This window comes from Heterodontus francisci, chromosome 7 (assembly GCF_036365525.1).
Source record: "Heterodontus francisci isolate sHetFra1 chromosome 7, sHetFra1.hap1, whole genome shotgun sequence".
NCBI lineage: Eukaryota > Metazoa > Chordata > Chondrichthyes > Heterodontiformes > Heterodontidae > Heterodontus > Heterodontus francisci.
In genome coordinates, this window is record NC_090377.1 from 92,539,875 (window position 1) to 92,684,053 (window position 144,179).

The following is a 144,179-nucleotide window of genomic DNA, read 5'->3' on the forward strand; positions in this document are numbered from 1 at the left end:
CGACAGGACCCGACGACGTGTCGGGTCGGGTCGCACTTCTGGGTCCGGCATTCAGGGTTGGGCCGGGTCGGACATGCTCTATCACCACAGTGGCTCCAATGTTAGTATACTTTTTGGACTTGCAAGGTGGTTTTGTTACAGCTTGTGCAGATAAATCAGAAGCTTTGTCCCAGGGTGGAAGAGTCAGTTACTAGGGGACATAGGTTTAAGGTGCGAGGGGCAAAGTTTAGAGGGGATGTGCGAGGCAAGTTCTTTACACAGAGGGTGGTGAGTGCCTGGAACTTGCTGCCAGGGGAGGTGGTGGAAGCAGGTACGATAATGACATTTAAGAGGCATCTTGACAAATACATGAATAGGATGGGAATAGAGGGATACGGTCCCCGGAAGTGCAGAAGGTTTTAGTTTAGACAGGCATCAAGATCGGCGCAGGCTTGGAGGGCCGAATGGCCTGTTCCTGTGCTGTACTGTTCTTTGTTCTATAAGCAACAAAATGAAAAACGGAAGGTAGATTAACTGATGGTTGGGTCGGGTTGGGTGCGGGAAAAAATAAAAGGACTTGGGCTGGGTCAGGCTTGGATGTGGTTCTGTTGGGCTCGGGTCAGGTTTCATTTGCAGACCTGAGCCGGCCTTTGCCCCCACCACGGATTATGACATCAAGGGCTTGATAAAGTCCAGCCCACTGTGTTTGATATGATAGTCAATTATTCTGGTGAACAGGCACTACCATCTAAAGCAATTAAGCATGAATGCAGGAAGATATATATTCTACACTGTATTTGAAATAAACAATGCCAATTACCACCATAGCATTAATGGTTGATTACCATAATGTTAGTAGCGAGGAATAAAGGCAGGAATCCACTTTTAATTCTTTTTATTTGGATATTTAGTTATGATTATAAAACATTTTTGGCTTTAGTTTTAATAGCAAACAAGAACATACTGAACAAGAAGAATGTTCAAGCAATATATTACATGTGAAGATAATTAGATTATATATTTTTTGCGGCAATTTATCTCAGAAAAGCTTTCCTCAATCAGCAATAAAGAATGAAAGAAGCTGAATTCATCTGTATTACACAGGCCATGAAATGACACCACTTGGCACTGGGGTAGCAGAACTGTTTATATATTGTACTGTATACAGTACTACTTTCTTTTTAGTCAGTTTCTTTAAGTTAATTAGTTTTATGCATGATTCTTTTCAATTTTTATTTTAGGAAATTGACCTCTACCTAAATAGTCTACAGATATGAATCAAAATAGAGCATTTGTACGTATGAAACAGATACATTTCAAATAATTAAAATGTAAATTGTCTTGGCCTCTGTCCTACAGCTTTCATACATGCCTGTAAGTATAGAACCCAAGTAACACCAACTTTTCCAAAGGGTGACAAAGCCATTTTTGCTTCCTCGCTAAATACACAATGGCATAAACATAGCCCAGTGCCGTTTGTTCATATCCGACTATTACTTTCTATCTGTTACCTCTCACTTTCCCTCTCCCAACATGCTTCAGTCCCTCTAATCTAGCCGTGAACTCCCCGTGGGGTTACAGTAGCTAATAATAACTATCACAAGCATAATTTTAGTATATAAATGGAGGTTCATTGGTCCACTCTCCAAGGGTTTAGGCGGTTTGCTTTATCTGCAGAACAGCGGGCTCATCAGGCTCCTCAATGTGCAGCTCTATATTTGGCCCTACGTGTTTTGCTTTGCCTTCTTGCTGGTCTTCGGGGAGAGTCTCCAACAGAATTTCGGCCTCCTCTGTGCTTTCTGCCTTCATTACAATGCCCCGGTTGTTACTGCTTCCCATTGCAAGTTCTGCCTGTTTCATTTCCTCTTCTGCATTTTCTGCCATTTCTTTAACTTCTTCCGATGCCAAAGTGTTGGGGCCCAAGTGCACTTCGGGGAACTCGCTGTCTTCAGCAGAAGCTGATGGGTTTGCTTCCAGTGTGACGACTGTGTCACTGGGGCTCTGTGGAGGCGTCTCCCCGTTCCTAACCTTTTTCACCTTAAAAGTCATGGGCGTTACTTTGAAGCTGGAGGACTTAGCCGACTGCGGCTTCTGTTGACTCGGGGTTAGTGACTTCTTAATCTTCTCTCGTTTTTCGGGAGACACAATTTTTGTGCCAAACTTATTCATCCTTTTCTCAATGTTCTCACGGGAAAATGCCTTCTTGATGCTATCAACTTTCTTCATGCTTGATCTCTTGATTTTTGCAGCCCTGGATTGCTGAAGCTTTTCCGATTTTTCCCCATCATGTATCTCATCGTTGTCTTCACCTTCGTGGATGTCTTCATCCGAGGACAGTTCCAGCGATGCAGGGGTATCTTCCACAGCTTTGTTCGTATCCATACAATCTTCCGCTGCCACGTCTTCCTTTGGCTTTTCAACAAAAAGGTTGGCTGGAATCTCTGCTTCCTCCTGCAATGATTCACCAAGTTTGAAGTCAACAATTGCTCACTGCCCCATAAACTTAAACAAAATTATGGCTTTAAAAAAAAACTACAGAACAAAACTGCTCCTTCTTAGCATTTTAATATCTTGCTTCTTTTTATCGGCCAGCTATCTGTGTATTTATTGCTTAAAGCTGTTCTGCATCTAAAAGGCAATTGAACTGCTAAATAACTGATTTAAAAAATACTCACACAGCAATAAACAGAGGGATGAAACTGATGTTAATAATGAGCACATCGATCTGGGGATATGTGTGAACTTCACAGTAAGGCTAGTATAACCCTTTTTTGGGGAATTAAAACTAATTTGATTACATTGGAAGACATTAGCAAGTTATGAGTGCAATGATTAGTAACAAATGTCTGAAAGTTTAAGGAACAGTGAAGTCTGCTTAGACTACAGAATCAGAAGAAATCTGAATTGTGCCAAGAATAAAAGATAAAATTCACTGTCATTTGTTGTGATTACTCTTTCTTTAAAATTTGGTTCTGTTGACTTCATATATCTTGGCCCTGCCTTTAACTCTTTTCTCCCGCATTTCTGAACACTCATTTCAGGTTGGAGGTCCTAAATTGCTCGCCATTAACCTAAATAACCTAATAGTAACCTAAATAATTAAAATCCAATTATTTACCTTCAGGTATTGGTTAATTTATGAATTAAAGCCCTGTTGATGAAAAATATGCTTGAAAGGCAAGTGCAATCCACAATGCAAGCTGGTTGGTAATCCTTGTTATGACATATGGCATTTTAATATAACTTTTCTTCAAGATTACATCTGCAACGTTAGACAGAAGCTATAAAGGTGCATGAAATCAAAAGCAAAATACTGCGGCTGCTTGAAATCTGAAATTATATAAATGTCGCCCCACGATTACTTAAATTGGAAAACATGCCCGTGTTGTGACTCATTCCCCTGTAATCTGAGTCAAGTACATAATGAAAACTTGCACTATCTCGTAAAACTTCAAACAGATCAGCTTCACAAACATCCAATTAATTCAACACATTTGGAATGTATTCTAAAGGCTGTTTGATTATGGCTGCAGCTGGGACGTTTACATACTTCAATGCTTTGCATTCCAACCCCGTCCCACCCTTCCCGGAAAAAGGCAGAGCACTGGTCCTGGGTCAGAGTCAGAGCACAAGTACCGCCCGCCCTCTTACTATGCCAACTGTTTTCACTGCAGATTGTCCGACACACCCCAACCCGTAGCTGCTCACACACCAAGAACGCAAATCAGTCCGCCATATAGCCACATGAAAGTGCAGTCCTTTAATGTCACCAGGATTGATTAGACTAGGGCTGGGACCCTGATGATTAGGTTGCTAACACTTCAAACTACAAATGAGCGAAAACAAACTGTTTTGAGCATTTTTGCAAAATAGAAGGCGCCAGAAATAACAGCTTTCACCAAACTGATCTAAAAGGTTTAAAGCCCCAAATATGCAACAATCGTGCGTATTGTGTTTATCACTTGTCATCCTTTCTTTAGAGAATGTTTGTGTCCGGATCAGACGATTATGCATCTAAAGGGCTGGACTAGTGCAATTCGTAAAAAATAAACTCCCAACTCGAAAGCAGAGTGCAGGTTAATTTCTGAAACTTAGATAAACCAAGTCTGTGCTGGGCAGATATAGCTGCCACTCGGTGTTCATTTCGATCTGTTCTAATTGTGTGCTGGTCAGCATCACTCGAATAAATTGCAAGTGTCTGGCTGCTTGATGCCCCCGGGGCGACCCCCAGCCTCGCAGTCTTACCTGGAAGATCAGCACTCTGAAGTTGTTTTTCTTCAGCAGCTGCGCCTGGTTGGTCTCCAACTTCTTCACCTGCACCGCCTGCTTGTCCAGGCGCTCCCGCATCTCCTTGACATTGGTGCTGACTTTGCGGGACTTGTCCAGCAGCTTGTTGACAGTGTTGCTGGTCGTGCTGTGACTCTTGGAGAGTTTGGTGATGTCGCTCTGGATGCCTTTCACCGAGCTCTCCACGCCAATCTGCCTGTGCTCCATCTTCTTCTGGTTGTCCTGCACCGTGTCCAGCATGTTGACCAGTTTGTCCAGCAGAGCCAGCACGGTGATGGCGTTAACCTGCGAGCTCTCCCGCACTGACTCGGCCGGGATGGGGCCGGGAGCCGGGCTGGGAGGCGAGCTGGACTCCAGGCTCGGGCTGGGGGGTGGGCTGGGCTCCGTGCCTCCCTGGACGGCCTCGGCGCTACTTTTCTCCGCTTGCACTCCGTCCTCTCCCATCTTGACGATCCCCAAAAACTTCTGCTTTCCCTCTCCTTGCTTGAAATCGATGGTGCGACTCTTAGTTTGGGCTCTTTCTGGGAAAGAGTTGTAAAGTGCAGGCGACTGCAAACCGCAAAGACTGAAGTTGGCGCCCCTCCCTCCCTTCTTCCCAGCTCGGTTCGGTTCGGTTCCCTCCTTCCCCTGGGGCTGTTTACAGGAACTTCCCAGAGCCGCCTCGCCAGCGACCTAATTACAGCAAACTCCAAGCTCCAGTACTATACGTGTCCGTCAGTAACTTTGCCTTGTTGCAGGCGGGGTTTGGGCTCCCCCAGAGATTATTTTTTTCCACAAATGCCATAACATTTTGCAAAACGTCTGGATCCTGTAAAAGCAAATCATCGGGAGCCTGGCCCCAGTCCCACAGCTGCTATTGGCTGCAGATGGAAAGTGGGGAAGCGCCCATATGACGCCTGGGTTTTCCTGCATGCTGCTCTCATGCTCTAACTCAAATTAGGCAAATATAGCAGGGACTGGCCTTTCTCACGGGGCACACAGACATTGCACACATCAGTGACCTTTATACACACTGTACATGCAACACACTGAAAAAATGAGCTGGTTGCAATATAATAACATCTACTTTTTATTTCTTTAAAAAAGAGTTTCTCAAAGGCAACTTTGTGCTGTGCAATCATATAAGTACGAGCTGAAAATAAATCTTTGGAGTCCGTGTGTTTTCAAAGCTGCCGAGAACTTCCAGCCCTCGCTGTCAAACCGAGGTGGCTTTAGTGTGATTGAGGATTTTCCTGCAGGTGGCAGCAGACTTCTTGTGGCTGAATACATAGAAAGTGAGGGAGGGGCCGGGACATATTTAGCCCGTGATATAATGTGCTCAGAATAGTTTACCAAAGTACCTTTAGTCTTCAGCACTCCAGAAACTCCATCTGTGTTCATCCAGGCGCGTACCTTGCGTTTCATGCTTAGCATTCATTGATTGCCAACTTATTTTTAATGTAAAAACTTTGCACTCTACAATGCCAACGAACCGCCGACCTGCAGTTTTAGTTGTGGCAAAACGCACCCATCTACGTAGATGCTTAGAAGAATTCCCATGTCCTCATCCTTTGGTGTAATATTCCACATGTCAATAAAACAAAAGCAAAATACTGCGGATGCTAGAAATCAGGAATAAACAAATTTCTGGAAATATTCAGCAACTCAAGCAGCATCTGTGGAGACAGAAACAGAGTTAAAGTTACAGGACCATTCTCAGAACTGGACGAAGTTAGAGATTTAACCATTTTAAGCTGTAGGAAACGTTAACTCTGTTGCTCTCCATCATGCCGCCTGGTGAATGTTCCAGCATTTCTGTTTGTACTCCACATGTCACTGTTGCATTGATCCAGACACTCGGCATGTCAGGCAGCATCTGTGGAAGAGGAATGTAGAACCTGAAGATTTTAGCAGTGCTATCGTGAGTTGGGGTGGGTTTTTTTTGTTAACTGCCACTTTCAACTAATACTCAGTACAACACTTGGAAACTGATTATTATTGTTGTAAATAATTATTTTGAAACTGTGGGTTATTGGAACAAAACGGACAGCTATACTTCATTATATGAATCATGTAATATGTTACCCAGGCAGCAATAGGCCATATCCCACTCCTGTTTCCGTGTATTGTGGTTGTCAGCAAGTAGATAAATAACAGTAAGCAGGATTCTCTTCACCAGGTGCTTGGCTGGTTCATCACTTCATCGGCACAACCCTGCAGTTAGCTTCCATGCTTGACCAATTGTTCTTGACAGATTTTTCGAGCTACATAAACAAATTTATCTTTGAAGAACACAACCTTATAACAGTGATCTGGCTCTTTTAAGGTGATTTGAAAGGTCTGGTCATATTTTGTTATCAATGCTGATTATTAAGATGGACTAGCTCTAGTCGACACTGAGTGAAGACTCTCTCTGCCAAACTTATTTGCATTGGCATTGTGTGTTTGTGTCTGCCTGACTGCGTGTCCCGGTCAATGAATGTGCATGTATGTGTATCTGTTATTGTATGAGTGTGTGTCAGCCTGTCTGCCTTTGTCATTGGTTGTGTTTGGCTGTCTCTGCCATTCCTTGTGTCTGTGTTCAACTTTCTATCCATCATTATGTGCCGTGTCAGCGTGTTTGTCCCTGTCATTCTATGTGTGCCTGCCTGCCTCAGATCTTTTGTGTGTCTGCCTGCTTCTCAATCATTGATTGTGTGTGTGTACCTGTCCCTGTTATTGATTGTGCATGTGTCTGCCTGTCCCTGATTGTGTGTCTGTCTGTTCCTGATTGTGTGTGTACTTGCCTGCCTTGTTATTGTGCGTGTGTCTGCCTGTCTCTGATTTTGTGGGTGTGTCTGCCTGTCCTGATTTTGTGTGTATGTGTATATACATGCCTGTCCCGGTGCATCAGCAACGTTGGTCAACTGGCACTTGCAGAACTGCACCTCTGTATCAGTCAGCAGTTTCAATAGAGCAAGGGAGAAAATTAGAGGTGATTTTATTTAAATGAAAGACATACAGAGGCAATGGCAGGAAAAGAAAATGTGTGTATATGTGTGTGTGTTTGTGTGCATGCCAGACTTTCGTTATAAAAAAAAGTCTAGACTGCAACTAACAGTGATGGAATTACAGGGCTGGATTTTACATTGGGCAGACGGGAGCTGGCCACTGACGTAAAAGTTGGTGGCAAACCCAATTCTGCCTCACCTGAGGATCCGACCCGCATTTTACGGGTCCCCAGGCTTTAATTGTTCCAAAGCGGGACGTCCACCCGCTTAAGGGAGGAAGTCCCGCCTCATTGAGCTACTGGCTAATCAGTGGGCTGGCAGCTCCTAGTCCCAGCAGCACCACTGGGAGCGGTGGCCACTTCTGGGACTGCAGCTCAGCCGACCAAAGAGGATGCTTGGGAGCATAACCGGGGATAATCTGTTGGAACCCGGCAAGGCAAGGGTGGTCATTTGGGGGGAAGGGGGGCATATTGGTTCCTGGGGGTGGTTGGGGAAGTGTGGGCAGCCCTCAATTGGGCACCCTGTGCCCGATTGTCAGGGCCCACCCCCGGGGCGCTGAGAGGCCTTAGGCTTTTACTGGGTGGCCCTTCCTGGTTCCAGGACGCCCGCTTGCCACACATAAAATCGGCATGGAGGCGGGCGAAGGCCCTTAAATGGCCATTAATTGGCAACTTAAGGGCCTTGATTGGCCTGGGGTGGGCGGCCCATTTATCTCCCCACCACCAGACCTCCCCCCCCACCCTACATAAAGTTGGGCGGAGGTGGGAGCGGGTCGGGAAGGCCTCCCGAAGCCTCCCACTCCATTTTACGACACCCCCCCACCACCACCCAGCTCGTTGGGGTGCCTTAAAATTCCAGCCACAGTTTCTCTGTTCTTCTACTGAAACTGGTAACTAATGCAGGGATACACTTCTGAGTGCCTGCTGCAGTCTGGTACTGATCCTGAATGACTTTTCATCATATGTGAGCTTAGGCAGTAAGAATTGGAAGGCTATGTGATCACTGAGCCCAATGCTGATTTCACTTGTCCTTACACATTTGCTTTCCAGCAATGGCCAAAGAAAGTATTCAATAGCAACAATACAGGACAAGTTTCTCCTCCCTCCTCCTGGGAATGTGGAGGTCAATTGTAGCAGAGAGATTGTTCCCTCAAAGATATTTTCATTTACCAATATTGAGTTAAGTTGTAGATCTTAATCTGATACTTGTTACTGAACACAAATACAGATGCAACAATGCAGTGAGGCAGAAGGTGTCGTTTGAAAACAGGTTGGGGACTGATGACAACAACTGCCATTAGTTTTTACACATAATTTTGGTTATTTTGTTTTATCTATGAAAGAACTTTTTTGATTAGTTTTAATTAACAAAAGGATGTTAGTTATTGTAATTAATTAAAATCAATACTGCATGCCTATCTTATAATGCCCCATTGCCCTGCACCACCAAGTGTACTGTGATAAACTGAACCAGCAATAAACATTGCTTGGTCAAAAAACATAAGATAGTATAAAAAGTATGAAGGTTCCAAAAAAGTGTTTTTCTCTTGTAAGTTTAAAAATAATTTTGCAATGTCCTTTAAAATTAAAAAATTAATAAAAATGCCAAATTGCTTGCAATAGGGGAATTGCACAAGTTAGGATTAGCCAGCACAGTAATGCTTATTGTTACAAACTCTAATAATAACTTAGTCTTAATGGACTGGACTTTGCTCTCAGAAGGGAATGAACACCACTAGCCATTCATTATGGTCACACTTGCCCACAGACTTTCTATTGGCTTTTGTACTGGAACCTTCGGAGATTAGAAGGATATTTTGGCACAAGGGATCTAGGACAATAGGGCAAGCAACTGTTGTCTCCTTAATCAATCAGATTAAAGAATCTTTAATGAACAGTACATAGTCTGAACAAGGAAGTGTATGTTAGAATAATTAATTCAATGTCAAATCAACAACAACTTATATTTATATAGCACCTTTAACGCAATGAAACATCCTGAGGCACTTCACAGGACCATTAGAAAACAGTATGACACTGAGCCACATAAGGAGATATTAGGTCAGATGATCAAAAGCTTGGTCAAAGACATAAGTTTGAAGGAGTGTCTTAAAAGAGGAAAGTGAGTCAGAGAAGTGTAGGGAGGGAATTCTAGAGCTTAGGGCCTAGGCAGCTGAAGACATAGCCACCAATGATGGAGTAATTAAAATTGGCAGTTGTTGGGCTGAGATGGGGCAAAGTTGGGCAATGTTACAGAGGAGGAACTAGGCAGTTCTGGTGATGGTGTGAATTTTTGGTTATGAGCTCAACTCGGGATCAAATAAATAAGGTGCATAAATGCAATGTTGCTGTTTATTGCAAGGGAATGGAATATAAATGTAGAGCTGTTTTGCTGCATTTGTACAGTCCATTGGTGACACCACATCTAGAGTATTGTGTGCAATTTGGTCTCATTAATTAAGAAAGGATATAATTGCTTTGGAAGCAGTTCAGAGAGTGTTCACTTGACTGATTCCTGAGATGAGGAAAGGTTGGATAGGTTGGGTCTGTATTCATTGGAGTTTAGAAGGATGAGAGGTGATCTTATTGAAACATACAAGATTCTGAGGGGAATTGACAGGGTGGATGTTGAAAGGATGTTTCCCCTTGTGGGCGAGACTAAATCTAGGCGGCACAGTTTAAAAATAAGGGGTCTTCCATTTAAAACAGAGATGAGGAGAAATTTTCTCTCTCAAAGGGTCGTGAGTCTGTGGAACGCTCTTTCCCAGAGAATGGTGGAGGGAGGGTCATTGAATGTTTTAAAGGCAGAGATAGACAAATTCTTGACAAACAAGGGAATCAAAGGGTATCAGGGGTAGGCAGGGAGGTGGAGTTAAGTCCACAAACAGATCAGCCATGATCCTATAGAATGGCGGAGCAGGCGCGAGGGGCTGAATAGCCTACTCCTGCTCCTAGTTTGTGTGTATGTTCATGTAAAGTGAAATCAAGAGAAAGATGAGAGGAAGAGAAAAAAGGAACAAAGTAATTTAAAAAAATTAAAAACCGTAGAACCATAGAAAAAAATTACAGTACAGGAGGCCATTCAGCCCCTCATGTTCATGCCGGCCGATGAAACTAACTGCCCAATTTAATCCCACCTTTCAGCACTTCAGGTGCATGTCCAGGTACCTTGCAAAAGAATTGAAGGTTTTTGCCTCCACCACTGTTCCTGGCAGTGAATTCTAGACACCCACCACCCTCTGGGTGAAAAAGTTTTTCCTTCTGTCCCCCCTAATCCTTCTACCAATCACCTTAAATCTGTGCTCCCTGGCAATTGACCTCTACGCGAATGGAAACTGGACTTTCCTGTTTATTCTATCTGGGCCCCTCATAATTTTGTACACCTCTATTAAGTCACCCCTCAGCCTCATCTAAGGAAAACAACCCTGGCCTATCCAATCTTTCCTCATAGCTACAACTTTCAAGCCCTGGCAACATTCTTATAATTCTCCTCTGTACCCTCTCCAGAGCAATTATGTCCTTTCTGTAATGTGGTGAACAGAACTGTATGCAATACTCCAGCTGTGGCCGAACCAGTGTTTTATACAGTTCCAGCATTACATCCCTGCTTTTGTATTCTATACCTCGGCCAATAAAGAAAAGCATTCCATATGCCTTCTTCACTACTCTATCTACCTGTCCTGCCACCTTCAGGGACCTGTGGACATGTACTCCAAGGTCTCTAAATTCTTCTACCCCTCTCAATATCCACCCGTTTATTGTGTATTCTCTCGCTTTATTTGCCCTCCCTAAATGCATTACCTCACACTTATCTGGATTGAATTCCATTTGCCACTTTTCCGCCCACTCAACCAAACTATTGATATCGTTTTGGAGTCTACAGCTATCCTCTTCACGATCAACTACACGGCCAATTTTAGTGTCATCTTCAAATTTCCCAATCATGCCTCCCACAGTTAAGTCCAAATAACTAATATATACCACAAATAGCAAGGGACCCAACACTGAGTCCTGTGGAACGCTACTGGAAACAGCTTTCCATTCACAAAATCATCCGTTGACTACTACCGTTTGTTACCAGTCCCTGAGCCAATTCTGGATCCAACCTGCCACATTCCCCTGTATCCCATGGACTTTCATTTTACTGACCAGTCTGCCATGTAGGACCTTGTCAAATGCCTTACTAAAATCCATGTAAACCATATCCACTGCACTACCCTCATCAATCCTTGTTACTTCTTCAAAAAACTCAATTATGTTAGTAAGACATGGCCTTCCCTTAACAAATCCATGCTCACTATCCCTGATTAATCTGTGCTTTTCTAAGTGGCAGTTTATCCCGTCCCTGGGGTATGTAGCACCTTGAATTTAATTAGAAGATTCCAGAAAAAAACCTAATTGGAAACAAAGGGGATTGATATAACCATGTGACTGCTGGCTCATCTCTGAGGAAACTACAGTTTTGTGACACAGGCATCAGACAGGCAGTAACTGAGGGTACAGCGGTGAAGACAGCAGCAGCTCCCGTGTCTCTCTCTCCAGAAAATATCAAGGAAAGAACCGGCTGCGACTGGGGGACCCCCTCCAAGCCTACAGACCGCTACAGCTAGCAACCAGGGGAAGAGAAACAACAACCAATTCTGCCTTCAGGAGCTCTGAGCAAAGCAAGCCAGCCACAGTGCTGGACCAGCGAGGACTTCAAGACTACAGCTCCAACCGAGGACTACTGGACTTACAGACTGTATTTAAGTTCCATTTATTCTGGACTTTAATCCAACCACCAAATCTGTTTCCCTCTGTAATCTATTTGTGTGTGTGTCTCTCGTGAATGTATGAATGAATGTGTAGTGTATTTTTTAGTATTTTAAATCGTGTAAGAGCGTTAAGTGTAATAAACTTACCTTTTTCTTGTTTAAACGCAAGAAAACCTGCCCAATTGGTTCTTTGCAATCATATTAGAGGAATGAGGTAAAACACTCACTGAGGTGGTAAGCATAATCAATGTTCTGAAAAAAAGGAATAAACCCTGTTGCAGTCTAACAAGAGAAGGGGTCTGAGGGGAGCCTGAGACCCCCCCACCCCAACCTGGCCATAACAATACACACACTTTCAAGTAAGAAGGCAGAACATGGTCTATGATTTAATCAGCACAGGTCCCCTGTAGTTATCTTGCCTTCCTCACACATGTAGGATGTGTTGGTTGCTCACTTTGCTAGAGAAATGAAGGTGATCTGATTCACACTGTATCAGAATTGTGCCCCATCTATAATATGTAGGGATTATTAAGCATACGCCAGAGCATGTGGTACTTGTGGTTAATCGCTGTTTGCACAAACAAATCTAGTTGGCTGTATTTGTTCAATAAATTATGTCTAATCCTGACGGTTGCAATTCTCTGGCCTATGCAACTGCTCAGACCAAGTCAAGAATGAGGGAAAGCATTTTTAAAGGTATATAGTGACGGTAAACAGAGACTAAGGAAACAATTCAGAACTGCCTATTGCTGAAGTAATATTTTTATTTGTCATCTTATTATGAAACATTAGCACTGGAAATGTATATTTCAAACGAGGATCCACAACAGAGCAAAACAATGCCCTAATTATCCTTTGTCATTATCAAAAAGTACATGTGTGATCCTCTACTTACTACCACTTTGGTCAATGCAACACATTTAAACCATTGTTTTTGACTAACCAGCCTGGGTGACCTGTAACCAATTGGTAAAAATTGCTCATAATGTATGTTCCTGTGTTTATGTAAAAGGTGCATTTTGAGTTATGCTAGTGCAAAAGCACACACAATATAAAATAGGATACTTTACTAATGACACTTATTGTAATTTGTCTGTCTAAACCGAGAGAGCCTTGTTGACTGCGTTCTTTTTGTTATGGTGTGTTACACTGTCATGTACACAATACTACTGAATTCAGATAAATAGCATTGCCCTTATAAACAGAGTTTGTTTTAAGCTCACTGGCCTTGGTAACAAGTGAGTAAAAAACATTCTGGTTGAACCTCTGGTCATTAACTCATAGCTTCCCGAAATTAATTTTCAATTAACAGCATAGAATCCTTATTTTCACTACTTAACATAGGTAATATCTGACTGAACATTACAAATTGCTTGCTTTTTAAAAAAAATCCAAAGCACGTTTCATCTTTAAAAAATTCAGAAACATCACAGAAGTATTTATTTTCCATTAGTCCAGCTTTGTAGTACTTCATGTGCAAATTAAATCAATATTGTGATATAAATTGTTAACCATTTATTTTTATTACAGAAAAACACATCAAGACAGTATATACTATTTGAAATATATCCAGACATAATCAAATAACTGTAGTATATGTATTCATTGGTGTAGTATACCACAAATGCAAGGCAACATGTGTTGTTCCATTTTGAATGATAATAGTCCAAACTTTGTGTAATTATTTTTGCAGCTGTACAATCATGCTTTTTTTTAAATTAATCTTGTTGATGCTCTTGTTGTGTTGTCAGAACTGTAATGTGTTGCGTTTTGCTTCTGTCTTTGAATTCTGTTGCCCCTAGGACATTTTCTGCAGATAAGAATAATATTACTAATTCATAGAGTAGGAAAATTATCTTTTACTTCAAAGCAATTCATATATTTCTGCAACACATTTCTAACCGAGAATAAATGGAACGATTGTGTATCATGGAGGCAGTTTGAGTCTTTTAGTATGTACATGACTTTTTGATATATAATTTTTTAAAAATCTGATGCTCAGTGCTATATGTTTTCCATTTTTGATCAATGGATGCAATTTAAATGATCAAGAGCAGGAGACACACCTGCTCAGCTAAATTAGTCATTTGAATAATTGGAACCTAGGTGAAAAACTAATGCACATAATGTAGCACATCAATATACATTTCAGCGGAAATCTGCAGACCTTGCCCTTCTGCTGATCTTTCATGTGTGAGCCTGAACATTGAGTGTTAGGCAAACTAATCATCACATCCAAGACCAAACCGGTTCTCACCATTGTCCACAAACACACAGGTTTTAGAGCTGGAATGATGATGATTACAAATCCTGGCTGATTATGTACCATACAAACAGGATAAGAATAAACTGGTAACCAAACAGCCAAAGTAAACAATTATCCTTTTTCAATGAGATGCGGTCTCAAATCAGCCTTTATATACATGACAGGAAAGACAGGTCCTGCCACATGCTTCTTGCTCTATATCAGAACCAGTTCCCATTGCTATGCAAATACATTCTAGTTTTAACTGCTTCAACATAGGTTTCAGTCAGAATTTAAGCTTCATTATGTGATTTCTCACTTTCCCAAAATTTTGGATATTTTTATAAGAGTAAACTTGTGTGAAGTCCCAAGCCTTAGTTACTGAACTGTGAATAATCAGGTCCCACAGAACTGCAAATCAGTAGCCTATGTTTGCATCAAATTGGCAACTTTTTTATAATTCATTCATGGATGAACACTGGCAAGGTCAGCATTTGCTGCCCATCCCTAATTGTCCTTGAGAAGGTGGTGGTGAGCTGTCTTCTTGAACTGCTGCAGTCCATGTGGCGTAGGTACACCCACAGTGCTGTTAGGAAGAGAGTTCCAGGATTTTGACCCAGCGACAGAAAAGGAACAGCAATATATTTCAAAGTTAGGATGGTGTGTGACTTGGAAGGGAACATGCAAGTGGTGGTGTTCTGATGGACCTGTTGCCCTTATTTTTCTGGGTGGTCACGAGTTTGGAAAGTTCTGTCAAAGGAACCTTGGCAAGTTGCTGCAGTGAATCTTGTAGATGGTACACCTGTGGTGAGGCGAGTGAATGTTTAAGGTGGCGATTGGGTTGCCAATCAAGTGCTGCTTTGTCCTGGATGATGTCAAGCTTCTTGAGTGTTGTTGGAGCTGCCTCATCCAGGCAAGTAGAGAGTATTCCATCACACTCCTAACTTGTGCCTTATGGATGGTGGATAGGCTTTGAGCAGTCAGAAGGTGAGTTATTCACTGCAGAATTCCCAACCTGACCAGCTCTTCTGGTCACAGTATTTATGTAGCTGGTGCAGTTAAGTTTATGGTCAATGGTGACTCCCAGGATGTTGATGGTGGGGGTTTTAGCGATGGGAATGCCATTGAATGTCAAATGGAATTAGTTTCTTGTTGGAGATGGTCAGTACCTGGCATCGGTGTGGTGCAAATATTACATTACACCTATCAGCCCAAGCTGGAATATTGTCCAGGTCTTGCTGTATGCAGGTACAGACTGCTTCAGAATTTGAGGTGTGAAGTGAACTGAACATTATGCAATCATCAGCAAGCATCCCCACGTCTGGCCTTATGATAGAGGGAAGATCACTGATAAAGCAGCTGAAGGTGGTTGGGCCTAGGTCACTACCCTGAGGAACACCTGCAGTGATGTCCTAGGGCTGAGATGTTTGGCCTCCAACAACCACGACCATCTTCCTTTGCGCGAGGTGTGACTCCAGAACTTACCCCTGATTCCTACTTATTGCAATTTTACAAGGCTCCTTGATGCCAAAGTCAAATGCTGCCTTGATGTCAAGGGCAGTCACTCTCAACTCACCTCTGTAATTCAGCTCTTTTGAACTAAAACTGTAATGAGGTCTGGGGCTTAGTGTCCCTGGCAAAACCCAAAATGAGCATCGGTGAGCAGGTTATTGCTGTGTAAGTGTCGCTTTACAGCACTGTTAATTACACCTTCCATCACTTTGCTGATGATTGAGAATAGACTGATGGGGCAGTAATTTGCCGGATCAGATTTATCCTGCTTTTTGTGGAGAGGGCATACCTGGGCAATTTTCCACATTGTTGAGTAGATGCCAGTTTTATAGCTGTACTGGACAGCTTGGCTAGGGCCACAACTAGTTATGGAGCACAATTCTTCAGCACTACAGCTGGGATATTGTCGAGGCCCATAAGCTTTGCTATATCTAGTGCCTTCAACCATTTCTTCATATCACCTGCAGTGAATCGTATTGGCTGAAAACTGGTATCTATGATGATGAGGACCTTAGGAGGAGGCTAAGATGGATCATCCACTCTGCACTTCTGGCTGTAGATGGTTACAAATGCTTCAGCCTTGCCTTGTGCACTGATGTGCTGGGCTCTCCCGTCATAGAGTATTGGGCTGTTTGTTGAGCCTCCTTCTCCCACTACTTATTTAATTTTCCACCACCATTCACGATTGGATGTGGAAAGATTGAAGAACCTTGATCTGATCTACTGATTGTGGGATCACTTGGTTCTATCTAGAGTTTGCTGCTTCTGCTTTTTAGCATGCATGTTGTCCTGTGTTGCAGTTTCATCAGGTTGGCACCTCATTTTTAGGTGTGTCTGGTGCTGCTTCTAGCGTGCTCTCCTACACTCCTCATTGAACCAGAGTTGGCCCACTGGCTTGATGGTAATGGTAAAGTAAGGGTTTATGCTGGGCCATGAGATTACAGATTGTGGCTGAATCTAATTCTGCTGCTGCTACTGTTGGTAACCCACAGTGCCTCATGGATGCCCAGTTTTGAGCTGCTTGATCTGTTCTGATTCTATCCCATTTAGCACAGTGGTAGTGCCACACAACACATTGGAGCATGTCATCAGTGTGAAGATGGGACTTTGTTTCCACAAGAACTTGTGCAGTGGTTACTCCTACCAATACTATCATGGACAGATGGATCTGCAACAGGTAGATTGGCAAGGCCGAGGTCAAGTAGGTTTTTTCCTCTTGTTGGTTCTCTCACCACCTGCTGAAGCCTGGTTTGGAAGATATGTCCTTTATGACTTGGGCAGCTTGGTCAGTAGTGGTGCTACTAAGCCACTCTTGGTGAAGGACATTGAAGTCCCCCACCCAGAATACATTCCGCGCCCCTGCTACCCACAGTGCTTCTTCCAAGTGGTGCTCAACATGGAGGAGCACTGATTTATCAGCTGGAGGAGGGTGGTAAGTGGTAATGAGCAGGTTTTCTTGCCAGTGTTTGATCTGAAGGTATGAGACGTCTGAGATCCGGAGTCAACACTGAGGACTTCCAGGGCCACTTCCTCCTGACGGTACACCACTGTGCAGTCTGTCCTGCTGGTGGGGCAGGTAATGGAAGAGTCTGGGACATTGGCTGTAAAGTGTGATTCAGTGAGTAAGACTAGTCATGCCACAGCCTGACAGTCACAAGGACAGTTCTCCCAATTTTGGTACAAGCTCCAGATATTAGCAAGGAGGACTGGGCAGGGTCAACTGGGCAGCAGAGGCCTGTTTTAGGTCGGGAAAAAGAACCCGACCCAAACCACAGCGGACCCGAGCCCGAGCTGGCCCGGGTCTCTCCAATTTTGCCGACTCCGACCCGAACAAACCACTACTCGACCCGACACGAGCCCGACCCGACCATCCCTTTATTTACCGTCCTGACTGTAAGAAGCTGCAGTGAGTGTGTGATGATGTCACAGTGACGTCACTCGCTCACTGCGCAGACTCAGTTTCGTCCTGGACTCCCAGCTCAGTTTTTTAATTTCAGTACTCATCAACAGAGCACTTAGTGTGTGTGTCTGGCCCGACCCGACCCGACTTGACCTGGACTCAGCCCGACCCGACCCGAGCCCAAAAGCCGGACCCTGATGGGCCCGACCTGACTCGAACCTGACACATGTCGTCGGGTCCCGTCGGGTTTGGGTCAGGTAGCAGGCCTCTACTGGGCAGGGTGTGCCTTTGTCGTGTATGGCACCGAGGTTGATACCCGGTGGTTTGTTTAGTTTTATTCTAATTCCAACTTTTCTGTAGCAGTTTAATACAACTGAATGGGCAGTTAAGAGCCAACTACATTGCTGGCATCCAAAGTCCACATGTAGCCCAGACTGGGTAAGGATGGCAGATTTCCTTCCCTAAAAAGGACATCAGTGCACCAAATGGATTTTTTATGATAATCTGGTAGGTTCATTGTTATCATCACTGAATCTAGCCTTTTATTCCAGATTTATTTAATTAATTGACTTGTCATGCAGGTCCGCACCTGCCAAGAATGAGCACATAGATTTCGCCACCTGGACATTAAATTTTAAAATTGTTGCTGGGAAGAAAAGACGGCCTATTACAAGGGGTTGCCAAGCCCCTGACTGGAAAGACATTTTTTGCATACGAACAGACAGAAACCAGTTCCTGCTCCCCAATACACAAAAGAGACCTGGTCAAACCAGCCGGTCACATGACCATTTTCTGGCCAACTATGGGAGTTTTTAAATTGGAGAAACAGTTTTGGAACTCAGAAAGCTGTTTGCTCCTAGACTGAAAAGACCTCTCTTCTGTCTCCATCTCTTTCTTACAGAACTGAAGACCCATTGAAAACACATGAACCCTGAGAAAGAAAAGTTTCCTACAGTGAACAAGGTTTAAGAATAATACCGGACCCCAAAGAAAAGCAAGATCTACTTACAAGCAAGGACTACAGCGAGCTCGAAGCACAGTAACAAAAGCCCCTCTTCAGAGATTGCCTCAAACTTCTCTACTTATTTTTTTCTTCTGCTCTTTTCCATCTCTATTTGCATGTGCATATCGCGTATGCATGCTAGCGTGGGACGCGGCGCGTATCCGTAGGCGTTAACAGAATTTGAGTATAAGTTTTAAGAAATTTCACATTTCTTCTTTAAACCTAAGAAAGCCTGTTTGTGCTCATTTCTTTGCTTTATAATTGGAAAGCGGTGAACAAGGATTCACCAAGGAGGAGCTCAAAACAAGTGTTTAAAACAAAACCCTGTTACAATAAGGCTGAGAAAGACCCCTAGACACCTTTCTCACATGGTTGTAACTGAATTTAATTTCTCCCAGTTGCCCCAATGGAATTTGAACTCATGTCTCCAGAGAATCGGTCCAGTCCTCAGGAATATTAGTCCAGCAACATTACCACTGTGGTACCGACCCTCTTCAAATTTCCAATGCTCTGAGGAAACATGGGAATTTACTTCAATCTAATGATTTTAATGTGTGCATACACTGCTGCTGAAGCACTGATAACTCCCTTAGAGCGCTGCTATCCCCAATGTTGCCACTTTTACACCCTATTTTCATCAGTGATGCTTCTAAGCAGCATGCAAGCCTGGCTCAGTCTCTCTCAGATTAATATCAACCTTACACTGCACTTGCTCCACCTGAAAATCAGGGTCGGAGTGTTTGATGCTGCCCCCAGGTGCCTGAGATGAGACAGTAATTCCAAAGAATGATTTTAACCACTGAGCACAAGATGATAATACAGTGGAAATGAAAGAAATGCTTGACTATCATACTCATAATCAAGTAACTTGACTGATTATTAAAGATTACCTTGTTATGCAAAGAACTACAATCAAAATGATGGCCACCTGCACAGCTCCAATGATGGATGCTATTAAGACATACTGAAGTTTTCCAGCTCCAGGAACTACGTACAAAACATTAAACTCTTTTTGTTCACAGCGTGGTCCTTTAAAACCTGCTTCACAGCTGCAAAAATGAAAATAAATGGACAGATAATGAATTGATACAATATTGAAATAAGTGATGTTTACAAAGGGATTACAACATTTTGAATAGTTAATTTCTTGTCTAAACATTACCTGCATGATGGTTCCTCTTTATTAATCATGTATTCACATTTTCCATGTAGACAATGATTTTTAAAAGTATTGGAACATGGGATATATAGTCCCCGAGCAGGTTTTTCTAATTTATTGGCATTTTTTTCTGTAATAAGTAAATAAAAGATAATGAAAAACTTTTTTAAACAAGAATGTTCTACAGGTCAGGAAGTGTTGGGTTCTGTATGAACCTCACCTTAAAAAGCATGACATCAAGATTAGATTGATCAGAGCACAAGCATAATAAATTGCAGTGACTGTTCTTCAGAGAGAAATAGCAGTAGAACAAGATCTAACTTATGAAATGAAGATCACAAAGGCAATTCAGCTTTGATGTTCTTGGCCAGGAACTTTTTTCACTGCTGTCCTGAAGGCACCGAATCATACCATGGGTTAACTCCACAAATGCCAGTCGTCCTCCGGTGCCTCACCCAAGAGGCCATTCTTAATGTGAACCTAGTCGGTAAGCCTTAGCAGACTTATTCAACTGTGGAGGGCATTACATCTGAACCAGGTATTGTCTTCACCTTTAGCAGAAAGTGTCACTAACTCGCTTTAGAAACAGGAAATCTGTTGATATTTCTTCCTTTCTAGCATATTGTGTTCAATTGCAATGACCTCACTACCACTCTGACCAAGATCAGCAACTTATCATAAAGAACATTTTAAACTCCTAAAAAAGAAATGAAACTCTTCTGTCTTGTTTGCAGACCATAATGCAAAAAAAAAGATTTGTGAATAATGTGATTAAACGTTCCAGAATTGCAAAATGTTAAGTCATGAAATGATCACAATAAGTGATATTCTGTAATGGTTTCAGGCATGAAAGTTGTTGAAATGTAAATGTAAAGAACTCAGATGTCTCTTAGAACAAAGAACACAGAACAGTACAGCATAGGAACAGGCCATTCGGCCCTCCAAGCCTGCGCCGATCTTGATGCCTGTCTAAACTAAAACCTTCTGCACTTCCGGGCACCGTATCCCTCTATTCCCATCCTATTCATGTATTTGTCAAGATGCCTCTTAAACGTCGCCATCTCCCCTGGCAGCAAGTTCCAGGCACTCACCACCCTCTGTGTAAAGAACTTGACTCGCACATCCCCTCTAAACCTTGCCCCTCGCACCTTAAACCTATGTCCCCTAGTAACTGACTCTTCCACCCTGGGAAAAAGCTTCTGACTATCCACTCTGTCCATGCCACTCATAACTTTGTAAACCTCTATCATGTCGCCCCTCCACCTCCGTCGTTCCAGTGAAAACAATCCGAGATTATCCAACCTCTCCTCATAGCTAATGCCCTCCAGACCAGGCAACATCCTGGTAAACCTCTTCTGTACCCTCTCCAAAGCCTCCAGGTCCTTCTGGTAATGTGGTGACCAGAATTGCACTCAATATTCTAAGTGTGGCCTAACTAAGGTTCTGTACAGCTGCAGCATGACTTGCCAATTTTTATACTCTATGCCCCGACTGATGAAAGCAAGCATGCCGTATGCCTTCTTGACTAACTTATCCACCTGCGTTGCCACTTTCAGTGACCTGTGGACCTGTACGCCCAGATCTCTCTGCCTGTCAATACTCCTAAGGGTTCTGCCATTTACTGTATACTTCCCACCTGTATTAGATCTTCCAAAATTCATTACCTCACAGTTGTCCGGATTAAACTCCATCTGCCATTTCTCCGCCCAAGTCTCCAACCGATCTATATCCTGCTGTATCCTCTGACAATCCTCATCACTATCCGCAACTCCACCAACCTTTGTCGTCCGCAAACTTACTATTCAGACCAGCTACATTTTCCTCCAAATCATTTATATATAATACAACAGCAAAGGTCACAGCACTGATCCCTGCGGAACACCACTAGTCACAGCCCTCCATTCAGAAAAACACCCTTCCACTGCTACCCTCTGTCTTCTATGACCGAGCCAGTTTTGTATCCATCTTGCCAGCTCACCTCTGATCCCGTGTGACTTCACCTTTTGTACCAGTCTGCCATGAGGGACCTTGTCAAAGGCTTTACTGAAGTCCATATAGACAACATCCACTGCCCTTCCTTCATCAATCATCCTCGTCACTTCCTCAAAAAACTCAATCAAGTTAGTGAGACACGACCTCCCCTTCACAAAACCATGCTGCCTCTCGCTAATAAGTTCATTTGTTTCCAAATGGGACTAAATCCTGTCCCGAAGAATCCTCTCTAATAATTTCCCTACCACTGACGTAAGGCTCACTGGCTTATAATTTCCTGGATTATCCTTGCTACCCCTCTTAAACAAAAGAACAACATTAGTTGCTAATATTATTAGAAAATAGACTCAAACTTAAAACATTACTTTTTTTTTTACTTCTGTTGCTGAAAAAAAAACTATATCCTTCAAAAGGTTTAGATATTGAAATGGGTACCTGTGTAATCAGTTCTTGCATAAAGCCCATCTTCAGTTTTTGTACCTGTAGTCACATTCTCTGTTCAAAGAAAGTTGGAAATTTGACTTAGCAACAGTGTAGTTGCCCCGACAAGGAAATGCTACCTGTTGATAATACATTTCTGTCCTGTAACTCTTTCCATTAGCTGCATTTACAAGAGAACAGTTGGAAAGTAAACATATACATTTTCCCTGTTAAAATCAACAGGAAATGACCAGCATTTTATTTAACTCAATGTGTTAATTAAACATTTGCACAAAGGCATTTCATTTTAAGCCTCATTCTTGAATTAATTATCCTGACATGCAATGTGCTGCCCTCTGGGTCATGTGCAAATTAGTAAGATTAGAGTTGCTAGTTTACAGAAGGTAATTTTCCAGAACATTTTTCCCTGATAAAGATGGACCATTAACTACAAATAAAGGATGCTGTGCACGTTTGGAAGCTTGATGTGTTCCATATAAGGTAGCTTTATTAAGATGGTTATTTTCTTCTTGCAGGTTAGTTCTACATTCTCCTTTGTTGATCAGAAATAGCATGAGTTTATGGGCATCTCCGTGGACAGGGTCAATGATTGATTCCCCAGCACCTTCCATGGACATCTTTCCCCCCTACTCTGAGTAACTTCACAAAGCTGGAAGACATTTCTTGCTGTGGAATCCTTGGCTTACTAGCATTTCTTAAAAAAAAAAACTTGTCCTTTTTACTTTTTAGAATATAGATATTACCCTGAATATTGTTGCTTGTTATAATCATCAGGTTTATAACTCCATGTATTGAAAGACACCACAATCTGGGTTGAGTAGTAGTTACTTTGACAAAATCTCTCTTTAGAAGTGAGACAAAAAAAGTATTATAGGATATGTATGGTTTTGTTACAATATTACAATAATCCTTTTATTTAGTAAAACATATAATTTCTGTATTTCATATTAACTTTACATTTCTGTCAAACTACTAAACAAGTGTAACAGTGTTAAGCATTGTCAGGATCAGCAATTTTGGGACAAGTGCTTATAATTCAGTCGCAATTTTTATTCCTTATTTTCTAGTTGCTCAAATTCCTGCTGTCCTCACTGGATATCCATAGCTCGATGGATAGTGTCAATATGCTCCTTGGTTTAGCAAATAGGGGTATACTTGAATGCTCCATAACTGAAAAAGCATCTTTGTAGACAAAGCCAGGGAATGATTTCTAGCCAAAACTAGGTTCTGTCCTTGGGTCTCCTAATCAGCAGTGGCAGTGTTGTAGCCAATGGCTTGCCAGTAAAAAAAATCTTATTGTTTATATATTTTCTGTTCCTTTATGCTCTACAACTCAAGTGGTGCCTTCAAAACAGACATTGATAAATTCTAATGTATACACACTGAAATGCAATTTGTTAGGGGGTTGAGTGGGGGGCATTACTTGTTCCAGATTGGCTGCTATCTAGAATGTTTTACAAATCCTGTAAAATACATACAGGTTCAGCAAAATCCTGATAAGAATAATACACTTGACTAATAAAACTATTCGTATTGTATGATGTCAATAGAAAGCAGAGCTGTCACTGTGACTGATGAAAACCCTACTTTCTTTGTCCTACATTAGAAAAGGGTTTACCATTGTTATTCATGTCAGGTGATGTCACTGTAACAGTAAGTGACCTCAGAAACTTTTATAAAATTTGATTTAAATTTTCTGACATGATACAATCTGTATATATTAGCATGCTGCACAGATGATGTGATATATGACCATAACCTATTCAGGAGTTTTGTAACTGAGCAAACAGACTGCATTATCTCTCAGTGAAGAACTTTCTTCCTGTCAGTTCAGAAAACCACATGCCTTATTTTCTGGTTAAAAAAAGTAAAAAGAAGCCACACTGCCATAATAATAACTTATAAACTTCCTGTCACAATATGTGCACATGGCTGGCAAAACCTAGAAAAGAGTAAGAGAAAACAATAATGGAAAATATCAACAATAAAGTTCAAGTGGTTTACCTCAGAAATAGGAAAGCACAAAGATATCTGCAGTGGTTGCAACATACTCAGAGTCTTCATATCACTTTCAGGCTGCAGATCAGTTTTTAAACTAACTAAATCTTGTTGTGATTTACAACATTAACTAGGTCTTTATATTGTGCTAACTTTTGTAATGAACTTAAATCCACCTTCTGATCATGGTTTTGAATAAGATATCAGAAGTCCAAGATTTGATTCTGGCCATTGAGCATACTCCTCACGTTAGCATCACTCAATGGGAAGAGTTCACTGTATTACAGAATAATTGGAGTTGCATTACTAGGCTTTGTATAATCATAGCAGCTGAAGTAGAACAGAAGGCGTAGGTCACAGATGGTCAACTTTTCAAGAGGTGAAAAAATAAATTGTGTGCTGTCAAGGAGCTACAAATTTTAAGTGGATGGGAAGACTGTACACTTCCAAGCTCCCATTGAGGAATGGCACTTACAGGGAGACACAGTGGGAAATGCGTGCGCCTAGCCCATTATTATTCATACATTAAAATGAATGGCTAGAAAAACACAAGCTGTGCATCTACAATTTCCCACAATTCACGCTGTATCAACCTCAGTCCCTGCTGTGAGTGTGGAATCAATCCTATAATGCATGTCACTGTGCTGGCTGATAGTCTCACTGTAACTAAAGTATACCATAAGAGCAATTTTGAAACTTAATCCATCAATGTGGCTGGTAAAATATGCTTTGCTTCAAATTAGTTTTTTGATATCTGGATGCCTCCCTCTTATTTTGTAACTCTCTATGTTTTCTCTCATTCCATCTCTTGCCAAGCCCCATCTCATTCATTTTTTCTGCCCTCTATTTCTATCACATTCCCTCCTCCCCACTCTAATTCCCCCCGCCATTCTTCCTCTCATATCTTTTATTCCCTCTTTCCTCCTTCCTCTCATTGCTTCTTGCCTTCTTTCTTTCATTACCAATAATTCATGTCCTCTCTCCTTGTTTCTTTCTCATTGCTTTTTTTCTCACTTTCCACACACTGGGCTGTATTTTATCCGGCCAGCAGGAGTGGGAGTGGAGGCCTGGGGGTTGAAAAATTGGGGTGGACAAGCTGGCCTGGAAACCCGACATTGTGATATCAGTGGCGGGAAAGCTCCAAGGTGGTGTTACTGCCACAACATAGCAGGACGGCAATTTGAATTGAACAGCTGGAATGCATTTGCATTGAATGCAATTTTTTTGAGGGAGGAGGGTTTAAATTTAGTCAACGGCGCATGGGGATCACATGCCTTCAGATCCCCGGTTATTTAAAAGGTGGTGGCACTAAGGCAAGGCTGCATTGATGCTGCAAGAAGGCAGCCTTGAGGAGCATTGGATAAGGGAAGAAGGGAGAGCACATCCTGCAGGTATCTGCCCGCTTCCTGAGAAGCAGCCATGAATCCCACATAAATTAGACTGTCTCAGGAACCACAGCCTTTCAGCCCCTCTACCACCCCCACCCCCCCACCCCCCGCCCCCACCCCCCAGTCACCTTCAGGGATGGATTCCCAGGGACACGAGCTACTCGTGGAAGATATGGCTACTCAGGCCTGTGAGGAAACTTGCACTGCAGTAGAGGAGGTACAACGCCTGCCACAGGTCCACCCGAGCGACCCTCAAGCACAGTGGGTGGCACAGTGGTTAGCACCGCAGCTTCACAGCTCCAGCGACCTGGGTTCAGTTCTGGGTACTGCATATGCGGAGTTTGCAAGTTCTCCCTGTGACAGTGTGGGTTTCCGCCGGGTGCTCCAGTTTCCCCCCACAGCCAAAGACTTGCAGGTTGATAGGTGAATTGGCCATTGTAAATTGCCCCTAGTGTAGGTAGGAGAATGGTGCGGATGTGGTAGGGAATAGGGGGTTAATGTAGGATTAGTATAAATGGGTGGTTGTTGGTCGGCACAGACTCGGTGGGCCGAAGGGCCTGTTTCAGTGCTGTGTCTCTAAATAAAATAAATAAATAAAGCAGGCCATTGAGCTGCTGAAGATGAGATTCTGGTGTCTCGATTGATCTGGTGAAGCCCTGCAGTATGCCCCAGCGAAGGTCTTGCGTATTGTGGTGGTCTGCTGTGCTCTGCACAATCTAGCACAGCAGAGGGGAGGGGGAAGAGCCTTGCATGAAGAGGACAAGATTGTTTGCCAGGATGTGGAGGAGGTTGCTGAGCAGGCACCACTGGATCTTGATTCCCTTGCATCGAAGGCCAGGGCCATTGAAAGATGCGCAAGGGAGGCACGACACAATCTGATATGTACCTGCTTCCTGCCATGATGATGGCCTCTCAAAGTGAACTCAATAAAGATTCACCTCACAGTATTCCGCCTTTCTATCTCACTCCAGTGCAGAGTGCCCAGCTTCACCACTCACTGTGACACTTCTGAGGCGCTTGCCAAACACGGCCTTTACCTACAGTGGCAGCCCATTGAGGGAGCAAGAGTGAAGGTAGCATCTCATAATTCAGCAATGAAAGCATGAGCCATTTACAGCAATGAACTGAAATCTATTTATTACCACAATTGTAGGAAACAATGCAACGGTCACAATTAATACACCCATGAAGCCTGAGTGTGTCTAGGTGCTCTTCTGTTTACGTTTCTGTGTGCTTCTCCATGGTGTGACCCCTGCGCTAGCAACTGAGGTGGAGGCAGGCTGCTGATCAGGCTGTCCCTTGGCCTGGGATGACTTTGGGCGTCTTCTCGCTGCCCGAGGCCTGGAGGGCCCTGGTTGCCTGAGGGGTTCCTGCATAGGAACAGGAGCCTCTGTCAAAACTCAAAGCGTCCTGAAGGGAGCCCCCAGATAAGGAGATCAGCCTCTCCTCCTCACTTTCAAGGCTCACTTCAACCTCCCTGCACGCCAGGCACCTCATCCTTCTCTCACCTTGCCACTGCTCTGTTGATCTCACGGCCAAGGTGAGGGTATGTAGGTCTGCGTGCATCTCAGGGATTTGGCTCTCCATGAGGGTCGCCAATCTCTCAATGGAGGAAGCCATGCGCTCACATGCCTGTGACATGGCAGCACTGACTCCTCAATCTTCTGCTCCCGGCAGCACATTGCTTCTGGCATCTTTGCCAGATGTTCCCTTACCTCTCTTTGCAACTCCAGTATGGTCTGTGCTGCTGACACCAGAGGCTCATCTTCAGCCTGGGGCTCAGCCTCAGCCTGGCCACACACAGTCCTGACTGTCAGTGGCCTTGGCTGTCACAGCCTCCTTGGGCACGAGTGTGGGCTCTCATCAACTTGTGACTCTGAATCTAAGGCTGATCGCATACCCACCAATGTGAAAGTATCTGTGCTGGTGGAAGTGCACGGGAATGATGTCACTGCATCCTCTGACTGCTCCTCTTCCTCAGAAGTCGACGGCAGGCTCCCTGTCCCAGAGGCTGCACTTGCCTCTGATATGCCATGACCTGCATGAGCGAACACAAACATTTATGGGTTAGGTTGTTCAGATATCCTTATGCCACCCATGTGTGATGTTGATCTCCAGAAGTGTGGTGGAAGACACATGAACACAATGGGAGGAATTGTATGCTCTCCCCCATAGCAGGGATAGCATAAAATAAGGTGGGATGATGGCAGGGGGATGATTCCTGCCACCAGCCCACCTCTGCAGGATTTATTCTGGGGCAGGAGGCTGTGAATGACTTTCCTCCCCTGCTGCCAATCGAGGCCCTTAACTGGGTAATTAACCCCCAATTAAGGGCCTCCTCCCGCTGCAGCTGCAATTAGCTGTGTGGCAGACAACCCTATCAATGCATGGGAAGCTTAGCATGGAAAACTGTGAGGGCTGCTACCTGGTTCCAGGGGTGGGGGTCCTCGTTGAAAGGCACTTAGTGCCTGAACAAGGGATCTGGTATCGAAAGGACACCCCCCCACCACCCCACGAGCCACCCCCAGCCCTTGCTGCCGACCCCCCCCCCCCCACCTCCTTCGCAACCCCCACCTCGCATTACCCCTCCCGCCCTGACCAGCGACACTCCTTGGCCTCCGGTAGGTGCTCCTCCTGCAGCAGCCACTGCCTCAGAGTTGGTGCTGCAGCTGCTGGCCTCCGATTGGCTGGTAGCACTCCAAGGGTGGGACTTCCAGTGACAATGTCCTGGATCCTGTGGAAGGCCCACTGCTGTCTCCATAAGTGCCTGATTGACACTAGATTCGACCGGCCTTCCAGAGAAGATGCGATGCTTTTTCAGAATATCAAGACCCACGCCACGAGGGTAAAATTTCCCCCAATGTCTCCTCACTCTTGTGCAGATTCTCCAGTCTCAGTGCCCACAATTGCACTGCCGCCCTGGGTTCCCGCTATCTCCTGAGCCGCCTCCTCTGCTGATGTCAGAGGTCACACATCAGGGATCCCACTGCCTGTTCTCGATGTCTTCCTGGTGTTATGGGCCCATTTCTTCTGGAAACAGAAAGAGGGACACATTAACAGACTTCGTACGAAGAACAGAACACATGCTACTGGCAGATCCTCGTCCCCTAATGGAGTCTCCTAAATGGCTCCTCCCCACGTCTGCTCTCAGGGCACGTAATGGGGATGAGCTCTGAAAGGCGGCGGCTTGTCGCTGAGATGCAGCCATGCATCTCCCAGGATGTGGTGATGACTCACCCCCTTGGCACCACCTGCAAGCCCCAAAGAGGAGATGGGTATGGAGGACTCACCTTGGGAGGAGAAAAAGAAGTTATTGACCCTCTTGTGGCACTGGACCAGTTGCAGGGTAGACCCCACAGCTGCTGACCTCTGATCTCCATCCAGGCTTGCTTCATCAGATGTGAGCACCTCTTCTTGCCATCCCTGGGGAAGAAGACCTCCCACCTTTCCCTTGCTGCCTGGAGACTAAACCATGGGGCCACCTGGTGTCTTGCCTCGGACACGGTCCCAGTTGGATCCCACTCCATCTGGTCAGTCCACAGTCCTGGTGCAGGAGTTGCATCAGCAGTAGAGGGAGGGGGGGTGGGGGAAGGGTCCAGGAGTTACAGCAGCAGAAGCAGTGGTAGAGGGGTCCCAGGAGTTACCGCAGCAGCAGTGGTGGTGGTGGTGGTTCTAGGAGTTACAGCAGCAGAAGAGGGGTCCAGCCGCACTCCAGATTCACTGCATCAGTGAAAGGCAGCAGTACAAGAAGGGCTGGCAACGCTTTAAAGATAGCACCAGCACCTGCGTTTTGATCATCTGACACCACCATCAGCACCTTGGAGCACACTTCTGTTCTGCAATGGGATGGGCCCCGCCCCTTGGTTATGTTAATTGGCCAGCCACCATGCGATTGCGGTCAGTCTGCACACGTGACATGCGGCGACGGCACCCGTAATGGGCTGACAAAATTCAGCTCACCGTCTTCCCCTCCTCCTCCCCACCCACACCCTTTCTGCTCATCCCATTCCCTACCTCCTTATCTCTTTTCTATTCAGTATATTAGATCCTGTTGAAGTTTGGAAGCTGTGACTAATTCATTCTCTGGAGTTCTTGTCCTTCAGTGCAGTGGAACAAGAGCAAGTGCAAGGGAAGGCTTCTGCCTGAGCTTAAGGAGAAAGCTCAGTGTTGCCATGTCTTCCATTCTTCAGCTCCATCAATGTCTATGCTGTTTGTGTCATCCTCAGCCTTTAAGTGGCCATCGTGCTGCACCGTTTAATTGAAAAACCATGTGGTGCAATCTATCTCATGGTAAATCAGCAACACCTCTTTCAGTCCAGCTGTCTTGGTTTCTGCTGGAGTGTTTGACATTGTGCTGAAAGTTTGTGCTTGTGGCAGTAATGGCTCTGTCGCTTCTTTGCTGGACTCTGGGCAGGATTAAATGCATGAACTGACACAAATAAAGAGAAAGTGTACTACAGAAGAACTGCATGTGGAGTTGGCTATCTCTGAAACAGGTGGTCTTCAATGGATTCATTTTGTTTTGTATTAATTCAGTATTTTCATTATGCTTCTCATTTACTAAACAGACACAAATATAGGTGTAGCAAATTGTGATTATGGAATATCACACAAATTAAACATCAGATGCACTAGAATAAAATCATGGTGTTTGTGTCGAGAAAAGTCAAACAATTGTTATGTAAATTTACTAATCCTGCACATTGAGTGTGTGTGGGTCAGAGATAAAACTGTAACACTGCTGCCCCAATCCTCCAACCCATGTTCCCTTTAAGTACTTTAGTGCAGGATCAGTGAATTTACCCTCATCAGACATTAAAATAGTGTGAACTTTGACAGAATATTCATAGCTATCTGCAGAAATAAAATCATGACTAAAATTACACATTTTAAATGCTAAATGGAGGAATAAAACTGTTCAGGTTACCTGGACATCTTCCCAAATGTGTTACTTCTATGAATTCCTGATTCTGGCAAGATGCCTCTTTGACCTGACAAGGGTTATCATAGGATTTACCATCAGAAGCACACACAGGATTGAAACTGATGCGGGAACAGTCAATGTTGCACACACACCTAGACAAAAAAAAAAAAGAGCTTTATTTAAGTCTCTGGGATAATTCCACTATTCTGAGCTCCAAGCAAGGAGCTGCTTTCACAGGGAGGGCAGGCAGAACAACTGATATCACAGTACTAGAGTGCTATGTCTGTCCCGAATTCCCTATCAGTGTGACCTTACAATGAGAGCTCAGGAGCAGGAAATTATCCCTTAAAATAATCTCTTGGATAGAGAGAGCTTTGCAATAAATATACACAATAGTAATATGTGGCAATTGGTAGTTATTTTTTCCTATCGAAAATATTAAGGAATGTCATCACTGGCAAGCTTTCATGTTTGAAGAAAGCTATTATTTGAAAGACAGATCTTTAAAATGCAACAGTGGTATTCAGAATCTAGCTGCAATGACAATATCTTCTACACAGTGTAATTCTCACAAAGTCAATTTTAGCTCCAGGTGAAGGTGGACTACAATCCAACACCAGAGTGAAACTGGAGGCCAAGCCTTGATTGAATGCAGTATGTTAGCAGTTCATGAAGGCTGCCAACGGCATGGCAGGTCTGGGAACGGAGATGTTTGCAAAGTCTCAAGGCTGGGAATGGTTGGGGCGGGGATTGGAGCTGGTGGTATGGGTGTGGTGGTGGTCTAGAGAGTGAGGAGCCAGAGGCTCAGACATTCCTTGTGTTGCCCAGAGGAGCACTCCTGTTCCCCTGGGGCTCACTAAGGAAAGGTTTTGAAACTTACTTGAGTATGCATGACTTCTAGACAGGTTTATCTGGTAGAATTCCCACAGCAGGCGTCCTGCTCAGTAGCCAGTTAAAATTCCATTCGGTTCTCATGTACATCACATGAATCAGATTACATCTAATAATAAGGCCAGCACCCAAGTCCAATGGGAGCCTTATCGGTCACCAAAACTAGCTGTATCAAATTGCAGATCAGTGGAAACAGAGCTGCATCACTTGAACTGCCACCCACCCCACCCCCACCTCCGCACACTCCATCACCGCTGATCAGTGCTAGTTGAATTGCCCCATGGCATTATGCAGTAATATTTAGTTGAGGGCCACAATCCGGGCCAATATTTTACATGAGAGCCATCCTCATGTGTTGCATCACGGAATGATGAGATGTATGTCTGATCCTGTGATTTCCTTACACTGTGAGCTTCTGATTTCAGCCAGGAAGCCAGGAACTTCATGACTCAGAAGGAAGAGTTAAGAAAAATAGTGGCCAGTCATTGTCTTAAAATAGTTCTCTTTTAATAGTACCCTGATACTATTCTGCTGCCATTTATTTCTTGACAGCAAGAGGAAAAAAAGGCGAAACAGCACAGATCATTACCCAACAATACCTCAAAGCCAGACAAGCCACAAATGGAAGCCTAGAAGCACAAGGAGTGGCAAAACTGCCAAGGCTGCAGGTCAAGAACAGGCTACTTTACGCCAGAATACTATAAAGAGTACAATTGCTGGAGTGCAATGCAGTGTTAAAACAGAGTTATATTTTTCAAGACTACATCTAAACTTAGGGAAGTACATTTAAACTAGCTAACAGGATATTTTTCCACATTCTGGAACTTTTAACATCGAAAAAAATTACCGTCACCATCATACCTCCGTTTACTTATGGCTAGTAAATTTATGCTATAGTAGAAAAGGCAAGTCTGTAAATGAAGTAAAATGCTCGCTGACCCTGTGCAGGGGCTTAAAAATGTCTATCTCCCTTTGTTTAAAACACCATTAAACAATAAATGGCATTCTTTAGGTAAATGTACATTTAGCAGGTTAGAATTTCATTACACTTCAATAAGCTATTGAGATATTGGTCATTTTTTACTGCCATTCACAACTCCGTTACTTGAGAGATGAGGCCAACTTCGAACATTGGAATGTGGGAAAATATAAATGACAAAACAATGTATCTGCATGTGTTTTCATACATTATATAACTATGTATATAGCTGGACACTTATGATAATAGGTTGATGCACATGGATATCTTCTATTTGCATTGCCAAATTATTATTCAAATGCATTATCATCACTAATACAGGAACACTGTTTTGTGTAAAGATAGATCTGGCAGTGCCATTTAGTATTCAAGTCAGGGAGGTGAGATTTAGTCTGGGAAAAGCAGTGTGCAGTGATATGTTTTTCAAATTTGTGATCTTAACGGTTTGTACTGCATTTATATTTAACACTGTAAGCATATTTTGATGAAGTCTACAAATAGTGGTTTGGAAAATATTTATGTGGATGCGTTAGGGGACAAATGATGGAACAGAATTGAGTAATTGATTTGGGCCCTCAAGAAAGGAGTGACATGATGTTTAAACTTCTCAATCCCACCTTCATAATGATCAGAGTATTTCTATACCTTCGAACGTCTTCTTGTACTGAGATTGCTACTCAAACATTTTTTACAGATACCAGAGACAAAGTGCAAATTGTTAGAAGGGGTCTAGGGGGGGTCCCTCTCAGCCTTTGCCTGGTTTAACTGTAACAAGGTTTAGTTTTAAAAACAGACCATGTTTTAGCTCCCCCTTATTGAATCCTTGTTCACCGCTTTCCAATTGTAAGGCAAAGAAATCAATTCAGACAGTTTTTTTTAAAGATTTAAATCAAGAAAGGTAAAAGTTTATTAATCTTAACTCTAATCTGGTTACTGACTACGAATATGCGACACAACCATGCTAGCAGGCATACTCGATAAACACACACGCAAATAGAGACAGAAAAGTAGAAAAGAATAAAGGGAAAAAGTTTGGGGCAATATCTGGTAGTTACAGTCCTTTAAGTTCAACGTGGAGTCTTTAGTTGCCGGTAGGTCTTGCAATTCGTTGGGGCCCAGTTCACGCTTCAGAGGAGTCTTTTCTCTCTTGAGGCTTACATGTCTTCCGTGGGTCCGGTGGCTTGGGGAGAAAGCGAGAGAGAAAGAGAGAGAGGCTTCCTTGCTGCAGCTTCAGTTTCAACTGCCTTCTGCCTTTCTCTGTGGCACATTTAGAAAAAAACCCAGGTTGCCCAGCAGGTTAGTCATGTGACTAGCTGGTTTGACCACTTCCGTTTGTGGATTCTGCCATCTTAGCAGTCATCCTGGAATGTGAGCTTCCTCACCTTCAATGTCTGGTGATCACAGTCCATTTTGGGTTAGGTGGACCAGGGAATAGTCCTTTGTCTCTCCAATCACTGTTTGTTAGTATGAAAATGTTTTTCCAGCCAAGTGTCAGGTGATTTTTTTTTTAACAAGTCCTTTCTTCACTCCAGGAACAGTTTAAAATCAATGGTAATATCACAAAATTAATATGCTTCATTCTTGGCAGGTGGGGATCTGCATGACAAAATGCAAATAAACAGTTAAGGACTTTGGCCCCACGAATAACAAGTGGGTGGGAAGGCTGCAGGGATGGACTAGCAGCTGGGAAGCTCAAAGATATGGATTTGCTGCAGGTTTGAGGTCCTTCTGGATTTATGGCAGGACCTGATATTTATTTGAAAAAAACTGTTGCCTGACTGCAGCCAGCCAAATTGAAGGCTGTGTGGCTGTCTGACAGGTAGGCCTGAGGCTCTGAGCCACTGCCAGGCATTAGTCATTGGCAGGGGATCTGGCATTAGCGAGGGCAAGTTATCGAGAGCAGATCAGTCAGATTGCCAAGGTTGGGTGTCACAGCTTAGACTGTTGGGCCTGAGACACAGACAGATGGGCACACATAGTCCTGCTCCTCCTGGACCACAAGCAGAAAAGGCACCTACTTATTCCATCCAGCCCTCACGTCTCCCTTCAGCTACTAGGTTTCCTGAAGCCAGGAAGTGCAGCCTGCAGGTGCTATAAATAAAAGTGATGTTAAAGTGGAGGCATGATTTGAGGGCTGGCCCACCTCCTGAGAGTGGGTTGGTGTCCATACAATCCCCGTTATGGTGCTGGAAGCTGGGATTAGAATGGACGGCTAGTTTTTTCAGCCAGTGCAGACACGATGGGCTGAATGGCCTCTTTCAGTGCCATAATTTTTCATTGGTTCTATGGTTAAAACCAGAAGTGGGTGGGTTGGTGGCAAACTGCCCTTTTCAAAAAAAACTGTAACTCCCCAACTGCCATTGTGGGTAGTTGGGGACAGGGCAGGGGTGTCAAAATTACTCCCATTGATACTGTGCTTTACAACAATTAAACAATGTCTGGAGGTTGCCTTTTGTACCTAGTGTTAAATCCAAAAGCTTTTGTTAAAATGCTCTGATCTTGATCATTTTTATAATTATGTAGAACAGGCACGGTTACGGGTGATGCATTAGAGAAATTATTTATAGTTACAGAGCAATTGGATCAAGACTGGCTGTTTCTGGTTGCATGTCTTTTTGGTCAGCTTGGCTGATCACATTACATGTTTGAATGCTTTGAGGGTAAACTTTAAATGAAAATGCTGGGTGTCAACACTCAGACAGGTTTTATATAAGCCACTGATTTTGCATCCAAATAGAGCATGATAGAGCCACCTACAAATGGCTCGGAATGCATACTGTCCATCCGACTGCTCACCGCCTCTGGTCCAGTACACCTACTCAGCATCTATGCTCCAACACTCTGCTCCCCACCTGAAGTTAAAGACCAGTTCTACGAGGAACTCCATAATATCATTCCTAAGCATTCCTAATACTGAACATTTGTTCCTGCTGGGGGATTTTAACGCCAGGGTTGGGGCTGACCATGACACATGGCCCTCCTGCCTCGGGCGCTATGGCATTGGAAGGATGAATGAGAATGGACAGAGACTGCTGGAGTTGTGTACCAACCACAACATCTGCATCATCAATTCGTTCTTTCAAACTAAACCCTGTCACCAGGTTTCATGGAGGCACTCAAGATCACTTCGTTGGCACCAGTTGGACTTCATCGTCACAAGGTGTTTAAAACACACGCAGCTTCCACTCCCTGGTGTGCAGCAAAGGTAGACTCAAACCAAAGAAGTTACATCACTCCAAGCAGAATGGCTGCCCGCGCATCAACACTACCAGAATTTCTTATCTACAGCTGTGACAAAAGTTTCTCAATTTGCTTGGAAAAGCCCTTCAAAACACTCTTGCAGGGCATGCAGGCCCACATCAGAACACCATCTATGACTCAGCAATGACCACCTTTGGCAAATGTGAGAAGCAGAATGCAGACCGGTTTCAATCTCACTTTGAAGAGATGGAACCAGTCATAGCTGCCACGTGCACTGCACTGCTGAACTACAAGAAAGCCCGCAGTGAGTTAACATCCTTAGCACTTAAAGCTGCCAGAAGCACCGCGCAAAGAACAGCCAGGCTCTGTGCAAACGACTACTGGCAACACCTATGCAGTCGTATTTAGCTGACCTCCGACACCGGAATTATCAGAGGAATGTATGATGGCATTAAGAGAGCTTTTGGGCCAACCGTCAAGATGATCGCCCTCCTCAAGTCTAAATCAGGGGAAGCGATCACTGACCAACCCAAGCAAATGGACCGCTGGGTGCAGCATTACCTAGAGCTGTATTCCAGGGAAAATGATGTCACTGATATGCCCTCAATGCAGCCCAGTGTCTGCCAGTCATGGATGAGCTGGACGAACAGCCAACAAAACCGGAGCTCAGTAATGCCATCGATTCTCCAGCCAGCGGAAAAGCCCCTGGAAAGGACAGCATTACCCCTGAAATAATCAAGTGCATCATGCCTGCTATACTCTCAGCACTCCATGAACTGCTTTGCCTGTGCTGGGATGAGGGAGCAGTACCACAGGACATGAACGATGCCAATATCATCACCCTCTATAAGAACAAGGGGACCGCGGTGACTGCAACAACTACTGTGGAATCTCCCTGCTCAGCATAGTGGGGAAAGTCTTCGCTCGTGTCGCTTTAAACAGACTCCAGAAGCTGGCTGAGTGTGTCTACCCTGAGGCACAGTGCGGCTTTCGAGCAGAGAGAGCCACTATTGACATGCTGCTCTCCCTTCGCCAGCTACAGGAGAAATGCCGTGAACATCAGATGCCCCTCTACGTTGCCTTCACAGATCTCACCAAAGCCTTTGACCTTGTCAGCAGACGTGGTCTCTTCAGACGACTAGCAAAGATCGGATGTCCACCAAAGCTACTAAGTATCATCACCTCGCTCCATGACAATATGAAAGGCACAATTCAGCATAACGGTGCCTCATCAGACCCCTTTCCCATCCTGAGTGGTGTGAAACAGGGCTGTGTTCTCACACCTACACTGTTTGGGATCTTACTCTCACTGCTGCTCTCTCACGCGTTCAAGTCTTCAGAAGAAGGAATTTTCCTCCACACAAGATCAGATGGCAGATTGTTCAACCTTGCCCGTCTTAGAGTGAAGACCAAAGCACGGAAAGTCCTCATCAGGGAACTCCTCTTTGCTGACGATGCTGCATTAACATCCCACACAGAAGAGTGTCTGCAGAGACTCACGAACAGGCTTGCGGTTGCCTGCAACAAATTTGGCCTAACCGTCAGTTTCAAGAAGATGAACATCATGGGACAGGACGTCAGAAATGCTCCATCCATCAATATCAGCGACCACGCTCTGGAAGTGGTTCAAGAGCTCACCTACCTAGGCTCAACCATCACCAGTAACCTGTCTCTTGATGCAGAAATCAACAGGCGCATGGGAAAGGCGTCTGCTGCTATGTCCAGACTGGCCAAGAGGGTGTGGGAAAATGGCGCACTGACATGGAACACAAAAGTCCGAGTGTTTCTAACCTGTGTCCTCAGTACCTTGCTCTACGGCAGTGAGGCCTGGACAACGCATGCCAGCCAAGAGCGACGTCTCAACGCATTCCATCTTTGCTGTCTCCGGAGAATCCTTGGCATCAGGTGGCAGGACCATATCTCCAATACAGAAGTTCTCGAGGCAGCCAACATCCCCAACATGTACGCCCTACTGAGTCAGCGGCGCTTGAGATGGCTTGGTCATGTGAGCCATGTGGAAGATGGCAGGATCCCCGAGGACATATTGTATAGCGAGCTCGTCACTGATATCAGACCCACCAGCCGTCCACGTCTCCGCTTTAAAGACATTTGCAAACGCGACATGAAGTCCTGCGACATTGACCACAAGTCATGGGAGTCTGTTGCCAGCGATCGCCAGAGCTGGCGGAAGCTATAAAGGCGGGGCTGAAGAGAGGCGAGTTGAAGAGACTCAACAGTTGGCAGGAAAAGTGACAGATGTATAAGGAGAGAGATAACTGTGTAACAGCCCCGACAACCAACTTCACCTGCAGCACTTGTGGAAGAGTCTGTCACTCTAAAATTGGCCTTTATAGCCACTCCAGGCACTGCTCCATAAACCACCGATCACCTCTAGGCACTTACCCATTGTCTCTCGAGATAAGGAGGCCAAAAAGGAAAGGAGACTCATGTAATTCCTTTGTCTGCTGTCTTAAAGGAACGATGTGTTAACATACTAACATTTCATTGATTTTGCCCCTAGTGGATTTTTAAACAGTTAACTTAAAATCATTAACGTCAAAATACTTCACAGCAATGAATGCCCTATTTATCGCATGGAGACTTTTTTTTTTCTCTTTCAAACTGCTGCAGTTCAGTTCGACCTGAATGCTTTGAGGATTTTATAACCATACACAGTATTTGTGCTACTGCATGTGCAGTGACTAGGATGCAATTGAAACCAACAGTAGGAAGCACACATCAGTCAGCATTATGTAAATCTTCAAAAGAGTAGAGTGAGCTCACTAATCGACTTCCAGTTTAAACACCATCTCACAATAGTTGGAGCTTGCTATGAGAACATGCTAGATATTGACCTTTTAATTCTTAGTCAACATTGTGCTGTTCATGTTGGTGTTTGGGGGGAGAAAACATCACTTTACATTTGATTTCAGCATCGAATACTCCTTGGCTAGGTATAGAACAGATTAAGTGCAGAGTAAAGCCTCCTCTAAGCCACCTCATAATTTTAGAAAAGTATCCTGACTGCATCAATATGACATTCCCCACCTCCCACAACAGCCAATTTTGGGATTAAGGTTAAACACACTAGGATGCAGGTTAAGACTCTTACTGAGAAGTGAGGCAAGACTCCCATGAGGATTCTTCCTAATTTCTTTTAATGCTCAGAGTTGATAGAAGGGACTTTCATCCCATTGGACTGGGCTGGATTTAAATCCAGATCGCAAAGGTATAAGCCCCAGCCGATTCTCTATAATAAAGATCTTCTAATTTAATACAGCGTGCCAGTGAAAGAGTTGCATTTACAGTTTAAGTGGATAGTAACAAATATTAATATTTGCTACTAAATAACACTGGAGCATTTACCAAACATCTTCTGCATCTTCATCGCATTCTGCTCCAAACTGGCAGATATCACATGATGAGGTTTTTTTCGGAATGTTTTCTCCAGAACCTTCATTTCCTGCAGGTCACAGAATTCAGAAATAAAAATCATGCAAAATACAGCTAGGACGGTGTGATTTTAGTGTTATTTTCTTATGCACATTGGAAATTATTAATTTTTTAAAATGTTTAAGTCACCTGACATTCTAGCCAACAAGGAATTAAGGCTGTTAATTCTTACCCAGTTCTTATGCTGGACTCTGACAAGGAGCTAAACTTATGTGGTGAAGCCATTCTTCTTATGTCCATTTAACTACAATAAATATTTCATAGTCATATCTTATTCTTCCGTCAGAGGTGATTGCTTTGACATTTTCTTTCTGCAAAACGTGATTGCAGACTTGAAGGTTTCTTTAAACTCTTCCCTCCCTCACATCATTTTTATCTAAGTTAATTTCAAATGCAACAGGCTTCAGTGGAACTACTCATTACCAGTTGCAAAATTTACCAACAATCTTTTGCAGGAATATACATCATGGTAACCCATGTCCCCTAATAATTCAGCATACAATATTCTGACAAGAAGAAACAGCTGAGTCGTATTCACAGTCATTCCCTGAAGAAACAGAATAAATGCACTGCACTGCAGTATATTACAACAATTGCAGGGCCAAAGAGGAATATGTAATTTAAAGCTGTGTGCAACAGCACTTAAGATGGAAATATTCCAAACTAAGCAGATTATTCCACCCAGAAATACCTACCAATCTTTGTCAAAAAGATGTTTTTTTTAAAGTTTAAACCAAGATTTTGTTTGCAATAATCAGGTTCAAAAAACCTGGAGACTTTAACTAAGTAACTGGACCTTGAATGATACATTGCTAGTGTAATCAACTATAACATTTGATATTACTGTATACATATACCATGCATTATTTTTATTTTATATGGAGATGGGCCATGGTCAGGGTGATACTGTTCTCTGATCCCAGAGTTTATGTTTTTAATTTACTTAAATATAGACTGAATTTAGGCAGCTGATGGCTCAGTTGTTCTCTGCACTGCCCATTATGGAAATGAGCAACACAAAACTGGAAGGTTCAAGGTTTGATCCCACCCTAGCCAAACTAACTGATTATTTTTTTAGATATGCAATGTGTTCCTGGTCTCAAAGGTAGATATTGAAAGCACTTTGAGAAGGGAGAGGATACACTGAACAAATACAGACTAGCTAACCTATCAGCCAAAGAAACAACTTACATTTATATAGCACATCCTCAGGATGTCTCAACATGCTTCAAAGTCAATAAATTACCTTTGAAGTGTAGTCACTGTTGTAATGAAAAAGAAACAAGGCAGCTAATTTGCTCACAGCAAGCGTCCACATACAGCAACAAGATCATAAAAACATTCATTTATCACTTAAGTGCTGGTTGAGGGATAATTGTTCACCAGGACACTGGGAAAAATTCTTTACATTTCCTTGAATGGTGTCGTGAGCTATTTTATGCCCAACATAGGCAAGCAAGCAGTTGAGCACCTTACCCCAGTGTACAACACCCCCAAGAGGCACAGCACTCCCTCATAACTGCATTGAAATGTCAGCTTTGATCATATGCTCACTTATCTGGATTGGATTTGAATCCACAATCTTTTGATTCATTCAGGAGCAGTGTCTGCCTTGCTGGAGTTCCCTGGAATGATTTGGTTTTGGACCCTTATATTTGGTGGTGCAGGTCAACGCCACCAGTAAAAAGGCTAGTAATATTTTTGGTTTTATAACTAGAGAAATATGGAGTACAAGTGTAAAAAGATTACTTGTACAAGGCAATGGTTACATCAGAGTCCATGCAGTTTGTGGTGCCCCATTACAGAAAGGACATTAAAGCCACAGAGGGCGTACAATGTAGTTTCAGCAGGATGATACCAACTAGTTATGAAGTTAGCCCCAGAATGGTAAGTCTATTTCCCATGGAATAAAGAAGGTTAAGAGAAAGTTTAAAAAACATTTTTTAAAATGTTTTAATGAGGTGAATAGGGAAATACTATTTCTATTAGTTGGGGAATCAGTAAGAGAGTGAAGAAGAGCAGTTAGGAGAAATTTCTTAACAGAGAGCTGTTAGAGCATGATGTTTTTGCCACAGGGAATAGTTAAGGCAAAAACCATCGCATCGTTGAAAGGATGAGTAGATAAACACATAAAGCAAAGGGAGATAAAGGACTACCGCTATGAGCAGGGCAGGTTAGATTAGTAATAAAAATAGAAAATGCTGGATATACTCAGCAGGTCTGGCAGCATCTGTGAAGAGAAACAGAGTTAACATTTCAGGTCGATGACCTTTCATAAGGTCATTATCAGATGCTGTCCCGAGCTGCTGAGTACTTCCAGCATTTTCTATTTTTATTTCAGATTTCCAGCATCCACAGAGTTTTGCTTTGTATTTCAGTTTGGATTCATTTTGGATTGCTGTAACAGGGAACTGGCACAGCTGTGATGGGCCAAATTTTCTCCTCCTGTGTTGTAAACTTCTAGGGCATCCTCAAGGAATGGCAGAAACATTAAAATTGGTATCATCAGCCACAAACGAGATAGATAGAGATATATATATATATATATATATATATATATATATATGAGAGAGAGAGAGAGAGAGAGAGGCCTCTATTCCCACACTTGATTACTATTCAGTGTGTGGATGTTGGCTGAAATCATTTACTTCCTCGTGCTTTTTCAGAGCATGACAGCCCCCCACTTTACTTTCATTTTTAGTCATTTTTAGTTATTTTTTCTTCCTTTTTGTTTTTGCATTCCTTTTTACATTTTTTACAATCTTTTTTTGCATTTATTTCATTTCATCTTAGTTTGTTCAGTTTGCTTACCCACTGTTTTTTTCAGGTTGTTTTTCTTCAGGTTTGCACTTGCTGATGTTCAATATTCAGTATATTCACACCTAATCTGTACTAATGCTTTGTCTTTCAACACACCATTAACATATTGTTTGCCTTTGCTCCGTGACCTTTTGGTCAGCTATGTGGCCTGGTCCAATCTGCACCTTCTCCTTTGTTATCTCTTGCCCAACCCCCACCTCACTTGTTTATAATCTGTGACTTTTCTAATATTTGTCAGTTCCGAAGAAGGGTCACTGACCCGAAACGTTAACTCTGCTTCTCTTTCCACAGATGCTGCCAGACCTGCTGAGTGAATCCAGCATTTCTTGTTTTTGTTTCATTTACTTCCTAGATGGTCAACTGTAGGACTATCACTCAAGTGAGGGGTGGTTGGCGCCTTGTCTCACTTTTGATCCCTTTCTCACTGCTTTCTTAAAGAAGTTAAAGAATCACATTCTACTTTTCCATCCAATTTATTTACGGCTTGGGATTTCGCCTTTTTGTTGGTTCAGGAAGCGCTTTGAAAACTGGAACCCAATTGAGACTGGAAAAGCATCTTGTGCTCAATATTTATAAGATTTGGTCTGTGTGGGAAATTGGATAGGGTCATAGGAAATGCGAGCAGGAGTAGGCCATTCGGTCCCTCGAGCCCACTCCGCCATTCAACTAGATCATGACTGATGGTCTGCCTCAATGCCATTTTCCTGCACTATCCCCCATATCTATTGATATCTAGAAATCTATCGATCTCTGTCTTGAAAATGCTCAATGACTGAGCCTCCACAGCCCTTTGGGATACAGAATTCTAAAGATTCACCACCCTCAATGAAGAAATTCCTCCTCATCTCAGTTCTAAATGGCCTACCCTTTATTCTGAGACTGTGTCCCCTGGTTCTAGACCCTCCCAGCCAGGGGAAAACATCCTTCCTGCATCTACCCTAAAGTTCTGCAAGGGAAACCCGACCGAGCCTGAATGCTGGGCCTGGAAGTGCGACCCGACCCGGACACGTTGTCGGGTCCCGTCGGGGTCAGGTCGGGTAGCAGGCCTTTAAATCAGTACATGAGTAAAGGCCTGCTACCTGACCTGACCCCGACGAGACCTGACAACATGTCAGGAATTTCCCACATTAGGCTATCCAACAGGGCATTGCAGTGCTTTAATCTACTGTGCTGAGCCCAGTTAAGAATTTTGTATGCCTTAACTTCTCATTCTTCTAAACTCTAGAGAATATAGGCCCACTCTCCTCAATCTCTCCTCATAGGACAATCCCACCACACCAGGGATCAGTCTGGTGAACCTTCATTCCACTCCTCTATGGCAAGTATATCCTTCCTTAGGTAAGGAAACCAAAACTGTACACAATACTCCAGGTGCGGTCTCAATAAGGCTCTATACAATTGCAGCAAGACTTCTTTACTCCTATACTCAAATTCTCTTGCAATAAAGGCCATTTGCCTTCCTAATTGCTTGCTGCACCTGCTTGCTAGCTTTCAGTGACTTATGAACAAGGACACGCAGGTCCCTTTGGACATCAACATTTCCCAATCTTTCACCATTTAAGAAATACTCTGCATTTCTGTTTTTCCTACCAAAGTGGATAACTTCACATTTTTCCACATTATATTCCATCTGCCATGTTCTTGCCCACCCACTTAACCCAAGTCCCTTGAAGCCTCTTAGCATCCTCCTCACAACTCACATTCCCAACTAGTTTTGTGTCACCAGCAAACTTGGAAATATTACATTTGGTCCCAACATCCAAATCATTGATATAGATTGAGAATGGCAGGGCCCCAAGCACTGATTCTTCTAGTACCTCACTAGTCACAGCCTACTACTCTGAGATTGACCCATTTACTCCTATTCTCTGTTTTCTCTCCGTTAACCAATTCTCAATCCATGATAGAAATCCTTGAATCAATATTCTTCTTCCAATTTATATATTTTGATATCACTCAAATTCCTCAACTCCTTATGTCAATGAAATGTTTGTTAACTTAGTTTAAGTGCTTGCAAACACTGCCCAGTGTATGTTGGAATTTCCAGTGAGTGCTGACCAGAACTCCCACTTGTAAATTACCAGCCCAATGTGTAATTTACCCTAAAGGTAACAATGCTTTCCCCATAGTTATGGCCAGGTGAGGAAGGGGTCACAGGCTCCTCCTTTCGCCTCTTCTCTGGTTTGACCGCAACAGGGTTTATCCTTATTAAACAATGATTGAACTTATCACCTCAGTGAGTGCTTGCTCCTGTTCCTCTAATGTAATTGCAAAAGAACCAAACAGGCAGGTTTTCTTGAGTTTAAACAAGAAAGATATAACTTTATTATTCATAAAACTCTAAACCGGTTAAGAATTACTAAAATACGCTACGCATCCACGCACACATTCACACGAAAGTCATACACACACAAATAGATTAGAGAGGGAAAACAGCTTTGGTGGTTGGAGTAGACTCTGGAATAAATGGAATTTAAATACTGAATATCAGTCCCAGAGTCCTTAGTTGAAATTGTAGTACTGAAGTTCTTGCTGGGCCGCACGCACGGTTGCAGGCCTGCTTCTCAGGTTCCGGAAGGCAGAGGAGGGGCTCTGATCCTTGTCCCCTAGTTGTTCGGTTTGCTGGTCTGTATGGTTGAGGCTTTAGCAGTTGCAGCCGAGGCTTTACTGGATCTTTACTGGAGAAACAGAGAGAGAGACAGAGAGAGACAGAGAGAGAGAGACCTCTATTCCCACACTTGATTACTATTCAGTGTGTGGATGTTGGCTGAAATCATTTACTTCCTCGTGCTTAAAGTTACTGTTCTGCTTTCTCAGTCCAAGCGTAGTCTCTCCAGAACTGCACAAGTAGTCACATGACATTCTCAAACCTCTGTGTTTATAATGAGGTCCTTCTTGTAGCTTCTCTGATATTCAAGGCTTTGCTCCTCAAATTGCCCAGTCACACTTGGAATGGGTTGTCTCTTTCAAAGTCAATGGATGTCGATGGCCCTTGATGACTGTACTGATAAAGCCATTTCAGGTAATTTAATCAGAGAGCACCCATTGTTCTGGCTAGGTTGAATCAGTCATGCTGTCTCCAGTCTACTCTGTTGGTGTTTCATATGTAAATTGCAGTGGCTATCTTGGCTGCCAGCTTTTCTTTTTAAAAGTTATTTGCAACAATTTCCAGTAAAAGTCTCAGGCAAGGTTCCAACCGATGAAATTAATATTTCCCATTTGGCATGTAGGGTTTTCATGACAGTATGATTAACATTTTAGGAAAAAAAAAAAACTTACTGCCAAGCTGTGCAATCACCCCGATGCTCAGCTCAGAGGGATTTCTGGGCAGACTGAATGTTCAGAACAGAGGAAATAGGAGCAGGAGTAGACCATATAGCCCTTGTGCCTACTCCACCATTCAATATGGTCATGGCTGATTACCCCTCATTCTTCTAAACTCCACAGTATAGGACTAATTTACTCAGCCTCTCATCAAGGAACTAATCTAGTGAACCATCACTGTACCTCTTCCAAATCAAGAATATCCCTCCTTAGGTGTAGAGACTGTAACTGCACACAGTACTCCTGGTATGGTCTTATCAATGATGTGTACAATTGTAGCAAGACTTCCTTATTTTTTGTATTCCAGTCCCCTCACAATAAAAGCCAACATGCCATTTTCTTTCCTAATTGCTTGCTGTACCTGCAACTTTGTGTTCCTTGTATGAGTACACCGAAGTCTCTCTGAACATCAACATTTACAAGTCTCACGTCTTTTAAAAAAAAATTCTGCTTTTCTATTACCAGATTGAATAACCTCACACTTGCCCACATTATACTCCATCTGCCACTTTGTTGACTACTCACTTAACCTATCTATACCTCTTTGAGCCTCTGTGTCCTCCTCACAGCTTATATTTCCCCCTACAGGAGGAAACCTTTGTTGCTATATATAATTAGCAAAGTGATAATCCAGTTTATTGATCTATTCTTTGTAGCAATAGCAGCTTTGTCTCTTTGCAGCACACCAACAATATACTGTACATGCGCCATCACTGCAGACTATGTCAAAAAAGACGGAACCTTCTGGGAGCGGAGTGGAGCGGACCCGTGGGGAGAATGCCGAGAGCGGAGCCTATAAATCCAGCCCGAGGAACAAGGCCCAGTCTCTTACCTTCCGGGAGCAGAGCGGAGAGGAGCTCTTCCAGCGCGCCGGAGTTTTGAAAAAAAAACCAAGTGACGTCAGAGGAGAGCTGCAAGGTGATTGGTTGGTGAGTAGCAGCTGTTATTTTTTTAAAGATATTTAAATGCACTAAGGGGAAAGTTTTTTTTGTTAAAAAAAACCTCTGGTGATAAGGTGAGTACTACTAAAGTGTTTTTTTTTTAAAAAGGACTTTAGATTGGAGTGGGTAAAACAAGGCCCCTAGTGTAATTAGTATTTTTTAATTAGGGAGTAACTAATTAATCTAAGGGTAAGTCATGACAGGAAAGCTCAGCCCGTGATATGCTCTTCCTGCGATATGTGGGAAATCAGGGATGCTTCCAGTGTCCCTGGTGACCATGTGTGCAGGAAGTGTATCCATCTACTGACTACCCGCATTACGGAGCTGGAGCTGTGGGTGGATTCACTGTGGAGCATCTGCGATGCTGAGGACATCAGTTTAGTGAGTGGCACACCACAAGTAATGGCTGCACAGGCAGAAAAGAGATGGGTGACCACCAGATGGAATAGTAAGCACAGGCAGGTGGTGCAGGAGTCCCCTGTGGCCATCCCCCTCTCAAACTGATAGTATCCGCTTTGGATACTGTTGGGGGGGTTGACCTCCCAGGGGAAAGCAGCAACAGCCAAGTTCTTGGTACCACAGAGGGCTCTGCTGCACAGCAGGGGAGGAAAAGGGGTGGAAGAGCTATAGTGATAGAGGATTCTATCCTAAGAGGTGCAGATAGGCATTTCTGTGGCCGCAAACAAGACTCCAGGATGGTATGTTGCCTCCCTGGTGCTAGGGTCAAGGATGTCTCGGAGCAGCTGCAGGACATTCTGAAAGGAGAGGGTAAGCAGCCAGAGGTCATGGTCCATATCGGTACTAACGACATAGGCAGGAAGAGAGAGGAGGTCCTGCAAAGTGAATATAGGGAGTTAGGCAGAAGGTTAAAAAGCAGGACCTCTAGGGTTGTAATCTCAGGATTACTCCCTGTGCTACGTGCTAGTGAGGGTAGTAATAGGAGGATAAGGCAAATGAATGCATGGCTGAAGAGCTGGTGTAGGCGGGAGGGCTTCAGCTACTTGGATCATTGGGATCTCTTCTGGTGCAGAGGTGACCTGTATAAGAGAGACGGGTTGCATCTCAACTGGAAGGGGACCAATATCCTTGTGGGGAGGTTTGCTAGTACTACTCAGGAGGGTTTAAACTAGTCTTGCAGGGGGGTGGGACCCAAAGTAGTAGTCTCTCCGATGAGATAGTTGAGGCAAATGTAGAGATTAAAGCAAGCAAGTCCAGTTGGCAGGCTGGGCAGGGGCAGGTCAGGGAGCGTGGAATGTCTGGTAGGCTAAACTGCATTTACTTTAATGTAAGAAGCCTTACAGGTAAGGCAGATGAACTCAGAGCATGGATCGGTACATGGGATTGTGATATTATAGCTATTACGGAAACGTGGTTGAGGGATGGGCAGGACTGGCAGCTCAATGTTCCGGGGTACTGATGCTTCCAGCGTGACAGAGGTGGAGGTAAGAGAGGAGGGGGAGTTGCATTATTGATTAGGGAGGACATCACGGCAGTACTTAGAGAGGATATCCCGAGGGGAACGTCCAGCGAGACCATATGGGTAGAACTTAGAAATAAGAAAGGGGTGATCACTTTGATGGGATTATACTATAGGCCCCCCAATAGTCAGAGGGAAGTGGAGGAGCATGTATGTAGGGAAATCACAGATAGGTGTAGGAATTATAGGGTTGTAATAGTAGGTGATTTTAACTTCCCCAATATTGACTGGACTGCCTTAGTGCTAAGGGATCAGATGGGGAAGAATTTGTTAAGTGTGTCCAGTTTTCTGAAGCAGTATGTGGATGGCCTTACTAGAGAAGGGGCTACACTCAACCTCCTCTTAGGAAATGAGGCTGGGCAGGTGGTTGATGTGTCAGTGGAGGAGCACTTTGGGACCAGCGACCATAACTATTAGCTTCAAGATAGTTATGGAAAAGGATAGGACTGGTCCTCAGGTTGAAATCCTAAATTGGGGGAAGGCTAATTTCGATGGCATCAGACAGGAACTCTCAAAAGTTGAACAGGAGAGGCTGTTTACAGGTAACGGGACATCTGGCAAGTGGGAGGCTTTTAGAATTGAGATAGGAAGAGTTCAGGGCCGGCATGTCCTTGTTAGATGGAAGGGCAAGACTGGCAAGTTTAGGGAACCTTGGTTGACGAGCGATATTGAGGGTCTGGTCAGGACAAAGAAGGAGGTATATGTCAGGTATAGGCAGCTGGGATCAAGTGAGTCCCTTGAGGAACATAGGTGAGGTAGGACTACACTTAAGAAGGAAATTAGGAGGGCGAAAAGGGTCCATGAGATTTCCCTGGCAGATAAAGGAGAATCCTAAAAGATTCTAAAGTATATTAAGAGTAAAAGGGTAGCTAGGGAGAGAGTAGGAACAGTGTGGCAATCTATGTGTGGAGCCACGGGACATGGGCGAGGTCTTAAATGAATACTTCTCGTCTGTATTTACCGTGGAGACGGTCATGGAAGCTAGTGAGTTCAAGGGAGGGAACGGTGATATCCTGGAGCATATCAACATTACAAAAGGAGGAAGTGTTGGAGGTTTTGAAGCACATTAAGGTGGATAAATCCCCAGGGCCTGACCAGGTGTATCGTAGGATGCTATGGGAAGCAAGGGAGGAGATTGCTGGGGCCCTGGCAGAGATTTTTGTATCATCGTTAACCACGGGTGAGGTACTGGAAGACTGGAGGATAGCTAATGTTGTGCCTTTATTTAAGAAGGGCTGCAGGGATAAGCCAGGGAACTACAGGCGGGTGAGCCTTACATCAGTGGTGGGAAAGTTATGAGAAGGGATTCTGAGAGACAGGATTTATATGCATTTGGAAAGGCATGGTCTGATTAGGGATAGTCAGCATGGCTTTGTGCGTGGGAAATCATATCTCACGAACTTGATTGAGTTTTTTGAGGAGGTGACCAAGAGGATTGACGAGGGCAGGGCGATGGACGTTGTCAACATGGACTTTAGCAAGGCCTTTGACAAGGTCCCGCATGGTAGGCTGGTCCAGAAGGTTTGAACATATGGGATCCAGGGTGAGCTAGCCAATTGGATACAAAATTGGCTTGGTGATAGGAGGCAGAGGGTGGTAGTGGAGGGTTGTTTTTCAGATTGGAGGCCGGTGACCAGTGGTGTGCCGCAGCAATCGGTGCTGGCCCTCTGTTGTTTGTCATATATATTAATGACTTGGATGTGAATGTAGGGGGCATGATTAGTAAGTTTGCAGATGACACCAAAATTGGTGGTATAGTGGACAGTGAAGAAGGTTGTCTAAGGTTACAACAGGATATAGATAAATTGGGAAAGTGGGCAAGGGATTGGCAAATGGAATTTAAAGCAGACAAGTGCGAACTGATGCATTTTGGGAAGTTAAACCAGGGCAGGACATATACAGTGAATGGCAGGGCCCTGGGGAGTGTTGTTGAGCAGAGAGACCTTGGGGTGCAAGTACAAAGTTCCCTGAAAGTGGCAACACAGGTAGACAGGGTGGTGAAGGCTGCGTATGGCATGCTTGCCTTCATCGGCCGAGGCATTGAGTACAAGAATTGGGGCGTCATGTTACAGCTGTACATAATGTTGGTTAGACCGCATTTGGAGTACTGTGTGCAGTTCTGGTCGCCGCACTGCAGGAATGATGTGATTAAGCTAGAGAGGGTGCAGAAAAGATTCACAAGGATGTTGCCTGGTTTGGAGGGCTTGAGTTATAATAAAAGATTGGATAGTCTGGGTCTGTTTTCCCTGGAGCAAAGGAGGCTGAGAGGGGACATGATAGAGGTATATAAAATCATGAGAGGCATAGATAGGGTAGATAGCCAGAGTCTGTTTCCCATAGTAGGGGTGACTAAAACTAGAGGGCAAAGATTTAAGGTGAGAGGGGGGAGGTTTAAAGGGGATCAATGGGGTTAATTTTTCACACAAAGAATAGTGGGTATCTGGAATGAGCCGCCTGAGGAGGTGGTGGAGGCAGGAACAGTAGCGACATTTAAGAGGCATCTGAACAGGTACTTGAATGAGCAAGGCATAGAGGAATATGGAATTAATGCAGGCAGGTGGGATTAGTACAGATAGGCATTATGGTCCGCATGGACGCGGTGGGCCGAAGAGCCTGTTTCTATGCTGTATGACTCTATAACTCTAAAAATAATTAATTGGTTGTGAAGTTCTTTAGTAAATCCTGAGGTTGTGAACAGATGCTATGTAAATGCTGACTGCCCTTTGCATCTAAAAATGATCACTAATTTAATTTTGAATTATACAGTTTTTAAGAGTTTTCCCATAAAAGACTCTGGAGACCAGCTAGTCTATCTGACATGAAAATGAGGGTAATTCTGCACTCAGAAGCAAGTTTTTTTCTATTTCTAAAATGTTAACTAATAAAGAAGATTTACAGTACAAAACAATGGCCTGGAACTCGCTGCCCACAAGGGTGGTGAAAGTGGAGACAATCAAGGAAATTAGATGGCCACTTGAAGGAAATAAACTTGCTATGGAGATTGGGTGGGACTGACTGGATTGTTCAGTGGACAGCAGGCATGGATTCGATGGCCCGACTGGCCTTCTGTGCCATAAATGACTATGGCTACTTGATAGGAAAGATTTTATGTTGGCACAGATTTTGCTGTAATAATGGTGAGGTTAACAGCATTTGCAATTATTACAGGATAAATCTAACACCAACTTCTGGTGTCCACACATACACAGTTATGCGCGAAAATCCGGAAGTTGCTGTCAGAAATACCCTGCTTTTAATCCTCATCGATGGACTCAGCACTGAAATGACTGCAATGCATGAACTTGCTATACTTGCCCACTAGCTTCATATTGCTAAAAATGTTAGGACTAGTGCATTCAAGAGTAAGAGTGTTTTTAATCACGCAAGTGATAATAACTGATCAACCTCTCTTGCATTGAAAAATTAAATTTACAATGTGGAATCGCATTTCCTAAGAAAATTAATGTTGGAGATTTTAAAAAAGTTTTACATTTTTTTGTCTCTTCTCCCCCTCCCTTAATCCCATCTGTATTTCTCAATGTTTATTTTGCCAGAACATTTCTGATGAAAGGTCACAGACCTGAAACATTAACTCTGTTTCTCTCTCCACAGATGCTGCTTGACCTGCTGAGTATTTCTAGCACTTTCTGTTTTTATTTCAGATTTCCAGCATCTGAAGTATTTTGCTGCTATCTTTAACTCTTTCAGTTAACCATGGGTGGTGGGTCCTCTCCTTGGAATTTTTCTTTCTTGTGGGAATGCATCTATTCTGTGTATTCTGAAATATCCCTTTAAATGTCTGCTACTGCATCACTATTGATCTATCCCTTAACTTAATTTCCAGTTCATTTTAGCTAGCTCTGCTTCCATGCCCTCATAATTACCCCTATTTAAGTTTAAAATACTAGTCTTGGACCCATTCTTCTCTTCCTCAAACTGAATGTAAAATTCAATCATATTATGATCACTGCTGCCTAGGGGCGCCTTCACTATTAAGTCATTAATTTAACCTATCTCATTGCACAATACCAGATCTAGTATAGCCTGCTCTCTGGTTGACTCCAACCAGCGAAGAATTTTCCCCGATTCCCATTGACTCCAGTTTTGCTAGGGCTCCTTGATGCCATACTTGGTCTAATGATGCCTTGATGTCATTGCACTATGATCACTTGTTCCCAGAGGATCATTTATATGAGATTACTAATTAAACCTGCCTCATTGCACAACATTGGATCTAAAATCTCTTTATCCCTCATTGGTTCCACAATGTATTGTTCCAGGAAACTGTCACGAAAGTATTCTACAAATTAATCTCCAGACTACTTTTGCCAGTTTGATTTGTCCAATCTATAAGATTAAAGTCCCCCATAATTATTATATTGCCTTTGTTACAAGCTCCAATTACTTCTTGCTTAATGCTCTATCTTAATGTTAAGGCACCTATAAACTACTCCCACCAGAATTTTCTGACCCTTTCTATTCCTAATTTCCACCCATGATGATTCTAATTCCTGATCTTCTGAACCAAGTTCATTTCTCACTGCTGTTTTCATGTCATCCTCAACTTTGAGGGCTACCCTCCTCCTTTTCCATTCTGTCTTTTCTCAAAATGTTGTGTACCCTGGAAAATTTATTTCCCAACTTTGGTCACCTAGTAACCATGGCCCGAATGCCCGAATTGTATGCCCCCCCCCCAAAGAATGGGAAGGTGGCAGGGTGGCGTAAAATGGAGCAGGAGGCTCAGGGGGCCTCTTAAGGTAAAATTCCAGCCCATGTTTCCGTAATAGCAATTAGATCCAAACCATTTATCTCTATTTGTTCCGCTAGTTCATCTATCTTATTGTGAATGCTTTGCACATTCAGATAAAAGGCAAATACCAATTTGCCTACTTGCAATAGGCCTACAGGAGACCCAAAGCATATGGTAGTATAATTATCCGGGATGCACAAGCGGCCAGAATTGAAGGAATGCAGAGTTCTTGGAGAGTTTTAGGGCTGGAGGATGTTAGAGACAGGAAAGGGGCGAGGTCATGGCTGGCTTTGAATACACAGTAACTATCACCTTCAAAATAGATGTGGATTAAAAAGATGTAAAAGCTCTATATTTTTAAAACAGAGATTATTCAAAAATAATCTATTACTAGCTATAATTAATTTTATAATTCTGTTAATGTTTTTCTCAATGTGCTATCAAATAGATTAAAGATATGGTAGAATATAAATAGATGCAATATACATTTTCCAAGGGGTCAGCTCAAAGTGTATAATAAACAATTCCTCAATGCAATTGCACAGAAACAGGAAATGATATGAATTACAAATGCACACTGTCATGATTTTGACACTTGGTGCTGATTACTGTTTTAGTCTTTGTTCCAAGTGTCTAAGCTTCTTTTGTGTTTGACTGTTTCTTGCCAACAATACACAGCCTGCATACAACAGCTGCAAACCACTTTCTTCCCTTGAAGAACTGGTAAACATCACCAGCACTGGAAGAGGATTCATGTTCTTATCATGCCTAAAAGCCTTGAAAGTCAGTGCCTTTAAAAAGGTCAACAGAAAATGATGATGATTTTCCTTCAAGGGACATATTCTTAAGTCACACCATAAATCAGAAGTGGTCCTTCCCCAGCTCCTCCACCCAAAAATAAAAACAAAATATTTTTTGTTTTGCAAAACAGTCAAAATAATTTATGCACAAAGGTTAGATAGATCATTGACAAGCTCATAACTCTCATATGAAATGGTTCTAGTCAACAAGTCAAATTTTCAATTATGTGTTAAATTAAAATTGGAAATGATCAATGCAGTTGACTTTCTTACTTCTGGCATTTTTTTTTTAGGATTATACTTCAGTTAGTCTGTTTTTTTAAAAAAGCTTTATGCTTACAGTGACATGCCGTATTCTGCGACTAAATTTATTCAGAAAATTCTGATGGTTTTCTTTCAGTGTAACATTCCCCAAGGAAGTGCTACAAAGCTGTTCTTGCATAGATCTGCAGACAGTCTGATGGAAAGGTTATCAACAGCTCCCCTAGGCAAAACTTTTACAACAGCAATTTATACTGATGAGATTATTTTAATTAAATGTACAGGACAGTTTTTTATTTTTCAATGTAAATCCACCAAATCCTAATTTTATTAATCTGCGCTGTAGAAAATAGATCAGTGTTGGCCAAACAGAGCTGTGCACGTCCTTGTTTTACACTGAGTCATCCAAGCAGAAATGATTGAAAACAGTTTGGCCTACTATTGATAAAGCAGCTATAAATGGAATGAAGAGTAGAAAAGAAATCTGGATTATAAATATTTAATGTCCTCTTCTACCACGTAAAGTTTCATGACTCCAGTGTCACAATAACAATGATGCTTGTATTTTTTTCCTTTCGGCAGTTTTTCCCCCTCAAATAACCATCCTCATTAAAATGATACACAATATTGTCTATGTATACAGTAGGATCACTGAAATTGACTACAATATGGTACACTGATATTTAGGAGTCTTCTGTATTTATATATTTCCACAAAAATATTACACACAATTAACTGATTGTGGTGTTTTGTTCCCTTTTAATTCCAAAAGCTGGTATTTGTTTAAATTCGGTTGTATTTGTGCATCTTGGAAAGATGACGATTAAAATGTGATGTGAATTCATCAGAAGTGCTGGAATTAGGCAATTTGAACCTGCATGGGGAGAAATTGTGCTAGATATATACCAGCATGATGAGTTATAATACTGCTAGGTACAATATTGGGCTGGATTCTATAGGCCCGCCAGTGAAATAGGCGGCACTCGAAAAATGGCAGCCGGCACACACAGGGCGTACGTCATGGAGCCGCCGCAATTGCAAATGCAGCGGCTCATTAGCATGGCCGGGGCGTCCGCTTCCCCCCACCCTAATAACGTGGAGTGGGCGGTGAGCCGTCCCCGGCAACTGCGTCCGCTGCCATTTTTAAAGGGCTTTGAACCCCAAATGACCGTTTCAAATGTTAAAGCAATATTGCATTTTACAGTAATAAAAGTAATTGAAAAAAATCTTTCCATCCCCTCTCCCACCCCCAAATAGCCTTACATTTAATTCCTTGCCCGCTCACCCCCAAAAATACTTACCTTAACGACGTGACCTTGTACCCCCAAAATTCATAAACTTTAACCCTCAAACCCTTCCCACCACCCCCCCCAACCAATCTGAACAGTTTGACCCCGCTCACCCCTTCCTGCATTGAGAAAAGTACCTCCTCCCCCCTCCCCACAGGAGTCGCGCCTCGTTTCCCCAGATGGGGATCCAAAGGCACGGTATTGCCGTCCGCCAGAATGAAGATCGCGGTGGCAAATCAGGAAGCGATGGGACCTTCATTAATTCAGGTAAGGTAATTTATTTAAATATGTAAATCGTGGTCCCGTCACCAAGCAATGGGCGGGCCACCACGAGGCCTTTCCGCCTGCATTGAGATCAGACTGGGACCTCATGGCGTCGGTGGCAGGCCTCATCCGGAGCGATCTTCATGCCTACCCACCACTGTTCCTGACGCGGGGGCTCTATAAAATTCAGCCATTAAGTCTGATTTTACATAAACTGCCATTTTTACAATTGTCCATTTTTCCCATTCCTTTCTTTAAGGCATCAACTTCAGTCAGGTAGTTTCACAGGTACCACACACAACTGACCACTCTTCATGAGGCTTGACTGTGAATGTCAGCAGGTTATTTATCCGTGGAGGGCCTCACTGTAAAACCCAATTCATTCATCATTTGACATTCACCCCTATTTTCAGTACAGGTCAGTAGATGGAAAACAGTAACAGGACCACTGTAGTTTATTCCCACCCCACCCCCCACACTCTTCCGTAGCTCACCAACACCAGTTATTGGATCCCTACGAACTCCCTGGCTGAGACTAACTTACGCAACACAGACTGCAGTTCACCAGAGGACTTTCCTTGTCTGTTTCATTCAGTTTCAAACTGTACAGAGAGTCTGACAGAAACGCAATTTTGCTTTTCTAAAAAAAGAACCATATTGACAAATTGTAATCATTTTGCTATTTGAGGACAAGATGCATATTACACAGGTGAAAGTTATGATGTGAATTGGTACAAAATCTAGTAATGTTATAGAAAGTTGTACATTGAGTAATATTGTCCTCCTGTGATATAGTAAGACAGAACTTGCATTTATATAGTGTCTTCAATAGGTTCAGGACATCCCAAAGACCTTCATAGCCAATGAAGTACTTGAAGTAGTGTAGCCACTTATAATTAACAAAATATACTCACCAACACAGAATCAGCTTTGTTAATGGTGTTACTGAATGTGGCACCCTCTCTCTCGACCCCTCCACTACTCTGTGGTGTTAGACTGTTTGTTCAACATCCATTTATGGATGAGCAGATATTCCCTCCAAATAAACATTGGGAAAACTGAAGCCATTGCCTTCAGAACTCACCACAAATGCCATTCCCTTGCTACCAATTCCATCCTCCTCCCCTGTCACTGAGGATCAACCAAACCATTCGCAAACACAGTGTTTTGTTTGAACCGGAGCTGAGCTGCCACCCTATGTCCTCTCCAATATCAAGACTGACTACTTCCATTTCTACCTCTTCCCATCTGCTGCTGAAACCCTCATATATGCTTTTGTTAACTCCAGACTATTCCAATGCTTCCCTGGCTGACCTCCCATCTTCTACCTTAACATGAATTTAAGCTCATTCAAAACTCTGCTGATGGAACCTAACTCACACCAGGCCCTGGTTACCAATCACCCCAGTGTTCATTGATTTATACTGGCTCCGGTCCAGCAATGCCTCAATTTAAAAATTCTCATCCTCTTATTCAAATATCTCCATGACTTCACCCCTTCCCCTCTCTCTAACCTCCTTCAGCCCTGCAATCGTCATGAATTCTACATTCCTCCAACTTTCACCTCTAGCACTTCTCACTTCCTTCACACCAACATAAGTAAGGCAAAGTGGGCTGAAAGCATGGCTGTCAAAGCTCTGGAAATCCCTCCCTAAACCTGTCTGCTTCTCCACTTCTCTCTCTTCCTTAAAACCTACCTCTTTGATCAAGCTTTTGGTCGCCTGTCCGGTCTCTTTCTTTGGCTGTGTCAATTTTTGTCTGATTGCGTGCCTGTGAAGCACCTTTGGATGGTTTACTACAAAGGCACAAGTTATTGTTGTGGTGTATCTATTTTAAACATGTTTTTTTACAAATGAGCACAGAGGAATTTTACAGAAGTGCATTAACCATTGCGCAGAACATAGCTGAGTAGAATTTCAGCTCCTAAGAAAGCTAAACTATTTCATACTTAAACATAATTTTCCTCCAAGTTCAAAATAAAAAGGATGGAATGGTTATGAAATGTATGCTTCCTGAGCAAAACAGCTTTCTAGCAGGAATGACAATCATAACTCAGGCTATAGGAAAAGAGCAGGAGTGGGACTAATTGGATAGCTCTACCAAAGAGCCAGGACAGGCATGATGGGCCAAATGTCCCCCTTCTGTGTTGTATCATTCAATGATTCTATGAATTAGACTATACATGCAGTAATGACCCTTTAATATTTCCCAAGAAACTTAAAAGACACAACTGGTAAAAACTGTCAAAAGCCATTAATCCAGCACTGAGTTCATAATTTGGGAGGAAAGTGCCTTAACAGCGGCACAAAAAATAGCAAATGTTTAATAACTATTCCCTATAAAGCCACTTTTTTCCCTCTCTACACAGACTAAGAAGAGCACGTTGATCAACATTCGACCCCCAAGCGCATTAGATAGATGTCAACTTAACTGTAAGTCAACTTCACATCCATTTATACCTTTACCTAACAAAAATGCATTTATTTCAGTTTTAAATTTCAATTGGCCCAGCAACCACAGCTTTTTGGGGAAGAAAGGTCCAGATTTCCATTACCCTTTGTGTGAAAAAGTGCTTCCTAATTTCATTCCTAAAATGACCTTGCTCCAGTATTAAGATCATGCACCCTTATTTTGCATTCACCACCAGAGGAAATAGTTGTTCTGTATTTACCCTATCAAATCACTTAAATCATTTTAAACATCTTGATTTAGAGTACCCCTCAAGCTTCTAAACTCTAGGGAATACAAACCAAGTTCATTCAACCTGTCCTCAATTTAATCCTTTAAACCAGGGTTGTCCAAAATATGGCCGTGGGCCAGAATCCGGCCCGCCAAACGTTTCCATCCAGCACTCCAAGGATGTCCCTTTAAAGACGAGGATCCCACCTCAAAGAGCTGGCAGCTCAGTAGCATTGGCAGCACCACCAGAAGTGGTGGCCACTGCTGGTACTGCAGAGGCCTTGGACCCAGGTCCAGCGCAACCCTGGATCAGAGGTAGGTGAGGCAGGGTCACCGGGGCCAGTGCGGAAGGCCCCAGCGAGGATGGGTGCAGTAGTTGTGCAGTCCAAGATAAGGGTGGGTGGTCCTGCGGGGTAAAGTTGTTCCTGGTGGGGGTCCTCTGTGGGCCACAAATTGTCCACGAAGGAGGGGATTCCACCCCCCCCCATTGCGCTCCAAGCCTGCAGGGAGGGCGTCTCATGTTGCAAGGCGTCGCCACTGCTGGTAACATCCCAGCGGCAGTGTGACGAGACCCTTAACAGGCCACCTATGGGCCTCAAATGGCTTCTGGGTGGGATGGCAGTCATCGGCCTATCCCGCCACTGAGAAGATCACTTGGCGACGGGCCCCATGCCCCACCGCCCCTCCCACCACCGGTTGCAATACTCTGTCTCCCTGCCTCCAACCCTGCCTCAGGGAACCACATAAAATCCAGCCCAGAGACGGAGAGACGGGAAAGAGAGCGATCAAGATCACTTCTGACAGATGGACATCTATCTGGAATACTCCGCATCGCTACATCAAGTGTGCTGGCAAACATTGGGCTGGATTTTACCAGCGCCCCCAACGTCAGGGGTTGTGGCAGGGTGGGGGGCCCGGAAAATACCTCCAGGAGAGGCCCGCAATGGGCCTGATCACCGGGAAGGTCCAACCTCATATTACTGGCAGTGGCGAGGCCTCATGGCCGACCTCTGGCCGCTCGGCGACAGAAACAATTTCAACTAAGAACTCTGGGACTGAGATTCAATATTTGAATTCCATTTATTACAGACTTTACAGAGGGAAAAACAGAGTTGGGAGATGGGAGTAATCTATTTGTGTGTGCGTGTGTGTGTTGTTCTTGTGTGAATGTGGGGCATGGATGCGTCGGGTACTTCAGTAATTTTAACTGATTTAGAGTGACAAGGTTAATAAACATACATCTTTCTTGTTTAAACTCAAGAAAACCTGTCTGATTGGTTCATTTGCAATTATATTAGAGGAACAGGAGCAAGTGCTCACTGAGGTGGTAAGTCGAATCAGTGTGTTAAAAAAAGATAAACCCTGTTGCGGTCAAAAGAGAAGGGGCGAAAGGGGAGCCTGAGACTCCTGCCTCACCTGGTTGTAACAAAATTCTTACCTAGCCGTGGTGGCCATCCCGCTCCAATATTCCAGCCTTTGAATCTCCGTTTGGAGATCAGTGGCGGAACGCTGGTGGGGAGGGGGGGAGGAGTGATGTTTTCAGGAGGGGGGCGGTGAGGGGGGAAACTCTTGCTATTAGTTGATGGATGGTGGGAAGGGGTTGAACTTAATAAAGTTCAGGGAAAAAAGTTCGGCACTGAAAGAAAAGTTTTTTGCGGGGAGAGGGCAATTAATAAAGTGATTAGTCATTGCGGGGGGGGTGGAGGTGGGGGGGGGGGGATGAGGGGATTGAAATGGAATAATTTTATGTTTAATTTTCTCTCCCCTTTCACTTTATTGAAATGATGCGGAAGGGCCTGAAGCCCTTTAAAAATGGCACAGTTCCTGCGCAGTGGCACCAGACACCATTGCTGGGGACACAGTGCCCACGCCCCTCCCTCTGATGCCATCGGGGGTGGGCGTTCCGCCCCATGTAAATGAGCCGCTGTGTTAAATATCGCGGCAGCTCAGCGGTGCACATCTTGTGCGAGCGCCACGCCGTTTTTGAAAAATTCAGCCTATTGTCTACTTATGCAAGCAAAAGCTATGCCAGGTATCTCACTAAAGTCAGTGTTCAACATAGTGATGAGAAAGTAATAAATTAAGTCTTCTCATTTAAAGCTTGCTCACAAAAATGTATATTTTTTGTTGTTTTGGTTTATAGCAAAATAAATTTCAAATAACTTCATCTCTCTGAAATTTGCTCATTGGCCCCCTATGTAGGACAAAAATTATAATGTGGCCCCTCACGTGAAAAAGTTGGACACCTCTGCTTTAAATCCTGGTATCATTCTGTTGGACCTGCATTGAACCCACCACAAGGTTTACAGGACAACGCAACTCATTTGTTTGGAGCCCCATCCACCACCTTAAACATTTACTCCCTCTATTACAAGCGCATAATAGCAGCGATGTGTACCATTTACAAGATGCACTGTAGCAATGTGCCAAGGCTCCTTTGACAGCACCTTCCAACCAAAGATCACTACCACCTAGAAGAACAAGGGCAGCAGGCACATGGGGACACCACTACCTGCAAGCTCCCATCTAAGTCACATACCATCCTGACTTGGAAATACATCACCAATCCTTCACGGTCATTGGGTCAAAATCTTGAAACTCCCTTTGAAAAAGCACTGTGGATGTACCTACACCATATGGACTGCAGCTGTTCAGGAGGACGGCTCACCACTACCTTCTCATGGGCAATAAATGCTAGTCTTGCCAGAAATGCCCACATCTCATGAACAAAGAAACTAATTTCTTCCTGATTTGTCGTGCCCAGAAATGAATGTAATATTCCAAATGAGGTCTGACCAAAGCTCTGTACATTTGAAATATCAATTCTTCACTTATGTGTTCCAAATCCCAGGTGAGATAAAGTCCAATATTCCTGGGCTTTTTGATTACTTTTTGTAGCTGTGAACTACGTTTTAGTGAGTTGGATGAATGGACATCCAAATCCTTTTGCTCCTCCTAGAAGCACGCCATTGTATTTGTCTTTCTCGATCCAAAGTGGATAACCTCACACTTCCCACAGTGAACTCAAGAAATCATAGTTTAGCCCACTCACAGCACAAATATACACGCAAAAATGGACAAGATCATAGTGATCATACTGCAAGATATACAACTAGTCTTTTTCAACTTAGTCACATGCAACCACCAGGGAGGGGCTCTGAGATCTCCTGCACCTTCACATTTTAAGTACACTCAGGGCAGTGGGCAGCATGAGAAAATGCCCTCCGGTAGTGCCATGTGTGGAGTAGCATAGGAGTAATGCCCTGGCACTCATGTCAAGTTTGTACTGTTCCATTATGTAGCTCTGCACAAGTGGAACCATCTCAGAAAGCAACAATCCCACACCCATTTCAACAAAGATGACTACTGACATTTCAAAGGTATTTGCAGTTCAGGCAGCAAGCCTTCCCTAACCCATTGAAGCTTGCCTGTTTCATATGCAGCTATCCTCACTATGCTACTCCTTTCAACCAGAACAGCATTTGGTGTGTTACATTAACAAAACATGGAAAAGTTCATGATACACAAGGGACAAATGCAGAATCAATGCCTATTCAACAGAAATAAATAGCTCTGCACAACTTAATAAAATGAATTCACTCTTAATGTTACCTGTTAATCTCCTATTGTGCAGGAAATAAGGCAATAGCTGTCCAAAAGTTAACCCAACAGAACTTGTAGGGGTAGAAATTACTTTAGGTTGGACTTCAGGCCTAAAATGGGCTTCCAACATTCATTTTAAAATGGGTGTACTGTTGCTGCCTGTTATGCCTCTGCAGGCAGCTCACCCATTTTAAGAAGGTGAATATCAGGTTACTTGTTTCACTGACTGCAGCATAAAAGTAGTACCGCGGGCGGTGGAGGTGTCCAGGAATGCTGTGGAATGGGGGAAGGGAATGTTCCCGTTCCTGCTAGTTCCGCAGTAACAATAAATTTACCAAGTTCTGAAGAACCGAGCGGAGTAGGCAGTCTTCCTGTTCCACTCATCACTATCAGATTTACTAGAGGAGGCCTAATTCAGGCATTATGCTCCTCATTTATGCCATTTTAGGCAGTCATCAGGGATGCCTGAAAAAGAGCCCAACCCAATATCTGAGGAGATGCCTTTCAAGCGCAATTTGGGTCTGGGATGTTGGTCTCAGACATTGTCTCTCATCACACAACAAGGTTCAATTTCTCCACAGGTAAAGCAAGTGGTAGTTTCATTTTTGGAAGTATATCCAATACAGCATAATAGCATCCAATAGCAGAGCCCACTAGAAGAACTGGGAACTGAAATCCTCACATACCTGTCTTCAACTGATCTGCTCTTATTGACTTCTGTGCACTACATTATTATTGCAATGTTATGTAGCATTTAATGTAGCAGTATCATTTAGCATACCTTTTCCGAGGCATCTTTTAAGGACAACTTTTGACTGATTCAAAATATGAAGCATCGTTTTACCTGTTGACTCTGGAGATGTTTCCTGAGTAAGCTGGAAGAACAGTGTGGCATAAAGGTTGATGTGTAGTGCAGAGCTGATGGCAGACTGCCAATGCAGGTCCTCCTGGACCTGACTGCAGAATAATTCGAGATGAGCAAGGCCATTCAGCCCACCTTGATTCACCCATCCAGAAAGATTATAAACCTCCACCCCCCCCCCCCCCCCACAATTGTAGCATCCAATTGTTTCTGAAATGATTTCATGGTTTTTACCCCTTCTACTCTATCTGGAAATTGATTCTACACGTGGCTGGAGAATTGGTGCAGGAGGGAGGGCAACAGATTTCTGAGGCATTGGGACCTGCTCTAGGGCAGGTGGGACCTGTCCAAGGGTTGCACCTTGGCAGGACCAGGACTAACATCCTCACAGGGAGATTTGCTAGTGCTGTTGGGGAGGGTTTAAACTAGATTGGCGGGGGTTGGGAACCTGAGAGGGAGCTCAGATTGGAGGGAAGCAAAACTGGCAACAGGAAGTAGAAAAGTAACCAAAATTATAAGGCAGACAAAACAAAGGCAAACATTAAATAGGATCAGAATGAGTAATAATGTTAAGACAAAGTTAAGGGAACTCTATCTGAATGCACGCAGCAGTCACAACAAGGTAGATGATTTGAAGGCACAAATAAAGGTAAATGGGTACAAAGTGATTCCTGACAACGCTGGCCAGCGCCGACGTCATCAGGCTGCGCCGCGGTGCGCACATGCGCAGACGGTCTCCTGCTCTCTGCGCATGCGCTGCGTTCCGGCTTGCCAGGCCCCGTTTGTGCATGCACTGGTGACGTTATCGCGTTACGTCGTCTTCCTCGGGCAACGCGCCAGTTTGGCCTCTGCGCATGCGCTTCATGCAACGCCACCGGATATTCACGCATGCGTCAATCTTCCGATATTCATGCATGCGTCAAAGCTTCGGCGCGAGTTTTTGAAAGTGGAAGGAGGAGAGGTTTCGTCGGGCATTTTCTCGCATTTTATCTCAATTATTTAGTCGTTTTGGAGATTTGCTTCATTTTTATTAGACAGAGGAGATTGTTCCAAGGTAAGTTGCTCTGAAAACATTTCCATTGTCTGGGGCACTGCATGTGCTCCAGTCACTGTTGTAAGTTGCTGTGTGCAGGCAGTACATGTGCTGCAGTCCAGCGAACAACCTTCCATCTAAACGGTCACTTTCGTTTTTGTAACGTTTCAATGGAGTGCATTTTGTATTTCGTATCTCATCTCCTGTATCCTGTGTGGTCCCTTAATAGCCTTCCTGAACTTCCTATACATATGCCTGCCTGTTCAAAGCTCCACTTCCCCCACCTGCGGTACCCTCTCCTTGCTCTTCAGTTACACAGTCACCTGTTCCTGCACCCATCCGAGCAGTGCACATGGACACACAGCCACCTGTTCCTGCACCCATCCGAGCAGTGCACATGGACACACAGCCACCTGTTCCTGCACCCATCCGAGCAGTGCACGTGGACACACAGCCACCTGTTCCTGCACCCATCCGAGCAGTGCACGTTGACACACAGCCACCTGTTCCTGCACCCATCAGAGCAGTGCACATGGACACACAGCCACCTCATGCAGTGTCCAGTGGTAGCACAAATGTGAATGCTCTTGCTGCGTACACAACTGGTGAGGTGGGAGTGCAGCCACACCATTCTCCATCCTCAGTGTTGCTTTAAGGCAAAGGTAGGCAAGAGTGAAAGAAATGGAAGGTGATGCTGATAATAGTAGGCAGGATTAAATGGGAGCGTATGGGAAGGCGCAGGAGTAGCATAACCACTAGCAGGGAACAGCTGGGCTAAATGGCCTGCTTTATGTTCATAGTCCAAAAGAAATGTGCTTCTTTTTCCAGCACCCTCACATCATTCATGTTTTCCCTGAGAGCAGCATTGAACCATCACGAGATAGGGGCAGTTACATCATCCTGACCCCTACAGCTGAGGTGGGTACTAAGTGATTCATTGGCGGTGTTATCAGTACATGCCTATCCTGCAGAGCATAAAGCATGCGCAACAGTAATTTCATTGGAGGGAGGGAAGCTCTGACACTGATGTTCTTTCCTTATTTCTTTTCATGTAAAACGTGCCCTTGAGAAAACAATCCTTGACACTTAAGGACGGCATTCAAGCAAAGGAGGCAGTGCAGGAGAGGACGCAAGGATGTGCTGATTCCTGCATCTGAGGTGGGTAATAAGTGCTTCATTGGCGACGTTATCAATTGGTGCCTTCACTGCAGAACTTAAAAAGGTGTGCACAACAGTAATTTCAGTGGATGGAGGGAGGCAAGCTTTGACTCGGATTTGCTTTATTTCTTTTCATGTAAAACATGCCGTCGAGAAAACAATCCTTGAGACTTACGGTCAGCATTCAAGCATTGAAGGCAACTGGATCATGCTGCGGAGCTTGTCACGATGTGGAAAGGAACATTGCATTTATGGATGAATTGGGAGTGCACATTGGGATGCGCTTGGGGAACATTCACCAAGAATAGACGGAGCTCAGACTCTTGTGACTTTGCCTTCTTCACATGGACAATACAGTAGTGGAATAGAGAGCCAAGCGTTCATTCACCACAAGGCTCTCCAGGAACAATCTCTTTAGCTGTGCATAGCAGAGACTCGGCCTGTCTGTCTAACGGGAATGCTGGACACACTCATGTATCCATGCACAGCAGTTCCTCGGATGCTTAAAGAACTTACTAAAACTTCTCAATAATTAAAACCAGAATTGTTGAGGTTTTGTTTTGCATGCTATTTCCCCGACTTTGCAACTGCACTTCAGATATTCAACTGTGGTGGAGGGGTGGAGGTAGGGGTGGGTGAAGAGGGGGAGGTGAAGACGGCGAGGGAGGAGCGGTGGGGAGAGGGAGCATGCAAAAGGCAGGGACCAGACAGTTGCAATGCCTGAAGTACTGTTGAGAAGTAGGGGAGAAAGCAACTGGATTGGGCATCCGCAGCTGGAGGGAAAGGCTAAATGGAGAGGGCCGAAAGCGAGAGGCCGTACAGAGCCGCGGGGAGCGAGTGGCCAAAGACCTTGGTGTCACCGGGTGCAGGGACTGGCCGGTAAGTCTTTTGCTGTTGTGTTTATGGCGCATGCACAGAAAAAGGCATTCCTCTTCCGCTCCGCTGCTCCCCCCCCCACCACTCTCTCCCCGCCACCACTCTCTCCCCTCCCCCCCACCACTCTCTCTTCCCCTCAGCTCTCCCCCCTCCCTCCCTCTCTCTCTCTCCCCCCTCTTTCTCTCTCCCCCCTCTCAGCTCTCCCCTCCACCCCCTCACGTCGCCGCCGTTGCTCTCCCCGCCCCCCACGCTGCTCTCCCCGGCCCGCTCCACTCTCACTCCGGCCATTGTATGCTGCCACGTGTTTGTTAGGTTGCCTCTGTGTGATTCTTTGACCAGCGCCATCTTTAGTCCTGGCAGCTGCTACAGTCGCAATCTGTGACGTTTTAGTGGCACATGCTGTATTTGCGCATGTGCCAAAACAGCGCCACCTACCGATAGCGTTGTCAACAAATGGGTATGATTTAATTGCCATTATGGAGTGATCAGGGTGATCAGGTCTGGGAACTGAATATTCAGGAGTATTCGTCATTTAGGAAGGATAGGCGGAGGAGAAAAGGAGGTGGGGTAGCACTGTTAATAAGGGGCGAGATTAGTACATTAGTGAGAGGGGATCTTAGATTGAAGGACCAAAATGTAGAATCAGTTTGGATGGAACTAAGAAACAGCAAGGGGCAGCAAACATTGGTGGGAGTTGTTTATAGGCCTGCAGACTATAGTGATAATGTTGGGCATGGTATACATCAGAAAATTAGTGCTGCATGTCGCATGGGCAATACAGTAATAATGGGCGATTTCAATTTACACATAGACTGGGTAAACCTAATTGGCACTAATGCTGTGGAGGATGAATTCCTGGAGTGTGTACGAGATAGATTTCTGGAGCAGTATGTTGAGGAACCAACTAGAGATTGGGTTATTTTACAAAGTACAAAGAACAGTACAGCACAGAAACAGGCCATTTGGCCCTCCAAACCTGTGCCGATCTTGATGCCTGCCTAAACTAACAACTTCTGCACTTCCGGGGACCATATCCCCCTATTCATGTATTTGTCAAGATGTCTCTTGACAAACGTCGCTATCGTATCTGCTTCCACCACCTCCCCTGGCAGCAAGTTCCAGGCACTCACCACCCTCTGTGTAAAGAACTTGCCTCGCACATCCCCTCTAAACTTTGCCCCTCGCACCTTAAACCTATGTCCCCTAGTAACTGACTCTTCCACCCTGGGAAAAAGCTTCTGACTATCCACTCTGTCCCTGCCGCTCATAACTTTGTAAATCTCTATCATGTCGCCCCTCCACCTCCGTCGTTCCAGTGAAAACAATCCATGTTTTTCCAAACTCTCCTCATAGCTAATGCCCTCCAGACCAGGCAACATCCTGGTAAACCTCCTCTGGTAGTGTGGCGACCAGAATTGCACGCAATATTCTAAGTGTGGCCTAACTAAGGTTCTGTACAGCTGCAACATGACTTGCCAATTTTCATACTCTATGCCCCGACCGATGAAGGCAAGCATGCCGTATGCCTTCTTGACTACCTGATCCACCTGTGTTGCCACTTTCAGTGACCTGTGGACCTGTATGCCTGTCAATACTCCTAAGGGTTCTGCCATTTACTGTATACCTCCCACCTGCATTAGACCTTCCAAAATGCATTACCTCACATTTGTCCAGATTAAACTCCATCTAACATTTCTCCGCCCAAGTCTCCAACCGATCTATATCCTGCTGTATTCTCTGACAATCCTCATCATTATCTGCAACTCCACCAACCTTTGTGACGTCCGCAAATTTACTAATCAGACCAGCTACATTTTCCTCCAAATCATTTAAATATACTACAAACAGCAAAGGTCCCAGCACTGATCCCTGCGGAACACCACTGATACCCTCTGTCTTCTATGACCGAGCCAGTTCTGTATCCATCTTGCCAGCTCACCTCTGATCCCCTGTGACTTCACCTTTTGTACCAGTCTGCCATGCGGGACCTTGTGGCTTTACTAAATTCCATATAGATGACATCCACTGCCCTTCCTTCATCAATCATCTTCGTTGCTTCCTCAAAAAACTCAATCAAGTTAGTAAGACACGACCCCCCCTTCACAAAACCATGCTGTCTCTCGCCAATACGTTCGTTTGTTTCCAAATGGGAGTAAATCCTGTCCCGAAGAATCCTCTCTAATAGTTTCCCTACCACTGACGTAAGGCTCACCGGCCTATAATTTCCTGGATTATCCTTGCCACCCTTCTTAAACAAAGGCACAACATTGGCTGTTCTCCAGTCCTCTGGGACCTCACCTGTAGCCAATGAGGATGCAAAGATTTCTGTCAAGGCCCCAGCAATTTCTTACCTTGCCTCCCTCAGTATTCTAGGGTAGATCCCATCAGGCCCTGGGGACTTATCTACCTTAATGCTTTGCAAGACACCCAACACCTCCTCCTTTTTGATAATGAGATGACTGAGACTATCTGCACTCCCTTCCCTCGGCTCATCATCCACCAAGTCCTTCTCTTTGGTGAATACTGATGCAAAGTACTCATTTAGCACCTCGCCCATCTCCTCTGGCTCCACATAGATTCCCATCTCTGTTCTTGAGTGGGCCAACCCTTTCCCTGGTTACCCCTCTTGCTCTTTATATATGTATAAAAAGCCTTGGGATTTTCCTTAATCCTGTTTGCCAATGACTTTTCATGACCCCTTTTAGCCCTCCTAACTCCTTGCTTAAGTTCCATCCTACTGTCTTTATATTCCTCAAGTGCTTCATCTGTTCCTAGCCTTCCAGCCCTTACAAATGCTTCCTTTTTCTTTTTGACTAGGCTCACAATATCCCGTGTTATCCAAGCTTCCCGAAACTTGCCAAACTTGTCTTTCTTCCTCACAGGAACATGCTGGTCCTGGATTCTAATCAGCTGACGTTTGAAAGACTCCCACATATCAGATGTTGATTTACCCTCAAACAGCTGCCCCCAATCTAAATTCTTCAGTTCCTGCCTAATATTGTTATAATTAGCCTTATCCTTAGCCTTATCCACAAGTACCTTAAAACTTATGGAATTATGGTCACTGCTCCTGAAATGCTCCCCCACTGAAACTTCGACCACCTGGCCGGGCTCATTCCCCAATACCAGGTCCAGGATGGCCCCATCCCTAGTTGGACTATCTACATACTGTTTCAAGAAGCCCTCCTGGATGCTCCTCACAAATTCTGCCCCACTCAAGCCCCGAGCACTAAGTGAGTCCCAGTCAATATTGGGGAAGTTAAAATCACCCACCACCACAACCCTGTTACCTTTACATCTTTCCAAAATCTGTCTACATATCTGCTCCTCTACCTCCCGCTGGCTGTTGGGAGGCCTGTAGTAAACCCCCAACATCATGACTGCACCCTTCCTATTCCTGAGCTCCACCCATATTGCCTCACTGCATGACCCCTCTGAGCTGTCCTCCGGCTGTACAGCTGTAATATTCTCCTTAACCAGTAATGCAACTCCCCCACCCCTTTTACATCCCCCTCTATCCCGCCTGAAGCTTCTCAAGCCTGGAACATTTAGCTGCCAATCCTGCCCTTCCCTCAACCAAGTCTCTAATAGCAACAACATCATATTTCCAAGTACTAATCCAAGCTCTAAGTTCATCTGCCTTACCTGTTGTACTTCTCGCATTGAAACAAATGCATTTCAGACCATCAGTCCCGCTGTGCTCAGCAACATCTCCCTGCCTGCTCTTCCTCTTAGTCCTACTCGCCTTATTTACTATGTCCTCCTCATTTATTTCACTAGCTGTCCTACTGCTCTGGTTCCCACCCCCCTGCCACACTAGTTTAAACCCTCCCGAGTGATGCTAGCAAACCTTGCAGCCAGGATATTAGTGCCCTTCCAATTTAGATGCAACCTGTCCTTTAGATTTAGTATTATGAAAAGAGAAAGGGCTAAATAATAACCTTGCTATGAAGGAACCATTAAGAAATAGTGACCACAATATGATAGAATTTTACATTATGTTTGAAAGAGACGTTGTTCATTCTGAAACTAGGGTCTTCAATGTGAACACAGGAAACTATGAAGGTAAGTGGGGCAATTTGGCTCTGGCGGATTGGGAAAATACATTTAAAAATTTGATGTTAGACAGGCAATGGCTAATATTTAAAGTATTACACGGTTTACAACCAATATACATTCCTCTAAGGCACAAAAAAAAGGAAAGGCGAGTCAACCATGGCTAACAAAAGAAGTTAAAGATTGCATTAGAATAAAGGAAGTGGCTTATAAAGTTACCAGAAAAAGTGGTAAGCCCAAGAATTGGGAGCAATTTAGAATCCTGCAAAGGAGGACCAAGAAACTGATGAAGAAAGGGAAAAGAGAATATGAATGCAAGCTAGCAAGAAACATAAAGGCAATCTGTAAAAGCTTCTTTAGGTATGTGAAAAGGAAAAGATTAGCAAGGAGAAATGTGGGTCTATTACAGGTGACGACAGGAGAATTTGTGGTGGAGAATGGTGAAATTGCAGGGAGACTATACAATTACTTTGTGTCTGTCTTCATGGAGGAAGATACAGAAAATCTCCCAGAAATACTAGGGAACCAAGGAACTTGTAAAAATGAGGAACAGAAAGAAATTAGTATGAATAAGGAGGTAGTACTTGAAAAATTAATTGGATTGAAAGTTAATTAATCCCTTAGACCAGATGAGCTATATTCCAGAGTATTGAAGGGGATGGCTAGAGAGATAGTGGATGTGCATTGGTGGTTATCTTTCAAAATTCTACAGATTCTGGAAGGGTTTCTGCTGATTGGAAAGTCGCAAATGTAACCCCACTATTTGAGAAGGGGGCGAGAGAGAAAATGGAGAACTACAGACCTGTTAGTTTGACGTCAGTAGGAGGGAAAAAGTTAGAATCTATTATAAAGGATGTGATAACTGGACACTTGGAAAATAATGATATGATTGGGCAGAGTCAACATGAAACTTATGAAAGGGAAATAGTGTTTGACAAACCTGTTGGGAGTTTTTTGAGGATGTTACTTGTGGCATAGAAAAAGGACAACCAGTGGATACGTTGTATTTGACTTCCAGAAGCTTTTTGATAAGGTCCCACACAGGAGGTCAGTAAACAAAATTAGAGCACATGGGTTTGAGGGTAATATACTGCTATGGATTGAGAATTAGTTAACAGACAGAAAGTAGAGAGTAGGAATAAATGGGTCATTCTCGGGATGGCAAGCTGTTACAGGTGGGGTACCGCAAGGATCAGTGCTTGGGCCACATCTGTTCACCATATGATTTGGATGTGGGGAACATATGTAATATTTCAAAATTTGCTGCTGACACTAAACTAGGTAAAATATAAGTTGTGAGGAGGATGCAAGGAGGCTTCAAGGGGATTTGGACAGGCTAAGTGAATGAGCAAGAGCATGGCAGATGGAATATAATGTGAATAAATGAAAAGTGATCCACTTTGGTAGAAAACAACAGAAAGGCAGAGTATTTCTTAAATGGTGAGAGGTTGGGAAGTGTTGATGTCCAAAGGGACCTGGGTGTCCTTGTTCATGAGACACAAAGCTCGTATGCAGGTGCAGCAAGCAATTAGGAAGGCAAATGGTATGTTGCCCTTCCTTGCAGGGGGATTTGAGTACAAGAGTAAAGATGCCTTGCTGCATTCGTATAGAGACCACACCTGAAATATTATGTACAGTTTTGGTCTCCTTATCCAAGGAAGGATATACTTTCCATAGAGGCAGTGCAACAGAGGTTCACCAGACTAATCCCTGGATGGCGGGATTGTCTTATGAGGAAACTGGGCCTATATTCTCTGGAGTTTCGAAGGAGAGGTGATCTCATTGAAACTTACAAAATTCTTACAAGGTGCGACAGTGTAGATGTGGATAGGATGTTTCCTCTGGCTGGTGAGTCTAGAATCAAGGGACACAGTCTCAGAATAAGGGGAAGGGCATTTAAGACTGAGATGAGGGGGAGTTTCTTTACTCAGAGGATGGTGGAATTCTCTGCCCCCAGGGCTGTGGAAGCTCAATCATTTAGCATGTTCAAGACAGAAATCGATAGATATCTGTACACTAATGACGTCAAGGGATAGTGGGGAAAAATGGCGTAGATGATCAGCCACGATCTGTTTGAATAGTGGAGGGGGGGCTGAAAACCATCACTTGGTTTTGCAAACAAATTCTTGAATTACATTCTAATGTTTTATCTCCTGGGCCTCATTGATAGGCCCCTATACAGTCTCCAAGCCACAGCCAATGGGAATGATATCATTGCCTGTGAGCAGAATTCAAAATGTGTGTGGAGAACAATGAAAATAGTCCCCTGTAAAGTAGGTGTAGATTTGTGGGTGGTTGAGGGGTTGTGGAAAGTGGAATGGATCGGAAGGTCGGCAATTCTTATTCAAGGCATTCTTATGGGACCAGGAGGAACTCTATTTTTTTTTTAATGACTTTCTATGGCCTCCAGTGGTCAGGATCCTTGCTGCAGCCAATTCTCACTGACAAGTTAGGAAACCCTGCAGGCCTTAGTCAGGTTATAGGTAAACAATGTGTGTTATCATCTAAACATGACTTTGCCATTGAAATTAGGCACCTACTCCTGAGACGGCAGACTTCTTTGTCTGAATTCAGGCAAATTAAAATACTGGAAACAGGAATGCATCAGAATTCGTGGAATCCTCGCCATTAATCTCACTAGCAACAGTTCAGACCTGGAGTTAAATACTTGCTTTTTGATTGTCCTCCATATTTATACTTCTCTGCAAATATTTAATGCGTTGCTTTTAACAAGAGCCTCATTTTTCACTAATGTTTAACAATCTATTTGTGGAGGAGTAATGTATCAGGTAAATTCAAGCGAAAACCAGGCCAAATACAGTAAGTTGAGAGGGGAAGTGAAGAGGAAAATTAGACTGACAAAGAGAATATGAGAATAGAAGTACAGTTAACATAAAAGGGAACCCAAAAATCTTCTATGAACATGTAAATAGTAAGCAGGTAGTAAGATCAGGGTGGGGCTTATTCGGGACAAGAAGGCGATATATGCTTAGAGGTGCAGGGCTAGGGTAGTACTAAATGAGTACTTTGTATCAGTGTTTACTAAGGAAGAGAATGCTGACAACATATCGGTAGAAGCGGAGATGGTAGTTGTCATGGATGGAATGAAAATTAATATGCAGGATGAATTGGAAAGGCTGGCTATGCATAGAATGGATAAGTCGCCTTGTCTGGATGGTCTGCATCCCAGGTTTTTAAGGGATGTGGAGGAGGAGATAGCAGAAGGGCTTGCCATAATCTTCCAATCTTCCCTAGATACGGGGAAGGCACCAGAGGATTGGAGAGTGACAAATGTGACACCCTTGTTCAAGAAAGGGTAACTGCAGGCCAGTCAGTTTAAAATGAGTGGTGGGTAAGATTTTAGAAACAATAATAAAAAAGGACACTTGGAAAGGTTTGAATTAATTTAGAGCCAGCACAGATTTGTAAAAGGCAGATTGTGTTTGACTAATTGCTCAGCATGATAGAGCCTCCCTCAAATGGCTCGGAACGCATACTGTCCATCCGACTGCTCACCACCTCTGGTCCAGTACACCTACTCAGCATCTATGCTCCAACACTCTGCTCCGCACCTGAAGCTAAAGACCAGTTCTATGAACAACTCCATAACATCATTAGCAGCATCCCCAACACCGAGCACCTATTCCTGCTGGGGGACTTTAATGCCAGGGTTGGGGTCGACCATGACTCATGGCCCTCCTGCCTTGGGCGCTATGGCGTTGGAAGGATGAATGAGAACGGGCAGAGACTGCTTGAGTTGTGTACCTATCATAACCTCTGCATCACCAACTCGTTCTTTCACACTAAACCCTGTCACCAGGTTTCATGGAGGCACCCAAGATCACGTCGTTGGCACCAGCTAGACCTCATTGTCACAAGGCGAGCCGCCTTAAGCAGTGTTCAAATCACACGCAGCTTCCACAGTGCGGACTGCGACACCGACCACTCCCTGGTGTGCAGCAAGGTTAGACTCAGACCAAAGAAGTTGCATCATTCCAAGCAGAAGGGCCACCCGCGCATCAACACGAGCAGAATTTCTCACCCACAGCTGTTACAAAAATTTCTAAATTCACTTGCAACAGCCCTTCAAAACACTCCCACAGGGGATGCTGAGACCAAGTGGGCCCACATCAGAGACGCCATCTACGAGTCAGCTTTGACTACCTACGGCAAAAGTGCGAAGAGAAATGCAGACTGGTTTCAATCTCATAATGAAGAGCTGGAACCTGTCATAGCCGCTAAGCGCATTGCACTTTTGAACTACAAGAAAGCCCCCAGCGATTTAACATCCGCAGCACTTAAAGCTGCCAGAAGTACTGCACAAAGAACAGCTAGGCGTTGCGCAAACGACTACTGGCAACACCTATGCAGTCATATTCAGCTGGCCTCAGACACCGGAAACATCAGAGGAATGTATGATGGCATGAAGAGAGCTCTTGGGCCAACCATCAAGAAGATCACCCCCCTCAAATCTAAATCGGGGGACATAATCACTGACCAACGCAAACAGATGGACCGCTGGGTTGAGCACTACCTAGAACTGTACTCCAGGGAGAATGCTGTCACTGAGACTGCCCTCAATGCAGCCCAGCCTCTACCAGTCATGGATGAGCTGGACATACAGCCAACCAAATCGGAACTCAGTGATGCCATTGATTCCCTAGCCAGCGGAAAAGCCCCTGGGAAGGACAGCATTACCCCTGAAATAATCAAGAGTGCCAAGCCTGCTATACTCTCAGCACTACATGAACTGCTATGCCTGTGCTGGGACGAGGGAGCAGTACCCCAGGACATGCGCGATGCCAACATCATCACCCTCTATAAAAACAAAGGTGACCGCGGTGACTGCAACAACCACCGTGGAATCTCCCTGCTCAGCATAGTGGGGAAAGTCTTTGCTCGAGTCGCTCTGAACAGGCTCCAGAAGCTGGCCGAGCGCGTCTACCCTGAGGCACAGTGTGGCTTTCGTGCAGAGAGATCGACTATTGACATGCTGTTCTCCCTTCGTCAGATACAGGAGAAATGCCGTGAACAACAGATGCCCCTCTACATTGCTTTCATTGATCTCACCAAAGCCTTTGACCTCGTCAGCAGACGTGGTCTCTTCAGACTACTAGAAAAGATCGGATGTCCACCAAAGCTACTAAGTATCATCACCTCATTCCATGACAATATGAAAGGCACAATTCAACATGGTGGCTCCTCATCAGAGCCCTTTCCTATCCTGAGTGGTGTGAAACAGGGCTGTGTTCTCGCACCCACACTTTTTGGGATTTTCTTCTCCCTGCTGCTTTCACATGCGTTCAAATCCTCTGAAGAAGGAATTTTCCTCCACACAAGATCAGGGGGCAGGTTGTTCAACCTTGCCCGTCTAAGAGCGAAGTCCAAAGTACGGAAAGTCCTCATCAGAGAACTCCTCTTTGCTGACGATGCTGCTTTAACATCTCACACTGAAGAATGCCTGCAGAGTCTCATCGACAGGTTTGCGTCTGCCTGCAATGAATTTGGCCTAACCATCAGCCTCAAGAAAACGAACATCATGGGGCAGGATGTCAGAAATGCTCCATCCATCAATATTGGCGACCACGCTCTGGAAGTGGTTCAAGAGTTCACCTACCTAGGCTCAACTATCACCAGTAACCTGTCTCTAGATGCAGAAATCAACAAGCGCATGGATAAGGCTTCCACTGCTATGTCCAGACTGGCCAAGAGAGTGTGGGAAAATGGCGCACTGACACGGAACACAAAAGTCCGAGTGTAACAGGCCTGTGTCCTCAGTACCTTGCTCTACGGCAGCGAGGCCTGGACAACGTATGCCAGCCAAGAGCGACGTCTCAATTCATTCCATCTTCGCTGCCTTCGGAGAATACTTGGCATCAGGTGGCAGGACTATATCTCCAACACAGAAGTCCTTGAAGCGGCCAACACCCCCAGCTTATACACACTACTGAGTCAGCGGCGCTTGAGATGGCTTGGCCATGTGAGCCGCATGGAAGAAGGCAGGATCCCCAAGGACACATTGTACAGCGAGCTCGCCACTGGTATCAGACCCACCGGCCGTCCATGTCTCCGTTATAAAGACGTCTGCAAACGCGACATGAAATCGTGTGACATTGATCACAAGTCGTGGGAGTCAGTTGCCAGCATTCGCCAGAGCTGGCGGGCAGCCATAAAGACAGGGCTAAATTGTGGCGAGTCGAAGAGACTTAGTAGTTGGCAGGAAAAAAGACAGAGGCGCAAGGGGAGAGCCAACTGTGCAACAGCCCCAACAAACAAATTTCTCTGCAGCACCTGTGGAAGAGCCTGTCACTCCAGAATTGGCCTTTATAGCCACTCCAGGCGCTGCTTCACAAACCACTGACCACCTCCAGGCGCGTATCCATTGTCTCTCGAGATAAGGAGGCCCAAAAGAATCCAATTTAATTTTTTGATGAAGTAACAGAGAAGATTGATGATGGGTATGCAGTGGCTGTTGTCTATATGTATTTTAAGAAAGCATTTGACGAAGTATCACATAAAAGGCTGGTTAACAAAATTGAGGCTCATGGAATAGGAGTGTCAGTGTCAGCTTGGATAAAAAAATTGGCTTCAGGACAGAAAGCAGCAAGAAGTGGTAAATGGTTGTTTTTCAGACTGGAAGATGGGAGACAGTGGTGTTCCCCAAGATTGAGTTCTAGGCCTGATGCTTTTTTATATGACTTGGATCTTGAAATACAGAGTAAAATTTCAAAATTTGCCAATAATACTAAACTTGGAGGTTTGGCAAAAAGTGAGGATGATACCAATTGACTACAAGACATAAATAGGCTCGCAGAATGGGTAGACAAGTGGAAGATGGAATTTAATACAGAGAAGTGTGAGACGATGCATTTTGGCAGAAGGCATAGGGAGAGGCAATATAGACAAAATGGCACAGTTCCAAAGAGTCGACAGGGACAGAGGGACCTGGGGTTCATGTGCTTTGATCTTTAACGGTGACAGGCTATATCGAGAGGGTAGTTAGCAAAGCAAATGGGATCGTAGGCGTCATAAATAGAGGTATTGTGTGCAAAAGCAGGAAGTTATGCTTAATCATATTATGTACAGTTCGGGTCACCACACTTTAGGAAGGATGTGAAGGTTCTGGCGAGGGTGCGGAGGAGATTTACCAGAATGGTTCAAGGGATGAGGGATTTTAGCTACAAGGTTAGGCTGGAGAAGCTGGGGTTGTTCTCCTTGGAACAGAGGAGGTTGAAGGGAGATGTGACAGATGTACAGATTATTTCAGATTTTGTTAAGGTAGACAAAGAAAAGCTGTTCCTATTAACTGATGGCACAAAGACTAGAAGCCTACGATCCCATTTGCTTTGCTAACTCCTCTCTCGATATAGCCTGTCACCGTTAAGGATTTGGGCATGTGATACAGGGGGGGAATGTGAAGAAGACCCACAAGGGTGGTGGAAGCAGAGATGATCAATGGTTTCAAAAGGAAATTGGATGGGCACCTGAACGAAATAAACTTGCAGGGCTACGGGGATGGCGTGGAGGAATGGGACTGACTGGATTGCTCCGCTGAGAGCTGACATGGACTCAATGGGCTGAATGGCTTCCTTCTGTGCCGTAACATCTAGGACTATGACTCCTCAGATTATTGCTAAATATTTACAATTAGTCCATTAAAATTTATTGACAACACTACAGACATTTTCCTTGCATCTTTTTCCATTGACATTTGACAAGGAGAGGAAAATATGCCTCCGTATAATTAACACATGAAGATAGAAAAATGGCAACTATTTTTAGCTGCTCTGATTTGAGACGCAGAAGCATTGTCTTCATTGCATGGGGCAATTATGTTTTGATCAGCAAGATATTTCGTATCTAATCCTAAAAAAAAAATCAATGAAATATTTTGGCTATGGTCCATAGCTTTTGAATGTGATAAGCAGTGTTTAAGAGCATCGATTTGACACTTACAAAATGATGGATACATAGCTGACACAATTTACTAAATGCTGCACATTTTTTTCTGCTAAAAGCAGAATAGTTTCAATGTCCTTAAAAAGATTACTGGTAGTAGTAGCTAGGCAGAAACAGACCTGGCTCAGCCTTATAAGAGCTAAGGACTGTGGATGATCGGAAACTGAAATAAAAACAGAAAATGCTAGAAATTTTCAGCAGATCTGGCAGCATCTGTGGCGAGAGAAACAGTCAACATTTCAAGTCTGGGACACTTTGTCAGAACTGGGAGTATTCAGAGGTGTAAGAGCTTTTAAGCAAGGCAGGGAAAAGGGGTGGAGGTAGGGAGGGTGATGAAGGAACAAGTGGGAAGGTCCATGATAGGATTGGAGGCAGAAGACATTGGCCGACTTACGTTGGGCAGCAGGCCCCGCCCACAGGCAGAAAAGTCGGGGTCGAGCCCGCCTCTGCTGGGCCTGGGGAGCCACGCCGGGATTTTTCGCCCCCCCAGGTTCTCAATTGGTCTTGGATGGAACTTCCACCTCCTTGAGGCAGTAAGTCCCGCCTAATGGAGCTGCCGGCTAATCAGCTCTTAGTCCCAGCAGCGCCACCGAGAGCAGTGGCCACTGTTGGGACTACACCCAGCCATCAGAAGCAAGTGAAGGACAGCCCCGGAAGACAGGTAAGGTTTCGGGACTGCAGCGGGGACAATCGGCTGGGCCCCAGAGAGGCAAGGTGGTGGGGGGGGGGGGGAAAGAGGGTGTCAGTTGGGGGATGAGGAGGAGGTGTTGTGTGGTGGGGGTGATTGGGGCTTCGGGGATGGCCCTCTTTGGGGCACAGGGTGCCCCCCGCAGCTTGCAAGAAGGCTGTCAGGTGGGGCCTTTGCAATGCCCCCCCCCTCCGCCGTCGCTGGTAAATACCTGCAGTGGTAGGAGAAGCCCCTCAAGATAATTGGCCACTTAAGGGCCTTGACTGGCCTGGGGTGGGCAGGCCGCTTCTCACCTCCAGCCTGCGTAAAATTGTCCGGAACACAGCCCTCCCACCACCACCCCCCCCGCCCCCCCCACCAGTCCGCTCATTGTGGGGACGGCAAAATCCTGACCATTAAATGACGAAAGGGATGATTGTGTAAAAAGCAAAAAGGGATTGTAATTGGACAAGGAGAGAAAATAAATGTCTAGAGGAGCTGGAAATGAAAAAAAAAAGCAGGAACAACTGGAGCCCCTCCCCCCCACCCTTCCAAAAAAAGGGGCAGAGGTTGTGATCTGAAATTGAATCATTGTCAAGTCTGGAAGGCTGCATAATGCCTCGTTGAATGATGAGGTGCTGTTCCTTGAGCTTCATTGCAACAGTGTAGGAGTCCAAGAAAAGAAAGTGGGAATGAAAGTGGCAAAGAATTGAAATGCCAGCAACTGGAAACTCGGGATCACTCTAGCAGACTGAACGGAGGTGTTCTTCAAAGTCGTCACCTAATCTAAGTTTGGTCCCACCATTGTATTGGAAACCACATTGTGAGCAACAAATACTGTATACTAAATTGAAAGTGCAAGTAAATCGCTGTTTCACCTGGAAGGAGTATTTGGAGTCTTGGATGCTGAGAAGGGAAGAGGGAAAAGGGCAGATGTTGCACCTCCTGCACTTGCATGGGATGGTCAAGAGGTGATTGAGGAGCGGACCAGGGTGTCGTGGAGGGAATGGTCACTTCAGAAGGCTAAAAGGGAACGGGTGGATGCGATTGGTGGTGGTATCATGCTGGTGGTATTAATGACAGAAGATGATCATTGAATGTGATAGGGTGGAAGCTGAAGACAAGTAGTTCGTAGTTTGGTATGGTGGGGTGGGGTGTAGGAGAAGGGGTGTGAGCAGAAGGTGGAAGTACAACAGACAGTTGAGGGTCCTGTCAGCCACAGTGGGGGTGGGCAGAAGAAAAAGCAATAGGGTTTACCTTGTCCTCACCTTCCACTCCACCAGCCTCTGCATTCAACAGATTGTCCTCTGCCATCTCCAGCATGATGCCACAAAATATACCTTTCCCCCCTACTCCCTCACTTTCAGCCTTCCAATGGGACTGGTCTCTTCTTAACACCCTGGTCCATTTCACAATCAGTCCCAACACCCCCTCCCCTTTCCACGGCACCTTCCCACACAAGTGCAGGAGATGAAACACATGCCTTTTTAACTCCTCTTTGACAGTCCAAGGCCCCAACCACTTGCCAGGTGAAACAGCAATTTACTTATACATCTCAATTTTATATACTGTATTCACTGCTCGCGATGCAATTTTCTCTACACTAGGGAAGAACAAGCAGATTGGGCGTTTGGTTTGCAACACACCAAAACACCTCCACTCAGTCCGTAAGCATGAACCTGGGCTTCCAGTCACCTGTCATTTTAATTCTCCACTCTGACCTTTCTATCCTTGGCCTCCTACACTGTTCCAATGAAGCTCAGTGCAAGTTCAAGGAACTGCACCTCATCTTTTGACGAGGCATTTTGTAGCCTTCCAGAATCTTTGAGTTCAACAATTTCACATCATAACTAGGCCCTTTTGAGTGGCAGTTGTTGGTGGTGATTTTGCTTTTCTCATTTACACCTCCTCTAGAGACATCTTATGTTTTTTTGCTTGTCCCAGTCACCAGCTCTTTTTGACTTGTGCTGTCATCCCTTTTGTTAATTAATCTCTCCTGCTTTCAACCCTATCATAGGCCTTCCCATTTGTTCCTTCCTTCCCTCCCTCTCCCTGACTTGCTTAAAAGGATCGTGAAAGGATCGAGAATGAGAGGGCACAGATTTAAAGTATTTGGTAAGAGAACAAAAAGTGACATGAGAATAAACTTTTTCACACAGCGAGTGGTTAAGATCTGGAATGCGCTGCCCGAGAAGATGCTGGAGGCAGGTTCAATTGAAACATTCAAAAGGGAATTAGAGTTATATGAAAAAGGAAGAATGTGCAGGGTTATGGGGAGAATGCAACGGAATGGAACTGAGGGAATTGCTCTTTCGGAGACCCAGTGTGGACACAATGGGCCGAATGGCCTCCTTCTGCACTAATTCTGTGAAAAAACTGTTACATTTCTAAGCATTCCTAGTTCTGATGAAAGGTCACTGATCTTTCAGCATTAGCTGTTTCTCTCCACAGATGCTGGCAGACCTGCTGAGCATTTCCTGTTTTTATTTCTGGCTCAGTCTTTGTGATTTGTGCTCAGTAAACTTATTTACCCACTACATATAATGCTTCATATTTAATCTATTAAAAACTCTAAATGGCTCAGTTATAATTATATATTGCAAGATGTAACATCCTTTTGGCTCATGAAGGGATATACTTTATATTTCTACAGAAGACTACTGGCTCAGTGCAGTAACCAAATGACTTGAGAACACACCAGCTCTTCAATGAATGAGTTTGGCTGCAAGACCAACAGTTGACTGGCATCTGACAGTTTCAATAGACCATCACACAGTCAAGACCAAATCTTCTTGGAAATTTAATCAAATAAAACTGGGTGTAAAGTATGCTGTCAATCTACTAAATCCACATTTAATACTAGAAACACAATAAATGGGAGGATACTGAGAGGTGTAGAGGAAGCGAGGGACCTTGGAGTAAACGTCCACAGATCCCTGAAGGTAGGACAAGTTGATAAAGGTAGTTAAGAAGGCATATGGAATCCTTTCCTTTATTACCCTTTATTAAGAGTAGGGAGGTTATGCTGGAACTGTATGAATCGTTAGTTAGGCCACAACTTGAGCACTGTGTGCAGTTCTGGTCACCTCACTACAGAAAGGACGTAATTACACTAGAGAAGGTACAGAGAAGATTTACGAGGATGTTGCCAACACTAGAAAATTGCAGCTACGGAGGAAAGATTGGATAGGCTGGGGTTGTTCTCCTTGGTACAGAGGAGGTTGAGGGGAGATTTGATTGAGATGTACAAAATTGTGAGGTGCTTGAATAGAGTGGAGGTAAGGGCTGATTTAGCAGAGAGGTCAGTGACTAAGGGGCATAGATTTTAAGTGCTCGGTAGAAGGATTAAAGGGGAGATGAGGAAAATATTTTTCACTCAGAGGATGGTGGAGGTCTGGAACTCACTGTCTGAAAGGGTGGTAGAGGCTGAAAACCTCAACTCATTAAAAAAAGGTGCCTGGATGTGCACCTGAAGTGCCGTAACCTGCAGAGCTACAGCCCAAATGCTGGAAAGTGGGATTAGGCTGGGCATGCCTTTTTTCCCCCCGGCTGGCACAGACACAATGGGCCAAGTAGCCTCATTCTGTGTTGTAAACTATGACTCTATGAACACCTGAAGCCAACATATAACCACTGGGCTCCAATCAGCCAATTTAAAGGAGACCACTATAAAAAAAGACCCCATAATGATACTAGACATTGCATCCCTTTCTTTTTTTGCAAGCCCATTGTTACTTAATCCTTCCAAGCTAAACAATGTTTTATGGGTCCATTGTTGAAGAACTGTGAAAAGTCTCTGTTCAAATCACACTGTTCTTAATGCCAATTCATCCTGAAATTCTACCAAGAATAGTTTAATGTAGAGAGATAATTACAGTTTTATGAAAACTGGCATTATCAATTAAAATAATAATTTAAATAATTACTGCTTTCCACTTATATCCTGACTATGAGACATGGCAGTGATCAAATAGAACTCTTGCAAATACCTTTGAAAAATGAACAAAACAATGGAAAATACTATTAACTGACTCTACTAAATCTGCATTTGCATAAATTTGATCCAATCCAGTTCCCTGAAATATCTGAATAGACAAATCTCTTGCTCAGTGCCAGTACAGTTGGTTATTTGCTATATGCAAGTCTGGTCATAAGCTACTTTGTTGCCACTTTCAATTTATTATATACAATAGGGTTGAAACTATTAATAAATTCAATTGAGCTACAATCTCACACAATCTTTAATATATCGCTTTTTATTAATGCTTTGTTATAGATAATAAGCTTTTAAAACATCACACAATCATGTGCATGAAAATTACTCTAATTCACACTTAAGAAAATTTTAAAAAAACACCCATTGGGGTTTGACAAGAGCTAACACAAAAGAGATAATGATTGGAACAATAAACCCATTAACTGTACTGCTACTGTAAATATAATTCCTGGATAAACTGTACTAATAAATTGTCCTCCTTGAGGTGTGTGCTCCCTTATTTCTGTTGCAGACTGACTTGTAGTTGATAGGCAAGTGATGTAGTAAGCTTTTGTTTAATTACTCTTTAATATTCTAAATGGAAACTCACTGTTTACCTTGCAGCCAATCAGCTTGGATCGTACCACAATTATGAAATCAGTTTGTCTGTCTGCCCTTGGATTATGGATTATTCTGTTTTTGTAAACATTATTTGTTTAATGTTTGATGAAACTTGACGCCATCCATTTACCCTCTTGTCCATTTCCTGACTCCTATAGTCAGTCATTCTTCAAAGTGAGATCATTGTGAGTGCTATTTTTCTGTTGGTCAGTTTATCGTCCATAAGCGTCATGAACCTTAAATTTCTACTGATTCATAGCTCTTCAAACTCTGATAATTTCCAAGTGTGCAATGACCATCAAAATATTTGCCTTGTGTACTACAGACTAGGAAAGTCCAGATCTGGTAATAGGCACCCTAGACTTCTCCTGAATGTCTCTGACCTAAAGAGGAAGAATCAACCAGGGTATCAGTATCAAGTGCCCAGTTTTAAAAATGTTTGGGTCCATGGCAAATTCAAGAACAACTCTGATGTCATCCAGAGTTGGACACGGTTAGGCAAGCCCCCCACCTGCCAAGACTGAGGCACACATTCTTTCGCCACATGAACATTAAAACTTAAAATTGTGGCTGGGAAGAAAAGAGGGCCTATCACAAGGAATTGCCAGGCCCCTGATTGGAAAGACATTTGCATGCTAGTAGGCAGTGTTGGAACAAGGGACCCAGTCCTTCCTTCCCCAATACACAGAAGTGATCAGACCAGTTAAGTCACATGACTGGCTGGCTGTTGATTTGTTGAATTTGAACTGGCCACAGAACTTTGAACTCAAAGCTGTTTGCTCCTGGACTGAGAACACCTCTCTCCTGTCTGCTCCCATCTCTTTCTCATGGAACAGAAGACCCATTGAAGACACGTGAACTCAAAGAGAAAAGTCTCCTATGTGAACAAGCTTTAACAATACTGGGCCCCAGTGAAAAGCTGTCTACAATCACGACTCTACAGCGAGCTGGAAACACAAACAGTAACAAGAAACCCCCTTTAGAGACTGCCTCAAACCTTTCTACTTTATTTTTCTTCTGCTCTTTTCTGTCCCTATTTGCACGTGTGCATTGCGTGTGCATGCTAGTGCAGGCACATTGCATATCCATAGGCGTTAACCGAATTAGAGTTTAAGTAAGTTTTAATAAATTTCACTTTTCTTCTATTAACCTAAGAAAATCTGGTGTGCTCATTTCTTTCCCTTATAATTGGAAAGTGGTGAACAAGGATTCACCATGGGAGAGCTCAAAACACTGTTTAAAAATCAAACCCTGTTACAATAAGATCAGGGGAAGACAATAAAAGACCCCTAGATACTTTTCTCAGCTGGTCATAACAGAAATTTGGATGCTAGTGTCCAGAATTTTACCCACAGACAAACGAGTGAAATTGGAAGTGGGAAGCCAAATTGTTCCCATTCAAAAAAAGAGCAAGATTAAGACAGGTTTTCTTGTGGTTGTGTGTGATTGAATACTAAAATGTCTGCAACTGAAGTGACTAGCACTCCAAGCCAGGGTGAAGTAACTTGGGATAAGCTAAGAGCACTGTCTATGGAGGAGTTGAGAAAGATGGCTGAGCAGTGTGGGATCACTATACATGGCAAGGCAAGGAAGTCTGAACTCCTAAGGCTAGTGGCCAACCACTTTTCCCTTGAATCTGAAGACGAAGGAGCAGTGTTCAAAACAGACCCAGACAGGGTACTGCTAGCAAAGATACAATCGGAACAAAGGACACCTGAATTAGAAGACAGGGAAAGAGAAAGAGAAAAGGGAGAGACAGGAAAAAGAGAGAGGCAGGAAAGGGAGAAAAAGAGCCTTCTAAAGAAAATGAAAGGCAGGAGAGAGAAAAAGAAAGAATATTCCAGAAAGAGTCCGGAGAGAGAGAGAGAGAGAGCTGAAGCGGCTTGAGTTAACTAGGGGCCGACAGAGTAACCTTAGTTAAAGCACGGTCAAAATGGAGCAGCAGAATTCAGGGCTGGGTACGAGATTGATAAAACTCTCAATTAATTCCAAAATTCAATGTGGAATATGTGGAAACGTTTTTCATGTCTTTTGAGAAACTGGCAAAGCAGATAAAATGGCCAGCTGAGACCTGGTCTCTTTTAATACAAAGCAAGCTAATTGAAAAAACCCATGAGGTTTATTCCTTACTGCCAGATGAGAGTTCAAATTATGAACTGACCAAAAATGCTATCCTTGGGGCATATAAATTAGTACTCGAAGCCTATCGCCAAAAGATTAGAACCCTCAAAAAGCAAGCTAATCAAACTTATCTGGAGTTTGAAAGTAAGCAAGCAGCTGGCTTTTGACCAGTGGAGGAGCACCCTTAAAATACAGCTCAGCTGTGAGAATCTCAGAAAAGTAATTCTGTTAAAGGAATTTTAAAACGCCCTCCCATTCTCGATAAAGACCCACATAGAGGCGCAGCGGGTTCAGGAAGCCTGGCAAGTGGCCCTTCTAGCCGATGAGTTTGCTTTAGTTTATAATTCGGTTTCCCAGGGGAGAACCTCTCCTGGTCACCCCCACAAACCCAAAAAGGACAAAGGGTGGGAAGGTGATAGGAGCCCAGGCAGTCCTGGGAGAGAAAGGAAAGCAGGAAACACAGGGGGCCCTCCTCTAGCCAAAAAGGAAGGTGCTGTGAGCAAGAGTGAGACCCGGAGACCTGTGTGCTTCCATTGTAATAAGGCAGGGCATTTAAAAGCTGACTGCCGGAAACTAAAGGAAAAACTGGTTGGGTTAATCAGGGCACACCCTCTCAGTGAAGAAAGGAAGCTGATGGAAAACAGAGAACAAGCTGTGGCTTTAATTGCAGTAAGAAAGCAACCCAGGAAGCTTACTATGGCCAGTGCAGGAACATTTAATAGGATTCCTAAAGGATATCAGGGTTTTGTGTTTGAAGGGAAAATAACCCCATGCCCCTCAAGTGGGGCAAGCAAGCCCATAGTGATTCTCAGGGACACAGGGGCGATTAGATCCCTTTTCCTGGGAAAAGGCCTGACCTTTCACCAGAGAGTGCAGTGAACACCAAAATGGTGGTGAATGGTATTGGAGGGCAGTGTATGCCCGTACCTGTAGGCAAGGTGCACCTGGAGTGCTACCTAGGTTCGGGACCGGTAACCGTATGGATTGTCCCTAGTTTGCCTGTGGACGGGGTTGACCTGCTCCGAGGTAATGATCTGGCAGGGGTGAAGGTGGCAGCCCCCCAGTGGTGAAAGAAAGTCTGCAGGAGGTCAGAGAGACAGGGCAGTGGCAGGAGACGGTCCCCTGCAGAGTCCCTAAATGCGTAGTGGATCAGGCCATGATCAAACCAGCTCCTCCAGAGGGGACTGCATTGGCACTGCAGGCAAATGACCATGAGGTCTACCTGTCAGAGACTTTCTTTGGAAAATTAGGAGACCCAGGGAATGAATTAAATGAATTTCACCTAGCTGAGGTTCAGCGAGCTGACCCAGTATTGCGACAGTTAGCACAGGTTGCCCAGTCTGAAAGTGAAGCAGCCGGAGTCCCTGATTGCTACCATTAAAAGAATGAGGTCCTGTTGAGGAAATGGAGTTCTCCTCACAAACCTGAGGGCAAGGAGTGGACAGCAGTTCACTAGTTAGTGGTACCGCAGAGGTACCGGGGAGAAATATTAAGAAGGGCCCATGAGACTACAGTGGCTGTACATGCCGGTATATGAAAGACCAAAGCCCACATAAGACAGCAATTTGACTGGCCAAAACTCCACAAAGATGTGGTGGAGTACTACAGGTGTTGCCACATGTGCCAAGTTGAGGGGAAACCCCAACCTGCAGTGAAAACTGCATCCCTAAGTCCTGTACCGGTGTTCGGAGGACCCTCCCGCAGAGGGCTGGTAAACTGTAAGGGACCCCTGTCAAGAACGAAAGGGGACAGGGCGACACCCGCTGGCAAAAGTTTAGAAAGAGAAGGGGAAAAGTGACCAAGAGGGCAGGTGAAAGAAAGTCCCGGAGGAATCCCAGATGAAAACCCCCTATTGTCCGGTCAACCAACCAAAAATAAAGTGAAAAGTTAGACCCCACCTCCTCCTATGTAAATGCTGACTCAAGAAGCACCCCACCAGAGTTGCTAACAGCATTTACAGGAACCTGAAGAGACAAAGAGAGACATCTAGGGGGCATAGAAACCGTGAGGGTGATGCCTCATCTAGTCGAAGTTTCACAGGAGAATGCAGTCAAGTTTGCACAAATACCTGCAGGTAGGAATGTTCCAGAGAACAAATGGGAGATTAGCAAAGAATCCTCCCCCACAATCAGAGGAAAAGGGAACCACCCTGAAGTCAAAAGTGTTTGCACCACTCAGAGTTCAGAACAGACCCCACTATTAACACTACTAACTCTCCTGAGAAAAAAAGGGGGAAATTAAAGCAGCCCTAGCACCCAGAAAAGACCATTTCTAAAGAGGTTTAAGATGGGTGAATGAATGAGAGGAATGCATGGTTTTTCTTTCTGCATCTTATATTTCTCTCAAACCCTGTAATGAAATGTGCCTGGCTGGCCTGCAGAAGCTCTCATGGCCACATGCGTACACTCAATGACTCCTTGGATCACGGGGAACCCAGCAATGGCGCTGAAGCTTCTGGCTCTCTCAGCCTGACTGAATGCATCAGTTTTCAACTTGATGTACTGGTTGGCCCTTCTGAATATAGCAGCTACAACCGTTATGCAGTGATGTGCAGGTGATTGTCAGATGCCACACATGTCTCCTGTGGTAACCTGGAATGAGCCTGATGCTTAGAAGTGCAACTGCAACCTTGAGAGCCACTGGCATCGGATGGCCACCCACGCAGTTGGAGCTGACCTCTGCCGCCATCTCAGAGATGTCACAGTCTCAAGACAAGCACAATCTAAGACACTGGCGCTCAGAGATCAGTAGGATGCTCGATCACTGCCGGTAGACCCTGCCTACTGGGGAGGCTCATCTCCTCACAGGTCTTTGCGCCCAGTCCACACTGTGACCTTCTGCCCCTCCCCCTGCACAAGGATGCACCTGCAGGTGGCCAGCAGGTCACTAATGTCCTCGGCCACTTGCCTGCCTGTCCCTCCTTCTACGGTTCTCTTGTGCACTGGAGGACATACCTCCAGAATGGACAATACCCATGAAACCAGTGTCCCAAAAATGTAATGGAGAGCTTTGTACTGCTTGCTGTGATGAAAGGCATTTTTCTCCTTCTCCCCATAGAAATCTTAGCAATGGCCCTGACAGGAGTATCACTAACTCAGGTGAGCCCTGGTGAACCAGCAATATCAGCCCAGAACTTTAAATTTTATCTGACGGACACAAAACACAAAAATCCTGGACCTCAAATGCCTTCATTTGGAGATCCATTGGTGCTCATTTAAAGCTGCCGCGTCTGTGATTATTCCACCCCCCCCCCCCCCACCCATGTAGCTCATGCGCATACAGTAAAATGGAAGTCTATTGGCTCATTAATTACCCAAATTGGCTTCAATCGGTTGGCGAACAGAGTTCCCACCTTGCCTGCCCTCCAACTGTAAAATGGCTTACTGGCGTCATGACGTCGGGGACCCAATCCAATATCACCTGCCATTTTATGCTCCAGCTGCACACAAGGATGCCCGATTTCTACAGTAAAAAGTCTTTGTCCTTTTGAAAAAAAAAAACTTTTTTTAAAAAAAGTGAAGAATGGTCTAAAATGGCTGTCAAAGAGAAGGAGATTGGCCTTTTGTGTATTCAAACTGTCTGACAAAGGACAAATCTTCAAAGTTAAGTAGTGTCAACTGAATCATCCTACACCTATCCTAAAACATGCCAGAATTGAATGTCTTTTTCTGAAACAAGAGGAGGTGAGAAGTAGCCACATCCTGGGCCATTGTGCAATCACCATGGGGAAGAGACCAGAATGTCGAACAGGAAGAGGACGATAACAACTTTACCTTAAAAACACAGCAGAGGGAGAGGGAGAGGCAGATGCAATATCCTAACAGCTAAGCCACAAAACCTGCCAGCCCTGATGCAGAATCCTACATCTACATTATACAGCAGTGAAAGTTAGAAGTAACCCACCATCAACAGAACCTTTAATCAAGAGAAAGATCCATCATCTCAGGCCTGCATCCATCAGGAACCTGACTTTTGTGGGTCGGGGGGAGTGTGGGGGGGGGGGGGGGGTGGTGGTTACGAATTATCTTCAAAAATCATCTTCCTTTAAAGACACCAAGGGGCTAAACTCTAATACAAATTCACCTGCTGAGGTCAGGTGGGGAGTTGAATAGTGGGAACCACCCACGACGCACCACATGGTTGTAACAACATCTGTAATGAAGCCATTTCCTACACGTCTTGGATAACTGTTTCCTTGCAAACGTTAGATTTTCCAGTCTGTTTGAAATCCAACAGGTGAGATGCCTTTAAAGCAGCAATTTTGTTTTCTTCACTGCCGTTCAGCTTCTGGAAACTACGTGACAATGGAGGAAATTAGAACTGTGGTGTTGAATGCACCAATTCTAGTTATATTATTTAGAGATTGGGGAAATTAATCCATAATTACTTGGTAGTTAGCTCTTAAGTAATTGCAAGCAAAATAACTGAATAGTAAGTTAATCAAGTTGTGAAAGTCTGGGATTTTTGTCAGTCATCAGCTAAATTAGTTGAGATATTTTGAGGAATATTCATTCCACTGTGTTCATAACAAATCTAAAACATGTATTTGTTTGCCTTTAATTGGCCATTGTCATTATGAAAGTCTTTGATAATCCTTTTTCCTTGTTTACAAACATTACATTAGAAATACATCACTGGGATAAAACCATGCTGAGAGAGATTGAGTATTATAGATTTGCCAGTTTTTGATTTGGTGGATGGTGCTGGCTGCATGCAGAGACACACGGGGCACACGGGGCACACTGAGGACTGGAATGCATGACACATGTGTGGCTCCCAATGATTGGTGGTGGTGGCAGGGTGGGGGTGTGGTTGATGGAGGAAAAAAAGCACAATGGATAGTAAGAGGAGCCCAACAACAAAATTATTCTGGATGGAGAGATAGTTTCCATGAGGGATGGGGATGGCATGGGAAGGATGGATGAGATAATGGAATTGGTGAAGTATGGCAAAATGGAGGGGACAAATATTTGATACAATTTATTATTCAAGAGCTATTCTTTGTGCTAAAAATGAAGATTCACTAGATTTGAATAAAAAAGCTTTATAAAAGCGGTTAGGTGAATTAAAAGAATACATCAATAATGTTGCTACGAAACTTGAATTCTAAACAAGGACTTTGTCAAGGAACAAGATTGTAATTAGGAAGCTGTTTTCTTTGACAGACAATTTCAATAAAACAGGCAGATTTTAAGGAAATTAATTGATTCCTTGAATAAAATGGAGTCCATCAGATGTAAATAGGAGAAAAAAATGTTTCCAAGTAGACTTGCTGTTCTATGACTATAAACAAAGTCACAAGGCCAGACTCTTCACAAAAATTTGTCTATATCTAGGCCTGTTTTTACATGGGGACAGCTTTATGTAGCTTTTTCCAGAGTGAGAAATTTTGATTCTGTTAAAGTCTTCAGTGAAAGAATAACTGGAAATCCTGCATTTAAAGTACTGTTGCAATAGAGATACTAATTTGACTGCGAATGTTTCGTGGGTCTTTGCCAGTGAATGCACTAATGCCTTCATTAGAGTCACAGACAATAGATTTCATAAGTATATTAATACGCAGTTTCATCCCACCCACTTTCCCAAGACATAATTGTAACACATTTGATTCGTGAATCTTCCAGTTGCTCTTCCTCCTGAAAATAAATTCCAAACGTTTTCTCAAAAATTGCATTTGTATAGCATCTTTAAAGTGTAGAAACATCCCAAGACAGTGCCCTTTAATTGCATAATTTCTTCCTGCTGGCTAATGATATGAAATTTATTTATTTACTGTTAGTCTCATGTGCTTCCCGTACTCTATTGGCAATCTACTTTTCCCCAGGGAACCCTGAAGTTCAAATGTCAGTGTTTGATTCTTCCTAGATTTTCCTCATCACACTATATTAAATGTCAAGGCTAGAGTATGGTTAATTAACAAGCATCATAAATGTGTTCACGAGAAACATCCACAAGCACTGAGCAGGACAATCCTCAGATTCAGATCTCTCAACAGTAAGGCAACATGTACAACCAGCCAAATACCAGTCCAGAATTTTGCCATTCAGGTCATTTCACACACATGAAGTTGACACTTGCCTTAACATTCAGTACAGCAAAAAAAAAAATCAATTAAACATATGAAAGTATCTGTGAGATATCAGCATATCTTTGCATCCAATAACTCCAGTAATCAGTTATAGATACAACTTAATCACACTACTGTTCTACTTTTTCTGTATACAGGTGTACATGATAGTTTTTCCTCTCCACCTTACACACCCACGACAGTGATCTGTGATTGACAGTTAGCATTTACAGATCTAAAGTAAATAGATGATTAACAGTAGACACAAGATTAACTTTTCAGCTCCAAGAAATGGATTGCTTTTAAAAGAAATCCATAATTGGCTTGCTATTCATATTAATAGAAATTGTTATACAAGGAGCTACTTAAAGCAGCATTTTTTTAAAAAAAGTTCTTTACTTAAATGCATCTCAATTCCTAAATAAATTGTAGGGGGTTGCATTGATCCAGTCAGAAACTGTCTGATTAGATGTTCACTGTAAATTCTGGACATGGTAATAGTAGACACCAGCAACACTATTTTTTTTTTAATAAAAAAAGTGTCTGGCTGTCACTTTCATGTGTTATGTACATACTATTGATTTGCTATGTGCATCTATTGTACTGAACATATTCAATGCTTTTTCTTAACAGCCACTGTATGTTTATATTTCATCTGGCATAGTGCATATCTTTGAGACTGCAATTTGCAGTCCTTTCAAGAAGCTCACCCTTAAAATTTAGGATTCACTCCACTTCCTTTCAAATTCTGGAATATGTTGTTCATTTGCAGCAGATCATTCTGCTCTTCCAACATTCCTTACTTGACACTCTCCAACCTGACTTCTACCCTGCCAACAAAACCAAGACTGCACTGGTCAAAATCACAAACATTCTGTTGTGATGAAACCCTGGCTTTGCCTCTCTGCATTCTCTTCTACCTTTGTGATCTTGAACACTATTGGCAATTCCACCCTCCTCCATCTGTCCACCGCAGCCCACTTCTTTGGCATTGGCCTTTTTAGTTTGTCATACAAGAAAAAGCAGGCGGTACATTGCCTATGGTGGCTTTCAGTTGCTCATATGGTCATCTACAGTGTACTTCAGGGATTCATCCTTGGTCATCTTTTCATCATCTACATGCTACATAATCATAAAAATCATCAGGAAGCATGATGTCAGTTTACACACACATGCATAACAACCAGCTCAACTTCAGTCTTCTTTATCGATCCAAAGGTTGTTTGTATACTGTCCAACACCTGGGCATGTCAAAATTACTTCCAGTCTATTGTTGGCAAAACCAAAGCAATCTTTTGTGGTGCTTGCCACCATGTACGTGACACCATCCACCTTCACAACTGTTACCTCGGGCTGATTCAGGCAATATGGAACCTTAATACTCAAGCCTTGGAACTTCCTTCCCTCTGCTTTACCACCACCCTCTACTTTTAAAAAAAGATGCCAATATATATTTGGAAGTAATTTTTTTAAAGAAGAAATCAGATTGATTGGACTTGAAATAAAACCAATAAATTCTACAAGCAGAATCACAAGTGATACAATACTAGATTAGCTCATTCAGTATCTGCAACATAATTATGCAACCTAAATAAAAATTAGTCTCCATTATTTTCCCGAGCAGCAAGCCAGATAAAGTGGCCATAATGATGCAGTTCATGCTTCTCAGAACCCAGACTGATGAGCTTCCTGACCACTTATGTTGTAATGAATACAATTACAGGAATAACTAATCAGGAGTATAATCACTTGATATCAGTTGTACTGATTTGCTCCTTGTGTTACATCTTTGCTGCTTTTTCGTGGCCTGATAATGACTATTTTTCACACATCAATTCATAATCACAGACCACCGTTATCTGTGAGAATTCAAGGGCCATATTTTCCTCTTCATTAATTTAAAAAAGACATACGTAAACAGTGTTACAATAGCAGTTTAAAACATTGACAGATTACTCATCTTGGTTTACAGGTGACCACAATATCAGTAGGTTTATGGGAAATAGTTATGGAAAGGGCCAAGGAACAAAGGGTGAAGATACTCAATGGAAAAAGGGCTAATTTCAGTGAATGATTGGTAGGTCAAACAGTAAATGAGCAATGGGAGGCTTTCAAGGAGAAGATAGTTATGATATAGACTAAACGCATACCCATGAGGGGGTATGATGGGCATCTGAAGCTAAAGCTCCCTGGATGACTCAAGAAATGGAGACTAAAATGAAACATTTATGATGTCAGGTTTATAATAGTCAAGAATCAAGATAACAGAAAGCAGAAAAAATTGAAGAAAGCAAAAGAGAGGCAGAGAATGTATGATAATAGATAACATAAGTAAATAACATAAAAGGGAACACAAAATTCTTTTCTCAACATATAAAAAAGAGTAAAAAGGATAGTCAAAGGAAGATTGAGACCAATTAAGGACCAAAATGGAAATCTTCTTGGGGAGAAAGCACCTGGCTCTGGTACTGCATAGGCACTTTGCATCTGTTTTCACAAAATATGATGCTGGCAACATCACAGTATAGAAGGAAGGGACAGAGAAATTGGATAGGATAAAAATAGATAAAGAGGTTGGCAGCACTCAAAGTAGAAAAATCATCTGTTTCAGATGGGATGCATCCTAGGTTACTGAGGAAAGCAAGGGTGGATCTGGCCACAATTCTCCTTGGATATAGGAGCGGTGCCAGAGAGCTGGAGGATTGCAAATATGACACTCCTGTTTGAGAAGGCTGAATGCCAGTGGTGGGAAAACAAATCGGTTATAAAATTAATCTTCACTTGGGAAAACATGGGTTAATTAATGACAGCCAACATGGTTTTGTTAAAGGCAAGTCATACTTTCAAAAGGTATTTGATAAAGTACCACATAATTGACTTACCAAAATTGAAGCCCATGGAATTAAAGGGGCAGTGGCACTGTGGATATGAAATTGGCTAAGAGACAAGAAGCAGAGAGGGCAGTGAACAATTGCCTTAGACTGGAGGGACATATACAGTGATATTTCCCCAAAGGATCGTTATTAGGCCACTTCTCTTTGATGTATATTAAGGACCTGGGCTTGTATACAGGGGGCCCAATTTCAAATAATACAAAACTTGGTAAAATAGTCAGACATATAGCATGTGAAATTTATTACAGAGAAGTGTGAAGAGATGCTTTTTGGGAGGCTGAACAAGGACAGGTTATATAAACTAAATGGTACTATTTTTAAGGGTGCGCAGGAGACACCTGGGGGTTTCACAATCTGTAGCTTTATAGAGTACAAAAGCAAAAAGTTATGCCAAACCTTTATAAATCACTGGCCAGGTCTCAGGTGAGAGTATTGCACTGAATTCTGGGCATCACACCAAGAAGGGTGTCAAGGCCTTGGAGAGGCTGCAGAAGAGATTAACAGAATCGTAACAGGGAAGAATTACTTCATTTATGTGGAAAGACTGGAGACTCTAGGATTGTTCCCCTTATAACAGAGGATATTAAGAGGCATTCACAATTATGAGGGGCAAATAAGGAGAAGCTATTTCCACTGGCAGGAGGGTTGGCAACTAGAGGACACAGATTAAAGATAATTAGCAAAAGAAGCAGGGGGAGATCAGGAGTTTTTTTTTTTTAAATGCAGCAACTTATGATGATCTGGAATGCACTGCCTAAAAAGGATAGTGTCAGCAGATTCAACAGTAACTTTCAAAAGGGAATTGTATATATAAACTTGAAAAGAAAAAATTTGCAGAGCTATAGAGAAAAATAATGGGAGTGGGAATTGGGCAGCACTTTCAAAAATCCAACATAGGCATGATGGGCTGAACGACCTCCTTCTGTGCTGTATCATTCTATAATTTTAGTGCTACTCTTGAAGATTTAATTTTTTGAAATCATTTTAAATAAAATTGAAATGAAAAAGGAGGGACCAAAACAAAATGGGAGTAGAGGAGATGGTTCAGGCAGAGTCAAGGTGCATTCCCATGAAGGGAAAAGGTAGGCCAATGAAAGCCAAAGCTCCCTGGATGACAAATGAGAGAGAAGAAAATAAAAAAGGAGGCATATCACAGATGTCAGGTTGATAATACAAGTTAGAACTTGGCTGAATACAGAAAGTTCAGAGGGGAAATGAAAAGGCAATAAAGAGAGAATGAGAAGAGACTGGCATCTAATATAAAAGGGAAACCAAGGGCTGGATTTTGTGGAGGCAGGGCTCCTGGCACCGGGTCGAAAAGGCAGAGAGAACCCCTTCTCTGCCTTTTCAAGCACCCACCCCCCCTACTTCCTGCAGCGATCCTCCAGTCTTTTTAAATCTAAGTTTCAGGAGCCGGGATCCCCGTCCCTTTAAAGACAGGGATCCCACCTCCAAAATCAGAGGGCCAGCAGCTCAACAGTATCAGCAGTGCTACTGGGAGTGGTAGCCCCTGCTGGTACTGCAGAGGCCTCAGACCCAGCACAGGAACCCCAGACCAGAGGTAGGAGATGCAGGGTTGCCAGGACAAGTCCAGAAGGCCCCGGCAAGGAAAGGTGGTTGTGTAGTCCAGGGACTAAAGCTGTTCCCGGTGGAGGACCTCCGTGGGCCACAAATTGTCAATGAAGGATGGACCCCCGCAGGGAGAGCATGTATTGCAAGGCGCCTTCCCCGCCGCTGGTAAGATCCCAGCAGGAGTGGGAAGAAACCCTTAATGGGCCACTTAAGGGCCTCAGTCGGCCTCTGGGCGGGAAGGCCGTTTTTGACCTATCCCGCCCCTGGAAAGATCACTTAGCAGTGGTAGGCAATGGGTCCTACACCCCACCACAACCCTGCAATATTCTGTGCCCCCCCCCCCACTTTGACCCCACCTCAGGGGGGCACACAAAATCCAACCCCAAAAGTCTGCTATAGGCATATAAATAGTAAAAATGTAGTAAGGTGAGGGGTGCAGCTCATTAGGGACAAAAGCTTGGAGGCAGTGGGCATGGCTGAGGTACTAAATGAGTAATTTGCATCTGTTTACTACTGAAGAAGATGCTGCCGAAGTCATAATGAAAGAGGAGATAGTTGAGATCCTGGATGGGATTAAAATTGATAAAGAGGAGGCATTAGAAAGGCTGGCTGTACTTTTAAAGTTGATACCAGACCGAATCAGATGCATTTAAGGATGCCGAAGGAAGTCAGGGTGGAAATTGTGGATAAACAGGCCATAATCTTCCAATCCACCCTAGATACAGGGGTGGTTCCAGAGGACTGGAGAATTGCAGATATTACACCGTTGTTCAAAAAATGGTGTAGGGATAAACCAAGCAACTACAGGCCAGTCAGTTTAACCTCAGTGATGGAAATGCTTTTAGAAACAATAATCCAGGTCAAAATTATCACTTGGATAAGGGTGGATTAGTTAAGAAAAGACAACACAGGTTTGTTAAAGGCAAATCTTGTTTAACTAACTTGACTGCGTTTTTGGATGAGGTAATAGAGAGGGTTGATGAGGTAACGCAGTTGATGTGGTGTATGTGGACTGCCAAAAGGCATTCAGACATTGCATTCCAGATCATGGGCTGAATTTTATTACTGTGCCGCACATTGTGGTGGTGCGCTTTAACTCAGTGGCTTTCCGACACAGAAGCACCACTGCTGAGCCCCTGCAATATTTCGCACAGGGACTTATTTAAATGGAGGGGACAGAGCAGCCGCCCCCTATGACATAGAGGGGGTAGCCGCTGTATCCCCGGCAACGGCTTCAAGCACCACTTTCAAAGGGCTGCAAGCCCTTAGGAGAAATTTTAATATTTAAAGATACATTGTGAAACATTATGTATAAACAATTAAATAAATACTGGAGGCCATTTCCCCTCCCCCCCCCCTCCCACCCACCAGCCTAATGTTTGTTTACGGGGCATCATCATCAAAAGGAACTTTATTAGCAACCTGCACTTACCCCCACCAACCTCTTAACATTTGCCCTTCAACCCCTTCCCATCATCCCCACAGCCAATAAAAAAGGTTTTCCCTGCTCTCCCCTCCCGCCCTGATAATTTCAGTCCTCCCCCCTCCCCACCAGTGTCTCGCCTCAGAACTCCATTCCAAAGGCCGCTCCCACAAGTATTTTATGGGCCCCCTCCACCAAACCCCCTATGTCGAGGGGCTAGTAAAATTCAGCCCCATAACTCACTGAATTTTTAAAAAAATCTAATTTCCCCTTGGCCTTTTTTGCCAATTATCTTAAATCTGAGTCCTTTGATTACCGTCTGCCTCTGGAAACAATTTTTCTCCATTTTTCCTATCAAAACCTCTATTTTGAGCACATGCAGTAAATGAAACATCCCAGCTCTCTACATAACAATTCAAATAGTTGTTTGGTAGTACAGAACTTAAGTACTGCTGAAAAAAAAAAGACATGTTGTCAAAGCTTTTCATCTTGTACTCATCAGGACAGACACAAGAATGCCAAATTTCAAAAGGAGCTGCAACTTATACTTCATGAAAAAAGGGTGCCAATTCGTTGGCAAGCCATGGAGAATGCACCAGGGAACTATTGTCTCCTCCACGCTTTTTTTTAAAAAGGCGCAATGCCTGGGCATGTTCCTTTTGCTTAATTCCCTCATCCTTGGGGAACTAATTGCTCTTATGCCACTTCACATCAATGTAGAAGATGCTCTCATTGTGATGTCCACTGATTTGCAGGAATCTGGTGCACACAACCTTAAATATGTTTTTTTAATACATATAATTTACAGTACAGAAAGAGACTGCCCTGCCCAACTGGTCTATGTTAGTCATTATGCTCCACACCAGCCTTCTCCCACTGTACTTCATCTATCAGCATAACCTACTGTTCCTTTGTCCTCAGTGTGCTTATCTAGCTTCCCCTTAAATACAACTATGCTATTTGCCTTAAGGACTCCTTGAGGTTGCAAGTTCCAGAATCAATTTTCTGAAAAAGGAAAACATGGCCCACATATTTCTGCAGAAACCAAAATAATAAATCTTTTGATTATAAATGAAATGCTCATAGAAAAGGGTTGAGTCAATCTTCACTGACCTTTAATATGTATGTGAAAAACAGAATTTGTTTGTAGATGTTTCCTGGTAAGTACCTCTGCAATTGAACTTTGAGTTTTATTTCTCATTTGTCCTACCCACAATCAAATGCTCAAAGTTCATATTTGGTGTATGAAAAACAAATAGATTTCTATTAGTACTCAGACCTGCAAAACACCAAAGGCTTGGAAATGTCTACTGGAGAGTATAGCCTAACATAAGGGATACAAAATATATATATATATATATATATATATGCGCTACTATATAAATAAATGCTTTACATTTCATTGCTGTTAAATTCAAAGAAGCTCTGCATGTGCCCAACGTTGGTTAGTGCTCTTCAAGCTAATAATTTCCAGTTTTCTGTATGTTGGCTATTATAGTCAATCTTTCAGGAAGAGTGAGATTAATTAGGGAGCTCTAACAAAGAGCCAACACAGGCAAGATGGGCTGATTGATACAGCACATGAGAAGGCCATTCTAAGATTACAATAAGTCACAGGCTTATAGGCATATTGCAAAATAATTGTAAATAGAGGATATATTTCAGCCAAACAATTCTGTGGTTAAAGCTGAAATTTCACAGTTTGCCATTTTCAGCAAGTGCACTTGCCCGAATTTCATCTATGTATTTAATAAAATACTTCACTAGGCAATAGCACAATTGGTAGAATGGCTTTTTCTCAACTCAATGGCTGAAGATTAAAGTTACAGAGTTGTGCAATGTCACTGGAGTTTGCCCATCACCATAACTTGTGTGTGCTTTCTCTGCTTTGGTTCGGGGTGCTCGACAACTGGTCTGGCAATCGATGGGAAGGGAAACAAAACTCTGCCACTCAGCTATCCCCACTGCAAGTCCACTCCTGCCCACCTATTATGCAGTGCCAAGGCCTGCAGTTGCAGAGTGGCGCAGACTGTCTAGCCCTTACAGCTAAAGCAGGCTGCCTTAAAGCAGACAGCTTCTGCAAGAAATTAAAAGGAGAAAATTGTACCGGAAGAAAAAAAAACTTGATGCCTATATCATAAGATACATCATCTATAGATGACATGGCAGCCTCTATGACCACAATACTATGATTAGATTAAAAATACATTTGCAATAGGCACTTACCTCCATCTCCAGAACCTGATCCCATATCTGTAGAGAGACAAGATCTCATTAAAAGGCACAACAGTATCATTTTCTGACTGGATTTTTTCATTTTAACACTGTTTATAGTCTATAGCTTCAATTTAAAGATACAGTTTTTATTGTCTCCTGTGAGAATTAAAGCTGATGAACAAATGACCAAATACTGACTATGGCACTCTAAGTAGCAGGAATGTATTTTTATTATGGGTGGAATGGTGATTAAATGCCCAGGACAGGGTACTTGCAGTTCCCATTTCCGTTCAATATGCTTCAATAATAGCTTTGAAACGCGATAACAAGCAGTGCCTGTTGTTTGAGGCTGCCTATGTAACAAACCCTTGCAAATAAGATCACACTGGATAATATCAGATTTGTTTTATAAATTGATAAAACACAAGGTTAAAAGCGAGTGTACGCTCACATTCACGCTGTTACAATGCATATTTGGGTGTGCATACCGTTAGAACAGGATCCTTCACCCAGCACCTTTATTTCACTTTGCTGCTTGCATGCAGCCTGTCGCAGGTAACATTCGTTCTGGTAGGTATAGCCATTGGAGCCGCACACTGGCACATAGTCAGTGCTGCACTAAAAAAAAGGAAACAATTATCATCAGGATCTGCCAGACTTTCTGCAAGGTCCACTCTGCACGCATCCCAAGCACAAGACAGCAGTCTGTCCCAGTTCAGCCAGACTAAACGGAGCCCAATTAACAGCAGCCAAAATAAAGCAGTGCCAGCAATGCCTATTTCTTACCTTGAGCTGGCAGTCGCAGGTTATCGTCTCTCCGATCCGCAAACACTCCCCACCAAACTGACATGCATTGATGTCGCAAAGAAACAAGTCGTGCTCTCTGTCGTCAAAACCTTGATATATCAAAAAAAAGAGAGAATAGGGAAGTACTGGCAGAACTTAGTGGCTAGTGAAAAATAAATGGTAACCTTTTCTGTGGCAAATACAAACAGGTCAATATCACAAGTCGCTGGAAAGGGCTCGATATCTATTTTGTCCCTAGGTTGGCAGGTATGTGTGTGTTGCAGACGGGTCCTTCCGTGATCGCGGAGGTCTAACTGTGCAGATCTGCAGCCTTGTTCTGATGGCAAGTGTTGCAAAAAGAAATTCTATAGCAGCGTTTGCAAACCTCATTCAGCCGGAGATTGCAGTTTAACCTGAAACACGGCGCGGTCTCTTTAAATTAAATTTCACCACTCCACATCCGCTCTGCCCCTACCCTTCATTCTTTATCGTGCCCCCTTATAGGTGTCGAATATATATATATATATATATATATATATATATATATATATATAGATATATAGATAGATAGATATCAATAAAAGACACAATCTATGCACACATACATGTGTATACGGGCAGGAACCTAGAGATGACATGCCCAAGTTGCAACAAAGATACAGAAGCTAGATTATTTACTGAAAGCTTGTCTGTTTCTAACGAAGATTGATGACCTAAATCTTTCCACTAGAAATGAGGTTAATCACAAGTCGAAACCCGCAGACAAAAATCGCTGGCAGCCCCTCGCTTTCTTTTATTTGGCTCCAGTTTTCTGTAGGATTGCAACATAAAAAAACTCATCTGGGAGAAAGAGGGTAAACAATTCCTTTTGCATTACACCATGCAGCTTTTTTTCCCCTATCCGGATCTCCGTCCGCTCCAGAACCCGGCTTCTGCGGGGCGCTGAAGGTCTGCGGGATGAGCAGCACCGCCGACTTGTGCCTGAACGCTTTCGAGGCAAGTGAAGGTTCTTGTACCCCGAGATCACATTTTTTTAAAAACGCTGGAGATCAAAATAGATCAAGGCCAATGTAAAGGTGGAGACTGCTGGGGAACATTTCCTCCCCCATCCCCAGATTACATCGAATTCAGTCCGAGAGTAAAATGTTAAATAAAAACAGAAAGTGCTGGAAATGCCCAGCAGGTCTAGCAGCATCTGTGGAGACACAAACAGAATTAGCGTTTCAGGTCTCTGTGACCTATTGTCAGAACAGTTTCAGAACATTGGGCAAATTTTTTAGACGCAAGTCTGCAACATCTTTGCAATACTTCACCTGGAGCCAACAGAATCCAGTCAGAGAGTAACTTTCAGCACCAGTGTCAATATTCAGCTGGCGACTGGAAGTTAAAGGGACACCCATCCCAAACCGCCCCTCTCTCGCAGTTGGGACTGTTGCCTTACCCGAGCAATTCCAGCCGGTGGGTGTCTGACAGTCACTCAGGGAGGTAGGGTAAGCTGAGAGTTTAACAGCTAGCGTGGAGAGAGTCAGCATCGCCAGCAGAAAGCCCGCTCGGTGTGGATGAGGAAGTGGCCAGCCTGGCGGGTGGGACTCCACCATGACGACAGGCGGCAGATCGCAGACCTCGGCTCAATCCCAGACTCTCCGACCCCACCATCTTACACAGGGCACATCACGCATCCTGGGCGCAGCAACACCGCCACATGTGTCCGCCGCGGCTTCGCGACTGCAGCAGCTGCGGTAGCCCCTGTCTCGCGCTGGCCGGGCTGCGCTCTCTCTCGCGCTGTCTGGGCGCTGGGCTCGGCTCCTGCAGCCTGCTGCTGCTGTCTCTGTCTGTCTCTGACGCTGGGCTGGGCGCTCACGCTCTGTCTCTCTCACGCTGCAAACTTGTTATTGATGAGCCGCCTGGCGCGCGCCGGCTTTTTCTCAGACATCCCTCGGCTGCGATTGGAGCGGCGGGACTCCGCTTCGTCACGTGGGCGGCGGGGGCCGCCTCTCATTGGTCCGGCATGATATTGGCGGCTGGGACGCAGGAAGCAAAAGAGGTTGGGGTTTGTGAGGGGCCAACAGCAGCTTCGAGCAGGGCTCAGCACAGCTCAGCTCAACAGCAGCATCGAGCCGGGCTCAGCACAGCTCAGCTCAACAGCAGCATCGAGCCGGGCTCAGCACAGCTCAGCTCAACAGCAGCATCGAGCCGGGCTCAGCACAGCTCAGCTCAACAGCAGCATCGAGCCGGGCTCAGCACAGTTTAGCTCAGCCCAACAGCAGCATCGAGCCGGGCTCAGCTCAACAGCAGCATCGAGCCGGGCTCAGCACAGCTCACGGAACAAAATCCCAACATCAGCATTGAGCCAGCGACAGGACGGAAGATACATCAACATCGAACCGGACTCGGTTCGGATCGTCTAGGCTCAGAGCTGGGAGATCGGACGGGAGAGCTCGACATGAACAGTAATCCCGTCTCCTCCCAGCAGTTTAGTGAGGGGATTATCAGCAGCCCGGCTCCTGTCTCCTCTCACCGAGGGTCCGGGAGGCGCGATCCCAGCTCAGGTACCTGCTGAGTTTAGCGGGATAGGTTAGCAGCAAGCACTGGCAACCCAGCTTTCAGCTCCGCTCACTATTGAGTGAATAGGATGAGAGAAACTCCATCAGATCCAAGCTCCTTTCACCTGCTGGCCGAGGGTCGGAGGGATTGCACCCATCACTGCCAGCCACAATGCAACCCAATTTTCATACATTGCATCGGATCAGATCAAGTCTCTCTGCTGAAGATGCAGGACGAGAGAGATTAACATCAGATCACATCTCGATTTCGATTCTGCAAGAGCGAAATGTGAGATTACATTAGCTCGAACACTTTTCAGAGGGGCGGCATTACTAGAAGTTCAATTTTCAGAGGTGCTGCATTACCAGAAGTTACATGAAAATATGCTTTTTTTTCATTTTACTGGCGAAGAGGCCAGGTATAATAAAAAAAACACATCCCTTTCTCGCCCCTACCGAGGAATCGTGTTAAAATGCTATAGACCATATCAGCATTGATACTGTTTGCTGAGAGGACTAGATGGGAAGGAATACATGAAATCTCACCACACCTTCTGCAGCTACCCTGGATGCTGGATGCAATGTGAAATGACCGCTGAAAGCTGAGGAAATTGTCTTAGAAACCAGGAACCAGTGGCCGATGTGGTCACCGAGGTATACATGGGATTAGGTACCAGGGCACAGAACATTCTGAGGACGTTAGATGACAAACCAAGAAACAGTACCTACTCTGGTAACTGCTGTATACAAAGGATAAAAAAAAGGAGCAGTTAGTTCTGAGAACAAAGGATTAGAAACTAGGGGACAGTAAATTCTTAGAACATGAATTGGACATCAGCAACAGTAAATTCTGAAGATTTAGAGTCATAAAGTTATTACAGCACAGAAACAGGCCATTCGGCCCATCGTGTCCGTGCCGGCCATCAAGCACCTATCTATTCTAATCCCATTTTCCAGCACTTGGCCCGTAACCTTGTATGCTATGGCGTTTCAAGTGCTCATCTAAATACTTTTAAAAGTTGTGAGGGTTCCTGCCTCTACCACCTCTTCAGGCAGTGTGTTCCAGATTCCAACCACCCTCTGGGTGAAAATTTTTTTCCTCAAATCCCCTCTAAACCTCCCGCTCCTTATCTTAAATCTGTGCCCCCTGGTTATTGACACCTCCTCTAAGGGAAAAAAGTTTCTCCCTATCTACCCTATCTATGCCCCTCATAATTTTGTACACCTCAATCAGCTCCCCCCTCCCCAGCCTTCTCTGCTCTAAGGAAAACAACCTTAGCCTATCCAGTCTGTCTTCATAGCTGAAATGCTCCAGCCCAGGTCACATCCTGGTGAATCTCCTCTGCACCCTCTCCAGTGCAATCACATCCTTCCTATAATGTGGCAACCAGAACTGTACACAGTACTCCAGCTGTGGCCAAACTAGTGTTTTTATACAGCTCCATCATAACCTCCCTGCTCTTATATTCTATGCCTCGGCTAATAAAGGCATGTATCCCATATGCCTTCCCAACCACCTTATCTACCTGTGCTGCTGCCTTCAGTGATATATAGACAAATAAACCAAGGTCCCTCTGACTCTCTGTACTTCCTAGGGTCCTACCATCCATTGTATATTCCCCTGCCTTGTTAGTCCTCCCAAAATGCATCACCTGTGCAGATGCAGATACCTGTGAACAGTAAATTCCGTGGACATGGAACTGGATAGCAGGGGACCGTAAACTCTGAGAACATAGGATTCGATACAGGGAGCGGGTGTTAAATTCTAAGGACATGGGTGTAGATACCAGGAAATAGTAAATTCAGAGGACCTGGAACTGAATAGCAGAGAACAATTCACAGAATTGTTACAGCGCAGAAGGAGGCCATTTGGCCCATCGTGTCCACACTGCCTCTCTGGAAGAGCAATTCCCTCAGTCCCATTCCCCTGCCTTCGCCCCATAACCCTGCACATTCTTCCTTTTCATATAACTATCTAGTTCCCTTTTGAATGCTTCAATTGAAATTGCCTCCACCATACTCTCAGGCAGCGCAATCCAGACCTTAACCACTCTCTGCTGAAAACGTTTTTCCTCATGTCACTTTTGCTTCTCTTACCAAATACTTTAAATCTGTCCCCTCTCATTCTCGGTCCTTTCACAAGTGGGAACAGTTTCTCTCTATCTACTCTCTCCAGACCCCTCATGATTTTGAATACTTCTAGCAAATCACCTCTCAGCCTTCTCTTTTCCAAGGAAAACTGTCCTAACTTCTCCAATCTATCTTCATAACTGAAATTCCTCATCCCTGGAATCATTCTCATGAATGTCTTCTGTACAATCTCCAGTGCCTCCATGTCTTTCCTCAACTGCGGCGCCCAGTTAATTCTGAGGACGTTAATTCTGGGGACAGTAAATTCCTGAAAACATCTATTTAGACATCAGGGGATAATACTAGGATCAGCTTAAAACATCAGAAAACATGGACAAGAAAACGTATTTTGACTCATTAAGCTTGTTCCATTTAGAGACCAAGCAAAATCTCTTCTAATAGGGGCTCTGCTCATCCCATTTTATTCCTTGATGAAAGGTTTAGCAATACTTTTCCTCCCCTTCCAAAGATAAATCAAGTAAAATGCGAGGATATTTTTTCTAGCCTCACAAACTTGACCAAGTTTTCATGATTTCAGAACACTTTGCTATGTTGAATGTCATTTGCCATTTACCACCCGTTCAGCAAGCCTGTTTATGTCTTCCTGTATTTAGGTGCATACATCCACTTTATTAACAGTAACTCCCAGTGGGTATTTCCACTTTATTGAAGGCCTTCTGAAAGACCATGTACATCACATCCACTTGATTGCTCTTGTCTACCCTTCCTGGTAGTTCTTCAAATAATTCAGTAGTGTTTGTTAAGCATGCTTCTCTTTTTAGAAATCCATGCTAAGTTTTTTTTATTATATTATTCATCTCTAGATATTTTGTTTTCTGGTCATTTAGCAAATAAATTGGTATCTTTCACATCAAATGAATTATATTTGAAGTGTTACTTAGGCAAATAAATCAGCCAATTTGCACACAGCAAAGTTTTACAAACAACAAATGAGATGAATGACCATTTAATCTATTCTTGCTGTTTTTTGTTGAATAGTGCTATGGGATTTCTTGCATGCACCTGAACAGCCAGACATGGCCTTGGTTTTCATCTCATTACCAGCAACAAAGTAACACTCATTCAACACTGCACTGAAATAGTCCAGCCTAAATTAAGTGCTCAAGTCTTGGAGTGGAACTTGAACCATAACCTTCTAAGCCAGAGGTGAGAGTGTTACCAACTGGGCCTATACTTAGCATCGTAATCCTAAATTTATTTCTTAATGGAAATCATCCTGAAAGGAAAAAGATCCAAAACAAATGTTTCCATGATTAACCATCTCCTTCAAGCTCCCACCCCCAGCATCATCATATATGTGCCAGTTTGCAAGAAACTCATGGATTTCTGATCCTGCCTCGCCCCAATGTCGCTGAATCCACAATCTATGTCTTTGTCACTTCCACACTTGACTATTCTAATCCCTTAATTGTTGATCTCTCAAACTCCACCCTACATAGTTCCATCTCATCAAGAATTCCAACAAATGCCGGTGATAGAAAATTATAGTTATGAGGTGAAACTTCAGATTCCAGAACTATTTCAACTGGTGCAAAGAGGTTAGGAGGAGATTTAATAGAGATTCTTAAAAATATGAAATGTTTAGCTACAATGAATAGGGAAAGGTTATTTCCCCTGGTTGGGAAGTTGGTGACAAGAGCTCATCAATTTAATATCATTACGAGAGTTAGGAGAGAGGTTAAGAGAAAATCATTACACAACTGGTGTAGTATGGAATGCTTTGCCATTGAGACAGAGATCATTGCTTCTTTCAATGAAAAATTGGATAAATATTTTAAGCAGAGAAAGGCAAGGAGCTATGGAGAGGGAGCCAGCCAGTGGAATTAGTTTTTGATTGCTTTAGCAAAGTTCGGGCACAGACAATATGTGCTGAATAGTCTCTTTCTGTACTGTAAAATCTATTGTTCTAAGACTCTAAACTCATCCTAATCTGCACTAAACCCTGCTTAGCCATCACCCTTAGTCTTGCTGATTTCTGTTAGCTCTCTATTCCTCAGTGTATTAATTTCAAAATCTTCATAGTTATCATGAAACCCCTCCACAGCATAGCTCCTCCTTACATAAGTAACTCCCTCAAGTCAAATGTCCCTACCTGTACCCTGCACTCTGAACTCTGTCTACTGCATGTTCCCTCTTCCTCTCTTCCACTAGTAGTGGAAAAGCCTTTAAGCATCTTGCCCACACTTTGAAATTGTGTCTCCCCAAAATCCTCCTGCCAACCTTCAAAAGCCTTTTCAAAATCTACTGACTCAATAGTGGTTTGGATATCTCTCCTTATCTCCTCTTACTCCTGGTTAGGTCTGAGCCCCAACTGTAAAACGTTTTAGAATATTTTGTTATGCTAAAGGTTTGATGATAATGTAAACTGTTATTAAACCAAAGATATAATCCATTTTTTTCTTTAAAGGTAATGATTTGCATTTGCTGACAGTTCATTCCGTGCACCAATTTATCAGTGGGGGAGAAAATTCTTGTCACTCTAAATTTTATTTGAGGTTTGCAAACTTTATACTTTTGTCCTCATGTTCTGCATTCATATTCCAAGCTAAATACTCTGTTTGCATGTACATTATCCATTTCTCTTAGCATTTAAAAAACTCGGATTATGGTGTGTTAGCTTTTATTAGTAGGGGGATCGAGTTTCGGAGCCACGAGGTCATGCTGCAGCTGTACAAAACTCTGGTGCGGCCGCACCTGGAGTATTGCGTGCAGTTCTGGTCACCGCATTATAGGAAGGATGTGGAAGCTTTGCAAAGGGTGCAGAGGAGATTTACTAGGATGTTGCCTGGTATGGAGGGAAGGTCTTACGAGGAAAGGCTGAGGGACTTGAGGTTGTTTTCGTTAGAGAGAAGGAGGAGGAGAGGTGACTTAATAGAGACATATAAGATAATCAGAGGGTTAGATAGGGTGGATAGTGAGAGTCTTTTTCCTCGGATGGTGATGGCAAACACGAGGGGACATAGCTTTAAGTTGAGGGGTGAAAGATATAGGACAGATGACAGAGGTAGTTTCTTTACTCAGAGAGTAGTAGGGGCGTGGAACGCCCTGCCTGCAATAGTAGTAGACTCGCCAACTTTAAGGGCATTTAAGTGGTCATTGGATAGACATATGGATGAAAATGGAATAGTGTAGGTCAGATGGTTTCACAGGTCGGCGCAACATCGAGGGCCGAAGGGCCTGTACAGCGCTGTAATGTTCTATGTTCTATGTTCTATGTATGCCTCCATTCAAACTTTTTGACTCGAATTATAAATAATAGCTCAAGTTAACTTACAGAGTCCTGACATGTATGGCATTGTTACACAATAAATACTGGTTCAAGATTGATATCTGCTTTGCATGAAATAGACCTGGCTAGAGCTAAGTCATACTAATGGTTCAGCCCTACAGAGTAGGACAGTGAACCTTTACTGAGATGAAACAGTATAAGAACTTGCCAAGGCTCCTTCGACAGCACCTTCCAAACCCACGACCTCTAACACCTAGAAGGACAAGGGCAGCAGAGACATGGTAACACCACCACCTACAAGTCCTCATCCAAGTCACACACCATCCCAACTTGGAACTATATCACCATTCCTTCACTGTTGCTTGGTCAAAAACCTGGAACTCCCTTCCTAACAGCACATGGATTGCAGCGGTTCAAGAACACAGCTCACCACTACCTTCTCAAGGGCAATTAGGGATAGGCAACAAATGCTGGCCTGGCCATCTATGTTCACATCCCAGGAACAAACAAAAACAATGTATCGCATTCATAGGTGGTCCCCTTGACTAACTGGGAACTTTTCAAACTTTGCTTTACATTATATCAATTGCAGTTATACTGCAGTGTATGCGTAGCTAACACTGTGTCAGACTACCTGATCAAGATGGTGTCAATCCATTTGCTAAATTCCAGCTGGAGCATCTTCTCTCCCAAAGGGGCAACACCTGTCCTTTTCACATTTCTCCCCCCTAATTTGAAGGCAGTCAGCAGAGCCAAAACTGCACCCAGCATTTCAGATATGGCTTAGCCAATTATCGCAAAGTTAGAGTAACTTGTTTTGAATTATAGGTGCATCCAAGAATACGAATAGCCTTGCTGGCAACATGACTTGTCTACATGAACTTGACACCTTCAGTGAATGATCAAGAATTGTATTCAAACCTTTTTCTTTCTCCGCGCCTTCACCACTGCTGTAGTGGCGCCCTTCACATGCCAAAGACTTGTGGGTTGATAGGTAAATTGGCCATTATAAATTGCCCCTAGTATAGGTAGGTGATAGGGATAGGTGGGGATGTGGTAGGAATGTGGAATTAGTGTAGGATTAGTATATAAATGGGTGGTTGATGGTCGGCACAGACTCGGTGGGCCGAAGGGCCTGTTTCAGTGCTGTATCTCTAAACTAAACTAAACATGTAAGGGGAGGTAAATTTTAACATAATCCCTGCCCTGGAACTGGGGTTTCTCTCATCCCACAATTTAACCACTTACTACAAAATAGAGCCATTTCATACTACAGTATTGTAGTAGTTGGTGCTTTCTAAATACACCAAGTGCAAGGAAAAAATGAAGACATCGTTTTTTTTGTTTCCTGTTAATGTGAAAGTAAGGGTACGAAGAAGAATGTTACTTTCCTTACAACAACAATTTTAGAAAAAATAGGAAACAAATTGCTACTATTCAGTAAACATGACGTTCATCCATATTCAAATTTATCCACCATTGCTCGACTCATCGACTTAATTGTTAAGTACTATATAACACTGAAACTACGGAATTAGAAACCGGGCGTGGGTGGTGCTGGCATTGGCGGGGACCGTCGATTCGCTCCCAGGATTTATGCAATGCTGAGGGCATTGGTTCGGTTACATGGAATGCCGAAGAGAATGATGCTGAGGAAACGGGATGGACTGTGTGAGAAACCGCATTCGCACTTATCCTTTCTCATCTCATTGATATAAACACTGTCCGTCTGGGACTGAAGGAAAATTGATCCTGCCTCATTTCATTGCTGAGTAGTAGGGATATCGGGTAGCAGACTATCAGTTCTACTGAAGTGTTGTGAGAGTTTGTAGGAGACCGCATGGTGTTTGGTCTCACCGTTGAGGGAAAGGTGCGGCGTAGATGTGACAACCTACATTAAATCAGATTCATCAGATATTATTCTCATGTCACAACGCGTCAGAAGCATCCCGGGAACAGATTACATTTATCTAACCAGACGAACACATTAAGGAATTGGACTGTATTCATCATTAAAGAAGCAACTGGGTTTAAAGGAAGGAGCATCGCAGTTTAAATGCAAAATTTAGGTCAAACTCATTAAATGATTTTAAAATTCAGGCGAAATATACAGCATTAAAAAAAAATAAACAAGTACTTTGTTGGTGTTTAAATGTTTTTTTAATGCCCTTACTGGTCTGAAGGGAATTTAGAAGTCATCATTTAAGCAAGGTGCACCTTCATATTGCCTGCACTTTAAAAGTTATGAAAAGGATCCAAAAAGGATTTATCAAACGCAATACAAACAAGTACCCAATAAAAGAAAGATTTGCATTTATATAATACCTTTCACGATCTCAGGACGTTTAACAATCAATGACATAATTTTGAAGTGTAGTCACTCTTGTACTGTAGAAAACGCTGCGGTTAATTCGCACACAGTGAGATCCCACAAACAGCAACGTGACAATGACCAGCTAAACTGTTTTAGTGATATTGTTTTGAAGGACAGCAGGAGAACTACTCTGCTCTTCTTCCAAAAGTGCTGTGGAATCTTTAACATCCACCCGAGAGGGCAGATGGATCCTCCGTTTAACGTCGCTTCTGACAGGGCACCTCCGAGGCTGCAGTACTCCGTCAGTACCCCTCATCTGAAAGAGGGCACCGCCGACAGTGCAGCACTCCGTCAGTACCTCTCATCTGAAAGAGGGTACCTCCGACAGTGTAGCACTCCCTCAGTACCTCTCATCTAAAAGAGGGCACCTCCGACACTTCCTCAGAACTAGAGCCTAGGTTTAGTACTTCAGTCTTTGGAGTGGGACTTAAACCTGAAAGCTGTTGACTCCGAGGAGAGAGTGCTACCACTGAACCATGGCTGATAAATTTTGCCATGCTTTAAAAGAACTTTAACATATTAATCGAAGAATAAGGTGCCAAATAGATCAAAATAAATGTTAACATTTTCTTGTGTTTCGGTGAAAGATGTGGGCTGTGTCTATGAAACTCTATAACCCTGACTGTAATGACCCAATGAACGAATAAGGGTGATTTACAGTCATTCATTTTCATAGGACATAATTACTTACACGTCACATACTTAGCCATTCCGAAAAAGATAGCATCTATTTTCACCAGCCTATAACTTAGCGTGTTAATTGAAAAGCCTCAGCTACCGGATCTCCATCCTATACTCCAGCCTCTGGGAAAACGAACGGCTTCCTTTAACATTCAATTCTAATACTCCAAGGAATTAAATGGGCATATGTTGTAACAAACGAGGTTGCTGGAGCTTTTTAAAAGTACTTCGACACTTTGAAACACATCTAACCACAGAAGCAAGACCAGCAACAATAAAGAGATGCAAATGAGTTTAATTTTTACCAGTGGAAATTAACCTTTCCAGTCCCCATTTAAGTCCTGTAGGCGTTGTTTCGGTGTACCGGCCCCCTCGCCAAAACACGAAATGACCGGATTTTTTTTCTTCTTAGCTTCATATCCGAACATGTCTTTTTTGGAAACTGTGAAGCTGAGTTTTAATGGTAGGAACTGCACATTGTGAAAATACCTGAAATCCGCTGAGGTCCATTAGCAGAGCTTTGATGTGTCTGATTAGGAAATTGTGTGACCGGCAGACCTCGGGCTGGACCCTGTGGTGCAGGCTGCTCAACTGTTCGGCTGCAACTGCAATTTCTAACAAGATTAACTGGTCTAAGCGTCAAAGTAATGTGCGCATTACGTGATTTAAACACCATATAGTGACAATGTATATCACACCCATTAACCTCTAAAAATATTGACTATCAGCTTTCAGAGGTTTTGGTATTGTCCCTTATATTATATTGCAACGTGCGCGTGTATTTGTATGTGTATATGCACACACACGTTCCAACATATTGTACGGGATTTAAATATGTGTGTGTCTGTTTGTATCTGTCGAACTTGTGCAGTAGTTGTTTGACAGCTGATAACATGTTTGCCACTTTTCAGCAATACCTTCCCGTTATTAAATTAAACATGTTCTGGCTTTTTCCTACTGCGCTTCGGTTTTGATTTAAGGTGTTGCCCGTGGGATACGAAACACTGAAAGACGTGGATGAATAAACATTTGAATGAAGATTTACGGTTCATTTCACTTGTTGCCTGTTTGTATTAAGCATCCTTGTAATCTTGTCGTAAAACGCTACCTGCCTCGCAGATTCCTGATTGTGTGATCGAGAGAAGTTGTAATGAAGCATAAAAACAAAGCGTTAAAAAGGATTAGACACATTTACTGTCTGCCTTTGATTCTCATTCTGACCACTGGTTGGTGTGAGGTGTTATTTAGTGCATGATTACATACTGAATAGTATAAACGCTCTCGGGCAACTTTGCTTTAAAGCAGGATTCTAATCATTTCCCGGCCATCGTCTGCTTCAAGCCAGCGACAAAAAGACATCGGATGCTTCGTTTTTAAATTTCCATTACGCACGTCACTCTGATCATTAAGAAAAAGCAATTACGTTTTATTGCCATGATCTATTTTTGATGGCACTGCTTCAAAAATCAGCGCAAGCGGATCGCGGTAATCACTATAGGCTGAGTTTAGAGGATATGAAATTAACCCGAAATTGACAGGTACATCTCTGGGGGATAGGGTTATTGCAGCTATTAAAGTGTATGCTATATAATGGATTGTAATGTATATGCTTTAAAAGATCTCTGAAGTAACATTACATACTTAACATCCGTTTTTTCCCTTTAATATTTCATCTTATCAACTTTAAAATAAAGCGAAAGTTATAATTAAAGAATTTGCATTTATGTAGTGCCCTTCACGACCTCAGGACATCCCGAAAGGCTTTACAGTCAATGAAGTACAGTATAGTCACTGTTGTAACGTAGGACAGGTAGCAACCAATTTGTGCACAGTGGCCCGGATTTAATATTGGGCAGATGGGAGTTGGCCATGGACTGAAAAGTCGGTGGTAAACCCGCTTCCGCCTTGCCTGGGAATCCAACCTGCATTTTATGGGTCCCCAGGCTTTAATTGTTCCCAGGCGGGACTTCCACCTGTTTGAGGGAGGAAGTCCCGCCTCATTGAGCTGCCAGCCCATCAGCAGGCTGGCAGCTCTTAATCCCAGCTGTGCCACTGGGAGCAGTGCCCACTGCGAGGCCGGCAGCCCAGCTGAAGAATGGAGCCGGGGAGACAGGTAGGTTTTGGTTGCCTCGCCCCGGGGGTAATCGGCTGGGCCCCGGAGAGGCAAGGGTGGTTGGTGGGGGGAAAGGGAGGCGTGGTGGGGGTGGTTCGGGTAGTGGGGGCGGCATTCCATTGGGCACCCTGTGCCCGATGAGCAGGGGCTGGACGATCACAGTGGCCTGGTTTTCACAGGTGGCTTTTCCCGGCTCCAGGACACCCACTTGCCACGCATAAAATCCATGTGGAGGCAAGCAAAGGCCTTTCAGTGGCCATTAAGTGGCCACTTAAGGGCCTTAATTGGCTTGGGGCGGGCAGGCCTTTTTTCAACCCCCACCCCATCCTAGGGAGGTGGAGGCAGAAGTCGGTCGGGAAAGCCTCCCAGAGCTTCCCACTCCATTTTACGCCATCCCCGCCGCCACCCCAATGGGGGTGGCATACAATTCCAGCCAATGTCTCACAAACAGCAATGACCAGACAATTTGTTTTATCACTGTTGATTGAGCGATGAATGTTGGCCAGGGCACCTGGGAGAACTCTCTTGCTCTTCTTCCATAGGATCTTTAACATTCACTTGAGAAGACTGATCTGCAGGACAATATGTCTGACAGTGTAGCACTCCATCAGTACCATACTGGAATGTCAGCATAGATTGACAATGCTGGCAAGGCCAGCATTTACTGCCCATCCCTAATTGCCCTTGAGCCATTTCAGAGGGCATTTAAGAGTCAACCACATTGTTGTAGATCTGGAGTCACATGTAGGCCAGACCAGGTAAGGACAGCAGATTTACCTCTCTAAAGGACATTAGTGAACCAGCTGGGTTTTTACAACAATCAACAATGAAACTGATGCTGCAGATGCTGGAAATCTGAGTGCAGCAAGTTCAGAAGGAGACAGGTTAGAGTGAGCAAGGGGAATAGAGAAATTGAGACAGATGATGTCACACCGACATTTCTCAATGAAAAGATCAAGAGTGGGTAACAGGCTAGAGGGAGGGGTTCAGGTGGAGGATGAATACTGGAGGCGTGTGAAAGGGTCCAGAGGCAAAGATGATAGAAGAAGAGGCTGAATGCCAACTCTCAGACACTTTTTACTACCTCCCCCGAGACCTGACCCTACACCAAACATCAAGCCACTGTCTCCAGGACTGTCACTTTCTCCCTTGGTCTAGTCTCTTCCCATCTACATCTGTGACTCTTCTGATCCCCTACATCATTTTGACAGTTTCCTGTTTCCTGGCCCTAACTGCCTCCTCTTTATTATGGATGTCCAATCTCTCTACATCTCCATCCCCCAACAGGATGGTCTGAGGGCTCTCTGCTTTTTTCTTGAACAGAGGCCCAACCAGTCCCCATCCACCACCACCTTCCTCCGCCTGGCTGAACTTGTTCTTACATTGAAGAACTTCTCCTTCAACTCCACTCACTTCCTTCAAATAAAAGGTGTTGCTATGGGTACCCGCATGGGTCCTAGTTATGCTTGTCTTTTTTGTGGGAGATGTTGAACATTCCTTGTTCCAGTCCTACTCAGGCCCCCTCCCTCATCTCTTTCTCCAGCACATTGATGGAAGTATTGGTGCCGCTTCCTCTCTCCCCAAACTGGAAAACTTCATCAATTTTGCTTCCAATTTCCACCCTTCTCTCACCTATACCTGGTCTATCTCCGACACTTCCCTTCCCTTCCTCAACTACTCTGTCTCCATCTCTGGGGATAGGCTATCCACTAATATTCATTATAAGCCCACCAACTCCCATGGCTACCTCGACTATACTTCTACACATGCTGTTTCCTGTAAGGACTCCATTCCATAACCCCAGTTTCTGCATCTCCGACGCATCTGTTCTGATGATTCAACCTTCCACAACAGCGCTTCTGACATGTCTTCCTTTTTTCTCAATCAAGGATTCCGCACCATTGTGATTGACAGGACCCTCAACCAAGTCCAACCTATTTCCCACACCTCTGCCCTTCCCCTCCCTCCCAGCGCCATGACAAGCTCCCTCGCTTTCCATCCCACCAGACTTCACAGCGAAAAGATCATCCTCTGCCATTTCTGCCACCTCCAGCGTGATTCAACCACCAAACACATTTTCCCTTTCCCCCTCTCCATCAGCATTTCAAAGGGATTGTTGCCTCCGTGGCACCCTGATCCACTTTTCCATCACCCCCAACACATCATCCCCTTCCCACGGCAACTTCCCAAGCAATGGCAGTAAGTGTAATACCTTTTACCTCCTCTCTCCTCACTATCCAAGACCCCAAACACTTCTTCCAGGTGAAGCAGCGATTTACTTGTACTTCCTTCAATTTATTATACTGTATTCACTGCTCACAATAAAGGCCTGCTCAGGTCAGGAAAAAAACCCGACCTGAACCTGACAAGACCACATCGGACCCGAGCCCGTCCCGGCCCAAGTCCTTCCATTTTTCCCCGCGCCCGACCCGAGCCAAGTCCGACCCGACCCGAGTCCGACCCGACCACCGGAATGTTCACTTTACCTACCTTGCGATTCCAAATCCGTTTTTCACTTTTTCAGTTTGTGCAGATAAGCAACAAAAGAGACGCTCACAGCACAGACTCAAGTCTCCCTCCTTGACGTCCCAGACTCCCAGCTCAGTTAGGCTTTTCAACTTTTGACACTTACTAAACTCAACTTCCCAGCAGAGCAAAAGGTAATACTTTTGGACTGTGTCTGACCCGGACCAGGCCCGACCTGGACCCGGCCCGATCTGATCTGAGCCTGAAAGCTGGACCCGAAAAAGCGACCTGACCCGACCCGAACCCAACACGTCGTCGGGTCCCATCGGGTTCAGGTCAGGTAGCGGGCCTTTAGCTCACAATGTGGTTGCCTCTACACTGGGGAGACCAAATGCAGATTGGGTGACCGCTTTCCGGAACACCTTTGCTCAGTCCGAAAGCATGATCCCAAGCTTCCAGTTGCTTTCCATTTCAACGCATCCTCCTGCTCTCATGCCCATATTTCTGTCCTTGGCCTGCTGCAGTGTTCCAGTGAACATCAATGCAAATTCGAGGAGCAGCACCTGATCTTTTGATTAGGCATTCTACAACCATGTGGACTGAACATTCAGTTCAATAATTTCAGAGCATGACTGGCCTTTTATTTATGTATTTTTCTATTTGTTTTATATTACTTTATTTTAAAAAATTTTATTTTATTTTTTAACCATGGGCTTGTTTTTCATGTAGACAGAGCTGCTCATTATTTTGCCATTAACATTCTCTCTGGACTAATGCTTTGTCTTTCACCACAATCATTAACCCACTCTTTGCCTTTGTCCCATGACAGCTTTGTTATTTAATCTCTCCTGCCCTCTGCCCTATCACACACGTTCCCTTTTGTTCTCTTCCCCAGCAACACCTTACCCTCGCCCCCACTTGCTTAAAACCTAATTCTTTTCTAACCTTTGCCAGATCGGATGAAAGGTCACAGACCTGAAACGTTAACTCTGCTTCTTTCTCCACAGATGCTGCCTGATCTGCTGAGTATTGCAGGCACTTTGTTATTATAGCAGAAATAGTTTCTCTCTGTCTACTCTATCCGTTCCCCTTAATATCTTGAAAGCATCAATTAAATCATCCCTTAACCTTCTAAATTCCAGGGCGTACAATCCTAATTTTAAAAATCTCTTTTTGTAGCTTAACCCTTGGGGTCCAGGTATCATTCTGGTAAATCTACCTGTCCTGTCTCCAAGGTCAATATATCTTTCCTAAGGTGTGGTGCCCAGAACTGCTTGCAGTACTCCTGGTGTGGTCTAACCAGGACTTTGTATAGCTGAAGCATAACTTCTAGCTACTTGTATCCTATTCCTTTAGATATAAAGACCAGTATTTCATTAGCCTTTTTGATTATTTTCTGTACCTTTTCATGACATTTTAATGATGTGTGTGCCTGGACCCCACATCTCTTTTACAAAGTCATTTAAAAAGAACACTGTTCTATCGTGTTTAAGACCAAAGTGGATGACCTCACATTTCCCACCATTGAACTCCATTTGCCACAGTATTGCCACAGTCTATCAATATCTCTTTGTAGTCTAATGCTTCTATCTACACTGCTTACAGTGACCCAAGTGTCAGTGCTGGGATCACTACTTTTTTTTGCTATACATTGTCAAGAAAACTCTATGTGCCAAATGAGAGATACTAATTTCATCAGTTGGAAACTTACATTAGACTTTTAATGGGAAAAAATCCTACAGTAACTTCTTAAAAAAACAAGCAGCCAAGATGGCCATTGCAATTTACAACTGAAATACCAGGAGATTGAACTGGTGACAAAAAGTCTAACAAGAAGCCTAGCCAGGACAATGACTTGCTCCAAGTGATTGAATTACCTAAAATGGCTTCATTAGCAAAGCAGTCAAGGCAATCCTCACACATTGACTTTGAAAGCGCACACCATCTCCCCACAAGTGTGAATTGGCATCCTGGGGCATGTGGAACCTTGAATTTCAAAGAAAAAGAACAAAGAACAAAGATAATTACAGCACAGGAACAGGCCCTTCGGCCCTCCAAGCCTGCGCCGATCCAGATCCTCTCTCTAAACATGTCGCCTATTTTCTAAGCTTCTGTATCTCTTTTCTTCCTGCCCATTCATGTATCTGTCTAGATACATCTTAAAAGACTCCATCGTGCCCGCATCTACCACCTCCGCTGGCAATGCTTTCCAGGTGCCCACCACCCTCTGCGTAAAGAACTTTCCACGCATATCCCCCCTAAACTTTTCCCCTTTCACTTTGAACTCGTGTCCTCTAGTAATTGAAACCCCCACTCTGGGAAAAAGCTTCTTGCTATCCACCCTGTCTCTACCTCTCATGATTTTGTACACCTCAATCAGGTCCCCCCTCAACCTCCGTCTTTCTAATGAAAATAATCCTAATCTACTCAACCTCTCTTCATAGCTAGCGCCCTCCATACCAGGCAACATCCTGGTGAACCTCCTCTGCACCCTTTCCAAAGCATCCACATCCTTTTGATAATGTGGCGACCAGAACTGTACGCAGTATTCCAAATGTGGCCGAACCAAAGTCCTATACAACTGTAACATGACCTGCCAACTCTTGTACTCAATGCCCCGTCCGATGAAGGAAAGCATGCCGTATGCCTTCTTGACCACTCTATTTACCTGCGTTGCCACCTTCAGGGAACAGTGGACCTGAACACCCAAATCTCTCTGGACATCAATTTTCCCCAGGACTTTTCCATTTACTGTATAGTTCACTCTTGAATTGGATCTTCCAAAATGCATCACCTCGCATTTGCCCTGATTGAACTCCATCTGCCATTTCTCTGCCCAACTCTCCAATCTATCTATATTCTGCTGTATTCTCTGACAGTCCCCTTCACTATCTGCTACTCCACCAATCTTAGTGTCGTCTGCAAATTTGCTAATCAGTCCACCTATACTTTCCTCCAAATCATTAATGTATATCACAAACAACAGTGGTCCCAGCACGGATCCCTGTGGAACACCACTGGTCACACGTCTCCATTTTGAGAAACTCCCTTCTACTGCTACTCTCTGTCTCCTGTTGCCCAGCCAGTTCTTTATCCATCTAGCTAGTACACCTTGGACCCCAAGCGCCTTCACTTTCTCCATCAGCCTGCCATGGGGAACCTTATCAAACGCCTTACTGAAGTCCATGTATATGACATCGACAGCCCTTCCGTCATCAATCAACTTTGTCACTTCCTCAAAGAATTCTATTAAGTTGGTTAGACATGACCTTCCCTGCACAAAACCATGTTGCCTATCACTGATGAGCCCATTTTCTTCCAAATGGGAATAGATCCTATCCCTCAGTATCTTCTCCAGCAGCTTCCCTACCACTGACGTCAGGCTCACCGGTCTATAATTACCTGGATTATCCCTGCTACCCTTCTTAAACAAGGGGACAACATTAGCAATTCTCCAGTCCTCCGGGACCTCACCCGTGTTTAAGGATGCTGCAAAGATATCTGTTAAGGCCCCAGCTATTTCCTCTCTCGCTTCCCTCAGTAACCTGGGATAGATCCCATCCGGACCTGGGGACTTGTCCACCTTAATGCCCTTTAGAATACCCAACACTTCCTCCCTCCTTATGCCGACTTGACCTAGAGTAATCAAACATCTGTTCCTAACCTCAACATCCGTCATGTCCCTCTCCTCGGTGAATACCGATGCAAAGTACTCGTTTAGAATCTCACCCATTTTCTCTGAGTCCAAGCATAACATTCCTCCTTTGTCCTTTAGTGGGCCAATCCTTTCTCTAGTTACCCTCTTTCTCCTTATATATGAATAAAAGGCTTTGGGATTTTCCTTAACCCTGTTTGCTAAAGATATTTCATGACCCCTTTTAGCCCTCTTAATTCCTCGTTTCAGATTGGTCCTACATTCCCGATATTCTTTCAAAGCTTCGTCTTTCATCAGCCGCCTAGACCTTATGTATGCTTCCTTTTTCCTCTTAGCTAGTCTCACAATTTCACCTGTCATCCATGGTTCCCTAATCTTGCCATTTCTATCCCTCATTTTCACAGGAACATGTCTCTCCTGCACGCTAATCAACCTCTCTTTAAAAGCCTCCCACATATCACATGTGGATTTACCTTCAAACAGCTGCTCCCAATCTACATTTCCCAGCTCCTGCCGAATTTTGGTATAGTTGGCCTTCCCCCAATTTAGCACTCTTCCTTTAGGACCACTCTCGTCTTTGTCCATGAGTATTTTAAAGCTTACGGAATTGTGATCACTATTCCCAAAGTAGTCCCCTACTGAAACTTCAACAACCTGGCCGGGCTCATTCCCCAACACCAGGTCCAGTATGGCCCCTTCCCGAGTTGGACTATTTACATACTGCTCTAGAAAACCCTCCTGGATGCTCCTTACAAATTCTGCTCCATCTGGACCTCTAACATTAAGCGAATCCCAGTCAATGTTGGGAAAATTAAAATCTCCTATCACCACCACCCTGTTGCTCCTACATCTTTCCATAATCTGTTTACATATTTGTACCTCTATCTCACGCTCGCTGTTGGGAGGCCTGTAGTACAGCCCCAACATTGTTACCGCACCCTTCCTATTTCTGAGTTCTGTCCATTTTGCCTCACTGCTCGAGTCCTCCATAGTGCCCTCCTTCAGCACAGCTGTGATATCCTCTTTGACCAGTAATGCAACTCCTCCACCCCTTTTACCTCCCTCTCTATCCCGCCTGAAGCATCGATATCCTGGGATATTTAGTTGCCAATCATGCCCTTCCCTCAACCAAGTCTCAGTAATAGCAATAACATCATACTCCCAGGTACTAATCCAAGCCCTAAGTTCATCTGCCTTACCAACTACACTTCTTGCATTAAAGCAAATGCACCTCAGACCACCAGTCCCTTTATATTCATCATCTGCTCCCTGCCTGCTCTTCCCCTTAGTCACACTGACTTCATTATCTAGTTTCTTACAGGCTTTTGTTACTACCTCCTCACTGTCAACTGACCTCAATTGGTTCCCATCCCCCTGCCACATTAGTTTAAACCCTCCCCAACAGCGTTAGCAAAAGTACCTCCAAGGACATTGGTTCCAGTCCGGCCCAGGTGTAGACCGTCCAATTTGTAATAGTCCCACCTCCCCCAGAACCGGTCCCAATGTCCCAAAAATCTGAACCCCTCCTTCCTGCACCATCTCTCAAGCCACGCATTCATCCTGACTATTCTTTCATTTTTACTCTGACTATCACGTGGCACTGGTAGTAATCCTGAGATTACTACCTCTGAGGTCCTACTTTTTAACTTGGCTCCTAACTCCCTAAACTCTGCTTGTAGGACCTCATCCCGTTTTTTACCTATATCATTAGTGCCTATGTGCACAATGACAACTGGCTGTTCACCCTCCCCCTTCATTAGAAGGTACCAGAAAACCACATTAGAAATAAAGGGGATTGAGAGAACCATGTGACTGTCTGTTCATCTCTGAAGAAACTGTGAGTTGTACACAGACAAAGAGACAAGCAGTAACTGAGGCTGTGTGCTTCCCCTTTTCTCTCTTTCTCCCCAGAAAACATCTAGTTTGAAAACTGCCTGTGACTGGGGGACCCTCCAAGTCTACAGCCAGCGACCAGGCCAAGACAGCCAACTACAATTTTGTCTTCAAGAAAACCTTGAGCAAAGCAGGCCAGCCAAAGAGCACTTTGACCAACCAAGAATTTCAAGAGTCCATCCGGACAATCACCAAATCATCCAACCTCAAACTGTGTATTTAACCTTTATTTATTCTGGACTTTAATCCAACCACCAAATCTATTTTTTCTTCTGTAATCTACTTGTGTGTGTGTGTGTGATTCTCACATGAATGTGGGTGTGAATGTGTCCTGTATTTTTTTTAGCTTTTTAAAATTGGGTTAGAGTGTTAAGTATAATAAACTTACCTCTTTCTTGTTTAAAATCAAGAAATCCTGTCCAATTGGATCTTTCACGATCACAGTAAAGGAGAAAGGTAAAACACTCAAGGAGGTGGTAAGCACAACCACTATTTAAAAAAGAATAAACCCTGTTGCGGTCAAATAAGAGGAAGGGCAAGAGGGGATGACTGTGACCCCATCCTCACTTGGCCGTAACAATATAAATGACTTGGATCTCAGAATAAAGAATAGAATCTCAAAATTTGCTGCTGACACCAAGCTTGGAGTTGCGGCAAACAGTGAGGATGATATGAACCACCTGCAACAGGACATAGATAGACTAGCAGAATGGGCAGAATGGGGGCAAATGGAATTTAATACTGACAAGTGTGAGGTGATGCATTTTGGAGGAAGGAATAGGGAGAGACAATATATACTTAATGGCACAGTTCTAAAGAGTGTGCAGGAACAGAGGGACCTGGAGGTATATGTGCATTGATCTTTGAAGGTGACAGGACATATTGAGAGAGTGGTTAGTAAAGCATATGGGATCTTGGACTTCATAAATAGAGGCATTGCGTACAAAAGCAGGGAAATTATGCTGAACTTTTATAAAGCTCTGGTTAGGTCCCAACTGGAATATTGCATCCAGTTCTGGTCACCACACTTTAGGAAGGATATGAGGGTCCTTGAGAGGGTGCAGAGGAGATTTACAAGAATGGTTCCAGGGATGGAGAATTTTAGTTACAAGGTTAAGTTGGAAAATTTATTTATTTAGAGATACAGCACTGAAACAGGCCCTTCGGCCCACTGAGTCTGTGCCGACCAAGAACCACCCATTTATACTAACCCTACAGTAATCCCATATACCCTACAACCTACCGACACAAGGGGTAATTTACAATGGCCAATTTACCTATCACCTGCAAGTCTTTGGGAGGAAACCAGAGCACCCGGCAAAAACCCATGCGATCACAGGGAGAACTTGCAAACTCCGCACAGTCAGTACCCAGAATTGAACCTGGGTCCCTGGAGCTGTGAGGCTGTGGTGCTAACCACTGCTGAGCTGGGCTGTTTTCCTTAGAACTAAGTAGATTGAGGGAGATTTAATCGAAGTGTACAAGATTATAAGAGGCTTAGATAAGTTATACAAGGAAAAACTGTTCGCATTAACAAATGGTACAAGGACTAGGGGACTCTGATTGAAAGCTTTGGGCAAAAGATGCAGGGGAATATTAGGAAGCACCTTTTTATGCAGCAGGTGGTAATGACCTGGAACCTGCTGCCCACAAGGGTTTTTGTTTTATTTGTTCATGGGATGTGGGTGTCGCTGGCTAGGACAGCATTTATTGCCCATTGGTGGAAGTGGAGATGATCAATGACTTCAAGAAGAAGTTGGATGGCCACCTGAGAGAAATGGACTTGCAGGGCTATGGGGATCCAGCCGTGGAGTGGGACTGACTGGATAGCTCTGTGGAGAGCCAGCATGGACTTGATGGGCTGAGTGGCCTACTTCTGGGCCATAAATGACTCTATGGCCAGACTTTTATGCCACCCCGATGAATGGGATGGTGGCGCGGGGTGGGGGGGGGGGGGGGTGGCGGTGGCGTAAAATGGAGCAGAAGGCACCGGGAGACCTTCCTGACCCACTTCAGCCTCCGCCGCCACTTTAGGCAGGGCGATGACGGTGAAAAATGACCCTTCCGCCCCAGGCTAATCTAGGCCCTTAAATGGCCACTTAATGGCCACTTAAGGGCCTAAGCCAGCCTCCGTGTGGATCTTACGCAAGGCAAGCAGGCATCCTGGAGCCGGGAGAAGCCATCTAATGAACCAGATGGCTGTCGAGCGTGCCGGGGGTGCCCTTATTTTCGGGTACCCTGAGCTCGATGGAGAGCCACCCCCACTACCCCAACCATCCTGAACACCCAATATGCCCCTCTTGCCCCCAATCGACCACCCTTGCCTCACCCGGGCCCAAACTGATTACCCCCGGCAAGGCAATCAAAGCTGACCTGCCTTCCCGGCTTCCAGGCATCTTCTCTTCATGCATTGCTGCAGTTCCAGCAGTGGTCACTGCTCCCGGTGGCGCTGCTGGGACTAAGAGCTGCCGATCCGCTGATTGGCAGCTCTATTCGGCAGGACTTCGTCCCTTAAGCAGGTGGAAGTCCCGCCTCACACCAATTGAAGGCCAAGGACCTGCAAAGTACAGGTCAGATCCCCAGGCAATGTGGAAGTGGGTTCACCACTGACTTTTCAGTAGGTGGCCGGCTCCCATCCGCCTACCATAAAATTCCGGCATATGACTGTACTGTGTAATCGATGAATTTGGGTAAGTGGCTTTCTATCCCATCATCTAAGTTGTTAATGAATACAGCCCCAACAAAGAACCTTTCAGGGCAGCACTAGTCACATTCCTGCCAATTAAAGTACCTGCCCATTTTCCCGACTCTCTGTCTCCTTCCACTCAGCCAATTTCCCAGCCAGGTCACTGTTCGCTGGGCTCAGTTGGTAGCACTCTTGCTGCTGTGTTACAAGGTTCTGGGTTCAAGTTCCACTCCAGGGCTCGAGCACAAAATGCAAGGCTGACACTCCAGTGCAGTACTGAGGGAGCACTGCATTGTCAGAGTTGCTGTCTTTCTGATTAGATGTGCAACTGAGGCTCCATCTACCTGCTCAGATGGATGTAAAAGATTACATGGCACCATTTTGAAGATGAGCAGAGGAGTTTTCCCCGGTGTCCTGGCCAATATTTATCCCTCAATCAACCTCTCAAAAACAGATTATTTGGCCATTATCACATTGCTGTTTGCTGTGTGTAAATTGGCTGCTGCATTTCCAACATTACAACAGTGAATGCACTTCAAAAAAAGTGTTTTGAGATATCTCTGGTCATGTAAAGTGCTATATAAACGCAATCTTCCTTTCTTTTCCCTTTCAGGGTCAATAACTTGCCTTCAATTCCATGAGCCTCAACTTTAGCTAACAGTCTCTTATGAGGGACTTTATCAAATTCCTTCTGGAAGTCGATATAAATAACATCCATAGACATTCCCCTGGCTTCTGCTTTAGTCATCTATTCAAAAAAATTCAATCAGATTGGTCAGGGATGACCTACCCTTTATAAATCTGAAGAAGGGTCACTGACCCGAAACGTTAACTCTGCTTCTCTTTCCACAGATGCTGCCAGACCTGCTGAGTGATTCCAGCATTTCTTGTTTTTGTTTCAGATTTCCAGCATCCGCAGTATTTTGCTTTTACTTTATAAATCCATGCTGCTCTCTCTGATCAGTTGAAAATTTTCAAAGTGTTCAGACACCCTATCATTAATTATAGACTCTAGCAATTTCCTAAGAATGGATGTTAGGCAAACTCATTTATTACTCCCTGATTTCCCTCTCACACCTTTTTAAAATAGCGGAGTGACATGCATAATTTTCCAATCTAAAGGAACGTTTTCCGAATTGAGAGAACTTTGGAATATTATAGTTGGGGCAACTCTAATGTTCTTATGTTTGTTAAAAACCCTGGAATGAAAACGATCTGGTCCTGTGGATTTGTTGCTCTTTAGTGTCATTTATTTCTTCATTACTGTTATCTTTCTTACATTAATTTTGTTGAGTCCCTGCCCCCGATTCAATAATAGTTTCCTTGGGCTGTCTGAAATGCTGACCTCTTCCTCTACTGTAAATACTGATGCAAAGTAATTATTCAGCCTGTCCCCCATTTCCTTATTTTAATTGACAACATCATTGCTATCAGTTTTCAAGAGGCCCACATTGCTTCTGACCACCCTCTTTTTCCTAATGTAATAAAAGTTTTTTGTGTTGATTTTGATATCCCTTACAAGTTTCTTTTCATACTCCCTTTAAGTAGCTCTTACTATCTGCTTTGTCACCCTTTGCTGCTTTTTGTATCCTTCACATTTGCTGGGACCTGTGCTTTTTTAAATTTTTGTATGCTTTTTCTTTTAGTTTTATGTTGCCTCAACTCTTTAGTTGTCCATAACTGGCTTTTTTGGCAAGTCTTGCCCTTTGGGTGTATAACCTTTGGCTGGGTTATTTGAAAACACAAGTTTAAAGCCTTGCAGCAAGACATTTAAAATTACCAGGAGTAAAAGTAATTAGAAAGGATTGGGATCTCCGGGGCATTGGGCTAGGTCCTAGAACAGGGATCGCCAACATGTCAATCGCAAGCTACTGGTAGCTCACCGATGGTCTTTGAATAGCTTGCCAGCTGTGAGTGGAGCATGCACAGTATCGGCTGAGACTGGAGCATGCATGATGTTGGCTGTGACTGGAGCATGCGTGGTGCTGGCTGTGACTGGAGCATGCGTGGTGCTGGCTATGACTGGAGCATGTGCAGTGCCGGTTGTGAGTAGAGCCTGGGCTGTGACAAAAGCATGTGCAGTGCTGGCTGTGAGTGGGGCCTGGGCTGCAATAGGAGCATGCACGGTGCTAGATGTGACTGGAGCCTGGTCTGTGACAAGAGCATGTGCGGTGCCAGCCATGACAAAAGCATGCGCGGTGATGGATGTGACTGGAGCCTGGGCTCTTTTTTAAAAATTCGTTCAAAGGATGTGGGCATTGCTGGCTAGGCCAGCATTTATTGCTTATGCCTAATTTCCCTTGAGAAGGTGTTGGTGAGCTGCCTTCTTGAACCGCTGCTGTCCATGTGGGCAGTGAAGGAACAGCAATATAGTTCCAAGTCAGGATGGTATGTAGCTTGGAGGGGAACTTGCAGGTGGTGGTGTTCCCATGCATCAGCTGCCCTTAGCCTTCTAGGTGGTAGATAGAGGTCATGGGTTTGGAAGGTGCTGTCTAAGGAGCCTTGGTGTGTTGCTGCACTGCATCTTGTCGATGGTACACACTGCTGCCACTGTGCATCAATGGTTGAGGGAATGAATGTTTGTGGATGGGGTGCCAATCAAGCAGCTGCTTGTCCTGGATGGCATGGAGCTTCTTGAGTGTTGTTGGAGCTGCACCCATCCAGGCAAGTGGAGAGTATTCCATCACACTCCTGACCTGTGTCTTGTAGATGGTGGACAGGCATTGGGGAGTCAGGAGGTGAGTTACTCGCCTCAGGATTCCTAGCCGCTGACCTGCTCTTGTAGCCACAGTATTTATATGGCTACTCCAGTTCAGTTTCTGGTCAATGGCAACCCCAGGATGAAGCAGTCCGTGTAGAAATGCAGCAAGACCTGGACAATATCCAGGCTTGGGCTGATAAGTGGCAAGTAACATTTGCGCCACACAAGTGCCAGGCTATGACCATCTCCAACAAGAGAGAATCTAACCATCTCCCCTTGACATTCAATGGCATTACCATCGCTGAATCCCCCACTATCAACATTCTAGGGGCCACCATTGACCAGAAACTGAACTGGAGTAGCCATATAAATATCATGGCTACAAGAGCAGGTCAGAGGCTAGGAATCCTGCAGCGAGTAACTCACCTCCTGACTCCCCAATGCCTGTCCACCATCTACAAGACACAGGTCAGGAGTGTGATGGAATACTCTCCACTTGCCTGGATGGGTGCAGCTCCAACAACACTCAAGAAGCTCGACACCATCCAGGACAAAGCAGCCCGCTTGACTGGCACACCATCCACAAACATTCACTCCCTCCACCACCGACACATAGTGGCAGCAGTGTGTACCATCTACAAGATGCACTGCAGCAATGCACCAAGGCTCCTTAGACAGCACCTTCCGAACCCGTGACCTCTACCACCTCGAAAGACAAGAGCAGCAGATGCATGGGTACAGCACCACCTGCAAGTTCCCCTCCAAGTCACACACCATCCTGACTTGGAACTATATCGCTGTTCCTCCACTGTCGCTGGGTTAAAATCCTGGAACTCTCTTCCTAACAGCACTGTGGGTGTACCTACCTCACATGGACTGCAGCGGTTCAAGAAGGCAGCTCACCACCACCTTCTCAAGGGTAATTATAGATGGGCAATAAATGCTGGCATAACCAGTGATGCCCACATCCCATGAATGAATAAAAAAAAAATAGTGGGGTGGGGTGGGGTGGGTGGTTAGTGGTCAACGATCATAATGCCAATGAATGTCAAGGGGAGATGGTTAGATTCCCTCTTGTTTGAGGTCGTCATTGCCTGGCACTTGTGTAGTGTGAATGTTCCTTGCCACCTATCAGCCCAAGCCTAGATATTGTCCAGGTTTTGCTGTATTTCTACGGTGCTTCAGTATCTGAGAAGCCGCGATTGGTGCTGAACATTGTGCAATCATCAGCAAACATCCCCATTTCTGACCTTATGATTGAAGGAAGGTCATTGATGAAGCTGCTGAAGATGGTTGGGCCTAGGACATTATCCTGAGGAACTCCTGCAGTGATGTCCTGGAGCTCAGATGAGTGACCTCCAACAACCTCAACCATCTTCGTTTGCGCTAGGTATGACTCCAATCAATGGAGAGGTTTCCACCTGATTCCCATTGCCTTCAGTTTTGCTAGGGCTCCTTGTTCTCATACTCGGTCAAATGTTGCCTTGATGTCAAGGGCAGTCACTCTCACCTCATGAGTTCAGCTCTTTTGTCCATGTTTGAACCAAGACAGTAATGAGGTCAGGAGCTGAGTGGCTCTGGCAGAACCCAAACTGAGCATCACTGAGCAGGTTAATGCTCAGTACGTGCAGTTGATAGCACTGTCGATGACACCTTCCATCACTTTACTGATGATCAAGAGTAGACTGACGGGACAGTAATTGGCTGGGTTAGATTTATTCTGCTTTTTGTGTACAGGACATACCTGGGCAATTTCCTATATTGCCAGGTAGGCGCCAGAGTTGTAGCTATACTGGAACAGCTTGGCTAGGGGTGTGGCAAGTTCTGGAGCACAGGCCTTCAGTGCTATTGCTGGAATGTTGTCAGGGTCCATAGCCTTTAGTCGTTTCTTGATGTCACGCGGAGTGAATCAAATTGGCTGAAGACTGGCATCTGTCATGCTGGGGACTCCAGGAGGAGGTCGAGATGGATCATCCACTTGGCACTTCTGGCTGAAGATTGTTGCAAATGCTTCGGCTTTATCTGATGTGCTGGGTTCCCCCATCAGTGAGGATGGGGATATTTGTGGAGCCACCTCCTCCAGTTAGTTGTTTAATTGTCCACCACCATTCATGACTGGATGTGGCAGGACTACAGAGCTTAGTTCTGATTTGTTGGTTTTGGGATCGCTTAGCTCTGTCTATCGCACACTGCTTATGCTGTTTGGCATGCAAGTAGTCCTGGGTTGTAGCTTCACCAGGTTGGCACCTCATTTTGAGATATGCCTGGTGTTGTTCCTGGCATGCTCTCCCGATTGAGCTAGGGTTGATCCCCTGTCTTGATGGTAATGGCCAGGCCATGAGGTTACAGATTGTAGTTGAGTACAATTCTGCTGCTGCTGCTGGTCCACAGCTCCTCATGGATGTCCAGTTTTTCATTGCTAGATCTGTTCGAAATATATCCCATTCAGCACGGTGGTAGTGCCCCACAACACGATGGAGAGTATCCTCAATGTGAAGACGGGACTTCGTCTCTGCAAGGACTGTGCAGTGGTCACTCCTACCAATACTGTCATGAACAGATGCAGCTGCGGCAGGCAGATTGGTGTGAACGAGATCAAGTGTGTTTTTCCCTCTTGTTGGTTCCGTCACCACCTGCCGCAGATCCAGTCTAACAGCTATATCCTTTAGGAGTTGGCCAGCTCTGTCAGTAGTGGCACTACTGAGCCACTCTTGGTGATGGACATTGAAGTCCCCCACCCAGAGTACATTCTGCACCCTTGCCACCCTCAGTGCTTCCTCCAAGTGGTGTTCAACATGGAGGAGTACTGACTCATCAGCTGAGGGGGAGCAGTATTTGGTAATCATTGAGAATGGGGAGGTTTCCTTACCCATGTTTGACCTGATGCCATGAGACTTCATGGGGCCCAGAGCCGATGTTGAGGATTCCCAGGGCAACTTTCTCCTGATTGTATACCACTGTGCTGCCACCTCTGCTGGATCTGTCCTAGCAGTGTTGGCAGTGTCTGGGACATTGTTTGTAAGGTACGATTCAGTGAGTATGACTATGTCAGGCTGTTGCTTGATTAGTCTGTGGGACAGCTGTCCCAACTTTGGCACAAGCCCCCAGATGTTAGGAAGGAGAACATTGCAGGGTCGACAGGGCTGGGTTTGTCTAGGTTGATGCCAGGTGGTCCATCTGTCTTCATTCCTTATCAACTTTGTAGTGGTTTGATACAACTGAGTGGCTTGCTAGGGCATTTAAGAGTCAACTACATTGCTGTGGGTCTGCAGTCACATGTAGGCCAGACCAGGTAAGGACAGCAAATTTCATTCCCTAAAGGACATTAGTGAACGAGATGGGTTTTTACAACAATCGACAATGGTTTCATGGCTATTATTAGACTAGCTTTTAATTCCAGATTTATTAATTGATTTCAATTTTCACTTTCTGCTATGGTGGGATCTGAACCCATGTCCCTAGAGCAATACCCTGGTTCTCTGGGTTACTAGTCCAGTGATAATACCACCATGCCACCACCTCCCCTCTGTAGTCCCAGCTGTGACTGGAGCCTGGGCTGTGACTGGAGCATGTGCGGTGCCGGCTGTGACTGGAGCCTGGGCTGTGACTGGAGCATATGCGGTGCTGGCTGTGACTGGAGCATGTGCGGTGCCGGCTGTGACTGGAGCCTGGGCTGTGACTGGAGCATGCGCGGTGCCGGCTGTGACTGGAGCATGTACGGTGCCGACTGTGACTGGAGCATGTGCGGTGCCGGCTATGACTGGAGCCTGGGCTGTGACTGGAGCATGTGCGGTGCCGACTGTGACTGGAGCATGCGTGATGCCAGCTGACTGGAACATGCGTGGTGCTGGCTGTAACTGGAGCATTCATGGTGCTGGCTGTGACTGGAGCATGTGTAGTGCCGGCTGTGACTGGAGCCTGGGCTGTGACTGGAGCATTCGCGGTGCTGACTGTGACTGGAGCATGCACGGTACCAGCTGTGACTGGAGCACGCGTGATGCCGGCTGACTGGAACATGCGCCGTGCCGGCTGTGACTGGAGCATGTGTAGTGCTGGCTGTGACTGGAGCCTGGGCTGTGACTGGAACATGCGCGGTGCTGACTGTGACTGGAGCAGGCATGGTACCAGCTGTGACTGGAGCACGCGTGATGCCGGCTGACTGGAGCATGCGCCGTGCCGGCTGTGACTGGAGCATGTGTAGTGCTGGCTGTGACTGGAGTCTGGGCTGTGACTAGCTTATGCGGTGTCGGCTTTGACTGGAGCATGCTCGGTGCAGGTGCTGGAGCTGGAAAGAGGTGATCATGTCGGATCCGCAGTGGGTGAGAAACCGCTGAGTGCAGAAGAGAAATGGAGTTCGGTGTGTGGGTGGGGAGGCTTCACAAACACCCGGTGTAGGCCTCAAACACCCCCAATAAGAAGCTACCAGTCCCACGTTCACGCTGAGCGGGGCGGCAGCTGTGAGGCATCTCCCAGTGACAGGCCCAGGTTAACAGCTGCCAGCTTTCCAGCCTTTTTGGAAGAACTAAAGATTAATAAATTGTAACATCAAAGGCCAAAACTTTAAAGGAAACTTAGCTCAGTTATAAAGGGCCTGGGTGGGTGTGGGTGGGGTTGGGGTTGGGTGGTGGGGGAGGGGGCGTTGGTGGTGGTGCGGTGTGGGAAGAGGAAAGGGGAATCATTTGGGACACAGCATAAGGCAGGAGGTCACCCTTCCCCCACTCCCTGGCTCCACAAAGACTCCCCTTGGACTGTGCCACACTTGGACAGGACTGTCTCATGGTGCAGGAAACTGCAAGCTGCTAGGTTCGCTGAGGACTGGGAGGAATGGGGGGGTTTTGAGTGACAGGCCTGGGGGTATATCAAGGCAGGCACAGTTCCTGCTCCCCCTTTTCCTCATGGGATATTTTATTGGAGTCATGTTAGTGATTGTTTCTAAACTCTATCTCCTTATCCGGGTAATGTAGGTGGATTGTAGGTTGCTGTGAGTGTTGGACTATATTGCCTCTCCTCATTAGAAACTCCCCAGAAATACTGATTTAACATAATAGAAAGAAGGACTGGAAGTTGAATAAATGAGCTGTTTCACAAGACCACAGTGGTATTGCGCAGGTTCTGGTGTTAAACTCTGTGAAGGACATCAATCTACACAGTCATATCTCATTCAATTTTTGGACAAGAACACAATTATATTGTCTAACATGCATTAAGTGTCTTCAATGGCCAGGGAGGGACTCGGCAGGTAGCTGTCAATACTAATTCCACGCTCATGTTTTCCCTGTTTTTTTTCTTACCCGTGAAAATACATAGCAGAGTATTTGGAATGCAGCTTGGGAAGGAGACTGTTATTTCTCATGGTCCTGGTTTTTATCGTGTAATGGTTTAACTGGCTGGCTACATGCTAACGCAACGTTAGCACATGGTGTAGCTAGCTCTACACAGTCAACAAAAGTAATTCACATTGGCATTACTGTTTTGCTTGCTAGCTAGCTAATTAGCTAATACAGTTCTGCTGCTCTCCATTGATGTTTGTATGCTTAGCTACTTTATAGCGAGAAATGTGCTTTAAATTGGACTGTGTTTTGATGGCATTAGGTTGGCTATACACCCTATATGCAGATTAATTGCCCCATGTCCATGGCTGAGTCAATAATTTTGTCAAATGTTTGTGGTGCAATATGTTGGTGTCTATCCCTGCACGAGGCTCTTTTGCACAAATCTCGTCGCATCTTTCCTGTTGACCCTGGGGTTCTTCATCCGGTGATGCTTGGCCAGCTTCCTCCTCACATTCCTCATTGTTCAACGCCTCCCTTCTCTGTAGCGCCAAGTTGTGCAGTGCATAGCAGACCATCACAATACACGTGACCCTCACCAGGGCATACCAGACACCTGAATCTCATCTTCAGCAGATCAATGTCCTGCTCTATGGTTGCATGCATTGTCCTGTACATCTCCTCTGCATTTGTGCATGAGTTCCTCACAGGTATCAGTAGCCATGTCTTCAGTCGGTAGCCCTTGTCTACAAGGATCCATCCCTGAAGGTGTGAGGGAGGCCAGAAAAGCGCTGGCACCTGGGACTGACTCAAAATGTAGGCATCATGGCAATTTTCCGGGAAGTGTGTACAGACCTGTTTACGGTGGTCGCAGACCAGTTGTACATTGAGGAAGTGGAAGCCCTTCCTTTTGATGAAGCCCGCTGGCTAGTGTTCAGAGTCTTGATGACCACATGCATGCAGTCGATGGCACCCTGCACCTGGGGGAATCCAGCGATGGCCCTAAACCTGATGGCCCTCTCAGTTTGAGAAGTTAGGATCCGTGCAGAAGCACACATAGTCACTAGCCCTCCTGAAAAGAGCATTGGTGACCTCCTTGACGCACCAATGGGCTGCTGACTGTGCGATTCCACACATGTCTCCAGTGGATCCCTGGAATGATCCAGAGGTGTAGAGGTTCAGCACCTCAGTGACCTTCAGTGCCACTGGCATTGGATATCCACCAAGCTCGTCTTGTATCATAGTGGAGAGGTCTGTGACGGCCTCCCTGGAGAGGCAGAGTTTTTGTTGGCACTGCCTTTTGGAAATCTGCAGGTAGTTGAGCCTCGAACTGTAGACCCTATCTGGACGGTACTCCTGTGCGGGAGATCCACTTGCCTTTCTCCTCTGTGCCCTTCTCCACTGTCTAGAGGCTGCTGCTGACCATCCTGTGGCCTCACAAGTCATTGCGTTGCTGCTGCCAGTGCCTGGCCCTCCATCCTGCTCCACAGCACCTCAACTTCAGTGCGGTCCCTGAAGGCTGGATGAATGAGGCCCATGATAGGAGGCCTCTCCCTAAGTACACGTCCTTCCCTGCCAGAGGCCCCCCTCCTTCTCCCCACCTTTCGCCTCTGATGAGGTGGCACTTGCCCATTGCCCCCCCTTGGAATTCCCCCCCTCCACACAGTTCTGGGACCTTTGCTCCCACTCCTCAGACAATGCTCAATGGACTTTCTTCTCCACCTGGCCCAGCAGCCATTTCTACCTTTCCTGTTGGCCTCCCCTTGCAGCCAGTAATGAGTTCCTGCCTCACTGTTGCTTCCTTGAGCAGACGAGGCTCTGAAGCCCCGTGAATCCCATGTGGTGTTAATAAAGTTTAAAACCACAAATAAAATCGATATCAATAGGCACCTTAAATACTTTAATTGCCTGCCCGCGCATCCCTGTCTGATCTTCACTCTCCATGTTTGTCACCACAGACAATATTGAGACGGGATGCCACAATGTCGAAATCCCTGTCCGACATCTCCTGTCCTGATTTTATGCCCAACTCCCCCACCTCTGTTCCCATCCCCAAGGTCTGCACAACATTCAGCCCTTGATGTTTTGTGATGCCTTTCAAAGGACAAAGGATATACTGTCCTCTAGGTGTTAACTTGAATAAAAAACCTATTTGTAGAAGAAAGGACAAAAGACAGTGGTAATCAGTTGATACTTCTACCCTGAATATTATCTCCTGGAATGGTGTATACAAATTCGTAAAATAATAAATAAGAAATTTACTTGTTCTCATATTTCTCATCTATTTCTCATTTCTCATCTATATGCGGCCCCTTGGTCATGTCAGCTGAAAACACAACATCAGTTTTCACATGCACGCTGATGACACCCAGTTCTACCTCACCACCAGCTCTATCGACCCCTCCACTGTTGCTAAATTATCAGACTGCTTATCTGACATCCGGTACTGGATGAGTAGAAATTTCCTCCGATTAATTATTGGGAAGACTGAAGCCATTGTGCTTGGTCCCCACTACAAACTTCTTTCCCTAGCTACTGACTTCATCTCTCTCCCTTGCAACTGTCTGAGACTGAACCAGCCTATTTGCAACCTTGGTGTCATATTTGACCCTGAGATGAACTTCCAACCACATATCTGTGCCATCACTATGTCTGCCTATTTCCACTTCTATAACATTGTCTGACTCCACCCCATCTCAACCTATCTGCTGCTGAAACCCTCATTCATGCCTTTGGTACTTCTAGACCTGACTGTGCTTTTGGCCAGCCTCCCACATTCTACGCTCTGTAAACTTGTGGTCATCCAAAACTATGCTGCCCCTGTGTCCTTACTAGCACCAAGCCCCGTTAACCCATCGGCCCTGTGCTTACTGACCTACATTGACTACTGGTTAAGCAATGCCTCAATTTTAAAATTCTCATCCTTGTTTCCAAATCCCTTCATGGCATGGCACCTCTCTGTCTTAGTAACCTCTTCCAACCTCATAATCCTTCGAGATATCGGTGCTCCTCTAATTCTGGCCTTTTGAGCATCCAGATTTTAATTGCTCCACCAGTGTAGCTGTGTTTTCAGGTGCCTCAGTGGTTTAGTTGGTAGCACTCTCACCTCTGAGTCAGGAGGTTGTAGGTTTGAGTTTCACTCCAGGATTTAAGCACAACCATCTAGACTGACATTCCACAATGAGAGTACTGAGGAAGTGTTGCTGTCTTTTAGATGCAATGTTAAACCAAGGCTCCAACTCCATTGCAGGTGGCATAAAGGATCCCGTGGCACTATTTTGAAGAAAAGTAGGGGAATTATCCCCAGTGCCCAGGCCAATTTTTATCTCTCAAAAACAGATTATCTGGCCATTATCACATTGCTGCTTATGGGAGTTTGCCGTGTGCAAATTGGCTGCTGTGTTTCCTACATTACAGAAGTGACTACACTTCAAAAGTACTTCATTGCTGTAAAGTTTTTTGGGACGTCCAGTAGTCATGAAAAGCACTATATAAATGCAAATCCTTCTTTTAGGTTCTAAGCTGTAAGACAATTCTCTCCCTAAACCTCTCAACCTCTCCTTGCTCCTTTAAGATGCTCCTTAAAATCTACCTCTTTAACCAATCATTTGGTCATTTGCCCTAATATCTGGCTCAGTGGCTCAGTGTCAAATTTTGCTTTATAATGCTTCTGTGAAGTGTCTTGGGACGTTTTATTATGTTAAAGGTGCTATATAAATACAAGTTGCTTTTGTTGCTGTTCTTCAGTGGTAGTTAAAGAATGAAAAAAATGTGCAGGATTCCATGGGAAAAGGGATGTAAACAAAGAGTGAGTCCTGATTCCCAACCTAAGTGAGGCCCAGTCATACAAAATAAAAAGAAAGGATTTTAAAGCTTCAGCAAAACACCTTAAGAAGTTTGTCGCAGAGATGAATTTTCAGCCAATGATGCAGTGAACATTGGCAGCTATTTTGTATGCGAAATGGGAGGTGGCAAATTCAATGAACTGGGGGAGGAGAGGATACAGGAGGCAGACTAATTGAAGAACAAAACATCCAAAGAAGCGGATCTACTGCACCATAGTTTTCTTCTGAGTTATGATAGAGGCCAATTCGTAATGAAGCTCAGGCTCAGCAGGGATGTTTGACTGACATGTGCTATCTTTGTTCATGAAAGCCTGCAACTATACTGCACTATCAGTGTTGGTGAAGGTACCGCTGCCTTCAATCTTTTTAACATCAGGTCGCTTCTCGGCCTTTTGGCTAAGATCAAGTGCAGTATCTGTTCTTATCAGTGCTTATTTGATTGAGAAGAGACCATGATCATTGCCTTTTGATCCTGGGGAAGCTTTGAGTAAAATGGCTATAACCAATTTTCGAGCTTCGGGCCAGGGAGTGCGCAACACCGTTCGGGTGGTCGTGAAGGACAAGGAAGGAGAGGCACCGGTCGATCGCACCTTCTTCATCAAGAAAATTCTCTTCGATTGCTGCGGATTTCAAGCGACGGACGTCTTCTGCCTGCAGGATTTCCCCAGGAGTGGATACTTCGCCGTGACGTTCCGGAACGTGGCGGGATGCATCAAGTTCCTGAAGGCGTTCAAGGAGAAAGGGGACCGGGCTCCACTGTCGATCCTCACAGCGGAGCCGCTCTTCACGCTTCCGTCACTACGGGACCGGGTGGTGACGATTCACCTCTACAACCCCCATGTTCCGGTGGTGGATGTACTCACCTTTCTCGCCAGGTACGTCGAGGTGGCCGGCAGCAGCACTGATGTCAAGGACCCCTTTGGGATCTGGACCAGCAAGCGGCAGGTCAAGGTGACCTTGAAGGTAGATCCCAGTGGAGCCATCATCCACCCTCCCTCCAGCTTCGCTATCGGTGGAAGTCGAGGCTTCTTGGTCTACGCTGGGCAGCCCAGAGTTTGCCGCACCTGTGGCAAATCTGGTCACATGGCAGCCAACTGCAGCACGGTTGTTTGCAAGAACTGCAAGGAGGAAGGCCATCAGACCAAGGACTGTAAGCAGACTAAGTGTTGCAACTTGTGCGGTGCGGCAGGCCATCTCTACAAGACCTGTCCCAAACGTTGCCTCAGCTATGCTCAGGCGGCAAGGTCCAAGGAAAGGCCGGGAGAAGGTTCGACGAAGGCGTCCGCTGTTCGAAAGGAGACCAGCAACCTTCTTCGCAGTGAGGAACTTCAACCTGAGAAGGAAGGGGAGGCAGCTGAAACCAACGACCCAGCACCTACCCAGCGCCCGGAAACCCCTCCTCCACAGACAGAATCAATGGAGGAGGAGGCAGCAGATGGACAAACAGGTCAGTGGCAAGTGGTCCAGAGGAAAACCACAAAGAAAAAAACATCCCAAAGCCACCACCCAAACCAGTGGCAAGAGGAGGCTCTCTTCTGAATCAGACTGCAACAACTCCTCTTCACTGGACGGGGAAATGCTGGAACGACAGCCCCTTCAAAAGAGGCGGCAGAACTCCGAGATGGATGATAAAGCATCCCAGCCCCTGGGCACTGGAAGCTGTGGTGGGCCCGGCGTGCCCCAACCCCAATTCCCCACACGTAACGACGTGGCCAACGCATCTCAGCTCCGGGACACCGGGAGCAAAGACACGTCTGGTGCACCTGAGCTCCGGGAGACCGGGAGCTGTGATATTTTCGAGGAGGAACAGATGGAAGCAGCTGAGGACAACCCAATCCTCTCTGCCTACAAGACCCCCCCGATGTCACCCGAGCGGCACAAACCCTGCATGAAAAATCAGGAGGGGTTTCTGAGCCCAACCAACGTGAAACTGCTTGCGCATACGATGGGTATGCAGGAACATCCTGAAGGGGAAGGACTGGGACTAGCGAGGACAAATGGTATGGGAAGCAACAACTAATTTTTAGTAAAAAATGGGTGTAAGAATTGCTTCCATTAATGTGCGTAGCATTAAATCTACTACGCGATGTGTTTCAACCTTGGATTACCTTGCCAAGGTCAAAGCTGACCTACTGTTTCTGCAGGAGTGTGGAATACCACACCTCAGCACCTACAGGCAGTGGTCGCGATGGTGGTCCCACGGGCCATCGATCTGGTCGGGGGGTAATGACTGCCGTTCCTCCGGCCTGGGTATTCTGCTGCGGGGAGGTAACTTCACCATCTCCGAAGTTAAGGAGGTGGTGGGCGGTCGTCTCCTCGTAGCAGACGTGATGTACAACAACGCTCCGCTCCGGTTGATCAACGTGTACGCCCCGGTACAACGCAGCGAGCGGCTGACCGTCTTCCAGCAGCTCCCACTGCTGCTGGCGACGTCCAGGCCGGTCATCCTAGGCGGAGACTTCAACTGCATCATCGATGCGGCTGGACGATCCGGCAGTGACGACAGCAAACTGGACGCTACGTCCAGATTCCTAATAGAAACAGTTAAGGATGCCAAACTGCACGACGTCTTCAGCAAACCTGCAGACGGAGCGCAGCGCAGATACACATGGTCAAGATCGGACGGGTCTGCCCGTTCCAGGATTGACTTCCTGTTTGTGTCCCGTGCTGTCACGGTCGGATCCACCGACGTCAAGCCGGTGTTCTTCTCCGACCACTGCCTCTTACTGGCCGACTGTCACTTACAGGACGACCAGCGGGTTGGCAGAGGGACGTGGAAGCTCAATGCGACACTGCTGACCCCAGAGAACGTTGAGGAACTCAAAAGGGATTACAATGGTTGGAGGACCGTGAAACCCCTCTTTGAGTCTCCAGTTCACTGGTGGGAAGCGATAAAGGAGAACATCAAGAGGTTCTTCATCCACAAAGGTGTTCAGAAGGCGAGAGAGAGACAGAGGGAACTGTCCCGACTCCAGAAAATTATGCAAAATCTACTCCGGTTGCAGTCAATGGGGGTCGAGGTCAAGGAGGACCTCCAAGAGGTGAAGAGCCAGCAGGCCTCGCTCTTTGCCAAGGAGGCCTCCAAGATCATCTTCCGGTCCAGAGTCCGCTCCATCGAGCAGGATGAGACGTGCTCGCGTTACTTCTTCCAAAAGGTACACAGAGAGAGCTCTGTTATCAGCAGCCTGAAGGAAGAAGATGGCTCGGTAACGTCTTCGCAGTCCGACATACTAAGGATCAGCTAATCCTTTTATTCTGGGCTGTATGACGCGAAGCCCACAGACAGCAGAGCCTCCCAGTCCTTCCTGTCATCTATCACAGAGGTCCTAGATGACAGCAGGAGGGAGAGACTGGACAAGCCGCTAATTCTGGACGAGCTGACAAAGGCCGTCGAGTCTTTCGAGACGAGTAAAACCCCCGGGAGCGACGGCTTACCGGTCGAGTTGTACTCGTCCCTGTGGGACTGGGTCGGCCCGGACCTGCTGGAAGTATACGAGAGTATGCTCCTGGCCGGCAGCATGTCAGAATCCATGAGAAGAGGCATCATCACCCTCATTTACAAGCAGAAGGGGGAGAGGGCAGAAATCAGAAATTGGCGGCCCATCTCACTGCTTAATGTTGATTACAAGATTCTGTCCAAAGTCATAGCCAGTCGAGTCAAGTCTGCTCTGGAGCTGGTGATTCACCCCGATCAGACCTGTACTGTACCCGGCAGGAAGATCTCTGATAGCCTCGCGCTACTCAGGGATACGATCGCCTACGTACGGGACAGGAGGGTGGACACCTGCCTCATCAGCCTGGACCAGGAGAAGGCTTTTGACAGGATATCGCACACCTACATGATGGACGTGCTTTCCAAAATGGGGTTTGGGGAGGGAATCTGCAATTGGATCCAACTGCTCTACACAAACATCAGTAGCGCAGTGTCAATCAACGGGTGGGAATCTGAAAGTTTCCCGATCAAATCTGGAGTCAGACAGGGCTGTCCTCTGTCCCCGGTCTTGTTTGTTTGCTGTATTGAACCCTTTGCTGAGTCTATTAGGAAGGATGCGAGCATAAGAGGGGTGACAATCCCAGGCAGCGGAGGCACTCAGGTCAAAACCTCCCTGTACATGGATGACGTCGCCGTCTTCTGCTCGGATCCGCTGTCCGTGCGCAGACTGATGAGCATCTGCGACCAGTTCGAACTGGCCTCGGGAGCCAAAGTTAACCACGGCAAGAGCGAGGCCATGTTCTTTGGGAACTGGGCCGACCGATCCTTTGTCCCCTTCACCGTCAGGTCAGATTACCTGAAGGTGCTGGGGATATGGTTCGGAAGTGCCGGGGCGTGCACCAAAACATGGGAGGAGCGAGTAGCCAAGGTACGACAAAAGTTGGGCATGTGGGGGCAGCGATCTCTCTCCATTGTGGGTAAGAACCTGGTCATCAGGTGCGAGGCGCTCACGTTGTTGCTCTACGTGGCGCAGGTCTGGCCCATACCCCACTCCTGCGCCGTGGCAGTCACCCGAGCCATTTTCCGCTTCGTCTGGGGATCTAAAATGGACCGGGTCCGGAGGGACACGATGTTCAAATCTCTGGACATGGGCGGGAAAAATGTACCCAACGTGGCCCTCATCCTGATGACCACCTTCGTGTGCGGCTGCATCAAGCTATGTGTAGATCCCCAGTACGCAAACTCCAAGTGTCACTACGTGCTGAGGTTCTATCTGTCCCCGGTGTTGCGAAGGATGGGCCTGGTCACATTGCCGCGGAACGCTCCGTGCAGTTGGGACGTGCCGTACCACCTATCCTTCGTGGAGCAGTTTCTGCGGAAAAACACCTTTGACCACCGGTCCATCAGGCAGTGGTCTGCACGGAATGTCCTCAAGGCCCTACGGGAAAAGGAAACGGTGGATCCTGTCGGATGGTTCCCCGAGCAGACCGTCAAAGTCATTTGGCGGAATGCCTCATCACCAGAACTTTCAAACAAGCACCAAGACGTAGCTTGGCTGGTGGTGAGAAGGGCCCTCCCCGTCAGATCCTTCATGCACACCCGAAGTCTCGCCCCCTCCGCACAGTGCCCCTGCGTTGGCTGTGGTGGGGAAGAGACGGTCGCCCACCTCCTCCTGGAATGTGCCTTTGCAAAGCAGGTGTGGAAAGAGATGCAGTGGTTTTTGTCAAGGTTCATCCCAAGCAGCTCTGTAACACAGGAGTCTGTGCTCTACGGGCTGTTCCCAGGGACGCACACCGAGACAAACATCAACTGCTGCTGGAGGACTATCAATTCGGTGAAAGACGCCCTTTGGTCTGCCCGAAACTTGCTGGTCTTCCAGCGCAAAGAGTTGTCCACCACCGAATGTTGCAGACTGGCACATTCCAAGGTCCAGGACTACGTGCTGAGGGACGCACTAAAGCTTGGGGCAGCCGCAGCAAAGGCTCAATGGGGAAAGACCACAGTGTAAGGTTCCCCCACCAAGCTGGACTGAGGGGCTGGATTCATGGGAAACCCCTCGAACTGTATCGTTAATATTCTCAATTGCTGTAAATGTAAAACTGTAATTGACATGACAATTGTGAAACGGAAGGGTTGGGAAGAAACTCATGACATTATTGAAAGAAACTGATCTCTTTTGCAATGTTTGTATTTTTTGGTGCTGTTTGGAAACTGTTTGGCAATGTAATTTTTACAGATTTTTATGAATAAAGTATATTTTGGAAATAAAAAAAAAAACATCAGGTCGCTTCTCGGCCTTTTGGCTAAGATCAAGTGTAGTATCTGTTCTTATCAGTGCTTATTTGATTGAGAAGAGACCATGATCATCGCCTTTTGATCCTGGGGAAGCTTTGAGTAAAATGGCTATAACCAATTTTCGAGCTTCGGGCCAGGGAGTGCGCAACACCGTTCGGGTGGTCGTGAAGGACAAGGAAGGAGATGCACCGGTCGATCGCACCTTCTTCATCAAGAAAATTCTCTTCGATTGCTGCGGATTTCAAGCGACGGACATCTTCTGCCTGCAGGATTTCCCCAGCAGTGGATACTTCGACGTGACGTTCCGGAACGTGGCGGGATGCATCAAGTTCCTGAAGGCGTTCAAGGAGAAAGGGGACCGGGCGCCACTGTCGATCCTCACAGCGGAGCCGCTCTTCACGCTTCCGTCACAACGGGACCGGGTGGTGACGATTCACCTCTACAACCCCCATGTTCCGGTGGTGGATGTACTCACCTTTCTCGCCAGGTACGTCGAGGTGGCCGGCAGCAGCACTGATGTCAAGGACCCCTTTGGGATCTGGACCAGCAAGCGGCAGGTCAAGGTGACCTTGAAGGTAGATCCCAGTGGAGCCATCATCCACCCTCCCTCCAGCTTTGCTATCGGGGGAAGTCGAGGCTTCTTGGTCTACGCTGGGCAGCCCAGAGTTTGCCGCACCTGTGGCAAATCTGGTCACATGGCAGCCAACTGCAGCACGGTTGTTTGCAAGAACTGCAAGGAGGAAGGCCATCAGACCAAGGACTGTAAGCAGACTAAGTGTTGCAACTTGTGCGGTGCGGCAGGCCATCTCTACAAGACCTGCCCCAAACGTTGTCTCAGCTATGCTCAGGCGGCAAGGTCCAAGGAATGGCCGGGCGAAGGTTCGACGAAGGCGTCCGCTGTTCGAAAGGAGACCAGCAACCTTCTCCGCAGTGAGGAACTCCAACCTGAGAAGGAAGGGGAGGCGGCTGAAACCAACGACCCAGCACCTACCCAGCGCCCGGAAACCCCTCCTCCACAGACAGAATCAATGGAGGAGGAGGCAGCAGATGGACAAACAGGTCAGTGGCAAGTGGTCCAGAGGAAAACCACAAAGAAAAAACATCCCAAAGCCACCACCCAAACCAGTGGCAAGAGGAGGCTCTCTTCTGAATCAGACTGCAACAACTCCTCTTCACTGGACGGGGAAATGCTGGAACGACAGCCCCTTCAAAAGAGGCGGCAGAACTCCGAGATGGATGATAAAGCATCCCAGCCCCTGGGCACTGGAAGCTGTGGTGGGCCCGGCGTGCCCCAACCCCAATTCCCCACACGTAACGACGTGGCCAACGCATCTCAGCTCCGGGACACCGGGAGCAAAGACACGTCTGGCGCACCTGAGCTCCGGGAGACCGGGAGCTGTGATGTTTTCGAGGAGGAACAGATGGAAGCAGCTGAGGACAACCCAATGCTCTCTGCCTACAAGACCCCCCCGATGTCACCCGAGCGGCACAAACCCGGCATGATAAATCAGGAGGGGTTTCTGAGCCCAACCAAAGTGAAACTGCTTGCGCATACGATGGGTATGCAGGAACATCCCGAAGGGGAAGGACTGGGACTAGCGAGGACAAATGGTATGGGAAGCAACAACTAATTTTTAGTAAAAAATGGGTATAAGAATTGCTTCCATTAATGTGCGTAGCATTAAATCGACTACGCGATGTGTTTCAACCTTGGATTACCTTGCCAAGGTCAAAGCTGACCTACTGTTTCTGCAGGAGTGTGGAATACCACACCTCAGCACCTACAGGCAGTGGTCGCGATGGTGGTCCCACGGGCCATCGATCTGGTCGGGGGGTAATGACTGCCGTTCCTCCGGCCTGGGTATTCTGCTGCGGGGAGGTAACTTCACCATCTCCGAAGTTAAGGAGGTGGTGGGCGGCCGCCTCCTCGTAGCAGACGTGATGTTCAACAACGCTCCGCTCCGGTTGATCAACGTGTACGCCCCGGTACAACGCAGCGAGCGGCTGACCGTCTTCCAGCAGCTCCCACTGCTGCTGGCGACGTCCAGGCCGGTCATCCTAGGTGGTGACTTCAACTGCATCATCGATGCGGCTGGACGATCCGGCAGTGACGACAGCAAACTGGACGCTACGTCCAGATTCCTAATAGAAACAGTTAAGGATGCCAAACTGCACGACGTCTTCAGCAAACCTGCAGACGGAGCGCAGCGCAGATACACATGGTCAAGATCGGACGGGTCTGCCCGTTCCAGGATTGACTTCCTGTTTGTGTCCCGTGCTGTCACGGTCGGATCCACCGACGTCAAGCCGGTGTTCTTCTCCGACCACTGCCTCTTACTGGCCGACTGTCACTTACAGGACGACCAGCGGGTTGGCAGAGGGACGTGGAAGCTCAATGCGACACTGCTGACCCCAGAGAACGTTGAGGAACTCAAAAGGGATTACAATGGTTGGAGGACCGTGAAACCCCTCTTTGAGTCTCCAGTTCACTGGTGGGAAGCGATTAAGGAGAACATCAAGAGGTTCTTCATCCACAAAGGTGTTCAGAAGGCGAGAGAGAGACAGAGGGAACTGTCCCGACTCCAGAAAATTATGCAAAATCTACTCCGGTTGCAGTCAATGGGGGTCGAGGTCAAGGAGGACCTCCAAGAGGTGAAGAGCCAGCAGGCCTCGCTCTTTGCCAAGGAGGCCTCCAAGATCATCTTCCGGTCCAGAGTCCGCTCCATCGAGCAGGATGAGACGTGCTCGCGTTACTTCTTCCAAAAGGTACACAGAGAGAGCTCTGTTATCAGCAGCCTGAAGGAAGAAGATGGCTCGGTAACGTCTTCGCAGCCCGACATACTCAGGATCAGCAAATCCTTTTATGCTGGGCTGTATGACGCGAAGCCCACAGACAGCAGAGCCTCCCAGTCCTTCCTGTCATCTATCACAGAGGTCTTAGATGACAGCAGGAGGGAGAGACTGGACAAGCCGCTAACTCTGGACGAGCTGACAAAGGCCGTCGAGTCTTTCGAGACGAGTAAAACTCCCGGGAGCGACGGCTTACCGGTCGAGTTGTACTCGTCCCTGTGGGACTGGGTCGGCCCAGACCTGCTGGAAGTATACGAGAGTATGCTCCTGGCCGGCAGCATGTCAGAATCCATGAGAAAAGGCATCATCACCCTCATTTACAAGCAGAAGGGGGAGAGGGCAGAAATCAGAAATTGGCGGCCCATCTCACTGCTTAATGTTGATTACAAGATTCTGTCCAAAGTCATAGCCAGTCGAGTCAAGT

The 144,179-nt window shown here is 44.9% G+C and overlaps 2 protein-coding genes and 2 pseudogenes across 2 annotated transcripts; 2 read left to right on the forward strand and 2 right to left on the reverse strand.

The window, feature by feature from the left end:
• Positions 1 to 863: 863 nt before the first annotated feature.
• Positions 864 to 5,107, reverse strand: LOC137371751 (caveolae-associated protein 2-like). The gene is made up of 2 exons (XM_068034596.1): positions 4,225 to 5,107; positions 864 to 2,430 (listed from the first exon to the last, which is right to left on the reverse strand). The coding sequence occupies exons 1-2, from the start codon at positions 4,708 to 4,710 to the stop codon at positions 1,633 to 1,635; spliced, it is 1,284 nt and encodes a 427-aa protein (XP_067890697.1). The 5' UTR covers positions 4,711 to 5,107; the 3' UTR covers positions 864 to 1,632.
• A 7,627-nt stretch (positions 5,108 to 12,734) lies between these two features.
• On the reverse strand, positions 12,735 to 101,476 carry tmeff2a (transmembrane protein with EGF-like and two follistatin-like domains 2a). The gene is made up of 10 exons (XM_068035662.1): positions 101,012 to 101,476; positions 99,571 to 99,680; positions 99,273 to 99,402; positions 98,794 to 98,820; positions 38,988 to 39,084; positions 30,554 to 30,702; positions 22,235 to 22,294; positions 19,811 to 19,937; positions 19,539 to 19,697; positions 12,735 to 13,798 (listed from the first exon to the last, which is right to left on the reverse strand). The coding sequence occupies exons 1-10, from the start codon at positions 101,166 to 101,168 to the stop codon at positions 13,702 to 13,704; spliced, it is 1,113 nt and encodes a 370-aa protein (XP_067891763.1). The 5' UTR covers positions 101,169 to 101,476; the 3' UTR covers positions 12,735 to 13,701.
• A 34,077-nt stretch (positions 101,477 to 135,553) lies between these two features.
• On the forward strand, positions 135,554 to 135,662 carry LOC137372443 (U2 spliceosomal RNA; annotated as a pseudogene).
• Positions 135,663 to 140,893: 5,231 nt separating this feature from the next.
• Positions 140,894 to 141,002, forward strand: LOC137372437 (U2 spliceosomal RNA; annotated as a pseudogene).
• Positions 141,003 to 144,179: the final 3,177 nt, after the last annotated feature.

Coding starts and splice junctions, on each gene's coding strand:
- tmeff2a (XM_068035662.1), bottom strand. CDS start 101,168: ATGGTGGAGTCCCACCCGCCAGGCTGGCCACTTCCTCATCCACACCGA. Junction 99,403..99,570: donor CCTGCGACTGCCAGCTCAAG/GTAAGAAATAGG, acceptor CCTTTTTTTTAG/TGCAGCACTGACTATGTGCC. Junction 39,085..98,793: donor ATCAGGTTCTGGAGATGGAG/GTAAGTGCCTAT, acceptor TGTGACCTGCAG/GAAATGAAGGTTCTGGAGAA.
- LOC137371751 (XM_068034596.1), bottom strand. CDS start 4,710: ATGGGAGAGGACGGAGTGCAAGCGGAGAAAAGTAGCGCCGAGGCCGTC. Junction 2,431..4,224: donor TCAGAGTGCTGATCTTCCAG/GTAAGACTGCGA, acceptor GAATCATTGCAG/GAGGAAGCAGAGATTCCAGC.